This window comes from Hoplias malabaricus, chromosome 9, assembly GCF_029633855.1.
Source record: "Hoplias malabaricus isolate fHopMal1 chromosome 9, fHopMal1.hap1, whole genome shotgun sequence".
Taxonomy (NCBI): domain Eukaryota; kingdom Metazoa; phylum Chordata; class Actinopteri; order Characiformes; family Erythrinidae; genus Hoplias; species Hoplias malabaricus.
The window spans coordinates 25889654-26013915 of record NC_089808.1 but is presented as its reverse complement, the minus strand read 5'-3'; the positions used below and the strand labels follow the sequence as shown (position 1 = coordinate 26013915).

The following is a 124262-nucleotide window of genomic DNA, read 5'->3' as shown; positions in this document are numbered from 1 at the left end:
GACAGAGGGAGGAGAATGAGAGGGGGAGACAGAGGGAGGAGAATGAGAGGGGGAGACAGAGGGAGGAGAATGAGGGGGGGGAGACAGAGGGAGGAGAATGAGAGGGGGAGACAGACAGAGGGAGGAGAATGAGAGGGGGAGACAGAGGGAGGAGAATGAGAGGGGGAGACAGAGGGAGGAGAATGAGAGGGGGAGACAGAGGGAGGAGAATGAGAGGGGGAGACAGAGGGAGGAGAATGAGAGGGGGAGACAGAGGGAGGAGAATGAGAGGGGGAGACAGAGGGAGGAGAATGAGAGGGGGAGACAGAGGGAGGAGAATGAGAGGGGGAGATAGAGGGAGGAGAATGAGAGGGGGAGATAGAGGGAGGAGAATGAGTGGGGGAGATAGAGGGAGGAGAATGAGTGGGGGAGATAGAGGGAGGAGAATGAGAGGGGGAGATAGAGGGAGGAGAAGGAGAGGGGGAGATAGAGGGAGGTGAATGAGAGGAAGAGATAGAGTGAGAAGGAGAGGAGGTGAAGGATAGAAGGAGGAGAAGGAGAGGAGGGTTAGAGAAAGAGAGGAGGAGATAGAAGGGGGAGAAGAGAGAAGGTGAATAAAGGACAGGACAGAGCGGTGTGGACACTGTGGAATTAAACTTAGGCTCCGTTTTCATCTCAAAGTTGGAGAGTGATTTCCACTTCAATATTGACAAGGACATGATAGAGAGCAGGCAGGGGTGGGGTCAGTGGCTGTAATTAACTTGTGGTCACTCCAGGTTTGGACAGAAGTAACCTCTGACCTCACACAGGAAGAAAATAATTATTTAATCATTTCTCTCATCACTTCAGAACATTGTCCATTAATATTCATTAATTATTAACGATCAGTGGGTCTCCACCAATCAGAGAGCCGAACCCTAACCCTAGTGACTGAGATGGAGTGAGTGAAAGATTGAGTGCGTGACAAAATGACTGAGTGATTGAGTGACTGAGTGGGTTTATCCAGTGTTTTCTCCTCGGTGCTTAATCTGTAGCTCTGTAACCTGCTGTGCCTGTGCCTTGCCTGTAGATGACGCTGTGCACCAAGTGTGTCTCCTCGTGTGTGTGTGTGTGTGTGTGTGTGTGTGTGTGTGTGATGTTGGTGGCCACCAGATGGCGCTCTTGTGCTGCAGGAAATGGATTGTTATAAACCTGGTTTAATTTTACAAAATTCTACATACACTTTACAGTTACATTACACACAAACACTCACACCTGAGGGAGACAGACCCTGTGTCTGAAACTGTGCCCTATTCACTTCTGACATTCTGTCATTTTGTAGTGGTACCACATTTTCAGTGCACTCTAACAATATCACAATACACCACAAAAAGAAGTGTACAACCCATGAACATTAGCAGATAGCAGATTACCCATAATCCATTGCAGTGTTTGGTTACAAAATATATTAATGAATTCCTTTTAAAAATAAATAAATAAACAACACTGTTTAGCTCCCTACATCAGTGCACTACATAGTGAGTAATGAAGGGAACAGGGTGTAGGCAAATTTCAGACACAGTGCAAGTGCTTCACTGAAGTGTGTCACTGGATGATGTGATTGGGTGCTGGTTTTACATAGTGATTTGACGCTGGTTTTATGCTGTGATTGGACACTAGTTTTACATTGTGATTGGACACTGGTTTTACATTTTGATTAGATGCTGGTTTTATGCTGTGATTGAAAGCTATATATGTTATATATAGCTGTGATAAACATGGACTGAGCTTTTAATGTTAGATATCTTCACTAGTAAACAGGATCTGAAAAATGTGTGGTCGCATGGTTCCTCAATGAGAGAAATATTTAATATGGTTTCTTGCTCATTTATTTGTAAAAAAATAAATAAATAAATAAATAAAAACAATCAATCAGCTGCAAGCAGAGTAACAGTTTCATCTTTATTTCTTTCTAGTTTTTCAGAATCGTAAACAGTAATTTCCACAAAATATTAAGAGTGTGCCAGAGAGAACATGATTTATGCCACATCCGAGAAAAACAGTTACAAAAAATAGATATTTCTTAGGAATCAAGGCGGAGCGTCAGAACAGCGCAGAGACACTCTTACCCACAATGCCTCTCTAACACGCTGCGAAGGGAGAAACACCCCCCATCAAGAAAATGCCAACAGCGTTCACTGCAGAACACTGGGAGGGGCAGATCATATGGACAACATTGCTGACCGTAGCCAATCACAGCGGATATTTTCTGCCATTTTCTGTTACAGACTCCATTTTACACCGTAAAAGTCTTCATTTCCCTCTACAATCCCAATTTCGCTCTAGTCTCCATTTCTCTCTACAGTCTCCATTTCTCTCCACAGTCTCCCCTTTACGTTGCAGGTGTTTAGAGGTGCTCCTGGCATCTGGAGGTTTGTTCACATAAAGAATCTGGTTCTGTAATGTTTGGCACTGGACATGGTTCTGCAGCTCATTAAACAAGTTCTACCCCAGAACCACACTGAGTAAAAGTGCCATTCATACACCCATATTCAGATGCCAGTCTTCATTTCTCTCTACAATCTGTTTCTCTCCACAGTCTCCATTTCTCTCTACAGTCTCCATTTCTCTCTAGAATTTCCATTTCACTCCAGTCTCCATTTCTCTCTACAGTCCCAATTTCAATCCATTCTCAATTTCTCTCTACATTCTCCATTTCTCTCTAGAATCTTCACTTCACTCCAGTCTCCATTTCTCTCTACAGTCCCAATTTCACTCGTCTTCATTTCTCTCCAGTGTCCATTTTGCTCTAGTCTCCATTCCTCTACAGTCCCCATTTCTCTCCAGTCTCCATTTCTCTCTAGAATCTCCATTTCACTCATCTCCATTTCTCTCTAGTCCCAATTTTACTCGTCTCCATTTCTCTCTACATTCTCCATGTCTCTCTAGAATCTCCATTTCACTCCAGTCTCCATTTCACTCTACAGTCCCAATTTCACTTCAGTCTTCATTTCTCTCCAGTGTCCATTTTGCTCTAGTCTCCATTCCTCTACAGTCCCCATTTCTCTCTATAGTCTCCATTTCTCTCTAAAGTCTCCATTTCTCTCTAAAGTCTCCATTTCTCTCCACGGTCTCCATTTCACTCCACAGTCTCCATTTCTTTATGTTGCAGGTGTTTAAATGTGCTCCTGGCATCTGGAAGTTTGTTCACACAAAGAACCTGGTTCTGAAATGTTTGGCACTGGACAGGGTTCTGCAGCTCATTAAACAAGTTCTAACAGGTTCTACCTCAGAACCACACTGAGTAAAGTTGCCATTCATACACCCATATTCAGATCCCATATGTGTTTATAGTGTGCGTATATGTATTGTGTGTGTGTGTGTGCAGTGTGTATTGTATGGGTGTGTGTGTGTATTAACACCATAAAACAGCGGGACTAAGACCCGCCCCCAAACTCCCGAGCTGACCAATGTGTGTATTTTATCTGAACAGTGTAAAATGATAAACATAAAATATCCACAAAGAAGGTTTTGAGAAATTTATCAAACACTGTACAGTCACTGCTGGAGGAGGTTGGGAAACACGTCCGAAAGAAAGTTTCTACAGAGTTTTATCTTTCTGTGTTTACAGTCAGTCTTCATGTCAAACACTGACCTTCTTTAATCCTCATCTTCGTCACTTTCATCGTCCTCATCCGGACACTGAGCGCAGACAGATCCTCGGGGCCAGGGAGCGAGGGCCAGGATCAGTGAGGGGCAGGAGCTTGTTTATGTTTGTTTGTTTGTTTATATGTAAATGAGGTGTGAATATAGATTAGAAACCTGATGTTAGAGGGCTCTGAGTGCAGTGAGAAACATCTGTAATCTTCAGAGAAATCCTAATCAAGCATTATCGGCCCTCGTTAACCCATCTCCCACCACAGAGGAGCCAAAACATTAAGGCCACTCCCTGACTGCTGTGATATCTCTTTCCTGTGGCACACGTCTGAGTGACGTTCATAACAGTAATAAAATTGGGATGTTGTTTTATAGTGTATTATTTTATATAGTTGCTGTAGGGCAATAGGTTTTAATGTTTTGGCTCCTGAGGCCTGTAGAAATGATCCAGAACCAACAGCAGCTCGGATTCCCTCTCCATTATTTAGGCAGGTGGTCTTAATATTTTGTGTGTGTTAGTTGTGTGTGTGTGTTATGTGAATGTGTGTGTGTCTCCACACATAACCACAACCTCATTTTCCTTCATGGACACACACACACACACACACACACTCAGCCGGGGGCTACATGCTGCTAAAGTGTGTGTGTGTGTGTGTGTGTATGTATATAGGGTGTGGCTGTGGATGGTAAGGAGAGTGGCCAGGGGCGGGGCTATAGCAGGATGCAGGGTTTCTTGTCTTTGAAGGGGTTCTCGGAGGTGGGCAGTCCAACCAGCAGCGCGTCAGAGCGAGCGTTCTGCTCACAGTAACTCATCAGCTCTGCCGCCGCCTTCGACACCTGGGGGGGGGTAGACAGAAACAGAGGGGTGGGAGGGAGGGAGGGGGTTAAAGATGTACAGTGGCCAGCTCAGAAGTTATTCACACCTGAAGGACAGTGCGGTTCCGGAGCACCTTGATTCGCTCGATCCCGGCCTCTAACCGCAGCTGCTCCACCAGCTTCCGTGCCTGAGCGATGTTGTTGTTAGTCGACATTCTGGTCCATCGGTTCAGCTCCCGCAGAGAAGGAGGGAGTTCTGGGAAAAAATCAGTGAGAGGGGCATAAAGGGGGCAGGGCTTATTTTTATTAAAATGTGCCAAAAAATCTAAAAGACAATTTTTATACCCTGTAAAATCGAGAGAAACACGGAAAGAGAAGGAATGTGAGAGAGGGAGAGGTGGGGGGGGGTGTACTGAACTGAGACTGAGTCCTGATCTGTGGATGCTCGCCTGTTGCTATAGTAAAGGAGGAGGATACTGAGCAATGATCCTACACCGCCGCCATGTGGTGGGACTGTGTTAATGCACCCTGCTGTAGAACACTGTGTACTTACAGATAAAAACAGACGAGTGGAGCGATGGAGGATCGGAGGAGTGCAGGATCAGCTCTCTGCTGACATCAGCAAACAACAACAAACAACAGGAATCAGCAGCGCAGGGTAACCTTCAGCATCTACGCTCCTCTCCTGTGCACACACACACACACACACACACACAGTGAGTCTATACACTGTATCCTGCATCAGTTTTGAGGTAGAGTCCTTGCTCAGACATAGAAAAAAATACAGTGTGTGTGTGTGTGTGTATGTGATAGAGAGAGAGAGAGAGAGAGAGAGAGACACGTGTCCCAGAACTCTCTCCATCACTGTGCTTATGTCTCCCTCCGAGGATTCTGGGAGATTCCTAGGTCTCAGAGAGTCTCTCTTTAGGACCCTGCAGAGGTTGGTGGTCAGGTGGTACGGGGCGCAGTAGCAGCTCCGGGGCTGCAGGGGGAGGTCAAGAGGAAGTGTGGTGTGTGTTTAGTAAATGTCAGTGAATATATTTCCTCCGAGGCCTCAGGACATAACCATGAATCCGAATTCTCAGATCAGTCACATTCAGCTCCAGCACAGAGCTCTGCGACATTCCCTCAGGATCTGGACAATGGACTTCCACAATCCAGCTCCATCCCATCAGACTCACTGTCAGAAGGGTCAGCCACAAACTCACCACAATATTCCCGACATTCCCAACTCAACACAACATTCCCATATCAACACAGAATTCCAGACAATTCCAACTCAACAAATATTCCCAATTCAACACAGCATTTTAAACATTCCCAACTCTCAACTCCTATTCAGATCATTATTCTAAATCATATTATTCCATCATTCCCAGCAATCACAGTACAACACATAGATCATAACCAACATTCCCCACTTTCCCAATACAACACTGCCATCATTCTCAATAATCCCACCATTCCCAACCCAACACTGATATTCCCAACACTCATATGATTATTCCGACTCACATCAGTCCAACATTCCCATTAATCCCAATACAACATTCACATCATTCTAAAATTCTGTTACTCACTTCTTATTCCCAGCATCCCTAACACTCCATTCATTCCCAATGCAACATTCACAACACTTTCAAAATTCCTAGCATTCCCAACACAACACAAGATCTATCCGAACATTCCTAATATTCCTGGAGATAGAAGACATTGTTCCAAATGTATACAGTGCAGTATTCCACAGGAGAAATCAGAAATGTCTTTTTCTGTTGGAATGTTGTCTCCATCCTCTGAAACACCAGCTCCTTTATTCTGTTTATAACAGAAATAATTAGCAAGAAGAATTAATTAATGAAGTCTATACATTAATTACACTGTAATGAGATGGTGTGTAATGAGCACGTCCTGCATTAATTACTCAGTCTCCTCTCCCAGGACATAATCCGTAAAATAGAGAGTGTGAGGTCAGGAAGTTCAGAGCACAGCAAATTAAAAACTTTAAAAACAGGTGCACCCTTCAAAATGACAGGAATTTCCATTTTTAGAATTAAACTATGCTCACAATTTCCAGCTCAAACAAAAATCCCAAGATACAACACTGCAACATTCCCCATTCATAAATAAAACCCCTAACAACATGCCCAGCCTTCACAATATACTCTTCATAAAACAACACACTCCGACCCACTTTTCCAGACTAACACACCAATGCTAACTCATAATTCCTAACATGGCATGCCCAAAGCCACATTCCCAACACCCTGTTACAAAACAATTTAAATTTTTACAGTTCACCACAGAATTCACTTCCCAGCATTCTCAATACATCCAACACACCATAGCATTCCCAAAACTACCTAAACATCTCATCATTCCCATATCACAGAATAATCCATCACAACATTCCCAGCATTCTTAACACTCCATAACTCATTTCCACTCCACACTAAACTCCCTATGCATCAATCACTTCACTCTTAGGATTTCCCATTATTTAGTGCCACCTTAAATCATGCTAGAATTATATAATTATTCCTAGTCTAATTCTGCTGTTCCACATTAAATTAAGTACTTACATTCTGGCGCCTCGGGTGCCCACTGTACCGGGACCATTTAAGGTGGCAAGGCCTATTCAAGTGAGAAATCATTGTGCTTCACCAATTTAAGGTGGAACGAAAAACACTGGATCGTGATGAGCGGATGTGCGTGTGAGCTCGTGCGTGAGTTCCAGCCCGCTGCGGACATTTGTACCCACACGCGCGAGCACGCACACCAGCACACACCTGCACGCGCGCACACAGACGCACTGTACATGGTGTGTGTTTTTGCGCGCGCGAGCGCGCCAGGGCGTTGGTGATGTTTGTTTGGTCTCGCGGAGACTCTGTAGTCCGCGCTTTCACGCGCCACCCGAAATTACGCGCGCACGCAACCCCCGATATTCCCCCAACAACTCCCATCAACCCACCACCCACACACAGCAACCACACACCCCAGATAATTTACCACGCACTTGCATCTCGCGCCTCACCTACTGGTGTGTGATTAAAGAGAAAACCTCCGCGAGACTCGGACTCACCTCCTCCTCTGTGTGTGTGTGTGTGAGCGTGAGCGTGAGCAAGTTTGAGTGAGAGCGCGCAGCGTCAGTCTCTCTCTCTCTCTCTCTCTCTCTCTCTCTCTCCCTCCCTCTCTCTCTCTGTGTGTGTGTGTGTGTGTGTTTGTGTGTTTCTTCTATATGTTTCTTCTAAATGTCTTCTATATGTTTATTATTGATAATAATAGTTTATAATTAGATAGTGTTAATGGAGCTCGTGAGCTCGAGCACTTATTGAGCTTCAAAGCAGAGCCCCGCCCACTGGGGGGCAGGTTGCTGTTCCGACACTCAGCACTAGAGGGAGCCACGTCTCAGACTTCAACCTTTACTACGCTGCAGTACATGGTGTCCACACACAATACTTCACGTTCTATACACATACTATTCATTACACACACAGAGAGAGAGAGAGAGAGAGAGAGAGAGAGGGCAATTGGGTTATTGCTGATTTTATTAGTAAAGTGATTGATCAGTTTCAGTAAAAAATAATTAAATAAATAAGATTAAAGAATAAAATCAATAATTTCACAGTTTTGTTCTTTGTCACCATGCAGGAGAAGTGTGTCTAAACTCAGTCCAACACACAAACGGCTTCAGCTTGTTGTTAATCGGAGGCAGACTGTGGTTAAAGCGATAGTTTGGCAAAAAGCTGCTAATAATTTTAGCGACTTGCTGCTGCACTTATAAAAATTAATGATTTAATGAAAACAGCAGAAACCTTCATCTTTTCTACACAGTGGCTTTTAGACATGCTGTTAGCACCATGCTAATTGCTAACATAAGTTAGCATTGTTTGTTAACTGCATTAGCCTGTATTCAGCGCTAAATCTTAGGAGGTAAATGATTATTGATTAGGTTTAGGGTAAAACTGGTCTATGTTTCACCAAGCTATCGCTTTACACTGCTGTTGGTGATTAATTAAAGGGTTGCATCTGCTCATAGGAGTTATTAAGGAATTCAGCTATTTACAACATGTACGCCAGACACTTTGTCTTCTATAATTCCACCAATGGACGATATCAGTGTATATAAATGTAATTATAATAGATTATATTACATGTATTATTTGAATAATGGCCCATGACATTATTTAAGCAGCACTAGATCCATCCAAAGGTTCTGTAGCAGCCTGTTACCAGATTTTAGTAACAATATTAGTTATAAAATAAGAACAAATGAGGCATTCATACTTTCATTGCTCCTCCTTTGGTAAGATCCAGAGTTGTGGCTGTAGAATTGTTTTAATCCTTGAAGAGAGTTAGAAAGTGATAAATTATTAACATCACTACTTTTTTAATGCCATTAAAATATTTTCAAACAGTCTTTGGTTCCCTACGAATCAAAATTTAGCTTCTTATTCAGATTTGCCTTATCACCTTAAAAGATCCTGCACCTATATTTTGGCACATGCACCGAATGAAACTGCTACCCTGTTTAAGGTGGAATGGCAAAGATGAGTGAATGCTGCATAGAGACAGCCAACTTTCAGTAATGTCATGCTGCTACACATCCATGTGCTTTGTAGATTTTGAAATGGCATTTTCTCTTTAAGTGAAAGCGCTGAACAAATGAGAACAGATATCTCACCGCTACAGAACATGCTAATTATATTAGCTGTGTAATCTCAGTGGGATTAAAGTGCGATGCTCTCTGCTGTTTTTCATGCAGTTATAACTGAGGTTAATGTTTCCGTGCAAGTGCTTCAGGGGCAGGGTTTATTGTTATTTTATTTTATTTTTTCTGGGACACTGACTCTGCTCCAGGCCCACGGTCGAAAGGCCTTAGCTCCAGAAACATAAATCACAGTGAAACCCCCCGCGGTTAATAAACGCTCTGTTTAATGTCCCACTGTGATGCAGACGGAGGGTAATTATTCAGAAACCTATACAAGCTTTACGTCAGCATTTCTCCCTCAAACTGCAGCCACGATACTTTTATAGTCATCTGCTCAATGTAGGAGTTTAATGCACTTGGAGGAGGAACGCCGCAGTGAGCTCATGATTAGCTCGATTTATTTTAAAGGAATAAGATAAAGGCCTGAGATGAAGCTAATCCAGAGTGTTTCTGGGTTTTAATTTATATTTATAATAATAACAGTTATCCTCATAATCATTTATTATTATTATTATTATTATTATTATTATTATTATTATTATTGCACACGAGTGCAATAATAATAATATTCAGTGATGAAAATAAAACCGTTTAACCCTTTAAAGTTGCAGTAGTGTGCTGTAATCTGCAATACAGTGTAATAGTTATATATATAACTATTATATATATATATATATATATATATATATATATATATATATATATATATATATATATATATATATAAATTAATCACCATTAGCTTGATTATTGAGCGGTGAAGCTAACGGGAAGTATATAAACAGATCCAATGGGAATGGGATGTTCTCCAGGGTTCAGTAACACCATGAATCTTATTGTGGGTGAAACATGAAAAGATCAGTCCTCATTTGCATCACGGTTATCATGGCAACATATCAGATTTGTGTCCGGATGTAGAAGCATGTGAAGGAGGCTCAGTTCTGACCACGCCGTCATTTACATGACGCTGCACTTCCCCTTCAATTTCTCGGCGCGTTTCTGTTTGGCCGAGCGTTTCCCATCGATGTTCAGGCTCATGCTGCGTTTCTTCTCCAGGTTCAGCAGCTCCTGGAACAGCTCTGTCACGTTGTGGTTGGTTTTGGCCGAAGTTTCCATGAAGGCGCACTTCCACGCTCGAGCCTGAGCCTCGCCGTCGTCTGTCTGCACCTCCCTCTGGGTCTCATCGCTCTTATTCCCCACCAGCATCACCGGGATCCCCTCCACACTGCCCTTAATCGCTAGCACCTGCAGCACAGCAAGATCAAGCTTTACACTGCGCTCGCTGCAGACTGAACTGTTTATAAAACTCTTACACACTGCACTTACAGAGACACGCAAACAAACAGAAAAAGAAGATAACAGACACAAAGAGTGCAGAGAAATAAGAGCACTGAGTAAAAACTGAGGGAACAAGAACAGAGAAGAAAGAGAACCGAGTGAAAACGGCTAAAAATCAAAGCTTCTGCTCCTCACTCCTCACTGCTGTGCACTTGGGGTCTAGGTGAACAGCGAGCAGCTCATTATCATTTAAAGCAACAGGCGCTGAAAGCGGGCATTCTGAACAGGACTGTTTAGACGGGGGAGAACACTGCTGTGGGTCTCATGGGGTTTGGACCAAAGCAGGTGACAGATGTTTCACTGAGAAACAGAACTGTGTTCCACTGTGGAGGGGAGGGGGAGATATGGGTCTACTTTAATTAACTCTCTGAAACATGCTGTGAAAGTTTGGGACTGGTGAAATCAAGAGATGCTCTTTAAATACGGTCAGCAGGACAAGGCCCAGTCCTTTCTGAACGAGGGAACACAGATCGAGGATCAACACTTTAACAGAGACTGCTCTAGAGGAGGGCCCAGCGGTGCCGACAGATCAGAGTCTGACCCTCTACAGCAGATGAGGATGGTGGAGTAAAGGGGGGTACCTGTTGGTAGATGGGCTTGAGCTCTTCCAGAGACTGGCGGCTGGTGATGGAGTAGACGAGGATGAAAGCGTGTCCTTTGGAGATAGAGAGGCGCTGCATGGCGGGGAACTGGTGGCTGCCAGTGGTGTCGGTGATCTGCAGTGTGCACACGCTCTTATCACAGCTGATTACCTGCTGATACGTGTCCTCCACCGTGGGGATGTATGTGTCCCGGAACGTCCCCTTCACAAACCGCAGCACCAGGGAACTCTTCCCCACTCCGCCAGCTCCGAACACCACCACCCGGTAATCATTACTCTGCTCTGGCATGGCTGAGTAACACACACACACATACACACACACACACACACACACAAAGGGTTAATACCCTCCCTCTCCTCTGACCTCTCCCTATGTCTCTCCCTGTCTCATCCCCTCATCGTCCTGCTGCGGGTTGGTCAGTGTGAACTGGACGCTAAGTGTCTGATCAGCATCTGAGTCTGTTCAATACGTGTGTCTGATTGATACGGGGCTCCTCGGAGAGAGTGTGGATCCTCTGTGGATCTCTGCGATAAATTACACTCAGGGGCTTCAGGCTCATGGCCAAACTCCATTACAGATTAACTCTGGCACTAACCCAGATTATAATGCATCAGCTTTACTGCAACGTCTCTCTCTGTTTCTCTCTCACCCCCCTTCTCTCTCTCTGTTCCCTCTCTCACCCTCTCTTTCTCTCCCCCTTTCTCTCTGTTCTCTCTCTCTCTCACACACCCTCTCTCTCTCATCTTCTCTCTTTATCTCCCTCTCTCTCTCTCTCTCTCTCTCTCTCTCACCCTCTCTCTCTGTTCTCTCACTCTCACCCCCCTCTCTCTCTCTGTTCTCTCTCTCTCTCTCTCTCTCTCTCTGTTCTCTCTCTGTGTGTTCTCTCTCTGTCTTTTATAAACAGATGTATAACTTTATTGGGTTTGAGGAGGTATGGGACAGTGATGGGGCTCTCTGCTCCTTAGAAAATGGGATTTTAACTTTTACTGATGTTTCAAAGTAAATATTGTACATGTTGTTTGAGTGACTGTTAATAAAGGTTAGTTAAATTTCAAATCCACCCCCTCTCTCTCAAAGCTGGAGCACTGCAGCCAGCATCACAACACTGCCATAAAATAACTCTGTTTCCATGGTTACACTGTCCCTGTTTCCATAGTTACACTTCCCCAGTTTCCATGGTCACACTGTCCTGTTTCTGTGGTTACATGTCCCTGTTTCTATAGTTACACTCCCCTTGATCCTGTGGTTACAAGTTAACTGTTTCCATAGTTACCTTCCCCCAGTTTCCATGGTTACACTCCCACGTCTATGATAATGATGGGGGGGACTACAGAGATTTTAAGGTGGAACTACAGAGACATGAGATCCCTCTCTTTTTTCCTGTGGGCCCAAAAAGACCAGTCTTACCGTAGTGCTGATAGTAGAACAGGCACCTGTTGGATTGAGAGGGAAGAACCCGGTTCTATGGGCTTGAGGGGGTTCTCCCGAACCTCTCCGATCTGATCTGTGTATGTATGTGTTACAGACTGGAGTTCAGCCGGTAATCACCTCCTGTCACCACACATCACCCCACTGACCCACTTCAGAGGATTTAATCTCCCAGCATGCACCTGTACTACACACACACACACACACACACACACACAATCATTCACTCACGCACACTCACACACTCTCTCTTTCTCTCACAATTCAACACTAATTGCTGGATGTATTTCTCCACGTTATTTACACCGACACCTAGTGGCCTGGAGTTGTGGAATAATGGAGTTTGGTAAAACCACAGGATTAGCCAGTAATGCTACTTTTGGAAGCTAAAGCCTCTAGGACTTCAGCCAAAAGCAAAAGCACCTTTTTCCTGAGCCCCGGAGATCCACTGTCTAGCATTTAGCACAAACCATCTGTCCCTGCTAGCATCACACACACTACATGGTGCTAATGGGATTCCACACTCTGGCCCTGAGTCTCTAATGGACTCCACCGATCCAAGGAACGTTTAAAACTCTTCAAAAGACCACGGCGTAATTTTACGAGCTGACGTCATGAGTCGGATAAAAGCAATCGTGATCTATGCTGCAGCTGGACGTTTTACAAATGGTTTACACACCATGGTTAACATTTGTGTATAATAGAGTACATTACAATAGTGTACAGTATAGTAGAGTACAGTAGAGTAGTGTACAGTACAATAGAGTGCAGAGAGGCAGAGTGCTGAAGAGTACAGTAGAGTCTACTACAGTAGAATAGAGTAGAGCAGGGACCCTGCAGGGAAGTACGCTGTAGAGTATGGTAGAGTAGAGTAAGTTAGAGTGCAGTACAGTGGAGTTCAGTAGAGTAGCGTACAGTAGAATAGAGTAGAGCAGGAACCCTGCAGGGGGAGAGTGCTTTAGAGTACAGTACAGTAGATTACAGTAGAGTACAGTACAATACAGTAGAGTACAGTACAGTAAAGTACAGTACAGTAGAGTACATTAGAATAGAGTAGAGCAGGAACCCTGCAGGGGGAGAGTGCTGTAGAGTACAGTAGAATAGAGTATGGCAGATTAGTGTATGGTAGTGTGCAGTACAGTAGAGTACAGTAGAATGGAGTAGAGCAGGAACCCTGCAGGGGGAGAGTGCTGTAGAGTACAGTAGAACAGAGTATGATAGAGTAATGTATGGTAGAGTGCAGTACAGTAGAGTACAGTAAAATAGAGTATGGTAGAGTAGTGTATGCTAGAGTGCAGTACAGCAGAGTACAGTACAGTAGCATACGGTAGAGTATGGTAGAGTGCAGTACAGTAGAGTACAGTAGAACAGAGCAGAGCAGGGAGCCTGCAGGGGGAGAGTGCTGTAGAGTACAGTAGAATAGAGTATGGTAGTGTATGGTAGAGTGCAGTACAGTAGAGTACAGTAGAATAGATTAGAGCAGGGACCCTGCAGGGGCAGAGTGAGGGTTGTGGGTCGGTCTCGGACCCTGTGGAGAGGAAGATGGAGCTGAGAGAAAACCCAAGCCCCCGTGAGCACCATGACCCCCTTAACTTCACACCCCCCTTGAGTCCCACACCCCCACCCTCCGCCCCCCAAGCCCCCCAGCCACCAAATTACCAGGTTGAGGAAGGAAGGTGCCGTGGACAGAGCCCTGTTCTCCAGAGTGAAGCAGGTTCTGCTCAGTGACAGTGAAATTAACCCCCAGTGTGGGTGAATGAAACCGAGCAGAGTCCAGGTCTGTCCTCTGTGTCTTTAGGCCCCCCACAAATACACACACACACATACACAGAAGATACCCCCCCACCACCACCACCACACACACACACACACACAAACACAGAGCTTTGATCTGCATCTCTGAAATGAAGCAGGTTTGAGAACTTACCCGAATTCAGCTCTCATTCATCTCCTGCTGCTCCGGGACCCTCACTGCGCCTCATCACCCACCCGCTCTCCGACAGGCCCCGCCCTCTGCGCTCTCATTGGCCGAGAGGGGCAGTGCTGTGGCCTGGGGCTTTGAGTGTCGCTAGCCAATCGTATCGCAGGAGGGCGGGGCTCGTTTGGACTCTAAAAGCCAATGGCAGCGACTCTGCCGGAAAACGGGCGGGAAACAAACCCGCAGCCATTCATCGAGAAGCGCGAGCGCTGGAGTTCCGGGTCCTCGTCTTTTTTTTATTAAATGTGGCAACGTTTTGTAAACGTTTATAGTGCTGACGTCATCATCACACCCCAGCAGTGTGTGTGTGTCGCAGGGCTGTGAGTCATGCTGATACACACACCGCTGAATGAATGAATTGTTGGATGCTACACCTGCAGTGGTGCTGATGCTGAGCTAAACCCACAGCATCCTCATGTCTCTCCCTCTCTCTCTCTCTCACGCACACACACACACACACATCTTCCTCCTCTGGCTTTCTCATTCTTCACCTTCTCCTCATTTTACTCTCCTTTATTTCTTCCCTCCGTTCTCTCTTAATATTTCCCTCTGCACTCTCTCTCTACTGTAGTTGTGGAGTCTGTAGTGTGTGTATATCTGTGTGTGTATTTGTGTGTGTGCTGGAGACTGAACTGTTTCTTTATGTGGGACTGGTGTTTCTTTAGGTTTTCCTCTTGTGGCTGTGGGCGGTATTACACGGGCTCAAAGTGTCACAGTCCACACTGACCCCTGTCGGTCAGAGCAGTGTCCAGCCCTTAGGGTGGTGTTAGCAGCAGCTTGAGAAGAGGCTCCTGTGTGTGTGTGTGTGTGTGTGTGTGTGTGTGTGTTATAGCTGAGAATAAAGAACAAACTCGAGAGTTTAGTGAGGTTTAATAGAACACAGATTCAGACAGAGAGAAAACAAACAGCTCAGATTCCTCAGGATCTGGAACAGGACAAGGATCAGGATCACTCACATACCTCACAGAACATTTACTATTATTATTATTATTATTATTATTATATTCCAGCGTGAGTTAAAGCTACGCAGGGTGTAAATTGCTGGTGTAAAATTTAAAGGAACACTAGGTAGGATTTGGTATTTTTGCTCATGGGCTCCCCCTGCAGTTTGTAGGAGTGATAATTAATTATTCTAGCACTGTCCTAAAGTCTAGGGAGGGAGTGGCTTCCTACCCTCCTCCAGGAGTTCCACAGTACAGTTTCTGTAGTGCTGAGACTGGAGTAGCAGCGACAGAGGCTCTGTTCCCTTTGTTACAACTCAGTGGAGCAGCACAGTGATGAGGCAAAAACATTACCTAGTGATAATTTAAGGAGACATGTGTTTGTAAACAAAGGCCTATTGGTGAGAAAGCATTTCAGTTTCCTTTACGTTGCGTCACGTCAGGTCACATTGGTGGAATCATTTGTCCTTGTCATTACCCAAGACAGTGAAGCCTGGAAAAGAGCGAGAAACCAAGAGTTTATCCTCCGTCCGGTCCCCACCCCCTTTACTGACATTTAAAACAGCCAGTAGCTGGACACCCCCTCCCCATTCCAAAACTAGAACTGGACCCCTGAAGCGGGCCTTAAGGACCTCACAGTCATGAGGGGTCCAACACTACTGTCCGCTCTCAGCCTGAAGATTGCGAGCGTCTTAAATAGTGAATACCCTTCATCTGAGAAGGAGCTGTGGAAGAGAAGGTGTCCAGTTTGACTCTAAACTCTAAAGGCTGACCTTCTTTAGCCACAGCCTCGGCGGCGCTCCGGGCCTTTCCACTGAGGTCTTTCACCACGGAGTCCAGCGCCGCCTCGTGTCTGAGGAACCAGGGCCGAACCACACGAGTGTAGAGAACCTGAGAACCGTTCCAGGACACGGGTGCCATGCACCACAGCAGGAACACACACTGAGAGAGAGAGAGAGAGAGAAAGAACCTTACACTCACTTAAAGAACCGTACACCACAACAATCCTCCCTCCCTCCTCCCCTCCCTCCCTCCTCCTCCTCCACACACCCACCCACTCTCCCTCCTACCCACACTTACTCATTCACACACACTTCCACTGAATTGCAGTAGAAAAACAAACACACACACACACACCAACTTCCACTGAATTACAGTAAAAGACACACACACACTTCCACCAAATGCATGCACACACCCAAGGTTCAGACCTGCAGCATTCAGGGGGGGGTTGGGTGCTCACCTTCCCAGCATAGTAGAAGGGGAACCAGAAGAGGAAAATATCAGAGAAGAACTCAGCCACGCTGAAGAGTCCATACACCACCCAGTACGTCAACCACTGAGTATCATCCTCTTTATTACGACTCTCTATTGCCTTCACACTGTACACACACAAATACACACAGAGAGTAGTGCTCAGTGACGACCCTAGCTACAGTGAAACCTGATTGAAGTAACACTTAGAGACTCTGCTCCTTGGTCTGTGTGTCACTAACTCTCACTGATGCTATTTACATAACATCAAATACATAAATTAATACGTTAATAATTATTTGGTTCATACTTACGAAGCGTACGCAGGATATGCAAAACCAATCAGATTACAGAGAAGAGACGCTCCATAACCAAACACCAAATACAGCACGACCACACACACGGCCCCTGGGATGAAAGACAGAGACAGAGAGAGAAAGAGAGACAGACAGACACAGAGCGAGAGTGAGAGACAGACAGAGAGACAGATAGAGAGAGACAGACACACAGAGAGAGAGAGACAGACAGAGAAACACTTTGACTTTTCAACACACCTTTAATTCAAAATTATTTACAAATAAAAACAGTAACCAAGTTTAAAAACTACAACTAACTGAAATAAAAGCAAATAGAAAAAACAAACGCAATAAAACAAAACAGTCCAGTCGCAGATTCAACACGAAACCAGCCAGACCATCGGGTTCACAGAGAAGGCCCACAGCCCCTCACACGGCAAAGAAATAGTCCACATTGTCAGTTACAGTGTAGTAGCTGAAATCCACAGTGGGCTTCTTCAGAATTAAACCCCTGACCTTCAGGACAGGGTCAGCACACCCAGTAATTTTCAGTTTATTTTTCCTTGGGCACCAGATGGCCAGTTTTGCAGCACCGTATAGAAAATTTAAAATCACTATTCTGTCCTTATTAGAAGCTGAATACTCGGGACCATAAATGAAAAGACAATCAGTAAATGAGCCTAAAATTTTCATGCCCCACTCTTTAATCAAATCCAGGATGGGATGTAGCCGGGCACACAGCAAGAACAGGTAAGACATGGTCTCGATCTCACCACAAAAAGGACAAGCGTCCCCAAGTGCTGGGGATCAATCCGTGTCACGTGTCTGTTAGTGGCTATATTGTCCCATGCACAATCCTCCACTGGAGGTCACCCACCCTCTTCTCGATGGGTATTTTGTACAGGGACCTCCAGCTATGTTTAGGGGAAGCATCAGTCGGAACAACCTCAGCCCACCCAGACTCCCTCATTTCCCTCAGGATGCAGTGATGTAGTGTTTTAACACAAGCCTGGTACAGGGCCTGCTTGTGTAGAACACTGAAAAGTCCAAGAGAATAGATGTCTAAAGACAAGAGCGTCCCCTGCCCATCCCGCAAATCCTCCTGGTCCATGTCTCCAGTGCTGCTGGCCCATGCCTCCAGTGCTGCTGTGTAAACCAGAGTCAAACCTCTCAAATCCACCCCTTCCAGCAGAAGGGAGAACAGGTGCCGGTCCAGCCCCAGACGCACCAGCGCGCTGCCAGAGAGCACAGGCAACGACCTTCCAATCCCTTTGCTGTCCTCCGTACAACAACTGCTGCACAGCCTGCAGACACAAGGTTGCAATTCTGGACCAGACATCGATAAGTCCTTCCCCCCTCCTGCACAGGCAGAGACAGGACCGCTGCTCTGAGCCAGTGTTGTCCAGACCAGCAAAAGTTCACCAGTATTTTCTGGATGTTGTTGATCAGTTGTCTAGGTGGGTTGAGAACAGTGAACCTGTGCCACAAAGCTGACGCAACAAGGTTGTTCATGACCAACACATGACCCCTGTATCTGGTTAAAAACCCAGTAGCACGAAATGACTCAGGCTTTTGAAAGAGAACTCACCCTAACTCGCACTCTCAGAACAGAAAAGGAGAAGAACAGAAAGAGAATGTAGGAAGAATTTCTTTCCCTCGCATCCAGCGGGCAATGTTTCTCAGATAGGGTAGTCAGTTAAGGGCTCTCCAGCTCTCTTTAGGTGTCTCTCAGGCATCAGACTCTCTTATGGCTATCTCTTAAACAGTCTTGGGCCCCTCAAGCAGGGTCCAGATAGAACAAACCCAGAACTTCTAACCAGAAGTTATTTTAATTTTATCTCTAGTAGAAAACTATAGTTGAAAGGACTGTACTTGACTCTGGCCAAGAGGGAAAAGAGGAACGCCAGCGGCTGCAGTGCTACAGGAAGCCCACACCGGAAAGCACCGCTACCCCCAGCTATCTCCAGTCCATCTCCAGGGATACATAAAGGTCACATGGCTTCATTTCTTTCATAACACAGGAGTGGTGCTGAACTCTTGCTGGGATATAGTACTGTTTCCTCCGGGGTCTCTGGTTTCCTCATGTATCACTTTAATCCATTTGATTATATGAACCAATATTGATTCAATAATGAATCAATATTCATTATTTGATATTACAATTAATAAACCAGTTGTGTGATAAAACCAATCCTTGGTTATTTGTTTGTGTGTGCACCTTTATTGTACGAAATTATTACTTTTAGTTCAGATTCAATTTCGGAGCCAATAATAATTAATTCTAGCTAATTCTGCTGTATAATATGTAAAGTCATCTAACTATATGTCCAAGCCAAATTTGGAGTGATGGTAAAAATCTGCTTGGACTCTGAGCGCCACACCACAAAGCCTCAGTCTTACCTCAGTTAAGTTTATCGGAAGTGGCTCTAAACTTGCAGGGACACAACATCCTGGTCATTCTTCACTATGACTGTGATGTCATCAGCATAGGCAGAGACTCTATATAAACTGTTCATAGTGTTTAAGCCCGACAGTCTTTTCCTAATTAAAATCAGAAGGGGTTCCACTGCAAGCGAGTAGAGTTGTCCAGACAAAGGACAGCCCTGCTGTATCCCCCTACTGACAGGAACAGGAACACTCAGACCCCCTCCTGCCTTAATCAGACAGGAGGCCCCTGAATAAAGCAGTTTCACCCAGGACATTAAACCGTCCCCAAAACCAAAAGCATTTAGAGCAGTAAAAAGATAATCATGATCTACACGATCAAATGCCTTTTATTGGTCCACATATAAAAAACCAAACTCTAAATGAAACATGTTAGCAATGTTGAATAAGTCCCTAATTAAAAACAAATTGTCATAAATAGAGCGTCGAGGCACACAGTAAGACTGGTCCTTATGTACAATCACTCTTAAAACACCTTTTAGTCTGTTTGCTATACAGCGGGACAGTATCTTACAGTCCGTACATAAAAGTGAAACAGGTCTCCAGTTCTTTAAAAGGCAGAGGTCTCCCTTCTTCGGTAAGAGGGATAAGATGGGACACTGACAGCTACTTGGGAGCACCTTGGTATCGAGGCCAAAAACACTCGGCCCAATGCCAGCATGTGGAGTCGGCATTGTATCGGCCGTAGAGTGGGCCGATAGTTTTGGCCCGAGTCTGGCTCGAGAGTTTACCAAGTGCTGTGGCACAGCTCAAATGACTCAGCCTTAGTCCGGCAAGCCATAATAAATCACTATAACCGGACCATGGCCGAGTTTGAGACAGAAGCACGCCATTAGTGCCAGACTTGGCTCATTATCGGTTGTAATAGTATATTTCTATAACACACACACACACACACACACACACACACAACCCTCCCTTTCCTCAGAAAAGGGTACAATCAGGTTCATGGTGAAAATACTGCTTTATTAAATAACTTACACTCTCAGAAAAAAAGAAAAAAGGTACATTATTGGTCACTAAAGGTACAAGTGTTTAAAAGTCCAGTTGTGTTCCTTAAAGGTACATTGCGTTCTCTTCTCCGGAGGGAGACATGTTTGTAGTATTTCATTATAGAAATGTCGTAAAACAAAAAACATAATATAAGTCCTATAGATGAAACAGGGTGTATGAAATCAACACATTTTAAAATCTACAATTATAATATAATCATTATTATATTGAAATTATATTATTATATATTATTATATTACAAAACCTAATGAAATGTACAAATATGTACAATTGAGGGTACCACCACAATGACAACATCTGACAATGTAATATCAGTAAGTGTGCTTTTCATACAACCTTGAAACAATGGAAACCTACAGCAATTGCAATGTATACAAATAAAATCAATAAATATAAAATACATTTGAAACTGGCATTGAAATTTGAAATTGGCAGTGTCATGATTTCCTAAATCCAATTAACATTCAAATACTGTTTTTCAAAAAACCAATTGGTTTTACACCCTAAGAACTGCCATTTAAATTCAGACTTTTTTTTAAAAGTATACTATACTGAGGCCATATAACAAATCGCTTTAGATTTGCCAGTAGGTTTTGGAAAAAAAAAAAAGCCAGAAAGGTACTTTAAAACAGTTTGAGTTTCCTCAAATGTGTGGAAGTACACATTTGACACTTATTCATGGCACACATCTGTTCGATCAACAGTTTGCAAGCCTCTGCTGTGTTGTCAATACCTCACTGCCCTCAACAATGATGAAAATATTAGCCATATCCTCATCTCTGGCAGCCTGGACAACACAGATCTTCAGGATGTGCAGTGTAGTGAAAGAATGCTCAAGCGTACTCACCTCAGTTGTACTCCTTGTTGAATTCCAGCTCTATAATTAAACATATAGAGATTATGTACATGTTCAATATATTTTCTTTAAAAATATTTAATGAAAAACTAAACTGCTTATGCATGCAAAATTCATTAACTACAGAACTTCAAATGTAAAAGATTATCAGGTTATAGTACAAACGGTTATAATTATGCTACAACCAATGCTAAAGATCTCATCTAAATAACTTAAATTAACATCCTATCTGCTTTTCTCCCTGCCCACCTGCAGGGTGCCCCACTTTTTCACTGCCCCACTAGTTTTCTTACTGCAGTCCATATTTACATAATTACATTAAGAAAATGAATTAGTTCATGTTCATAGTTAATTTTGAAACATTTAAATAACTTCACAGCTCAAAAATTAAACTACTTCACATGCTTTTGTTTATTTTATTTCTCTCAGTAAATAGGCTTCTATCGTTTTCAATATAACCTCCTTCAATCCATTAATCACTAGCCGAAAATCACTGCTACTCCCTAACAAAAGTATTAGTTTATGTGGAATAATATATTTAAAACATTACATTACACCAAAAACCAGCACTGAGATTGAGAATGTATTTTAACCTACTTAGCTAGATAGTACCTTAATTTGTTGAAACAGTTTTATTTCTTATTTTACTTCTTATACTGAGGTATGCGGTTCTGTGTGACACAAAAACCCACAAAAATGCTCACATCGTCTTGAAAAATATGCCATCAAACCACAATTACTCAAATTAAAATAACTCATGTATGAGCGATTGTTATGTCATTTAAATGTTTTCTATGTCAGAGAAAAAAAAGAGCTAGCTAGAGATAGTTAGCTAAAGTTTGTCATTTGAAAAAAAAAACGGTTCAATATTACGTATGTAACGTATAGCAGTTTATAGAATAATGTACATAACATTAATGATGTTAAGTACATTTGGGCGATACCAAAATACTTATGTATCCGAAAATATAAGGTTAAATTGAAATACTTACGGGATGAAGCTGTTCCCTGAGGCCGGTGAGAGCTGCTCGCTCGCCGCAGTCACAGAAAAGAGCGCGAATTTTCATCGTCTTCTTTTTCTGTGTTTTTACAGCGGTTCGCTTCTGCCACCTTCCGTTTTCTCATTCAGAGTTCATTCATTTTAAAGCTGCCGTCTTCAAAAACTTAAATAACAGTTTCCTCCTTTCAGCACGGCACTGTCTCCTTATTAACCCTATATATCATAATCATTTCTGTCGTTCGTGTCCCAGTCATTACATCAATATTCTAAAGTATTACAATATTAATAGAGCTTACCTAAAACTCTATGGCATTTAACAAGTTAAAACAATGATTCTATGATTCTATTTATTTAACATTTTTTACATCGTTTTACAGACAGTTACCAGTATTTTCTTTTATTTTTTTTGTGGGCCACATAAGATTAATACACTGAAAAAAATGAACTTGACCCTTAGTAAATTGTACATTATAAAATTAAGCATGTTTACTCAATTTAAATACGTTTTTGCTTCAACGTAATAAAAATAAACAATTCTGAAAGGTATTAAATGAAGCTTATAAAACATGCTTAAGGTGAACTAGAAATAATTAGGTATGAGCCTTAGGTCCTAACTGCGCATGCGCAACTTTTACCGCGCTGACGGCAGACATTTTCTACACTTGGCCTCTAAGCAGACTGTGTCTATCTGGGAAGACTTCAACAGACTTTTATACGGTAAGTTATTTTATATTTTTGTCATTACTGACGCGTATGCAACATAAACATGCCATATATATGGATAAAGGAAGTTTAATGCCAAAGAGTTAAGGTTAAGTGGGGACTTAGCATAGCTTATGTTCGCTAACGTTAATTGAAGTCAAGGCATAACGGTCAGAATCAAATGATTACTAGACATTCTAAAACCGAACTCAGTGTTTGAATGATAAATCCAAGTTGCTTAAATATATATCCTTGTTTATAAAAATTGTGGTCAATTCTAGTCCTGAATAAAGGTTTTAAAACATTATTACACTAAATTCGACGCGAAAAAAGTGAGGAGTTTTTTGCATCATAACAATGAAATTACGGGATTTTGCCAAGGTGTACACTCCGCCTAAAGAACAGGCAAAGTATGGCCAGAATTTGTTAAGGTGGACTGAATCCGCTGCGAGCGGAAAGTAGAGCTTTTAACACGCGTGTGGAGCCACGTCTCTAAATCAGACAGCTGTGTGAAGAAGCATTGTTTTAATGTGCTTCATTTTCAGTTATGGCATTCCCTTGTACAGTTGAAGTTATTAATTCTGTAGAGAACGACCCTTCGGCTGCATGTTCAATCAGACTTTATTCCCTGCATTGTAGACTAGTTTTAAAAAAAATGTCTTGATTGAAAATGATTTTTATTTTAATGCCCTTTTTATTTTATAGGTTAAAACATAACAAGGTCGTTGCCATTTGGTCCAAAGCCCCTGGTAAGTGCATTTTTTTATCCTGTTTTGATATTTGCATTTAATTAAGAATCTGTTTGTTTTATGTAACTTAATGTTACAGATTTTATGAAACTTGTAATCAATCATTTGATCCATGCCCAAATTATGTTTCTAAGAAAATCTCTAATGTAATGTTCATATGTTTTTGTCTTTTCTGTTTGTTTGTAAAGTAAATGTATCAGTGTAAAAACTGTGGTACTGGGGTGATTAAGCGAGCAGAACTGTTGAAACACTATAAATTAGAGCATGGTCATTTTGGACATGGTCATCATTTAAAATGTATTTACCCAGATTGCCCCTGTGCTTTCAAAACATGGAGTTCACTTTCAACACACTTGTCTAGGAAGCAGTCTAGAGAAGTTGTTTCATTTCGGTGTCACTTATGTGCATTCAATGAACTTGGGACAGAACATGATTACTTTGTGCATATAGGGCATCATTTAAGAAACAATGAGACTGTCTCTTGTATGTTCAAGGAATGCCATTACAAATCCAATGTTTATAGTAGTTTCAAGTCTCATAAAAGTCGCAAACACAACCCCCATTCTTTGCTGGACTTCAAGGCCGGTGTAGTCCAAAGTAGTGGAGTTAATTCTGAGCCTGAAAGTGCAGCAGAATTTGAGACTGCATGTTCACATAATTACAGTGAAACTGATGCAAGTGGAGATATTCTAGATAATCCTGCAGAAATAATAGAACAAAAATTGGCAGCGGTGTTACTAAAGCAAGAAAATGTTTTTCATGTGTCAAGTACTGCAGTTGATGAGTTGCTGGAAGAACTCAGGTACTTGCTAAGCACACCTACTGTACAAAGTACAGTAAAGACAATACAGGATACTCTTAATAAGTATAACTTAAAAATTGATGAGTCAGTTGCAAAGGAACTTGCATCTAATTTGTGTTCTTCTAATCCAGTTTTTAAGGCAATTGGCAAAGGCTGTCCTCTTTCAACATCATTTAAGCATAAAGCATACTACAAACAAAATTTCAAAATTGTGGAACCAGTGGAGTATATATTGGATGACAAAAATACGAGAACACTGCAGTATGTTCCACTGTTAAGAGTTTTACAGCTGCTTTTAGGCAATAATTACATTCTTAATAAAACCTTAGATACCCACCTGCCATCCGAGGTAGGACAGCAACCCATGTATAAGTCTTTTCGTGATGGATTGTATTTCAAGAGCAACAAATTTGTGGCAGAAGGTGAGCTACGAATATTGATAAATTTGTATGTGGACGACTTTGAGATTTGTAACCCGCTAGGCACAGCCAGAAAAAAACATAAAGTATGTGCAGTATATTGGAATCTCAGCAATTTACCAACAGGTTGTAATTCCTCTCTTGCATCTATTTATTTGGCTTTGCTGTGCAGAGCAGATGATGTCAAGACCTTTGGATATGAAAAGATTCTAGAGCCCTTGTTGCAAGATCTTGAAGTGTTGGAAAGTCAGGGTATTTTTATTGCACAACTTGGTAGCTTTGTTAAAGGCACAGTGCAGAATGTCATAGCAGACAATTTGGGGGCACATGGAATAGCTGGATTTGTTGAAAATTTTTCAGGTGAATATATATATGCCGTTTTTGCATGGCACAAAAATCAGGAATTCAGGAATATGAAGTGAGCTCTGGTTTGTTTTCCCTCCGAACCAAAGAAAATCATGAAATACATGTCAGAACAGCAAAAGACAATGAAAAGGCATGTTGTGGAGTAAAAAAACCGTGTGTTTTGTCTGCACGTCTTTCTCATTTTCATGTCAATGTTGGCTATCCACCTGATATTGCACATGACATATTTGAAGGTATACTACCATTTGAGTTGGCACATTGCCTGAATTTGTTGATTTCCAAGAGATATTTTACTCTCAACAGGTTAAATGAATTAATCCAGAAATTTCCATATAAATGGACAGACAAAAGAAATCATCCTCACATCATTCCACACTCATTTGCCTGCAACAAAAGTGTCGGTGGCAATGCTCACGAAAACTGGAGCCTTCTGCGATTACTCCCATTCTTGATTGGACAGTTGGTGCCTGAAGATGAAGCAGCTTGGCAATTCGTTTTGGACCTTAAAGACATTGTGGAATTAGTTGTTGCACCAGCACACACAGAAGAATCCATTGCTTTTCTTGAAAGCAAAATCAGTAATCATAGGACTAGGTTGCAAGAGGTTTTTCCAGGTTTGAAACTTTTGCCCAAACATCATTATGTGGAACATTATCCACATATGATCAGGTGCTTTGGACCATTAGTAGGGATGTGGACACTAAGATTTGAGGCAAAACATAGTTTTTTTAAGCAAGTTGTTCGTCACACGCGTTGCTTTAAAAACATTCTGTTGTCTCTGGCAGTGAAACATCAGTTCATGATGGGCTATCATATGGAATCAACCTCGGTAGACTATTCTGATTTGGTTGTCTCAGCTGTTTCATCAGTCCCTGTTGAAATTTTAAATCAGACTGTAGTGGAGGCTCTTAGTAAGACATATCACAATCTCAGTGTTGTTAATCTCACTAGGAATGCTACTGTTAAAGGAGTAAATTACAGATGCGGCATGATAGTGGTTTTTGGCTTGGCAGATGGCTTGCCAGAATTTGCAGAAATTGTCCAGAAATTGGCAGACTACAACATTGGAGGCCTGAGAATGGTGACTCTGAAAAGATTTATACTCACATAAGGTTAGAGATTTCCTAATAGTAAAAATTAGGGATGGGTATTGAAAGCTGGTACTAAATTGATACTCATTCATGATTGGCCTGTATCAAAACATGGATAAGCTAATCGACAAATAGTGCTGCTATCAGTCTTTATGTAATTTTAGTTAATAGCTGTCATTTTCAAATGGTTGTTACTAGTCTTGATTGGTTCAGCAGGAGGGGCACTCTGCTCTGTGTGATGATAACCTTCACATATCTCAAATTTCATAGTTTTGAATGGTTTTATTCTGTGCTCTCTGGACATGGCTGAAAGTGACATTCAAAGATGTGGCTTTACTAAATTTAATGATATGCAGCTAAATATATGTAAATGTAGAGGCTATAATTAGCTACCTTGAGTGACTTGCAAGGTTAATGGTATTTCAGGTAAGTATTTGGAGTCTTACCTAAGGACTCTTATTGGTGTAGTGCAGGATAGTTTGAAATGAAGGATAGTTTGAAAGTATGAATGTTCTTCTAGAAAATCTTTCATCTGTAGGGTGTTGACCACAGCATTTTCTTGTTTTTATTTTTAACATTTTCACATATTTGCATGTCATTTTTTGCACCTGATTATGGAGAGTATACAGAAAAGTATTCATACATATTGGTATCCAAAAATTTCTATTAATACCCATCCCTATTTCTTCTTCCGATTGTCTTTTTGTAAGTGTAAAATAGAGTAGTTGCTTGTAAATAGGACAATTTTTCATTCATTTATGCTTGGTATTCAGAGGTGAATAGAAATCACAATTTTTAGATGTACTAAAGAAATTTCAGTATTTTTGTGTGTCATTGAAATATCAAATGTATTTATTTTCATTTAGCCACTAATTAGTCAGTCATCAACTGAAATACCTTGCAAATAATTACCAATAGTATGTATGTTTTGTCTTAGATTGAGAATGACATCTGTGAAGCTCAGAGTTGTTGTTGAAGAGAATGACTATAGAAGACTTGATCTGTTGTTGGGGATTCCAGACACCGTGGAGGAGCTGTGCGAGAACATTCGGCAAACATTTGGAATCAACAGAGACTTTAATACTTTTGTACATGGATGTTGAGTTCAATAATGAATTCATGACGTTATTGTCAACACAGGATATACAAGACAGAAGCACTGTCAAGTTGGTGTACTTGTCAAATGAAACTGCAAGTTTTGTCTCTACATTGCAGAATTCTCCAAGTAGTATAGAGTTAGGGGCATCAGTTGACAGCCTAAACTCCCCCTCCACTGCATCTTTGGCATCCTCTTCTACGTCAGGTTCAGAGGACACAGTAATTATACCAAGATCAGAGGCAGAGTTAAGAGCAAAGCCATGGCCACAAGAATTTCACATTCCTCGTTTTCCATATGATGTAGAAGTACAGCTTCAGCGTGGAAATGAACTGTATAACAAGACTGGCACCTTTCTGAAGTTAAGCCCTGGATTGAAGTCTGATATAATGGATAAACTGGCCGAAGACATTTTCCAATACACAGCATATCCACAAAACCACCAGATAGAAGATGTGGCAGAGGCGCTCATTAAAAAGTTTCCATGCTTAAAAGAATCTGGATCGGTGACGGGATACTATGGGTGGATGATCAGCCTTAAATATAAAATGGCAAACTACAGCACCAAGATGAGGAGCATTGGTTGTCCAGAAGTTACTCTTAATTCAGTAAAGAACAAGTCCAGTGATGAATGTTTCCCAGCTAAAAATGTCAAGAAACCTAAAAAAGCTGAAGTTAATTTTTGTCCAGATCAACCTTCTGGAGAAAATGCTGAAAGCCTAGAAAAGCTGAGACTTGAGCTATTGAAAGATATCAGACAGAGAAACAGTACAGCTGTTGTTAGAGAGAAGATGTCAAAGACTTTCTCCTACAGAAGAAGAGAGGTGATACAGGAAAGTCCAGTCGTTGGGGATTTTAAAATGAAGTGGCCTGCACTGTTCCAAATAGACGAGGTAATGCACTTTTTTCAAGTTACCTAGTGGTCTGAACTTTTATGTAAATAAGCTAAAATCAAAGTGTTAAATAAACCACACATATAAGAAGTGACATTTCAGGCTTAAACAAATGGACATAGTAAAATTTGCATACTTTTAGTTAACGATTAATATATTATTTAATTGTTAATTAAATATATACTATAATATATATGAATATAAAACTGAGGTATCTCAAAATAATCACTTACCATTTGTCACATTGATATCAGAGGGTTTGCACAAATAATGTATTAAATGAACACAGGGAATGTATGGTATCCATCTTGCATACGTGTGCAAATTTGTGAAAATTAAATCCCAATAGATTTGTGGCAATGATGTGAACAGCTTTGTTACTGACCATGTTGCGCTTTTTTTTTTCTAAATAGATAGGTGCTGAATTCCAGCGCATAACAACAGTTCCACTTGAAACCACATTCATGGCACAGTTGGATAGTCTTGTACCCCAGTTGGCTTTTGTTTTCAAGAAGAAAGGAGGTGTTTCTGGCCAAAAGATTGCCAAACATTTGAAGATTTTGCATGAGGTATGTTAGGCGACTTTATTCAGAAATCAATTTCGGTTTTTTATCAGGCACTGGAGCTGTGTGCAGACACAACTGAAGTTTAATATCCATAATGAACCTCTTCACCGCTAACTAGTTACTCCTGTTCTGTCTCAAATCATATCCTACTCCTTATGTAGTGCACTACTTAAAAAAAAAAAAAGCACAAAAATCTTAAAATAGTGATGTTAAATAGAGAATACACTTCTCTGCTGAATTTAAATGAACTTAGATCACCACTATTTGGGTAGAAGTACTGCTATTTCATGACCTACACAGCACTACATAGTGATGAGGTAATTTGATATGGGGCACAGAGAATAAACACTGATCACCTTTTGCAAAAATGAATAATGTAGCATTATTTCAAGATTACAATGTGTTTTTCTTTTTTTTTTTTAAACAGTTAACGGTATATGATAACAAATGCAATACATGTGTGCAGGCAAAGGATGTTCACCTCAAGAGAGAAGCCATCATCAAAGCTCTTTGTCTCTACCTTGGGGAGGATGATAAATTTCTTATCAGGGAGTACATGGTAGGTCAGTGTGTGATCGAAGTACATCATATTTTTAGCTGCTACAAGTACTGAACCACTTTTGCTTTTGAGAAGGAGGGCTGATTTTATGACGCACAATTATTCAATAAGTACTCGGAGCTTGAATGTGAACCAACTTGTTACTGAACAATTGATTTTTTTTTTTTTTTTTTAATAAATTAAAAAATTTTAAATTATGCACAAAGTTTTTAGAGGAACTTGAATGTGAACCTACTTGTTACTGAACAATTAGAACAATTGATTTTATTTTTTAATTATGCAAAAAGTATTTAGAGGAACAAGGGTGGCACAGTGGTGCAACAGGTAGTGTCGCAGTCACACAGCTCCAGAGACCAGTGTGTGTTCTCTAAGGTGTGTTCCCAGTGAATCCGCATAGGCTCTGGACCCACCGCGGCCATAAACAGGATAAGTGGTTACAATGAATGAATGTGAACACACTTGTTACTGAACAAGTAGAACAATTGATTTTTATTATTATTTTTTTTAATAATTGTTTTATTCGTAGGACATCCAAGGTGACATCTTGCAAGACCAGCGCAACACCAGAATGGGCATTTATGTCCTCAAGAGAGAGGGTGGAGCTCTTGGAGAATATAAAGACATTGGTATTGTTGTTGATGGAGACATTGTTCTGGACAGCATCAAATCTGTTGCCCAAGCTTGCGCAGTAATGCTTGGAGTAATCTATGCACTGAATTTGGCATACCCAAGAGAGCTGAAGTACTACTATGAGTTTGTACAGAAAGTCCTCATGCAGATGGATAGTGCAAAGCTCTCCCCTAAAGTGTTTGGTTTAAAGAACAAAATCCTTGGGGAGTCAAAGTAATCTTTGGTACAACAACAACAACAAAAAAATAGCATCCAGTTTAAAAAGCACATGTAGTCACATCGTTTTTGCAATTTAAGCTCAGTATAGATTTTCCCCACTTTTTTTTCATATTCAGTCAAATAACAGTTGTCCTGATTTGATCTCAAAAGTTGTACATGTATAACTAAAACTATACTAGAAATGTAACATATTTCATATGATTTGGAGAAAAAAGGCACAAATTGTACAACTCCCATTCACTGGTGGCACTGTTTTCCCAAATACACAACAGTCGTCATGAAGACAGAATTAATGCAGGTTTTCTTGGGTTTGGTGCTCATAAAAAAACTTAAGTTAATACAAAAAATTCATGACTCTAAACAGGTTAGATCACGTGATCAGTTTTAATAACAATAGTTTTGTTTTAACGCTAAAACAGTAAAAATGAGCAATGAATAAAATAATCATTGAAAGTAAAGATGTTGCATATAACTAATTGGTCAAGTAATTATAGCAAAGAAGGTAAACATAAATAAATTCACCTTTTAATCATCCCACTACTCTAGGTTAAAAAATTTTTAATCACTTCTCTTTATTACACGGTAATATTTGAGAGCAACAGGATCATTGAGCAAGTACAAATGCAACCAGAACAATAAGCATAATGTCAAGTTATAGTAAGCAGACCTGGCAACTCTACTTAAGGCTCTTGTGGCATAATGTTTGCAAACTGCAACAGATGTATCCCCATGCTCTGTTCATGTGAAACACAGCTGCTCTGCCTGTTTGCTTTGCAGCTCTGTTTGGAGATAGAGGAAATTATTTCTGTAACTGCCTGTTCATTACCTGTATACTAAATGTGTTCACACTTGTATCTGGTGCCTCTGATAGACTGTTTTAAGCACAAATGGTAAAAATCCGTTCTGTTGTTTTGTTTTCACTTTCCTACTATTGCCGAGTTGCATTCAAGGTCAGTGTTGGCTGAATTATAACAAATTATTTGACAGTGGTATTTTTTCTGAAGTATGCAGTACTTACTCAAAAGTACTTACACATTTTATATTATATTTTATTTATTTATTTTGTGTACAGTCTATCTAATCAGTGTTTTTCTACATTAGGCAAGGCAAGTATGTATTTAAGTTAATGTATGTGCATTTACTGTGACTTAATAAAGTCACTTTGTTAATTTTTTTGTCTTTTCATTGTATTATGCATGCATTGTACATACATTTGTTAATATAATCTGCATAATTTAAGTGACTTTAACATAATTGATATACTTACTTGAAGTTAATTCTACAAAATACAAATAACAGTTACAAGCCACGAGTAAATGCAACCTGAAGTGTATCAAAATTTAGTGGTTTTACTGAAAGTTGCTTGAGATTTTACATAATTAAATTAAGTAAAATGAACATGAGTTAACATTACACTCAAAGTAAATTCTAAAAAATATTATTAAGCTGACAAGGCTTATAAGTAAAGAATAAATGCAACTTGAAATGCATCAAAATTAAGTTAAGTTTACTCATAACTGTTATGTTTATTATATAATCTACTTAACTTTATTAAGTAGAATGAGCATGATTAAATTCAGTTAAAATTATACTGTTGAAGTAAATTCTACAAACTGTAGTAAAGTTGACATAGCTTATAAGTAATGAGTAAATGTTACTCAAATTATATATATAAATTTAGATAATTTAATTTCATGCAACCCTTTGACGTAAAAAAATTAAGTAAATTCAAAGAATCATTTTTTTCAGTGTACGCAGTATTTAATAAAATGCTCTGATCAGTGTAGTGTGCTAACTGCAATGGCAATCGCCTCGCCAGCCGACAGTGCCAACGTGCAGCCGCAATTGGGCCATATACAGGGTGCCGCATTCACGCCAAGACAGCAGCCAGCCGACAGTGCCAACGTGCAGCCAGAATTGGGCCATATACAGGGTGCCTCATTCACGCCGAGATGGCTGCGAGCCGACAGTGCCAAGCCTGAGCCAGAATCGGCCCAGATCTACCTTGCTAGCTGGGTTCTCTTCACCTCCACCGGGTCTGCCATGGCGGTTCCATCAGCTTTGCGGACAGACACGAGTGATTTATGCTGATGAGAAGATTTCTCTGAATTAAGAAAGCAAAGCTGTAGGAGCATCCATGTCCCACACAGACATGAACCTGGACCACATCAGAGCTCCCTTTGCCTTCTCTTTTAAAATACCACTCAGTTCCTGTAACTTAACTGTGAGATCCATACACATATCTAGTGAATTTTGAAGAATCATGGAGTCATGTATTTTAGAAATGTCCTGTTCCAGTTTACTAACCGGCGCCCTCAGTCTGAAGGTGGAATAAGCGGTAAAGTCCTGACAGAAGGCTTTAGTTTGGGCCTTCCCCACTTCCCACCATTGCATTTGAGCATCTACATACATGTAAAACTAAAATCCACAAATGTATTGAAATGCACAAATTTAAAAAAAACATCAACAATATTAATAATAATTTAAATTCACAAATGTGGATTTACGTGTATGTAGTTGCTCAAACGCAGTTACAAAGTCCGTTACATTTGTGAGTTTTGTTTTACAAACTCAAAATCTTTTTAACCCTTTTTGACTCCATAGTTTAGAAACATGAACACCTGCCACCTGAAAGACAGGACGTGCTTCAATGCCTCATTCTTAAAGCCCAGAGGAATCAGCTTCCTCTCACCCGCAAACTTGCCAAAACGGCTCAGTTCCTGTCTGATACACTCGTTGGAAACGAAAGGCAGGACATTGGAGATGGTGACCCTCAACGCTGGTATGAACAAAGGAGACACCGGCACAAAAGCTCCAAAACCTGAATGCCACTCTCTATCAGTTCAGCAACCAGCCTCCTCACAAACACCACCACGGCTTTATTCATTCGCGAAGCGGAGTAGATCTTATCATGTCTGACTTTCTCTCCCACCGCAAACAGCACGTCCTCCACCATGGCCTGGGCTGGGGGGTTGCAACTGAACCCGTTCGCACGGGAGAGAGACGCCGCGAGAGGCCATTACTTGCCCAACACTGCACGCAGAGGATTATCAAAACACTAGTTTTAAAGTGAAAAATTGGACACTCAGAAAAAACCCAACACCAGGGTTAAAAATGTAACTGAGAAAAAAGGAAAGAGAGCAGAAGCTCGCTGCCACACAATCCACCGCTCTCACACACTCACAAACGCTCCGCCCACTACCAGCATAGAGAGAGGGAGGGTTAGGGTTAGCAAAAGGAGACCATTATATTTGTGATGTCATAAAGACAACCGTGTTTACACGGTGTGCTCACTCCATCGGTCCAGCCTGACCCACTCACACTGCTTTCATCAGGAGCTTGATCTGGTTCAGGTCAGAGTTCCTGGAGCAGAGGGAGGGTCTGAGACTCACCCACAGATCAGACCCAGGAGAAGTGTAGGGTATGGGCCCTTTAATGCTTTCAGATTTCACAGTGGGTCACATGAACATGTGTGTAATTTTAGACATTCAGCTACAGTACAGTGAGAGATTCCTGTAACACACACACACACACAGGTATACGGGACACACTGCTCAGACTGGTGTTTGGGGGATGGAGAGCATTAAAGAATCAAATAACACAGTTCAGAGAGAGAGGAAAAACCAGTTCAGCACATTTACTTAAACAAATTACAGCCTAGCGCACTTTGACTGCTCAAACACACTCAATATTTCTCTCTCACACACACACACACAGACACACACACACTTTCTTTTTTGATGGCACATACCCTTTATGCGGGTCAGTGCCGGCCCAGTCAGACTGAAGTTATAAAGAGTGTTTCAGGACGCAGAGCCAATCAGGACACAGCTCACACGCACACACACGCTCGCACTCCAACCCACGCGCACATGCGCACGCACACTGGTACACACGCGCACACACACACACATACGTACACACACGCACATGAAACACACCCAAATATTGACAACACAAACAAAGAAGTGGCTTAAGTTAAAGCTAATGTGGACACAGAAGACACACCAGTATTAACATCTCAAACTGCCCCCTCAGCGTCTCAAACTGCCCCTTCATTGCTCAAACTGCCCCCTCAGTGTCTCAAACTGCCCCCTCAGCGCCTCAAACTGCCCCCTCAGCGCCTCAAACTGCCCCCTCAGCGCCTCAAACTGCCCACTCAGCGCCTCAAACTGCCCACTCAGCGCCTCAAACTGCCCACTCAGCGTCTCAAACAGACCCTTCTGCGTCTCCCTAACCCCTCAGCGTCTCAAACTGCCCCCTCACCGTCTCATACCTCCCCCTCAGTGTCTCAAACTGCCTCTTCAGTGTCTCCCTAACTCTAACTCCTCACCGTCTCATACCTCCCCCTCAGTGTCTCCCTAACCCTAAACCCTCAGAGTCTCAAACTGCCCCCTGCCCCTGTGTCTCTGAGGGAAGAGACACTTGAGGACACTTTGCAGAGTTAAAAATAACCCCAGAGACCAGCTGTTAGAATTAATGTCATGGAAACATGAGAGAGGTAAGGAGGGGCAACACTGAGCAGTGCTTTAAAGACTGGACAGACTATTACCCTTCCAGATAATACCCTAGAAATTACGCCCTCCAGATAATACCCCAGAAATGACCCCAGTACACTAACGTCTGAGTGGATAAAAAATCCTCCTGCGCAGCGCAAACGCAAACCCGAGCGTGTGACTGCAGCTGCAAGAGCGTGATAAAGAGGGTTTATCTGCATCTCAGTGTTACTCAGTAACTCAGCAGCAGCCCTTTGCTCTTTATTCTCTCAGTAAACAGAAGCGGTAGCGAACCTGAGGCGCCTGGGCATCAACTACTCCAGCTTTTTAAGGTGGAACGGATAATAAGAACAAAATTTTATCTCCCGTTAGTCTGTTAAAGGGCTTAAACCCCCTGGAAAGTGCATTGACGTGTTCACACTGACTCTAAAAGAAACAGATTGACAGTTTAACAACAAAATATATCTTTGTTTACGACTTTTTAACCATTAACTATTAATAACTTAAGGGAACTTTAGTAAAACAGCAAAAGTTGTCCCTGAAAAGCCTGATTAAATCCCTGTGAACAGTGACATAATGTGGGTGTGTTTTTACCTGCCGCTATATACTGTCTCTGAACCCCGGTCTGCTGCTCCACTTTGGACAAAAGATCCGTGAGGATGTTTTTTTCTTTCAGAAACGCATCGAACCGGTCCGTAACGGCGGCCATCTTCGACCCGGGGTCTCACAGCGCGGTCAGACACGGTCCACTGTCCCGGACCAGAACCTGCCGAGCTCCGCTTCCCAACCCGGTTCCCTCCACTACAAGCGCTCGGGCTCACTCAAGCCACGCCCACTCACTCTGGGCTGGGGCAGGTGGACCACTCCGGTCCTCAGCCAATCAGAGCAGGGTAAGGGCTAGGCTTTAAGAAAAACGGGTGGGAATCAAAATACCTGTGAAGTGATGACGCAGCAAAGGTGAGAGATCAGATCCGTCAGAGAGCCCTTTAATCAAAGCGCGACTAATCAATACATGACCAAATCAATCGCTCCTAATCAGAGGAACAGAGTCGTGTGTGTGTGTGTGTGTGTGTGTGTGGTGGGGGGCGGGGCGGGGGGTGGGCGTGGTAAATATAATAAACACAGATTCAGACACCAATAATCAACCAAGACCATGATTTTATTTATTAAACCCCACTGTCCGCCAGAGGATGGCGCACTACACCTTCTTCACCTGATCCCTCTCTCTTTCTCTCTCTCTCCCACTCTTTCTCGCTCTCTCTCTCTCTCTCTCTCTCTCTCTCTCTCTCTCTCTCTCTCTCACACACACACACACACACACACACATACACACACACAAACACACACCTCAGTAACCAAACGTAAACACGTAAACATTTTGGCGCTTTTTATTTTATAAAATCATTACATTTGAAATAAAAACGTTTAGAAACGTTAGGACATTGTTTTGTGTCCTGCCATGTCACCTAAAGTGAACATTATCTTCTTTAATCTGGGTTCAAGTAAAGAGTGGAGACAGTGGACACCTTGGGGGACAGTGCAGTGGTGGACAGTGCTGTGGTGGACAGTGGACACAGTGGGGGACAGTGCTTTGGTGGACAGTGGACACAGTGGGGGACAGTGTTGTGGTGGACAGTGGACACAGTGATTGGACTGGACTCACCAGTGTTGGTGAATGGAACAAGCACCCCCTTCTCCAAACTATACTCAGACACCAGCTGTGTCTCCCACTGTCTACTGTCCCCCACCGTCCACTGTCCCCCACCATCTATTGTCCTCACTTTCTGTGGCTTTTATAAGAGGACGTCTGGTTCCATTCACCTCCACTGTTCACTGTCCCCCACTGTCTACTGTCCTCACATTCTGTGAAGGGCATTTAGAGAAGGGCGTCTCGTTCCATTCACCTCCACTGTCCCATCTGTGCACCTGCTCTGTCTGCTGCACTGTGACCCAGAGGATGATGGAGAGTTGGGAGAAGAGCAGGAGTCGTGTGCTATTTGTACTTAGTGATAAACTGTGAGAGAATATTCTGAGGTCCCCAGTGTCCCCAGTGTCCTCAGTGTCCTCAGTGTCCCCAGTGTCCTCTGATCCCTGCCCTCTGATTGGCCGGAGCTGTGCGTCTTCAATCTAAATAACCTTGGGAAACAAAGACTGACGTCACACACACACACTCACTAGTGCACTAGGTGGAATGAACACACAACCAGAGCAGTAAGTAATGGATAGCCATCCTCGGCTGCAGTGTGTGTGTGTGTGTGTGTGTTTGTGTGTGTGCGCTTGTGTGTGTGTGTTTGTGTGTGTGTGTGTGTGTTTGTGTGTGTGTGTGTGTGTGTGTGTGAGTCTGTGTTTGCACGTGTGTGCGTGTGTGTGTGTGTGTGTGTGAGTCTGTGTGTGTATGTGTGTGTGTGTGTGTAGGTGTGAGTCTGTGTGTGTAGATGTGAGTGTGTGTGTGAGTGTGTGAGTCTGTGTGTGTCTGTGTGTGAGTTTGTGTGTGTGTGAGTCTGTGTGCGTGTGTGTGTGTGTGTGAGTCTGTGTGTGTGAGTGTGTGTGTGAGCCTTTGTGCATGTGTGTGTGCGTGTGTGAGTGTGTGAGTGTGTGTGTGTGTGTGTGTGTATGTGCGCGTGTGTGTGCGCTCATTAACTCGATGCTTGTGGAAGCAGGAAGAGCTCTAGTCCAATCCCATTAGAGAGTGACGCTGGAGTCTGGAATAGACAGAGAACACGCAGGAGCAGAGAGAGGAGAACCTGCGGCGAACATCCTCTCTCCATGTGAGATGCCGGTGTGTGTGTGTGGGTGAGGGGTGGTGTTCTCTCTCTTGCTCACTACATTTACAGGTTCATCCAAACGCTCCCAAACTCCACTGTCCTGTGAAGCAGTGCTCAGCGCAGGGACCCAGAGCTTCCAACTGTGCAGCGGGTCCCCCCAGTCTTTCCAGTCCCCCGAGTCCCTCCAGTCCCTCTAATCCCTCCATATCTTCCTGGAATCCCTCCAGTCACAGGTTCATCAGGTTAAACGAGCAAGTGAAAAAAGGGTTCAGCAAAGAGTGATGCTCACCATCAGTCGTAGAAACAGAACTGTGTAACCAGTATAACAAAATAAATAAACAACACAGAAAGAGAACTGAGTGATTGCTGCCCTTCAGTTTCTAATGGAATAAAGTATCTAGAATTTATTAAGAACGGTAGTCTGTAAATGGAGATGTTTGGGGGAGTGCTGGGTGTTCCCTGCTCTGACTATTCTTCTCTGGGGGCAGGGAACGTCTCTCTGCTTCAGTGTGTCATTGTGTATTTTGGAGGTTATACGTTTATAAAGGGACATAACCAAAACATACAGCTATGAGATATAATTACAAAACATATCTGGCTCAGGTAAACTGACTGAAAGCATTAGACTCAAGCTTTAGGGAAGTCGCTGAAGCATTGTGGGAAATGTAGTGCCTGTGGTGAATTTATTGCGTGTCCTGTAGTTCTGCTGCAATCCAGAATATAATTTTTACCGCTGTGATATTGGGGCACAGCAGCATTTTCCTGGAGTAAACTGGGTTCAGTGACGCTCCTGGAATGATATTTGGTTGATGGACCCATACTGTAATAACACGGGTCCAGACCCGAACTCGGACAGCTGCACCACTCTGGAGTTTATTCTGGTTAGAGGAGAAAAATGGAAGTTTGGATCCTTAAAGTGTTTACTCTCAGCATGGGCATCAGCCTCAGGGGTTTACAGAAGACTGGAAAATGCCCGATTTGCTGCAAGTCAGAACCAGAACCTGAATAAGAATCACTCTATTTTGCCAAGTGTGTCACACACAGGAGGAAGAGGAGGGTCTCCTGGGTGAAATAAGCAGTCTGAATGACACAGAACCTTGGGGAAAACGTCTGAAGACACCCCTTCCTTCCTTCCCTCCATTCATTCATTCATTCATTCACTCATTCATTCATCCATCCATCCATCCATTCATTCATTCATGAGCTCATTAGCTGAGACTCCGCCTCTTCCTGAGTCAATGGCCCTTGGATGTCTAAGTACATCTTCCAATTCCATTAGCCAGGCTAATCTGAGCGGGAGAGCGGGCGCTGAGCGTTAATCTTTAGTGAGAAAGGGTTTACTGCGAAACAGAGGGCCACTTTGGACAATGGAGGACAGGCAGAGCAGCAGATGCTCCTCAGATCAGTACCAGAACTCTCCAGTCTCAGCCTGGAGAGCCATGGTGGAGAACCTGAAGGACGCCCTGAAGAACTCTGTGTCTCAGAAGGTCCGAGAGTGGCTGAAGGATTACTGCCGCAAGAACGGCCTTCTGACCCTCTCCGTCCTGGCCGTGGTGACCGGCTGCGTCGTGGGCTTCATGCTACGCAGCCTCAACCTCTCCACTCAGGTACTCAGATGGTTAATCCACTATTAATCTGAGAAATGTAAAGCGTCTCTCAGAGTGGACCGCTCTGTTCTTCTCTCTGCATCACTCTGCTCTGAAGTAAATATCTGGAGTTCCAGGGTCAGTGGAGCATCTTAGTCACAGAGCAGCACTGACGCTCAACACCTTCAGAGTCAGAGTCAGAGGCAGACTCGAATTCAAAGTCTGAGTCAGAGTCAAATTCAGAGTCTGACAGAGAGTCAGACTCAGAGTGCGAATCCAAGTCTAGGTCCAAGTCAAATTCCGAGTCCAAGTCAAATTCAGGGTTACAGTCAGAGTCAGAATCTGAGTCAGTGACTTGCACTGGATTAACATTAGCAGCTAGCAGGCTGTATTAAAGGAAAACAGAGCTGTTTTTTGCTCCTGGGCTCCCCCTGCAATTACAGAGATTTTATAAGCTGTCCTGAAATCAAGAGGACATAGAGCAGTTTCTGAAGTGCTGAGCCCTATTACAGCTCAGTGGAGTGTCACATTAATTTTAAAGCTGGAAATTTGGGGTAAAATATTACATAGTGTTGCTGTAAGACCCTCTGGATATTGAAGTGAAGTGAGTGATCCAGAGCCGATGGCAGAGACAGGATTCAAAACAGCACAGTATCCAAGGACAGGTGGATTTTTAGACCAGAGTGGGATACACTGTCTAAAATATGAGTGAATCAAGGGTTGGTTCTTTATGAAGAATGTGAGAAACGGATCAGTATAACCCTGCTTTACTGGGAGGTCTTGATGCATTTTGCTCTGAGTTCATGCACGTGTGTGTGTGTGTGTGTGTGATGTAACATTAGAACTAGGCCATGTGTGACCCTTTAATGAACTCCCCTGTGTCCTGGTAGACCTTATTTCAGTAGCTCAATGGTTCCAAAGTCAGGCCAAATACATTCCCTGGACAGATTTCAGTGGTCCTTCATCTCCTCTCTCAGCGGCCGAGACGCTCCATGAAAAGTTTGTAGACTGTTCACCCGACTTTTCCCTTGAACTGAAGGGGTTAATCAGGAGTGAGCTCCTCTCAAATGAGGAAGAGTATTTTCCCTGGGTGCACACTCCCTTATCAGAAGATCTGCCCCTCTTTGTGAAAATACCCCACCCCAGTGTGTATGTATGAGACAGAGTCTGGCTGATGTCCATGAGACATAACCTACACTTCCTCGTTCAGCATGTGCTGGAGTATCACCTTTACACCACCAACTGACCTCAAACTGGCCAATGACTGACTACAAACTAATCAATGACTGACCTCTGACCACTGACTAACCACAAACTGATCACTGACTGATCACATATTTACCACTGACCACTGACTGATCACAAACTGACAACTGACTGACCCCTGAATGACCTCTGACCACTGACTGACCACAAAGTGACCACTGACTACAACTGTTCATGCTTCCCCTGTTTCAGATGTTCTCTATTCACACACCCAGAACTTGAGTTCAGGAGGCTAGTAAATGATTTTGGACACAACCTCATACAGATTTTTACCAACAATGCAAATAATGCAATGCATCATGGGTATCTGTTATCGGCTATTGTCAGCTATTGTCAGCTATTGTCAGAACAAGGGTGGTACACTACCTTTTGTGGTGCACTGTGGGATTGCTTGAGTGCACTGAAACAAAATGGTGGTGTATGGGGCACAGCACACACTGTACACTCACTTTCCTCCATTCACTCTGCTCTGTTTACATCTGAAATGAACTGAATCTGTCAGAAAAAACTTTGGTGATGATTAATCACTCTTCATACTTTCAGAACATTGAGATGAATTAATATAATGTATATATATTTAATATATATATATATATATATATATATATATATATATATATATATATATATATATATATATATATATATATATATATATATATATATATGACTAAAAACCGAATAAATAAACACATCCAAATGTTATGCTAATGCTGAGAGACATATAATGGTAACCATGGTAAAAAAAAATTAAAAATGACCTGAAGTTATGCAGATAAATGTGTGTGTCAATAAGCTTCAGAATCCTGATGTTGTGTGTAATGAGTGTGCGCTGTGTCCCCAGGAGGAAAAAAGATGTCTTTAATGTTTGCCCAGCTTTAGCATAGCTTTGGTTAATTTATTTAATTATTTTAATTTCAACATAGAATAATAAGAAACTCTGAGCATTTGTGAAGGTTGTTGACAGGGTTTATGCAGTGTTTGTGAAAACATGTAATAGTTTTTCCCTCCTTTTGTTTCAGGCCAAAATCTACTTCTCTTTCCCTGGAGAGCTGCTGATGAGGATGCTAAAGATGCTAATTCTACCCCTCATTACGTCCAGGTAGCTACATGTTAACACACACAGGCTATATGTCAAAAATGGTTATGTTAGAAGGTTATTTTGGTCAGAAATGTTATGTTTTAGTGTAATTCAGAAAGATAAGTTAATATTTTAGAACTGTAGTTCAGTCAGATATGATAACACTACTGCTGTATTTATTCACAACAAGGTCTCACACCTATTCGTGATATAGTCACATATATAGGGAACTGCAATTCGTGACATAGTCGCATATTTTCCACATTTTATGCAACAATATCATAAGTGAATGGGCAATTATCATATCCGTGCGCCGTGATATGCGGCAGTAATATGACAACTTCTCCTCATTAAGGCATCATTACCATCCGTTAATTCCACGGTCTTATTTTTACTTACAGAAAATATAATGTTACTTATTCATTATTTGCTAAAATCATATATATCATATATATATTATTTTATATATATTAGATATATATTATATTATTATTATCTAGCAAATAATGGCTAGAGAAATGTCCTTTTCAGTTTTAACCTTTTGAAAATCAGTCAAAATAACTTTAAGTGAAAGAAATGTTCTCGTAAGAGTTAAAGCTAAAGTAGGACACCAATAATAAGCATTGCTTAGCAGAAATATTATAATAAAATACTTTATGCCTTTGTTGGAATAAGAAACTATGATATATAATTCGCATTATGCCTTTTATTACTGTCTAACATAATTATGCCTTCTATGTTATGAGTAATGACGCCTGTAACGAGGAAAAGTTTTCGTGTTACTATCACATAGTGTTTCTATGGTAATTACCCATACACTTATGATCGTGATATTGTCACATAAAATGTCGAAAATATGCAACTATGTCACGAATTGCAGTCCCCTATACATGTGACTATATCACGAATAGGTGTGAGACCAGGTTATTATTCACAGTGTTAGCATATTTGGGAAACGCCACTCATTAAATTAAAGGAGCAATCTCCCATTTTTCCATTAAAAAAAAATCTAAACTATATTAAGATACAGGGGTTGGACAATGAAACTGAAACCTGGTTTTAGACCACAATAATTTATTAGTATGGTGTAGGGCATCCTTTTGCAGCCAATACAGCATATATTCGTCTTGGGAATGACATATACAAGTCCTGCACAGTGGTCAGAGGGATTTTAAACCATTCTTCTTGCAGGATAGTGGCCAGATCACTACGTGATGCTGGTGGAGGAAAACGTTTCCTGACTCGCTCCTCCAAAACACCCCAAAGTGTCTCAATAATATATAGATCTGGTGACTGTGCAGGCCATGGGAGATGTTCACCTTCACTTTCATGTTTATCAAACCAATCTTTCACCAGTCTTGCTGTGTGTATTGGTGTATTGTCATCCTGATACACGGCACCACCTTCAGGATACAATGTTTGAACCACTGGATGCACATGGTCCTCCAGAATGGTTCGGTAGTCCGACGCGCCCATCTAGCACAAGTATTGGGCCAAGAGAATGCCATAATATGGCAGCCCAAACCATCACTGATCCACCCCCATGCTTCACTCTGGGCATGCAACAGGCTGGGTGGTACGCTTCTTTGGGGCTTCTCCACACCGTAACTCTCTCGGATGAGGGCAAAATAGTAAAGGTGGACTCATCAGAGAACAATACATGTTTCACATTGTCCACAGCCCAAGATTTGCACTCCTTGCACCATTGAAACCGACGTTTGGCATTGGCATGAGTGACCAAAGGTTTGACTATAGCAGCCCGGCTGTGTATATTGACCCTGTGGTGCTCCCGACGGACAGTTCTGGTGGAAACAGGAGAATTGAGGTGCACATTTAATTCTGCCGTGATTTGGGCAGCCGTGGTTTATGTTTTTTGGATACAATTTGGGTTACATCCCTTTCAGAGAGCTTCCTCTTGCGTTCACGGTTAATCCTGTTGGATGTGTTTCGTCCTTCTTGGTGGTATGCTGACATTACCCTGGATACCGTGGCTCTTGATACATCACATGATACATGGGCACAGATGCGCCAGCAAGACGTGCACCAACAATTTGTCCTCTTTTGAACTCTGGTATGTCACACATAATGTTGTGTGCATTGCAATATTTTGAGCAAAACTGTGCTCTTACTGGTGCAATGTGCAATTAATGAAGTTTGGTGGCCACCAGGCTGGTCCAATTTAGCCATGACAGGTGTTTCAGTTTCATTGTCCAACCCCTGTATTTATGAACAACTCACATTAGATGAAGAAATAAATATTGGGTAGTTTGTGTTTTGATCCCCACAGGACAAATGGAATGTTTAAAAATGGCATGGTACAAAATTTCTGACACATCCAGACCACTAGATGTCAGTGTAACAACTATGAAGATAATCCTTTGAGAAAATGGCTGATTTCTCCTTGAACCATTCTGTTCTGTGTGCAGTTTAATGTCCGGTCTCTCAGCGATGGACACTAAAGCGAGTGGACGCCTGGGTCTCCTGACCATTACTTATTACCTGTGGACCACCTTCATTGCTGTGATTGTGGGGATTATTCTGGTTCTGGTGGTGCATCCTGGGACGGGCACAGAGAAAGAGGGACACAAAGCTCATGGGGGTCCAGTCATGACCTCCGCAGACGCCCTGCTTGACCTGATCAGGTTTATATCTCACTTTACTCTGACACCCTTCGCTACACTGAAAATACACATCTCAGCAAGCAAAAGAGAACCGGAGTAACATAGACCTAATACTTCCATTTTTGAGACATATTTGTGATCATTTCTCTTAGGGACATCTGTTCAAAACCAACAAAAATGTTTCTCAGAATTCTCGCCCCAGAGCTCAGACCTCAGCATCATTGCATGGGTTTGGGAGTAACTTAAAAAATGTCAAGTTCCCGGAAATGTCCAGACATTATCCTGCCCCTGGTACACAGTCCTGGTAATGTCTGAGTGACCTCTGTGTGAACAGAGCCGGGAAGATTACGGAGGATCTTCACAGGCTACGCCTCCTCCCTGAACCACCCACTGAACAGGCTCCACCCCCTGCCTGAACCACACACTGAACAGGCTCCACCCCCAATCTGAACCACACACGGAACAGGCTCTGCCCCGTCTGAACGACACACTGAACAGGCTCCGCCCCCTGTCTGAACCACACACTGAACAGGCTCCTCCCCCTTTCGGAACCACACAGAACATTACCAGCCTACATATGTGAAAGGATGACTCCGGAAAATCTGAGAACCTGATTCCCTAGAATTTTTCCGGAGTTCACATATGAAAACTGTTTAAGAACTTTGGAGGTGTGGCTGCAGATTTCTCTGAGACACTGACCCCTGATAAGAGGGGAGGATGTAATAAAGGCTGTTTTATTGGGACAGGTACTTTTTAACCCCTGATCAAGTGTCAGTTCATGTGTGGCGAGGAACAGATCCTGATGAGCGCTGAGCTGTTGGATAATAGCTAATGTGTCCTGATGAGTCTTAGAGCGGCGTTGCGTAAGGTCCCCCCGAGGCGTGTGATGGGGCTTAGACACGACTCAGGTCCAATCCCAGACTATTTTTAGTGGGATGTGAATGGTGGGGAGTTGTTCCAGAGCAGATTTGATGGGATTCCGCGCTCAGGTCGGGGCTTTCTGCATGGGAGTCGTTATAAATAAAAGCTCATGGCTGAACCTCTCACCTTCAGCTTTACGGCTGTGTACAGTGACCTGCTGTGTCTCCTCACACACCGTGGGTCGTGAATATAAACCGACCTCTCTGCGTGACTGAGCTCAACTCTCTGACGCGCAGAAACATTTACACACAGCAGCTTTAAAGACACTGTGCTTTATTTATCTGTTTTCAGGAACATGATCCCCTCCAATCTGATCGAGGCCACGTTCCAGCAGGTGAGGCCAGTGAACACCCCTCTACTGAGCAGTAATGTGCTCAAAAATTGCATCAGATTCATTCCACTTCTCTCCAAAGAGACTTGCTTGGTGTTTTTGTTTTTGACGTTTTAGACATGAAGCAAATGTAGCTAATGTATAATAGAAGCTTTGTAGCATACCTGCTAATTAGGATCATGCATATATTTTGAGGCAGTATTTGTTCCTCTCTTCCAGTGACATATTTTGTTTCAAATCCTTTACCTGCTTTTCAGATTTTTATACAATAAACAACAGTAATAATTTAACAATGATTCCAAATTCATAATAATCAGTCAGTTATTTTTGTTTTCCAAATGTTGGTATGTAGTAATAAGCCTGGTTTAATAAATTTGTCCTCTGTGTCTCAGTTAAACCAGGCTTATTAAATCCTAAAGTCCTCAGTACAGACAACCTTTGAGCTATTATTTAATTACTGAATTACTAATAGCTGGGTTATGGTTAGGGTTTAGTGCCTAAGGATTAAATAAACCTGAAGTTTAAATGATCCACTCCCTCTCTCATTGTTTGTGTTTCAGTATAAAACGGATCTGGTGCCGAATGTGAAGAGTATCCCCCTGGAATCTCAGGCTAATTATGTTTACATTATGCCGGACTATGAGAACCCAAAGATGGGTCACCCAGTTTTCCTGGAGCTGACCCCTGCCCCAGAGATCCATTACAAAGTTGTTCCAGGGAAGAGCAGTCAGATGAACGTCCTCGGAATTGTCATATTCTCCGCTACCATGGGTCAGTATTTCTTATCTCCTCAACCTTTACTGTCCACTAGATTTATAGACCATTATTGCTCAGAACGCCTGAGTGACATGGCTTTGGTTCTGGTTCGGTTCTGCAGGACTGTTACTGGGTCGGATGGGAGATCGGGGGTCTCCTCTAGTGAACGTCTGTCTCTGTATAAACGAGTGTGTGATGAAGATCATCAATGCTGCCATGTGGTGAGTAAATACTGAGAGAAAAATACTGAATAAATACATTCCTGAAGCACTGAGAACACTGTTCCATCGTGCCCTGGATCACAGGCCGAATTCTGACACGAAACACTGAAAACAGAAATACTGGATACACTAGGACACTGTCACTAGAACACTAAGATCATTGTACACTGGAACACTGTACACTGGAACACCAGAATACTAGAGCACTTTACAGTGCAACACTGGAATTCTAGAGCATTTTACACAGGAACACTGGAATACTTGAATACTGCTGTACCCTGGAACACTGTGCCTGCTGTAAACACTACACACACAAGCACTAACACTGTAAACACTGGAATCAGAAAACATCTAGAACTAAATCTCTCTCTCTCTCTCTCTCTCTCTCTCTCTCTCTCTCTCTCTCTCACTCTCTCTCTCTCTCCATCCCCCACCCCCCATGTCCAGGTATTTCCCGTTCGGGATCGTGTTCCTGGTGGCCGGGAAGATTCTGGACATGCATGACCCGGTGGTTCTGGCAGAGAAGTTGGGTCTGTACTTCATGACGGTTCTGGCAGGTTTGTTTGTCCATGGCGTGATCCTGCTGCCCATGTTCTTCTTCCTGTTTACCAAGAAGAACCCATTCAACTACATCCGTGGCCTCCTGCAGGCGCTGGTCATCGCCCTCGCCACCTCCTCCAGGTGACCCCCACCACCTCCACAGCCACCTCGACAACATCCACCTCATTGATAATAATAATCTCATTAACTCATATATCATTATAATCATGAGACTGAAATTTATAAACAAATAATATTCTCTACTATGAGACAGGAAATCAGGATGAGACACAAAGTCATAATTATGAGATAATAAATAATAATTGTAAAATACTGAGGGAGTGGTTATTCTCAGATAACCATGCAGCACTTGGTCATTTTTATGTGATACTTGTCAATAAATTAAACTTCTTATTATAAGGCACTAAAGTATTGCAGACACTCAGAGAACCATTAGCACGCATAAGGAACCTGGTGAAATCGTTCCTAGGATCAATGGAAAAAAAGACTTTATACAGAACCCTACTTGAAAAGTTTCTATGTAGAACCCTATTCAGTATATTCTCCATCAATCTGAAAAATGCTTTCCCCAGGTAATTGTTCTTTAAGCATGCCAATGAGTCTTTGAGTGAAATCTGGAAGAACCACTTCTTGAAAAGTATAAATGGCTTTTTCTTTCCCCTGGTGATGATCAGTGATGTGGTCAGTGTCCTGGTGTTCTGTCCCTCTCTCACACAAACCCCACCCCTGTCCACCCCCCAGTTCTGCCACGCTGCCCATCACCATGAAGTGTTTACTGGAGAACTGCCATGTGGACCGAAAAATCGCTCGCTTCGTTCTCCCAGTTGGAGCCACTATAAACATGGATGGAACCGCTCTGTATGAGGCAGTGGCCGCCATCTTCATTGCTCAGGTCAACGAGTACGAACTGGACTTCGGACAGCTGGTCACTATCAGGTACAGGCCACTTTATCAGAAACATCCCCCTTTCTGGATGGAGGTGGTGTATACAGATGTACAGAATTTGTTAAATGAGTGTGACATGAATGATATACTGATAATCCAGTTGTGGTGGGGGTGGATGTGGGGGTGATGTTGGTGAATATAAATGTACAGACCGTGTTAAACAAGTGAGAATAAAATAATAATAATCTGCGTCCCTCTTCTCAGCATTACGGCGACAGCGGCAAGTATCGGAGCGGCCGGGATCCCTCAGGCCGGACTCGTTACTATGGTTATTGTCCTCACCTCTGTGGGGCTCCCACCTGATGACATCACACTCATCGTTGCCATTGATTGGATCCTGTAAGTATGACGCAGTAAAAGAAGCAGTGATATAAAGGTTTATTTTATTCATCTGAGTATCTCAGTCTGTCTGCGCAGTAGTGGCCCGTTCTGATCATGCATCTTTTATTACAAAAGATGAAGACAACAGAGTAAAAATTAACATTGTTTTCTGTTCATTAACCCACACGGAACTTCAGAATTACAGATGTGTTCAGTAAAGGCACTACAGGGACTCCTGAGTCCCTGAGCCTGGGCGGATCTACAGAGACATTACACTATGGCTTACCCTTCGTTATCTTGTCCAGGGACCGCTTCAGGACCATGATCAACGTTCTGGGAGATGCTCTAGCTGCAGGAATCATGGCTCATCTCTGCAGGAAGGACTTCCAGCCCAATGGCCCGAGGAACAATGATCAGAGAGTGAGATACACAGTCTGATTTTTATTGTTTACACTTCCAGCTCCATTTTATTATTTACCTGAACATGAGGCAGTCCCCAGGTCTGTGAGTGTAATCTGAGATTCGGTTGTTTCGGGTGGAAAATTTTACCCAGTGCCCTGCTAAGATTTGACCTGGGGTGCAGTTGCAGCCTAATGGTTAGAGAAGTAGGCATGGGACTGGAAGGTCAGTGGTTCAAACCCTAAGAAAAACTGGGGGCAGGGAGTGAAGGAACAGCAGTCTCCTCCCTCAATATCCACAGCTGAGGGGGTCCTTGAATGAGGGACTTAACCTTCTAACCCCATGGGAAACAAAACACTTCCAAACCAGAAAAAATTAACGTTCCCACAGGATGAAAATACCTTTCAGTCCTGTCACAGAAATCTGTTTTTTCGGTCAGTGAGGTTAGTAATGTGTTTGGGCAGATGTGATGACTGTAGACAGAAGACGAGCAGCATGTCCTCACACTTTTAGCCAATTTAGCCTCGTATCTCCAGTGTAAATCTAAACCCCAGGACCCTGACCCCAAATGGTGAACTCTAAAGCAGCTGTGTAATCTGTGTGTTTGTTTTCAGAGAGACACGGTGACGTCATATTATGGAACTCAGAGCGTTCAGAGCATCCCCTCATCTGAGGTTCCTCTGATGGTTAACAGAGACTATATCCTGGAGGTGGTGGGGGACCAGGTGATCGAGCGGCCCACTGCTTACTACAACCTCTGCCAGGTCTGAGGAACCTGACGGGAACTAAACACTGCCTTCGTTTTCACCAAAACCTTCCCTACTTCCTTAGTGTTTTTCTGGTCGTGCCATTCTGCGTTGTCTTTTTAACGCCAGAGCCTCCTTCACCTTCGCTTCCTCGCTCCAGGAGAGGTCTGAGAGATCCAAGACGCACCTGAGACCTCACCTACTTTTTCTATTTTATATATTTAGGGAAGTTTTTATATTTATACGTTATGCATGTGTGTCTCTGCATGTGTGCCCTAGCATTGCCTTAAAATGCAAATAAAAACACCAGTTTGATTACAAATACAAAAACACCAAAAACCTTTGGAAAAAACTTTCACGTGGCAAAATAATATATAAAATTGACTGTTATTCCCCCTCAAATAAAATGTGTTTGCTTTTTTAGTTCTTCACTGGAATAAAACACTGACAACATACGCACAGTGTAAACTGCTAGCGCTAGAGTTCTTTTTTAGAGCTAGCCCCTACTCTTACAGGGAGTAGGTGTCCAGTGTAGCGTTTCCTAACGGAAGTGTTTAATAAATTCATATCTGAAGAGTTTGGAAGAATGGACACACAGATGTGTGTACTGTAGCTACATGCTCACGCACTTTCTCTGTTTACGTTTGTGTTTCGTCTGTGAAACTAAATGTTTCAGCCGATTGTTAACTCTGGATTAAACGGGGAAACCGTGTAAATCCTTAATCAGAAGAGCTTTAGTATCCGTTCGTGTGATTAGCTACAGTATTACAAAGCCAGGATGAACGCTGCCTTGTTTTACTGACGACGTTAAAAATATTGAAGAGCCTCTTTAGTCTTAAGAAATGAGTCAGAGCGATTATCATCCGCTGAGGCACTTTGTCAAACACCCATTAGTCCAGCTGTCAGCAACTGTGTTCTTTACTGTTTTTCTAATAAAATTCTAAAAAACATCTGTTCATTGTGCCATTTTATTTGTGGTACATTTAAACGGATATCTAAGGAAATATCTGATTTACTGGGATTTCTGTTGCTTATCATACTAGAAGTCTGTGAAATGCTTGTTTGTTCTGATCAGAACTAATAATAATAAAAAAAAAGTCCATGTGTCTCCACTTTGGGAGAAATGTCCATCAGACTTACCTACGTCCAAAGGAAGAGGCCTTTTTTTGGAGTCAATCATCTTTAGGGCGTTTTCACATAAACCAAACCCTCCACAAAAACACCAACACTTTTTTTAAATTAATATTATGACTAGGCCAAAACATCAACTCATTATTTAGTATATTTTAACATTTACAGCATCTGAATGGCTGTGGCGTTCTCCAATATCGAATCTTGTTAATTTTACATTTGCTAATGTGCTCCATCGCTAACACCAAGAGACGAGTTCCACCATTTCTCCTGAAGCTTTTATTTCAAAACAACTCAATGTTACAGTCACTTTTCACAGAGATATCTCATTGTAAATACTCTCAAAATAGTCTTTAAATTTACTTTAATACAAAACAAATTGAAAGAAACACTCCAACGAACATGAACAACCAAAAACAATGAGCAAAATAATAAATAGTCCTTGTCTCGGACAGTTTCGGCATAAATTAAGGCTCACGTCTGAAACCACTCCTTTAAAATCCACCGAGAACTCCATCCAGTCGCAGTTAAACTACAGGGTTTAGGAACAGAGGGAGGAAGTTTAGTTAAAACTAAAACTCCACATTAAAACACCACTTCAAGGTTTAGATTAAAACTCTCCCGTCCTTTAGCGTCCAAGCGCAGAATTAGCTCCGACTCAGTTCAGAATTATAATTCTGCTTCAGACTCCTATGGAGAAAACATAATGTGTGCTCAGAAAGAGGGGGGGATTAAGATTTTATTTAAAAAAGACAAAACTCATGTCTGCTAATAAAACTAAGTGCCACAAGAATCCTTAGAGATTAGTTCTCCCGCAAAACAAGTCAAAATTCAATAACATTTTACAGTTTAAAGAATAAATAAATTAATTGTTTTGTTATTTTTTAAAGGTGAATGAGCAGTTGGTATTGGATGAAGGCGAGCGGAGTTACCGTTAGCGTTAGAATGAGTGCAGTCAAATCGTCTGCTACATGAGACCACGACCTGCCTGTTCCCCCCTCCCTCAGAGCTGGATGATTAAAGATGCGCTACTGTTGATTAAAACTGAAGAAACCACAAAACTGATTCAATCTGAAGGTGTGAAGGTTGGACAAGGTCATATAATTCGGAGTTTTCGTATTAAAATTTAAGCATGGTCATTTTAGATGGGGAATATACTAGATAACGCTGTCTGAGCCTTTTTCACCGCTACTTCCTTCTTTCAGATTCAGCTAGAAATCTTACTCTTAGGAGTGCATCCAGCTCCCTTCTTTGTTCGTTCTGAAGGTAGTGTGCTGATACGAATCAAAAAGAAAGAAAAACAATGATATACAACTGCATTGTATAATAAGTTATTTGGTCCTCCATATCCCACACCCAAGATTCAGCACAGAAATCCTCAGAGAAAGCTAGCCAGAAAAATTAGCCAAGTAACTAGGGAGCTAACAGAGAGAGAGAGAGAGAGAGAGAGAGAGAGTAAAGGGTAAAACCTATGATCTGATTAAATCAATGTACACAGGAAGTAGGTGTGGAATTAAATAGGCCACAAACAAACAAACAAACAAACTACTCCTCTTAGGAGCATGGAGTGAGACAGGGCTGCTGCTTAAGCCCAGCACTACTTAACATTTATATTAATGAATTGGCCAAAATATTAGAAGGGTCTGTGGCTCCATCTCACTCTGCATGACTCGGAGATTAAATTCCTGCTATACGCAGACAACCTGGTTTGGCGATCAAATTCTGGACACGTTTACAGCACAGCGACCCCCACTCGTACTGTTACAAAGCTCTACAGCACCAAGAGGTCAACAAACACCACAGTCCCCTCATTCAACTGGTCCTGAGCTACAGTTCTACACTAACACCTCCCTAACACACACTAACACCCCACATGCTCAGGGCCAGTACACACCTTAACAAATCAGAACAAACCAAATTAAAAACCAGCTTCAGCAGAACTACATCCTCTACTGGGAGACTCGGTGCAGATCCCAGAGTAAACTGCAGTGCTATTTGGCCCTGACCTGTCAGTAGAGCGGCAGATGACCACACTGACCAAATACAGACTCAGTGCCCACAGCCTGGCCATAGAGACGGGCAGACACTGGCTGTCCTCTGAACAGACCCGAGACAGAGCTGTACTTCCTCACTGAGTGCACTAAATACAACCAGATCAGAGATCTTCACCAAAATCTCCCTCAGAATCCCAGCCTTTACACAGACTCTGAGAAGCTGCCCCCCCTTCTCAGGGACAATAGAGTGCTGCACCCTGGCAGCGCAGTATGTCCACACGTGCCATGGTCTGAGGGACAGTGAGTGACCCCTGCCCCAACCCCACACACCTGTTTATTCAGTATTAATGTTAATTAACAAAATTAATTATTTTTTATTAGCATCTGGTTCTTACCCGTTACATTTACAGTTTCATTACTTTAAATGTTCTTTTGTGTTCTGACATTGAACATAGCTTTGGCAAAACAAGTGTCAATATTTGTCATGCCAATAAAGCAAATCTGAATTTGAATTTGAGAGAGTTTTCTAGCTCCCTACCTTGTTCACTATATAGTGCACTATTCTACAGAACTGAACTCAGGAGGGAAGTTTGGAACACCAGCTCATTTTTGGTTTTACCAAACTGTGCAGCGTATCTGCTGTAATAGCGTACATGGCTTGTAAAATATTAATTGTGGTACATTGTGGGCTTGCTTTGAGTGAAAATTGTGTGCCATGTTTCTGACACTACTACAAAATTTACATAATACCTACACTACACTAAATAGTAAACAGGGCACGGTTTTGGACACAGCAAGAGTGATTTACACATGCTACTGTGGTTGAAATTAGCTTACTGAAAAAAAAGGGTTAGCAGTACAGCTAATGCGTTTGAGAGAGTAGCTAACGTTGCCTTCAGGTCCTGTGGAAAATATCAGGATATGTTAAGGGGTGGGGCACCTGTCAATCCTTTTTAAATACAGCCAATCAAACAACCTGGATTTAGTATCCACTGTTCCCCAAACAGCTGCCCAAATCCGTATCACATCACAAAATGACTTCCCAACTCATTCCTATGAACTTCTGAGAAGTTGAAGGCAGCATTTTGTTCCTAACCCCATTCGTTCTGCTCTGAATTAGCAATTTACACAAGCTAACTTGTGTAGATAACTTTATCCCTAATGCCAACAGCTCTTTGACTGAATGAAAACTGTAAATTAGCAAATGTAGCTAAAAGTTTAATGTTCAAATCTTCAAACTGTTTAACTCTGAAAAATTCATTCATTAGCACTGTTATTCTGATTGACAAATAAGTTTACATCAATTAAACACAGCTGAGGACAAATTTATTCTTATCCTCAACTTTGTTTTATTTCAAATTAGCACTGTAAATTCGCCATCATGTCTGAAAGTGCAGCTAAACTTAATGTAACCTTAACCATTTTATTCTGAAAAACTACACATTCATGTGGTTGTGGAAAGAGTGAAGCTGATCTGTAATTTAAGGCCAATGCGTTTATTCTTTGAGGGAATCACACTAGTGAACGCCTAACCCCATTTGTTTCCTGTGTTTGAAAAATTTACTAAATATAAATCATAAAAATCCCAACATTTCATAATTAAAGCCAATTTTAAAATGGTTAATGTTTTTTTTTTTTTTTACCTCAAAAACACTTCAGCCCACTAAGCTTTGTAGCTACTTGGCTGTTTCGGCTCAGTCCGGACACTAATGACCACAATGAGTGATAAAATACAGGGTTTTTTTGGTAATCTGTCAGCGAACCAAACTTAAAAACAAAAAAATTCATCTGGACCTCGCCCAAGGTCTAAAACTCACATGAATAAGAAATGAATTAAAATGAAAATCATAAAACCAACTATTAATAAAAAAACCAAACAAAACAAAACTTTCAGCAAAACAAAACAAAATTTAATGATCGTAAATGCAAATTGAAACAATCAAAAACAAAAGGAAACAAAGCAAACAAAAAAAGACAAAAAAAAAAAAAATTCACAAGGCAGTCTTTCAGAAGCAAATGGATTAGTAACAAACAGCCAACGTTCAGCGTCTACCCCACACAACAGAAACAACGTCAATGTCTGCTACTAAAGAAAGACAAAAGAAAAACAAAAGAAAAACAACAAACGAAAGAGCTTACAGGAGATTGCTGCTGAAATGTGAAGAATCTGAATGTAGTACCTCGCCATCAGAAAAACGAGTTTATATATACACACACACACATTTCTTGTTATTTTAATTGATTTTAGAGGGGACTGGAACTGCTTGTCTCTCAGGGAAATAAACTTTCTTTGGTCCATTTTATCTTTTTTTTTTGTCTTGTCCTCAAAAGGGTCCCTTTCAGACGAATTACAGAATATTGAACACACTCACCCCCACCCTACCACCCCCCAACTCAACACACACTTTCTTTATGCCCCGGAGCCGACCGTGTTCCAGACCGGCACAAAACAAAACACAGAAGTGACAGAAAACTGCAGTCCAGCCGTAAACACAACCAGAAACTCAGAGTGAAGAGCTCCAGGGTCTGAAACAGGGATTTGGAGGAAGGAGGGAAATAAGGCAACTTAAAAACGGAACACTGTTAAGAGCAGTATATTTAAATACGGTGTGTGGGAGTGGATAGCATTAGCTTAAGCGTCATTACCAAAACTATACATAAAGGTTTAGAGCCCCTGCCCTCCCCCTAGGTCTATGTATTGTTGATTTTTAAAGAGAAACTTTATTGCCGTTTCTACAACATAAAAAAACAAAGCTGCTGTCTTTCCTTCTCATGCAGCATTTTCTGTCTCGACTCGTTCCTGCGATTAACACTAATTGAATTAGAGTGTGTTCTCTGCTGAGGACGTTCACTTACATCGTGGTTTTTGTTTTGTGGGACAAGGGGACACCCAAACTTTGCTTTGAGATTTTTTTTAAAACCCCTGAAGAACATCTGAAACATCTGCGGCTCCCGCAGTTCGGCTTTAGACGAAAAGAAAAGAAAGAAAAACAAATGAAGATAATTCTCGAACGCTAGCGACACTGCGGTGGAAACCTGTTTTCTGTAACTTGGATTATACACACACTATAAAAATATCGGTATCTGAGCTGTGGTCTCTGGCTCCACCCCCCCCCACCCCCCCCCCCGGCCGCTGCGGCTGCTGTGCTGAAGGTGGACCAGCGTTGCGTGCACTGTTCTACTTGTGTGTTTTGCTGGTTTTGAAGGACACCTGAAGGATCTTGTCTCCGAGCCGGTACCCGTTCAGGCTGGCGATGGCCATGGCCGCCTCCTCGTAGTTGGTCATAGTGACGAAGCCAAAACCCTTGCACTTATTGGTGTTGAAGTCACGGATCACTTTGACGTTGGTGACAGCGCCGAAGGGTCCGAACATCTGCCACAGGATGCCCTCGTCCGTGTCGGGGCTCAGATTGTAGATGAAGATGCACCAGCCCGACGTGGAGCTGCTTGCCACGTTAACTCCCGAAATCCCACTCATGTGGTCCACGCCCATCGGGGAGAACCTGTACGGGGCAGCAAACAGAGCGTCCATTTAAATATGATGCAGAACTGTTCCGGATCTCACTACTGGTTGAGACGTAGAGCCCCCGTACCTGAACCTCTGAGCCTGGTGGTGGACAGGTCCTCCGAAGCGGCGGGACTGGGCGTGGTAGATTTGAGAGATGATCTGAGTGTTTTTAACCTGGTTCGGGTTCGCTGCAAATTTGACGATGATGGGTTCTGCGGCTGTTGGTGGTTTCTGTCCGTTCAGATGTTTAATGGCGTCCTCCGCCTCGGTGCGTTTATCAAAGCGGATAAACGCCACGCCTCGAGACAGACCTGAGAACATATTGAACAAACTCAGGTTTAATTGAGAACCGGTAGGTTTCTCCTACCTCTTATTAAACATGACTCCCTCACGCTACGCATCACATCAGACTTAGAACTCTACCAGACTCTACTCTCTGTTTAGTCCCTGGTTGGTTTTCCACTCCCACAGCTCCCTCCCAAAATGTATCAGGTGTCATCTCTAAGGGGAACAGCGGGCTTGGAAACCAAAACAACGGCGGTAACTTTAAGCGGTGTTTACTCATGGTGTATTGGCATGTTGTTGCTCTTTGGGACTGAACACAGCTCCGTCATCAGTTTAGACAGATCAGTAGTTTGTTCCTTCCTTGTTGCAGCGCCTAGCTCTCGCTGAATTCTTTCGTTGGCCACCGATCCAAGGAGCGTTTGAACCTCTTAAAAAAGACCACGGCATAATTTTACGAGCTGCCGTCACGAGTCGGATAAAAACAAATGTCATCTCTGCTGCAGCTGGAGATTTTACAGATGGAGAGTTTGTGCTGGACGTCTGCTTTGCATGGCGTAGAGTGACGACTCTCTCTGGACATTCAGTGCTCTGCAAGGCTTACATGCCATGGTTTAGTCCCTAGTCTGCGCGCTCTGAACCACGAGAGAACAGCGACTAAACAAAAACCCGCTTCCATAACCAGGACCAGATTTACCTGGTGGAAGAGTAGAGTTGAGTCCAGTCGAGTAGGTTAATAGAGGAGTCTATAACCTGGTTCATTAAGGGACCACAAATTATTCTGCTTCTTCATCTCATGCGAGTTGCACTTTATAGAAAAGACAAACACATAAATCCCCCTCATGAATGTTGGATGCTACATTTTGTTGTTGGCAAATGTTTGGTCCCTGTGATGCTTCATCATCAACCAACACTTTAATAATAAAATAAACCTATTTTCTGTGTGTTCACCTGTGGCCTGGTCCACGAGGACTCTGGAGTTGATGATGCGACCGTAACGAGAAAACATGTCCTCCACGTCTTTCTGTGTCATGTTCTTAGGCAAACCGCTAATGTAGAGGTTAGCATCTTTAATGGAGTCCGAACTAGGTCTGGCAAAAGAAACCTGTGGACAGAGTAATGCAACAGAAAATAAACATTTACAGCAGAAACACAGCTGTAAAAAAAAAAAATTACAAAAGACATTTACACACTGGAAAATCAATCTAAATATAAATATCTCATTATCTGACCAGGACTAAAACTGGAGCCTACATTTAAAATAAATCACATTAAACATGTGTCTCATAATAAATGAAATTAAACGGAGGCGTTTCTGTGTACTCGTACATGACTGAAATATGTCGCTAAAAAATCTACCAATAAATTTATGACAAAATAAATCAAGGTTTCAGAGACAGAAAATTTATTCTTAAAAAATTAACATTGAAAATCCAGGAGAAAAACCAAAGCAGTAAAATGTGGCTGTTCTGGGTTTTTTTAAAGTAAGTCTAAGTCTAAAACAAAGTCAAACACCTGCAGCTAAAGAAAATCACTCCTTAAACAGGCCACATGGTGCAGACTGAGTTGAAGACTGTACACAGAAGACCTTCGGTGACGTTACCTTGATAGTTTTAGACTGTAGCCTCAGGCCATTGAGTGTACTGATTGCTCTTTCTGCATCACTAGGGTTAAGATAGTTAACAAATCCGTACCCTAAACTGTGGCCTAGAGAAAAAAAAAGGAAAACAATAAAATAAAAACAAAAAAAATCTTGCAACGTTCCAAATACAAAAGGAAAAGAAAACAAACATTTGAACAGCAAAGGGTTAAACAAACAGGTGGAGAGTAACTGTATCGAACAGAAGCAAAAACAGTCAAATAAAACCAATAAAACTCACGAACAAGAGAAAGTTCTCAGTAAACAGAGTTTAGGACGGGCTCAAACCGCGACGGATTATTCACTGGACGTCTTCTAAACCAAACTTTCCCCAGCGAGGGGCGTCAGGACTAAAACCAGGCGAAGACAATGACGTAAACAGTAATGATCTCTCCCAGAAAAGCTGCCACACGAGCGAGACCACCTCAACTCCAGTCAGTATTTCTCAGTGAGAGTATGCTGAAGGCTTCAAGGCTTTCAGACCTGAGAGGGTCATGCTCGCTCTGACAGAAGAGGTGGGTGATACACTGATGTGTGCTGAGTGCCGAAGTTATTTCTTTAACCAATGAGAACAAGTCCACATCTCCACCCTCCACTATGCAGGAGCATTTCTGACAAAGCTAGTGATTGCGGGTGTGTCCCAATTCCTAGTGAGCAGCTTCCTCCGTAATTCCCTGCATAGGAAGCTGTCTAACTAGTCAGAGTTCCAGCCCATGTCCAGCTCTGGAGGAACCGGACAGGAACCTGGATGTGCTACCATCCAACATGGATGCTCTTTAACCGGAAGTCCACTTTTCTGTAAACGCTAAGGAAAATACAACAGTAAACACCCTCAGCTGTCTTCAAATTAAAAGTCTGATTCTCCCGCAGCATCTCAGCACGGTAAGGAAGCCTAGCAGGAGAACCTCTGAGATCTACAGGAGCCACTGAGATCTTGGGCCTGTTTACATCTGTGTGGACAGAGCTAGGGATTGGGACACGCTTCGATAATGACAGGTAACAGTTTATGATGATGAGCGGAGACTTTAATCTGCACAGGTTTGTCCGAGTTGGTTTAAGCTGGATATGAACGTGGCCTTTTTTTTTTTTTTTTAAACACATGCGTTTATTACAATTGATCGTTTACCTGCCACTTTGTCCCGGATGAGCTTGGCTGACTCCACCTCTCCGATGCTGCTGAAGAGGCTCCGGAGCTCGTCCTGGCTCATGTTCTGAGGCAAATAATTCACGATGAGATTGGTTTTGGCGTCTTTCGCCTCATCCACCATGTGATCTTCGTAACCGTTCGACATGTCGTACACCTCCTGGGAAACATTGGAAAAAACAGCACATCAGAATTCACAGGTACGAATCTTAAACCTCAAATAAATTACACAAAAAATGCCCTAACTGTCACACAAAGTTTGTGTTTTATCTGAAAGGTCACATTTCTCTGCTCTGGTTCGGTGGGATTCAAGCTCAGATTTTGAATTAATTAACAGCGATTGCCAAAGGGACACAGCTGGGTTAGTTGGATAAATTCTCATCTGGTTAATATCTTAATTAATAAACCTGTCAACATGAGGGTTTTTTCCCAAACAAAGAGTGCAGGGTGGTGTTCCTCAGGGCTTCATTTTAGGGTCTTTGCTGTTTTCAGTTTATTTACAGTTCTTAGTGAGAAAAAAGTGCATGGATTAAACCTAATCTTGGACACATTTCTGTTCTAGCACATAATACTTCCTACAGCAGAAGTGATTTATATTTATGGAAATATTCCATCATATGAATGCAGCCCCGGATATAAACTAAACTCCCACTTGCTCAAATCAAAGCATGAGAGACTCTTATTGGAATTATACAACATTAATGTTTCTAGACTTCAACAAGATTTCCACATCAGCAATGACAAGTCCTACAAAGACAGGACAACAAAATCAAACACACACACATACGCTAAAAACAACCACTAACTATAAGAGAAAAATGACAGTGTGCCATATTCTGTAGTAACCCCTTTGGTAAACTGGTGCTCTGACCCTCTCCGCTCAGCTTAGAGGAACACCTCCAGTAAAACAAGGTCTGATAAGAACCTCTGCCTGGACTCGGCCCCAGGCCCCGTGTAATCGGCCCCTCTGGAATCTGAGGTTGAGAGGAGACTGTGCTGCTCTGGGTTCTCTGCTGTGTGAAACATCCCATTGATTCCAGAAGAGAGGCCTTATTGTGCGTTTCCCATAGCACCGGAACTAACGGCACCTCACAGAAACCTTACACACACACAGAAGTGGATCTGAGGGCTCCTCTGCACAGGGCTGGGTTCTGACCCGGTTTCCTTCTTAGTTTATATATAATTATATATTTTGGCATTTTGGGAATAAAATCTGGATGCCTGGACGGCTGCTGAGCTGATGCTGTATTTGTGGGTCCCATTAACAGCGGCTCAGTCCCTGCTCCTTCTGGGGAACCTGGACATGTGTGGTGTTGGACTACAGCGTCAGAGTTTACCACACAGAGCCTTTGAGCTGCTCCCACCGCTCACAACGCCCCCTAGTGCCCTGTGGATATTACACACACAGTGCAGAACCCGGCCGAGTTCACTGGGTTTAACTTCTGACAAAGTGTAGCCAAGGTTGAGGTATGCTTTAAGTTCAGGGTGCTGAAACAAGCTCTGCCCACCATCACCTAATTTACATACCACTTCAAATGCTCTTTATTCCCATATGTGATTTGTACATGTGATTTACATAAAACCATGCCCTCGTACGTGCAGGAGTCTGCCTGGTCACGATAACACTCACACACACTGAATAATTCATATATATTCTGTATATTTTATGCATTTACAGAGTTACACTTTTGTTATCTCCACAGTTCTGTCCTTAGCGTGTCAGCTGCTCATTTTATCTTCCCAATTATTTCTCTTATTTAATAAAAAAAATAAACTACTTTATTATAACCATGCTATTTCACTGTCTTAAAATGACATTTTAGAGATCTAATGCTTTTCTCAGTTCCTAAACGTTTTTTTCTGCATTTAATTTCTCATTCCAACTTGTTAGATTAGATGTTTGAGGAAATCACAGGCTATGTGTCTTTTTGGTCCTAATTTAAGATCTGAGTGTTTGTTGTTGCTGTGCTTGACCACTGCAGGGGGAGCCGTTTTTTCTTGTGTCTTGCCGCAAGGAGCGTGACCGCCTACGACGCAGAATGAACATAGTATCAAAAAATAAGCATAAGATAAATTTAAAAATATAAGATAAATGTTAGAGTAATTACATTATTCTAAAAATTAAAATACTGCTTTAATCTGCCTCCAGACGTCCTGCGAGCTGCTGCTGTTTTCAGCCCTGGCCGCGGTGGTCAGCACTGAGCGGATCCTCTCCGTTTAAAAGATAAGGGTGCGATTGGATCAGAGTCGCGTGCCGTGAACACACACCTCACAGTGCCTCCTGTGGAGTCTGAAGAGCATTAAATCTCAGGCTCTGTGTTGTTTATTTATGACCAGGAATCTCAGACGAGGGTGGGGGTCCTCAAACACCTCCCGGACGGAGCTCACACGGAGACACAGTCATCATAAAGCACACTGCCCCCTGGAGATACAGGTTCTACTCACTTTCAAGTATCTAACGTGTCCCCTTCGGACTGCCATGAAGAGCCGCGCCGATCCCGACTCTGAAGATACCGAAAGAAAATGAGGTAATAAAAATACACGCTGATCAAAGAAGAGCAGGGGGCGGGGCAGGCGGGAAGGAGGCGGGATTTAGGGTTCAAAGTAAAGTGGATTAAATAAACTAAACCAAAACAAAGAATAAAGAGAGATGAGCCGCTTCTGATTTTACCTGTGGAAAGAACATAAGAGCGGTCAGCCGTCAGACTGGGACAGGGTCAGCGTGTATTTTTAACACCTCCCTCTCACCCTCTCTTTAAAAAGGCACATACCCTCCCATCTTCCCTTTCCTGAGGGAGCACTTATTCTTTTTTCCTGAGATCGTCGCATTTGCAAGGGGCATTTTTACTCTCACCATTTCCAACCTCTACTTATTCTAGACTTGGGCCAAACCCTAGACCCTTTAGCCCTCCCTCTCCATCTCTCCTAGGGGTGGGGGTCTCAGTTCTTGTTGTGATACCGATGTGGGGTGAAGTGTGAGGGAGACATGGCTCCAAACAGAGGGTTATGACGCCTTGTGAATCAGCAGCGAGATGCTGCGCAGCGTCCAAAGACACCCACAGATGTATTATCTGAGTTTATTGTAGTGCCACCTTAAATGGTGAAGCCATTACTGTATAATTTAAGGTGGAACTGGAAGGATCTACAGAATGAGAATCTGAATTGAAGCCCAGCAGCTCCTCTGATCTCACTGCAGACAGGTGCAGAGCTGCTACAGAGCGGCGCTAGTCGCCTGGGAATGAAGAGCTGCTCTGTTTTCTTTGTGTTCTGATGACGCATCAGGGTCTTGAAGGGTTGTCTTGTTTCGTAGGGGGAGATTTAACCACTGCGCCCTGTAACTCAGCCCCAAGGGGCAAGAGGACACTCCAAAGCCAGGGGAAAGGGGGGGCAAGAAATGGGATTGGGCTTTAAACACCATGTAAATAAGCTCTGTGCTGATCGGCTGCCCTCTTTCCAAAAAGAACCAGGGCTTTCTGAGTAAAGGTTTTTGGACTGTTTTGTTTTTTTGCACTGAAATTATGCATTTGAATTTTGTTGCTTTTGAATTTAAGTCTTCAGATTTCCACCGCTGAATATTTTGCTTCGCAATTATGCATCTGAATATAACTGCTCTTGAATTGAACTTTGTGAATTTTCAAGAACACGTTTTCACTGTTATTATATAAGGTTAATAAATAAACCTTTTATTTTTAATCAGATAAAAAATTCAAGCTTAAAAAAAATTCTAACAATATATTTCGAAGTTGCTCAATTTTGATGGACCAAATTCAGATGCCAAAATAGTTAAAAATTCAGAGTACACATCCGGGATAAAAAGGATAAGCGATTGATTCATTTGGATTTTCTGTTTCGCCTTAAATGGTGCAGTAGTTGCATTCTGTTGCCGCCAGATCGCAAAATACGAACACAACTTCCATGCCGTGGAAAAACTACACATTTAGATTCCTTCTGCGGATATTATCTCTTTTTTTCCCCAAAGTGTCTCAAAAATCTGAAAGGCTCACCAAAGACACAATGGACTATTGATATCCTGAATATGAAGAAATGTTACTGTGGAATTTTTATATAATTGCCCTATAAACATAGCATTGGACATGATAGAATGTGTGGGGAAATTGCGCATTTGGCTAAATTCATTGGGCATTATCCCTTTATCTCTCTATTATCTCAGATTGTCTCAAAAATCTGAAAGGCTCATTGAAGACACAATATAACAGACTATTGATATCCTGAATATGAAGAAATGTCATTGTGGAATTTTTGTCATGGCCCTGTGACTATATCAAGTGACATGATGAATATGTGGAAACATGAACTTTGGGGTATATGTCCTATGGCATTTATATTTTTTAAATTGTCAGATTATCAAGAATCTGCAATTGATATTACACAAGGTGTAGTACAAATATAATATCCCAAAGTGCAGAATTTAATTCATGAAGTTGTGTTTGTTTAAACACTGAACGTCAGTGTGTATATTAACAATGTCTGGTTATTTCTAATATTACTATAAATATTTATACAGAAATCTCTGTTTGGTAGATTATTTCTTTGTTGTAACAATGATTCTTGGCAATACATTTTATACCGTTGAAAAGCCCGTTAATGTCCTTTTTCAATGGTCTCACATTTGTAAGGAACATGCATTTGTGGGATGAGCAGTAGAGCTGAGTATGTGGGTTGTGGCCATGAAAAATTAGCCAAATCCTCTCTGCAAAAGCCAATCACATTGTACAACCTATGTTTATAAGTAATTTCTTCTGTTTTATTTGTATAAGCTCCATCTCTCAGTGCTGTTCAAATGAAAGTCAAATGCCCATATGTTTAAATATGTTCAAAAAGACAAAGGCTTTCATGGGGTGTCCTAATTTTCACATGACTGTACACCCACAGTTCATGTTTTCATATATTCTTCATGTCACTTGCTATATTCACAGGGCCAAGACAAAAATTCCACAATGACATTTATTCATATTCAGAATATTAATAGTCTGTTATATTGTGTCTTCAATGAGCCTTTCAAAGTTGAGATAATGTCCAATGAATTTAGCCAAATGCACAATTTCCCCACACATTCTATCATGTCCAATGCTATGTTTATAGGGCAATTATATAAAAATTCCACAGTAACATTTCTTCATTTTCAGGATATAAATAGTCTGTTATATTGTGTCTTTAATGAGCTTTTCAGATTTTTGAGACACTTTGAAAATAAAGAGATATCCACGAAAGGAAGCTAAATGTGTAGTTTTCCACGGTGTAGAAGTTATGTTCGTATTTTGTTCGTACATTCGGCGACAGAATGCAACTACTGCACCATTTAAGGTGAAAGAGAAAATCCAAATGAATCGATTGCCTATCCTTTGTATCCCGGATGTGTACTCATTTTTTTAACTCGTATTTTTGCATCTAAATTTGGTCTATCGAATTTGAGTAATTTCAAAATATATTGTTTGAATTTTTCAATCTGAATTTATTAACCTTGAATAATAACAATGAAAACGTGTTTTTGAAAATTCACAAGTTCAATTCAACAGCAGTTATATTCAGATGCATAATTGCAAAGCAAAATATTCAGAGGTGGAAACCTGAAGACTTAAATTCAAAAGCAACAAAATTCAGATGCATAATTTCAGTGCAAAAAATTCAGTGCTACAAATTCAAAGGTGGTAATATTTCAAAGTCTGATGAGACAGATTTGTTTCCATAATATGGGCCCTTTAACACAAACCTGCTTGAACTAGCTAAAACTTAAGGTGGAAATGTGTCAGTTCCCCAGAGTCTGCAGAACCTGATCATAGAGTCACGATTAAACTCTAACCGTGAATTTACATCAACAACATACAGAAACATACACACCCAGCAGCCAAAACATTAAAACCACCCCCTTGTTTCTACACTCACTGTGCACTCTCTCAGCTTGACTGTAGTCATTCTGTAGCTCTACATTTACACACTGCATTCAAGCTGTTGCTCTGCATACTTCATTACCCCCCTTTACCCGTTCTTCAGCACTCAAGCGCTGCAGTGACACTGAGTAGGGTAAGAGTCACAGTATGATACGATACTATCACGACACTGTGACTCTGATACTTTATATATTGGACGTCAATTCTATATGATACATTATGCACCTATGTAAATAAAGATGATAAAAAAAACTCTGAAATAATAAATTACCAGGAAGTATGTTTTAATTGGTGTCAGTTTCACAGAATTTAACACCAGTGTGAAACAATATACTAAGTGACTATTTAACACACACACACACACACCAACTCTTCCAAGTGTGTCCTCCTTCCAATGTTGTAAAACAGCCGTAAACTGTCAAAGATTGGAACAGTACTGCTGTTAAAATGTTTTGGAAATGTGAAGTAATGAAGCAGTGACTTTAGTAAGTCAAACTGGAGGGTGAGTCTTAGGGAGTTTAGAGCACCTACGCTTCAATAAACATATAGATATTTGATGCCACATTTTAATAATGTAACAATACGACATAATCACTGTATCTATATTTTGTCCCACCCCTAACAATGAGGAGTTTAAAAACTCCAGCAGCACTGCTGTGTCTTATCCAGCACAACACACCAGCACCACGTCAGTGTCACTGCAGCGCTGAGAATGATCCACCACCACATCACACCTGCTCTGTGGGGGTCCTGAGCACTAAAGAACAGGGGGAAAAGGGGGGGGGGGGGTAACAGATGGACTACAGTCTATAACTGTAGAACTACAGCATGACCAGAGAGTGACCGAAGTGGACAGAGAGGGGACAGTGAGTGTAGACAGGCTGCTGATACAGCTACGACACAAGAAATCTAAGCACATTAAGAGAGGGTTTTAGAACGTTCTGGATGATCCCTAAGAACTCAGACACGAGCAGGGTTGCGGTTCACCTTCGACAGAAGCAGCTAATGTGCAAATATTCTAGATCACCTAGGTCTGGAGGGCCAGTATCCAGCAAAGTTTGGTGATTGCTCTGCTAAAACACACCCCTTAAACCTGGCAATTAACAGATGAGTTGACTCAGGTGTGTGTGAGCAGAGGTATAACCAAAATTTGCTGGATACCCTCCAGGACTAGAGCTGGGCAGCCCTGACCTAGGCTATCAGCTCTCTGGAGCTAGAAAAACTAGTGTGCACTAAAACCTAGAGGGATTATCTAATGCATTAGGGCTCTAGAACTAGAACACTTGTCTAGCACACTCAGGTCCTAACAACCAAGCACCTGCGTTCCGGAACTACATCTGTTAGCTTCTATATCCAGAACACTTAACATGTGCTCACAGTCTAAAACAAAAACACTGTACTCGTGTTCTGGAACATTTAATGTGCACTCACATTCCAGAACATTTAGTTTGTTTAGACTGTGTTAATGTACACTTGCGTTCTAGATATAGTTCGGCTGGTTAATGTACTCATGTTCTGGAACTTGGAAGTTTAGCATGTGTTTACTCATATTCTAGAACCAGAGTGCACTCGTCTAGAGTGTTTTAACACGTAATTCTGCAACTGGAACACTAGAGTGCACCAGTGCTCTGGACATAGTGTGCACTTATGTTCTTGAGCTCATCTGCACCTTGGGTCTTGAGTCAGAACGTGAGCTAGTGCGTTCACGGTCTTGAATATTGTGCACTTGCGGCCTTGAGCTATTATGTTCGCATTGTGGACATATTGTGAACTTGCGGTCTTGAGCTAGTGCGCACTTACGTTCTTGAGATAGAATATCTCAGCTCACGCATTCAAGATTTAGAAAGTGGGCACATGTGTTCCTGAGCCAGTGTGCCCTTGAGATCTCTGGGTAACGCTTATCGGGTGTGAACTGCAAATTAGAGCGAACTTCTTCGCCTGCGGAGTTCGGAGGTGCTCAGTGCCCAGAGAGTGCGCGCTCGGAGGCGGGCGGCATGAAACTGGAACACCGCCACTCCGTGGGCTCTGTGTAAAATTCACCCCGCCTGAGTGTGGAGCGGGGCGAGCGGAACCAGAGACCGGTTCGGCCGTGTGGAGTGTGGCTGAGCTCAGCCCTCGTTCCGGGGCCGCCACCCCCCATCGCCCACAGACCTCGGGACTTATTTTCACGGCGATCCGCCCTCCAAAGCCCCGCTTCCCGTCTGCGATCAAACTCGAGCGCGCGGCTTAAGGCCTCTCCGGCGGTGCGGGCCTTGTAGCGCATGGCGCCGCTCGGCTGCGCAGAAACCGAACGGTGAGAAAAAAACGCGTGGTTAAAGAGAGACGGAGGCCGTGGGGTGAGATCAGAGACACACTTACCGGCTCCGCCGCCGCTGCGCTGCGTTCTCGGATGAATCCCGGGAGTCGGCTGTGATTCGGCCGGGGTTTATTCGCGCTCAGTAGCCGCCGCACAACGAGATAGAACAGGAGCACCGGGTCACGCCCATACAGCACTAACCACGCCTCTTTGATCATAAACCACGCCCTCGCCCATATAACGCGGTGCTTCGCTTGTCACTCACGTATAACGTGTCCCTAAGTCCCGCCCGCACAGTCTTACTGACCAATCCCAGCTTGGCAACGGTTGCTGTGTGTTCCCAATCGAGTCCTTTTCTGCAGGCGTAATACATTTTTGAAAAATTAATAAACATTAACAATTTAGAATTATGTAAATAATATGTTATATGTAAAAAAAATGAGTAATACTGTAATAAGTGCAAATAATTTGCGAAACGAATAGTTGTATATATGTATATATCTCACTGTACTCCTAAAATATTTTAAAATAAATGAAGCATACTGAGAGTGAAATATTTATTTATTATTGTGCTGAAATGTTAAAATGTATTTATTTTTAACGCATTTATATAATCAAACATATATAATAAAATTCCCACACCAAAAATATCTCACCACTGATTTACGTTACATCACTTGGCATTTAGAAATGCGTTATTTTCCCAAAACGATTATTATCTTTATTTATATTATTTATAGCGTGGTCACCTGACCGTGGACGAGACCTTTATTCTGTAAGTGTCCTGTGCGGGACTGTCATGCGCGATGAGCGCTGTAGTGAAGATGGCGCAGGCCAAGGTACAGGACTCGGAGCTGGAGGAGCTTCTGGACAGTGAGCGCCCCTCTACACCCTCAAAAGCATTAAAACCAGACGGGGTACACTCTAAGCGGCTTTAAAATCTCCGAGCCGAGTATCAGTGAGATGACCTCGAGAAACCAGTCCGAACTGGGCTCGTTATTGGAATTTGTCCGGTCCTCCTTAAATAGTGCAGCAGTTACACTGGGCGGCTTCAGGGTCTTTGGCATAACTGATGCACTATTTAAGGTGGACTGGAACAAAGTTAATTTTCAGCCACGGCGCGTGACACCAAAAAATAAACATTTCAGAGGCGTAGACGGTGATTCGGGATGAGTGTTAAATTTACAAATAAGTATTTAACATAAAGAGTTAATCACAATTTATTCACCATTTACACAGGGTTAGGAAACAAAACTCCAGTGTGACTCTCACTCTCTCTCACTCAGGTGCTCTGGATGATTTTGAGAAGACCTCTGTCCCTCCCTCGGCCCCTGAAGTCACTGTGGCCCCCAGCGCCGAGCCGAAATCTTCGGGGCCTAAGGTACGAGTGTGTTTGTTTATTGGTTTGTGTTTTGCGCAGCATGGTGGCGCTGTTACACAGCTCCAGGGTTCTGTGGTTGTGGGTTTGAACCCAGACTCGGGTCACTGTGTGAGGTGTGTGTTCTTCATGTTTGTGTGGGTTTCCTCCAGATGCTCCACTTTCCTTCACATACGTGTTGGTAGGTAGTGTGACTACGGGGAAACAGTCCAAAGGTGTGTGGTTCTCTCTCCGCGGTGTGTTCCTGCCTTGTGTCCTGTGATTCTGGACCCACGGTTCTGACTGTGTGTGTTTGTGTGTGTGTGTGTGTGTATGTGTGTGTGTGTTCTCTGTTCTGTGCGCAGCCCCCCTTGCTGGAGGACAGTCAGTTTTTCGAGGCTCTGTTCGAGGGGGAGATGGCGACTCAGGCGAAGGAGGAGTGGGAGAGAGCGATGTCGGAACTCGCTCAGGAAGAGCCTGAGCTGCTGCAGCACTTCCAGAAGCTATCGGAGGCGGCGGGGAGAGTGGGTACGGCTGCAGGGGAGGGACTCAGAGTTACAGACACTTCGGGCAGTTTGCTTCCACAGCAGAACCAGAGAGTGCAGCTGGGTTATAGACTGAGCCTGGTCTTGGGCTCAGTGGTGATAGAGATGGAGAATCACTTTAGAAATGATTTTCAGTTTAGAACTGGGGTGGGAAACACAGGGCATATCACGATACGATATTATCACAATACATTTCCCACGATAAAGATGATATCACGATACTGTGATTCTCTATAGCATTACTCTACGATACGTAGCAACATCTGTGTAAATGCCAGGAGTTATGTATTTATTAGTGTCAGTTTCACAGAGTTTAGCACCAGTGTGAAACAATGTATAACTAAGTGTGTCTTTAACAAACACATACACACAGACTGCAACGCTTCTAAGTGTGTCATTATTCCAATGTAAAATAGCCGTAAGCTTTTATAAATGGGAACAATTCTGTTGTTAAAATTTCTAGGCAAAATTTGATTAGCGCCCAGACGTGGCATAATGAAGCAGTGACATTAGTCAGTCAAACTGGAGGGAGAGTCTTGGGGAGTTTAGAGCACCTACGCTTTAATAAACATATAGATATCTGACGCCACGTTTCAATAACGTAACGATACGATACATCACTGTATCGGTATTTTGTCCCACCCGTGTTAAGTACTAACCTTAAACCGACCCATGTGTTCCTGAGGTCTGAAACATTCACAAAAACATAGAATAAAAGCTTCAGCGTCACAGAGATGAACTTGTTAAAGAAGTTGAAAGGTGGCAGAAAAGGATCTCTCCTTAAAATAGTTTTTGTGCAGAGTTTAACCCAGGGGTCACCAGTCTTTTTCACAAAGGGCTGGCGTTGCTGCAAGCTTTCATTCCAATTAAGCAGAGCACACCTGATTCTACTTGTTGAATCAACCAGTCTCTGAGCAGTTACACAGCGTTCTCCTGTCTGTTTGGAAGGAAATCCTGCAGCTGCACTGGCCCTTTGTGGATAAGATTGATGACCCTTGGTTTAACTGTTCAGACCCGTTCTCACCAGCTCTCGTCCGTCAGATGCTCTTAAAGCCCCTGGTATCAGTTGATTAAATGAAAAGCAGCGGTGAACACACTGGGGAAATAGTGTGAAAAGGAGTGGGGGGGTCGTGAAGTGGTCAGAGTGAGCTGAGCGCTGTGGGGGTCTCTGTTTATAACTGTACAGCGCTGGGGCTCTGCTCTGGGGTTTGTAACTGGTTTTAATGTTTTTCAGGAACAGATCCAGCTTCGCAGCAGGAGTTCACGTCCTGTCTGAAAGAGACACTTAGCGGCCTGGCCAAGAATGCAGACAACCTGCAGGTAACTGATACATCATCAGAATACAAAACAGCAGTGCTTCAATCCCAGGCGACTAGCGCTGCTCTGTAGCAGCTCTGCATCAGTCTGCAGTAATATCAGAGGAGCTATTACATTTAGGGCCTCATTCTCTTTCAGAAGAGTTCCACAATCAGAGATTACCCCCCCCCCCTCACTCTTCTGTGATATGGAGCTCAGTTCAGATTCTCATCCTGCAGAGTTCTGTTCCAACTTCCAGCTCTCCTTAAATATTACAGTACTGTCAGTTGTTAGAATGTAATTCTTACACTATTTAAGGTGGAACTGTAAATCTATAGCTAATTCCCAAGACCTCAGCTGCTCCTCGTGCTGTTTTCTGCTCGTTCTGAAGTAAAGGCCATAATCCACTGAAACTACGTTAAGCTCAGATAATACACTGGTGATCAGAGTTTAAAGGAGGAAATACTGACACCTGTGTGTTTCTTTGGCCGCTGAGCAGCATCTCGCCACTGATTCACAAGGCGTCACAGTTCTCTGCTTTGAGCCTGAGTCTGAAAACTCGGAAGAACTGAAACCCCCACCAGTAGGGGAAACGGAGGGGGACGGGAGTGAATTGGGTCACACTCTTAACATGCAACTTTCATATCACCGCTGTCCAAAGAAAAACAAGTGTCTCCAAAACAGTGATTTTACAGGAGGAAAAACCTGAATTTCAGTGGAAGTCAGAGTAAAAAGATTGTATTCAGAGTAATTTTGGAGTGTTTCTATTGGTCATTCATCATGAGGTTTACACACAGTGTGAACGAAAGCTGCTGTGTTGATGTAGTAACCACAGAGACACACACAGAGACAGGGCTTTTGTTAGACAATGACATTATAAAAATTGCTAATTCATTTTGAGAACTTTTGCAAAAATCTCAATATCCATAATCATAATTAACAACATAAACCAAAGTTTCACCTTACGGTGTGTTTAGATTCAGAACTGACACCGCATCTGAATATAATTCGTCTCCATTCGGACCTGTGGCCTCACACCGCCTTGTTTGATTAAACCTCTCTCACTGCTGTGTCACACAACTGCTCTTTGTTTGTTCTGTTTGTCAGGCAGCAGGATTGGCCGGAGAGGATCTGGCTAAAACTCTGGAGGGGCTGGGATTGGAGGACGGTGGGGACGGAGGAGGGGATGATGGGAATATTTTACCCATAATGCAGTCCATCATGCAGAATCTTCTGTCTAAAGACGTCCTCTACCCGTCTCTCAAAGAGATCACGGAGAAGGTCAGAAGGACCTGGGGTTAACCTCTCTGCATCCTGCTCTCTGATACTCACACTCTTTTAATATCTCTGTTGTTCTCTTTTTTATTTTTTTCTCCTCTCTTTCTCTCTCTCCTGTTTTTTTCTGTCTTTGTCTATCTCTGTCTCTCTCTCGCTCTTTAAAACCAGAGAAACTGAAGTAAATTGCTTTTTTTAAATGTAAGGAGATTTTTTTCTGTGTTTGTGTGAAGTTCCTTCATTGTGTAACACTCTCGTGTGTGTGTACACGTTTGTGTGTGTGCAGTATCCTGATTGGCTGAACAGTAACCGAGAGTCTCTTCCTCCTGAGGATCTGCGCAGGTACGAGCAGCAGTATAAAATAATGGGGGAGATCTGTGCTCAGTTCGAGAGAGACTCGGACACGGCAAGCAGCTTCGAGAATGTCCTGGAGCTCATGCAGAAGGTAACCACTAGCGTCCTGCAGGGGGCGTTGTTAAAACACGCTCAGTCAGTAATACCTCATGCTACACATTAGCAGGGACTCACTATGCGTTTGTTAGTGTTTAATCTGAGTGTGATGTTTCCGTGCAGCTTCAGGACCTGGGTCAGCCGCCGAAGGAACTCGCCGGAGAAACTGTGAGTAATGTTCCTCTCAAAACTCTTTGATTAAAATACCTTATGTTTGTTGTTTAAAAACTTTCGTCTCCAGGGGAGAAGCTGTACATGATTTACTTATTATTCTTTAGTGAATTTCACAGTTTACTGATGTTTGTACACACTTGTGTAAGTTGTAAATTGCACCCAAAGGCAGGATGTTGTTTGTTCCTTGCGATACACGTCGGTGGGGCTTTGTGATTGATACTTTCTGAAAATGAAAAGTCTCAGTTAGACAGGATGTGGTCTAGAATCTGGTTCTTGCGCTAACCTACTCTTCTTTCTTGTTTATTTCCTTAGCCTCCCGGTCTGAACTTTGATCCTGAGTCCCTGCACCTGCCTGGAGGGGGCGCCACAGCCGAGCAGTGTTCAGTGATGTGAGAGTGTGTGAACAGGAGTGTGTGTGTATGACCGCTGTTGCGGTTCACCTCCTCCTCTGAGTGAAGCTTGTTCTGAAGACTGCCTGCGGTTCTGAGGATGAGGACAGCAGACTTTAATAAGCTATAATTACTTTGGTTAATGTTTTTATACGTTAAAATTACATATTACATTATAATTACATAAAACTTACATTTTAATTCATGTAATTCACACTCTGGTCTGGAACATGTGACTCTGACCTGATCATTGACCCAAAGGCAGATTTTCTTGAACGTTGAATTAAACCTGTCTTACGGTGGGACCCTTCACGTCCGAGTGCTTATGTCCTCATCACCGCCATCTGTCCTCTGTCCTCATGACACACCAACTATACACCCCAGTTAAAGAACTACTCCCCCTGCTGGAGGACCAGGAGCCTGTGGACTGTGAGAGAGGACGTGAATTAATATTTTATAGAAAATGTAGCAGACCACATGCTACCGCAGCCACTAACTGAGATCAGAAGGAAAAATCCTGATTGTTTCTTTAAAAACTCCCCAGTTTTATTAAGGGACCTGTAATAAGTTTTAAATTTCTCAACATGCCTTCATCAGAACAATGTGTCATATCTTGTGTTAATTTTCCCTAAAAATGACTTAAAGCACCTGAGAAATACCTCATATGAGGAGTGGTGTAAAATATGGATTGCTTTTGGAACGATTTTTTTTATTTTTTTTTTATTTTAAATATATAAAGTCTTGAGGGGAACAGTGTGTGGATGTTAAATGCACAGCAGATAAAAATAGTAATGAATATTGAAATGATAAATATGGATTACAGAGAGAGTGTGAGCACATTACACAAACACTCAGGGGTTCAGCGAACACCCACGCACTTAAGCCAGTGAAACAACCTCTCAACTCCCTCACAGTAAATACACCCCGCTGTGTCGTCCACTGACTGTGAAACTAATGCACCGTTGCAGCCGAAGAAATAAAGAACAGATGAGTCTGAGCTGTGTTCTGTCGGCTCCATTTTGTTCATTCACTCACTCATTCATTCATTCGTCTTCTGGAAAGAACATCACACTCTCACCCAGTCATACACCTGTGGACAATGTCACACACAATGTGAGATTGTAGTAGCCAGGTGACTTAAAAACCAAATTTGAGGTTTGTCTTTAGGTGGTGTACTGACTTTAAGCTTAAATTAACCCAGCTCCACCTCAGATTTTTCCTCACTTAATCCCAAATTCTGATCTGTCCAGTAGGAAAACGGTTACTTTAATAAAGGTCCCCACCCACCCAGTCAGTGCTGGATTACAGAATTACAGATTACAGTCATCTGACAATTAGAAAATAAAAATGCCTGACAGATTTCTGAGACACTTTGAAAACAAAGAAATAATGTCTAATGAATAAAGCCATAAACGTGTAATAGTTCCACGGTATGGAAATCATGTTCATATGTTGCCATTTTGTTGCGATAGAATGTAATTACTGCAACATTTAATGTGGAACTTAAAATCCAAGTAAGCCAGCTTCAGCGTCGTATGTTTTTGTTCATTTAAAAGCGAAAATATAAGAAATAATTTTCTCAGGTAGACATTGTCTGAATAAACTGCGCCGTAGCCTATGAGCTCACACGTTCTCACGTTTACTTTCATAATGATTTTAAATAAATTCTACAGTGAGACAAATGCAGTGCGACAGGGACAGTGTGTGCGGTCTAATCCACTAGGGCCTGGTGCACTCCGTAGGCAGCTGGTCCTGGGTTTGGAACGCGCACTCTGTCGGTGACGTGGAATTTGTGGTGCAGTCATTCTGAAGCGGAGCTGTTTGATTCATTATTGGAGTCGATTCTTTCACGTGGTTCCTTTCAATGAATAGAGTGGACCGAGTCAATAGAACCGATACGAATCGACTCAATATTCAGATCCAGATTAAAGATTTAAATTATGGGGAGTTTCATCGTATTTAGTGTGCACTGTTTAGTGTGTAGTGTAGTTACTGTGTGTTATTTATCTGTGTGGTAAATTGTATGTTGTGGTGGTCGGTGGAGAGCTATGTCCTGGAAGGGTTTATTCCTCACTATTCCTATAATTGGAATTATAAAAATGTCTAAAATCTACAAGAATGATTGATGATGGTGCTGCAGGTGGAGCCTCCCAGAGACAGCTGCAGGGTCTTTGGGTCCTGGGTGGGATCCTTTTGTCTGGTCACTGTCAGTGTTTATGCTGTGTTCAGGAGCTCATCATAAGGCTGTATATAGCATGTGGTGATTAAGCAGTAGGGAGGCACGGTGGCACAGCAGGTAGTGTCGCAGTCACATAGCTCCAGGGACCTGGAGGTTGTGGGTTCGATTCCCGCTCCAGGTGACTGTCTGTGAGGAGTTGGTTTGTTCTCCCCATGTCTGCATGGGTTTCCTCCCACAGTCCAAAAACACACGTTGGTAGGTGGATTGGCGACTCCGTAGGTGTGAGTGAATGTGTGTGTCTGTGTTGCCCTGTGAAGGACTGGCACCCCCTCCAGGATGTATTCCTGCCTTGTGCCCAATGATTCCAGGTAGGCTCTGAAGCGGTTACAGATAATGAATGAATGATTAAGTAGTAAATGTGACTACCCGTTCACAACACGTACCCAAAAAGTGATTTATCATTAAATAACAACTAAATGTTTTTTATTAATAAAGCTGATCATTATATTTGAATTTTATCTACAGAAAACGCACATAACGAGATGATTCTAATTAATATTTTTATCATTTTCTCCTGGGGAGAGGTAAAAGTTGATGATATACGTCACATCTCACGAACTTGTGTGTCATCTAGAATCCTGAGTTTACCAGCGGTAAAAATGACATTGTCCCCCGTTCAGCTGCAATTCACAATGGGAAAATCACTCGAATGCAGCACTAAGTGTGGTGTGTTCTCCCTGTGTCTGTGTGGGTTTCCTCTGGGGGCCCTGCTACCACAGTGCATAGGTGTGAGTGTGTGGGTGAATGGGTGAGTGACAGGGTGAGTGTGTGAAATTGTCCAGAAAACAGAGGAACAGAGACTAATTAATTATTTACAATTAATTATTCATGATGATGAAGCTGTAAAAAATTTAAATGGAATCCATTTATCTTTGGAATCGGTTCGCCTAGTTTATTGAAGAGAGTTGTCGCCGGAGAATCGGTTCGCCTGGTTCATTGAAGAGAGTTGTCGCCGGAGAATCGGTTTAGAAGAGTCGGTTCATGATTGATTGTAGACGTGTCCGCTGCGGAAGAGCTGCAGTTTCTCGGTCTGGGTTAATAATACCTCCGGTTCACACTGGTTCGGTCTGTAGTTCTGTAACCGCACAGCCACTGGTTCTGTGTGTTCCTCGGTTGGTTCCTCCCTGGTTCTGTGTGTGTTCGGAGCAGAAATGTTGACCAAATTCGAGACCAAATCCGCTCGAGTGAAGGGTGAGTTTATTAGCGTTAGCTCTCAGGCTAACGGCCCATTGCCTGCACACAGACCACTACAGGCACTTTAAGTTAACTTTACATCTTTACTCACAGACATATTTACATTTTAGGACATGGTTTTAGTCATAAATGTGCCGTTAAATGTGTTATAAGCGCTGATAAACTCTCTGGGGCCTGTGTAGGGTTTAGTTAACGTCAGCTCTGAGCTGTGTTCTGGCAGGTAGATTATATAAATGATTAGGAAAAAATAATTTATAAAGTGATAATTCAGTATAAATCCATGTCCTCAATGTGCATTTACTTTTATCTGATGTGTATGTATGTATGTAAATGTTGTACCTATGGTAAAACTTGTTAATTATTGAAAAGAGTAGAGCAGTACACTGTTTCTATTAAAATCCACATTAAAACACCATACCGAAGGTACTTTCAATTTAGTTTTCATCCCACCTTAAATACTGCTTCAGATAAGGTTTCTTCATCAGTTCTTCAATAAGCTTTGTATTTTATTTTCCACTTCAACCTTAAATAATGAAAGTACTGAATTTTCTGTCAGCTGTTCCACCTTAAAATCAGCATCATTTTCATGATCAGTTTTTAAATCATATATTTATTTAAGTTTCCTGTTCCACATTAAATTCTACTGTAGCTACAGCATTGTCTTAATTTTTTAGTTCACTCTCCTGATCAATAGCAGTGTTAGTTTGCTGTATTTGCTTTATTTTAAAATGAAGTTTCATCTGTAAATGAGTGTTTGTTTCATGTTGTAATCTTTCTCTTGCTTTCTGGTTCTCTCTCTCTCTCTGTGTTTCAGGGCTGAGTTTCCACCCAAAGCGCCCCTGGATATTGGCGAGTTTACACAATGGTGTGATTCAGCTGTGGGATTACCGTATGTGTACCCTCATCGACAAGTTCGACGAACACGACGGTACGGGGCTCCAATCGGTGCTGGGTGTAGCTTTTAGCTCGCTGGGATATGAATACACATTTATAGAGAGTTTTTGTTAGAGAGAGGGTAGAAAGAGACTTGTGTTCATCTACACATCATGGCTGTCTAGCGTATCCTGCCTCCTTTGGTGTGTAGGCTGTGAACGTCCTTGGAAAATAAACGCTACGTGTATGTAAGGTGCAGTAAATGTGTAAACGGTAGGGGGCAGTGCAGGAGATCAATAGTATCAGAATGGCGGAAAGTTTTGGAGAAGGCTGTATCAGAGCCAAATCTATAGTTATCTTTGTCTTTCTCTGGTCTGCCCTCAAGTAGGAGCTTCCAGTTACGAGCGAGTCACAGAGGCGAGTGTTTGTACAGTTACATTCACAACACAGACAGTTGTCTACGAGAATGCATGTCCACACAGCAAGTATCACTCTGCCAGGTCTGGCTCAGCAGGTCTGGATCAGGGCTCAGAGGAGTCCTGCTCCTGGGAAAGGGTGGGTGGGGCTGACGCGTGCGTGCATGTGTGTGTCCAGCAGGGGGCGCTGTCCCTGTACTGAGGGCTGTAAAGACAGGTGTAGTTCCAGGAACAGAGACGGTCTCGATGTGACCCCGATGTCTTAAATCTGCCTATGTGGTCCCTCTCTTTGTCCTCCTGACTGTCCCCATCTTCAGTAAACCACTCTATCCCTCCCTCTCGCCTACTCTTGACCTCACAGCTGGGGTGTGGTGAGGAGGAGGAGGGGGAGACTCTATTGTCAAGGTTCTAGAGCAGTGCTGCAGACATAGAACATCATTAACTCTCACAATCACAAATATTAAAGCGTGTGTATTTTGATGTTGTTGTTTGTGGTCCAGGCCCGGTTCGTGGGATCGACTTTCACAAACAGCAGCCTCTGTTTGTATCCGGAGGAGACGACTACAAAATAAAGGTGAGTCATGTGAATGAATGAGTGAAAATATTCATCATCCTGTTTTTATCAAGTAGTAGATGTACCTGGGTAGGCAGTTTTATAAATAAAAGAGCACCTTTCATACAGTGGAACTGTAAAAATACTTAATTAAGAATAAGAATTAAAAACAATAATAAAAAAACATGATTCAGACACGAAATATAAAAGCATTAGAGCGCTCCTCGGATCTGAGATTGCACAGAGAGTACAATTTTAAGCACTCTGTTTAAAATTGTATAATACAAGAAAGGCAGTAAATGTAAAATAAGCTCAGTAAAAACTAGAGCACTGTCACAGCATGAAAGGTAGAGAGAGTTTTAAATGGAGACGTGAACTGCTCAAACAGGAATGTCTTTATTCTGGGTTTAAAATGGTCTAAAGTCTGAGCTCTTCTGATGTTACCTGGTTCAGTTTCAGAGCGGTGCAGAAGCTAGATGCTGCTTCTCAGTGTTTATTCTCCAACTGAGACTGACTTTAGTTCCTAAAGATCTGAGAGTTCTGCTCATCTCAGCTCTGTATCTTTGACTGAACAGTAACAGTAGTAAAACCCTCCTGTTCAGAATGTAGGCCTTTTACGTTCTTGGCTCTCTAACACTCAGTAACTGTGTGTTTTTTTTTTTGTTTGTTTGTTTGTTTTTGTTTTGTTTTTTTGTTGTTTTTTTTCTTCTTTTCTTTTTCAGGTGTGGAACTATAAACTCCGCCGTTGTCTGTTCACTCTGCTGGGACACCTGGACTACATCCGCACCACCTTCTTCCACCACGTCAGTCTTCTAACAGTTTTTAAGCACTATTTTAATTCAGTTTTATTCACAGAGCAAACGCAAATGTGGAAACATTTAATTGTTTGTTATTGGACAGTGTGCTATGAAAGGTCTTCTGTATATAACCCTTCTGTCAGTGAACACACGCACTAGTGCACAAGAGGCAGTGAATACACACACCCAGAGCAGTAAACACCCCCCCCCCTTTTTCCTGTTGTTCTGCCAGTGGTGGGAATCGAACCAGTCTCAAACATGCTTCCCTAACCATTAGGCCACAGCTGCTTTACAGATTGTGGGGGTTCAAGTCCCAGGTGAGCATGAATGTGGAAGGAGTGAGCAAACACTCCCTCAGAGAGAGGAATGAAGGCTCAAAGCTGAACCCAGGCTCTCATCAACACTGGAGCAAAATAAAGAAAGAGCAGTGTGGGGTCACGGCATACAGAACGTTAGCGCCCCCATGCTTCATCACAGAGAAGTGCAGACTGGTTTTATTCTGTCCAGGCAATCGGTTTGATGGTTTGTGCTGATGTTCTTTGTGTACTGTGTGTTTTCAGGAGTATCCGTGGATCCTGAGTGCCTCTGACGATCAAACGATCCGGATCTGGAACTGGCAGTCGCGGACGTGTGTGTGGTGAGTGTGTGTTTCTCTGTCCGTGTGTGTGGGGGGGTGTTTTAATATGGTTTACCTAACCTGTTAACTAAGGGCACAGAGTATACACAGTTTCACCAGTTTGAGCGGAGCCACTCTAATTTCAGTCACAAAGCTGACAAAATTAACTGGTGTCCCTCGCTTCATTGTAAGTGTGTTGTTTTAGTGTGTTAGGCTGTTTCATATGACTGAGTTTAGGCTTCATTTGCACAAAGACTTTTATGTTCATGAGCCTGAATACGGGTTGAGTGGAGCGTTGTCTTTATTGATAATCACATTTATCCAAAAATATCAGAATCTCAAAAGTAAAAACCGAATACATACCCAACAAACAAATATCTGAAAACCCAAATACTTGGGGCCAGCTATTGTTCAGAAAATCAGCTCTCAGCACCTGCTGTAAAATTAAAGCTGCACTTTGGCTCCCAGCATGGCTCCGCTCGCTGAGTCATTTGCTAAATCGTACATACACTGTGCCACTAAGAGCACGGAGTGTACATAAATAAACCAGAGCTTCGTGGAGGTGTTCTAATTTGAGGTGTAAAGCTGGCAAAATGAACGATAGCTTTGCCATGCTTTGTTGTAAGTAGGTTGCTGTAGGATGGGTCTGTTTTAGGCTTTGTTCAAGACTTTTATGTTGACAAGGCTGAATACATGTGGAGTGGAGGGTTGCCTTTATCGCCACATTTATCCAAAAACACAAATATCCGAATCTGAAAAGTATAAAACGAATACCTACCCAACAAATGAATATCTGAAAATTCGGGGCCAACCCTAGTTGTGTGTAAATGGAGTTTTGTTTTATTAAATCTCTCTCTCTCTCTCTCTCTCTCTCCCACAGTGTCCTGACGGGTCATAACCACTATGTAATGTGTGCTCAGTTCCACCCAGCCGAGGACCTGGTGGTGTCTGCGAGTCTGGATCAGACCGTGCGGGTGTGGGATATCTCCGGTGAGGGTCCAGGGACTGAGCTCAGTGTGTGGGGGAGGGTGCATCTCACCTCTCTAATGGTTTCTCCTCATTCATCTTAACTCCTCCCTCTGAGCATTCTCTCTCTCTCTCTCTCTCTCTCTCTCTCTCGATGAAGGACAGAGGAGTTGAGGAGATATCAGTTAGAGTTTTGAGATCCATCCTGAGTGTGTACACGCTTGGGTGTGTGATTTGGGGTGGCAGGAGAGGAGGAGGCCAGAGGATAAACAAGTGGAATCCCTCCGTCTCCTCCTCTCTGCCATGTACAGGAAAAAACTCTGTGGGATTTAATCACCAACATCTCTCATGTCTCCACATACCTCTGCCTTTATCCTCCAGCTGCAGCGTTTTACACCAGCGCCCCCTAGAGGCTCTGTCCTCAGCCCTGTTGCTGCTTTCAGAGTACAGTCAATATCTGTAATAATGGTTTTTAAAAATCTAATTTCAGAGTAAAGGACTTTAAAGAATTAAATCAATAAAAGCATTACAAGTTAATAATACACAGAATTAGAAACAAACCTAATGCAATTGAAATGAAACTTGCAAGATTTTAGCCCCATCCACTCACACTGAAGTTGTGTTTTAGCCTCTGAATGAGGCACAGCCAATCAGAACAGAGCTCATTTAGATGAGCTCATTTACTGAGCACCGTAACAGTGTGTGTCTTTATTCAGGAGGCAGAACCTGGAAATACCCAGCAAAATGTAGGATACTGTTTAAATCTAACACTGTGTTATTGTGTAAAATCTTAGTTCAAAACACACACAGTGCAGGGGGTGGGGGGGTGCCGAGTGTTTCACGACTGTGGCTGGAGGAGTTTGGCTGGGGTTTGTTGCTGAGAGGTATTTGTCTGTCTCTTCATTTTCTGACTCTGAATCAGTGTTTAATCTCTTTCTGTGTTTGCATTTTAATACACTAACCTCACACACACACTCGCACTCTCTCTTTCTCTCTCTCTCACACACACACACACACACTGGCTTTCTCTCTCTCACATACTCACGCTCTCTCTCATACACTCACACATCCTCCATCTGTACCTTTTTAATACCATTTTCCTTCCTTTTCCATAACATAAGCTTTTTCTTTGATCTTCAAAGAGCAGCACAAGCTCAAATAATAATAATGAATACGCTGCTGTGTTTAAGTTGGAGATCAAAGTGTTGTGACTCCTTTTCCCTTTGATCCTGAGGAGCAAGGGACACAGTTTGGTTTGGATTGCCCTTTATTATTAACACCAGCCGCATTTATAACCACATTATATATTTATTATTATTATTGTTGTTTTTGTTAACACATGTTCTTGCAGAACGTTTCAGAGTGTTTCCCCATTGCTGTAAACTATAGAATTGTGTCTAATATTCATTACTCTTCCTGCTGTTAATTCATTAATATACTCATGATCGAACGCAACTCTGCGCAGCCGCAGACTCAGACTTTTCCGGAACACACTCACCACTTCATTTCAATACTAAACGCATGGCTCACCCTCTCCTCCCTGGGGTTTATTTACGCCCCTGTGAAGGCATGTCCTACTCCTCTGTCTTTAGCCCCGCCCACTGTCCCACCAGAGCACATCCTGCCCCGCCCACCACTCCATCAGTCCAACCTCCATCCCCACTCCCTCGCTTCAGCTCCGTCCCATTATCCTCCTCTGGAAACATCCGCTCCTGCACTTCAGTTCCTAGTGCAGCTCTCTCACCCCACACAGGCTTTTGTTGGGCTTTTATTCACACCACAGCTCTTTATAGAGCAGAGATCATCCACACCACATCTCTCTCTCTCTCTCTCTATCGTTCATGCTTTTAGACCTGTTTGAGTGATCGCCTGCTCTTCCCAATCACAGCCACAGCCCGAGGGTGTTCCACAAGGCTGGATTTCACAGTACAACCAGATTAAGCCCAAACTGAAGCCTGTGTCAGTGGGAACAGAGCTGAGCAGGTAATAAATGGGCAATCCTTAATTTGGACTTAATTTAGCGGCTAACTGAGAAATCCTTCTCTGTGGAACACCACCTTGTCGTTGATTATGATTAACACTGGGATAATCCAGTGTGTGTGTGTTATTAGGACATGTACACTAGGACGTGTTTATAGAGGGGTCATTAAACACTGCTAGATGTGTTCTGTGGTGGTCAGTATCTGTGTGTGTTTAATAGCCCAACAAAACAATGTGTGTGTGTTTTTCACTGTGCGTTGTTAGCACTTTCTGTGTGAGTATATATTTAATTGTATGTTATCGCTGTCCGAACAAAACCTCGTATCTCATGTTTTCATTTCTCCGGTCGTTGTGAAAACTTAAAGGTGCGGTCTGTCGTTTTTACAATCATTAGCAAACAATTTATAAAGAGATAAAATTTAGTCTAAACGTTTTTCTATAAACGCAATGCTCATGACGTAAAGAAACAAACTGCTCTGTCATCCCAGAAAGGACCAGCTTATATTCCATGGAGTGGCTCCCCTACACCAGGTTTAGTACAGAAGCTCTGCTCCATCCAAGCCGTTGCTGGGTTTTGTTTGGTCAGTGATGATACAGAGGTATTACAGTTATAACGTTCTCTCTCTCTCTCTCTCTCTGCCCCCTCGTGGTGTGTATCCGGTATTCGATCCACTGTGTGCATGGCTGTAAATGTTGGTTCCAGGTTTGAGGAAGAAGAACCTGTCTCCTGGTGCTGTGGAGACAGAGGTTCGAGGCATCACCGGTGTTGATCTTTTTGGAGCCTCAGATGCTGTGGTCAAACACGTCCTGGAGGTCAGTGATTGTTTGAATATCACTGGTATTACTGGTTAGGACTGGTTCACTCTTGATGCTTTGAATATCTTATAGTGCTTTTCCACTGCAAGGTCCCTCCTCTATTCAGCTTTTCTGCTTCCTGTTTAAATCAGGTCTTGGTTCTGGAAGTGGGTTCTTGTTTATTCGCTGTTCTCTTGTGGTTCAGAGCAAGCCGAGTAGGGACTAAACCGTGGCGTGTAAACCTTGCAGAGCACTGATTGTCCAGAGAGAGTCGTCACCCTATGCCACACAACGCAGACGACCAGCACCAACTTTCCATCTGTAAAATCGCCAGCTGCAGCAGAGATCACGTTTGTTTTTATCCGACTCACGATGGAAGCTCATAAAGTTATGCCGTGGTCTTTTGAAGAGGTTCAAATGTTCCTTGGATCGGTGGCTGACACAAGAATCCAGCAGGAGCTGGACGCTGCAACAAGGAAGGAACAAACTCTGCTGATCTGTCTGAATTGATGACGGAGTTGTGTTCAGTCCCAAATAACAACAACATGCCAATACACACGAGTAAACACCGCTTAACATCCGCCGTTGTTGTAGTTTCGAAAACCTGCTGTTCCCGTTAGACGGGGTTAGAGACGACACCTGATGCATTTCATGGGGCCAGTCAGAGAGTAGAATTGAGCCCATGCAGTGGAAGAGTGCCATCTATGTCCCAGTTTGAAGTGTAGACATGAAGCATTGTTTTAAATCTCATATACCATAATGCCAACCCATGTAATGATAGTTGTGGTTTGAGGAAGAGGACAATTTCTCTCTCTCTCTCTCTCTCTAATATTAATATATATATATATATATATATATATATATATATATATATATATATATATATATATATATATATATAATATAAAATCTCTTAGGGTCATGATCGTGGGGTTAACTGGGCGGCGTTCCACCCCAGCATGCCCCTCATCGTCTCCGGAGCAGACGACAGGCAGGTGAAGATCTGGAGGATGAACGGTGAGCAAATGTTTACTTCCTAATCGTTCTTGTTGCGTTTACTCATCCCAGATAGTCTTCTTACTTCATTCTCTCGTCTCTCTCTTTGTTTGTGTTCAGAGTCAAAGGCCTGGGAGCTGGACACCTGTAGGGGGCACTACAACAACGTCTCGTGTGCTGTATTCCACCCTCGGCAGGAGCTCATTCTCTCCAACTCCGAGGATAAGAGCATTCGGGTGTGGGACATGTCCAAACGGACAGGAGTTCAGACGTTCCGCAGAGACCACGACCGCTTCTGGGTCCTCGGGGCTCACCCCAACCTCAACCTCTTCGCTGCAGGTGACTGACTCTCCACTTAATGCTCTTTTAACGTTCACAATTACATCAGATGACTCTGAAGCATCTGCTCTACTGGACCTGTTGTGAAGTGCAGTATTCACCGATTAGCCAAAACTTTAAATTGACATGCCTTTACACTTACTGTCCACTCCTGTCACTCTGTAGTTCTGCACTTACACACTGTAGTCCATCTGTGGCTCTGCATACTTTGTTACTCCATACAGGACCCCCACAGAGCAACACTGCTGTGTCTGATCCTAACATATAACACCACCACCACCTGACCTTTTGGAAAAAAGTGGGAAAGAGGGTTTAAAAAGTATGCAGAGCAACAGATAGAATGCTATTACTGTTACTTACTATGATATAAGCCAAATAAATAATGTTCTCAGGAATGTAAAATGAATGAATATGTGAGCAGGTCATGTCTGTGTGTGTGTGTGTGTGTGTGTGTGTGTGTTTTCTCCAGGGCACGACAGTGGGATGTTGGTGTTTAAGCTGGAGCGTGAGCGCCCTGCCTACGCCGTGTACGGAAACATGCTTTATTATGTTAAAGACCGCTTCCTTCGCCAACTCGACTTCAACAGCAGCAAAGACACCGCCGTCATGCAGCTGCGCAGGTAATGGCCTCTCCCTCAGCCAGCTGCATCCACACTGCTCCACCCTCCCTCCTGGCTCAACATTTACCCAGAATCCCCTGTGTGGTCTGTATCCAATGATGGACCGACGAGACCCTGATTTCTGTTCAGTGTTAGTGAATGGCACCAGGCGTCTCCACGTCTCAACAGACTCCAAGGAGGATGTCTGGCTCCATTCACCTCCACTGTCCCCCACTGTCTACTGTCCTCACTTTTTGTGAGGGCCTTTTGGAGGAGGACGTCTGGTTCCATTCACCTACACTGTCCCCTGCTCTGACTCCATCTGTGTGTTTATGTCTTCGTTGTTTAGTTCTGCAGTGAAGTGTTTGGAGTTTCTCTTTAATGCTGACAGAGCTGTCTCCTTCCTGTTCTCTCCACAGCGGTTCTAAGTTCCCTGTGTTCAGCATGTCCTACAACCCTGCAGAGAACGCCGTTCTGCTTTGCACCGTGAGTATCTCACTGAACATACCCTCACACTCCAGTCGCACTGCCCTCAGATCAGTGCAGTGTGTGTGACTCCTGTCGTGTGCTGTGTGTTTTTTCAGAGAGCGACTAATCTGGAGAACAGCACCTATGACCTGTACTCCATCCCGCGGGAGAGCGACTCCCAGAACCCCGACGGTGAGACGGCAGCACTTATAATCAGTCAATCAACTAATCAGCCTTTATTTAAAGGCAGGAGAAATATGAGTTCAACCCTTGTTCACAGAGCAGCCGAGACTTTGCTTGTCATTGTTTAAAAAAAAGCAATAAATTGAAATCAGTCAGTGATTTAAAACAAAACAAAATTAAAAGCCCCCCAAAATAGATAAGAATAAAAAATAAAATTGGTAAATTAGTAGAGAGTGAATATGAAATCATGACTAAAACAAACTAAAATCATGTGAAAGTGTAATTAAAATGCTATAGCAGTTGGTAGATAATTTTGTGTGTGTATGTGTGTTCAGCTCCCGAAGGTAAACGCTCCTCCGGTCTGACAGCTGTGTGGGTGGCGAGGAACCGATTTGCCGTTCTGGACCGAATGCACTCAGTAAGGCTGTTGTATTCTTTTCCCGCAGTAAGAAAGAGCATTTAACAACTTTCTTTAACAGCTTTATGCCCCTCTGTCTGCTTTTGGCATTGGGCACTGGGACATGAGGCTCATGTCCAGCTGCTCCAACGTGTCCCGTTTTATTGGACAATGTATTTCTACAGATTAAGATGGGGTTAGTGTTAGTTGAACTCTCTCATTATTAGAGCTGTCTGTAAACGTGTAAACGTCTGTACAGGGAGTGTATGTGATGTCAGTGTTGGTTCTGTGTTCTCTTCAGCTGCTGATAAAGAACCTGAAGAACGAGATTGTGAAGAAGGTTCAGGTTCCGAGTTGTGAGGAGATCTTCTACGCCGGGACCGGGTCTCTGCTGCTGCGCGACGCTGATGGGGTCACGCTCTTCGATGTCCAGCAAAAGCGCTCGCTCGCCACCGTCAAAATCGCTAAAGTCAAATACGTGGTGTGGAGCGCGGACACCAGCCACGTTGCCCTGCTGGCTAAACACGGTACTGCAGCAGTGCCACAATCTCACAGATCTGTTGTGAAACATCGCCCCATTTTTCTGCAGCAGCCGCTGTGCTTCTCATCTTACTCTAGTCTGTTTGTCTCTCCACAGCAATTATGATCTGCAACAGGAAGCTAGAGAGTCTGTGCAGCATCCACGAGAACATTCGCGTGAAGAGTGGCGCATGGGATGAGAGCGGAGTGTTCATCTACACCACATCCAACCACATCAAATACGCTCTGACCTCTGGGTAATACACCTCCACCGTGTCAAATACAATGGGCTCAAGCATTGCACACACATGCTGCATATGTTGACGATAAAATCCAGTATGTGAGAGGGAGGAGTCCAGTGCCAGTTGCTGGAGGAACAAAAATATTTGAAAAAGTGAAATACAACAGTTCTGCAGCGTATAGACGCTGGGCTTAGATAAGTGAGCTTAAAGGGCTAAAAATCACAACACAGACCGTGTTCCAGCGACAGAGGTTCAAATCTCTCACGTTTAGAGGTATACCTCATATCTGTCAGCACAGAGTCTCGTTTACATAACAAAGTTTGGAAGGCAGGGTACCAGAAAGAGCCTGTGTAGATCAGGGTGGTGTGTAGATTAGAGATAGTTTGGAAAGTGTTCCTGGGGAAAGGAATGATTGTAATGTGTAGATTACATACTGTTCTACTGAGTCCAGGATGAATGATCATTAAGATGACGCCCAGATTAACACCCCCTACCTTTCTGCAGAGATCATGGAATAATCCGGACCCTGGATCTGCCAATCTATGTGACCCGAGTGAGAGGCAACAGCGTGTACTGCCTGGATCGAGAGTGTAGACCTCGCGTTCTCAACATCGACCCCACGGAGTACCGCTTTAAACTCGCCCTGGTCAACCGCAAGTACGAGGAGGTCAGTCCCGACCCCTGCTGTCCTTTAGAGTATTGTCAGGATTATTCTGTAAATATATTTGTTTTCTGTAAAATAACCACAGTCAAACCTGCACTGGAGCCTGACACCTGTCACCCCTCACCTCTCAGGTGTTGCACATGGTGCGTAATGCCAAGCTGGTGGGGCAGTCCATCATCGCCTACCTGCAGAAGAAGGGTTACCCGGAGGTGGCACTGCACTTTGTGAAAGACGAGAAGACTCGTTTCAGCCTGGCTCTAGAGTGTGGGAACATCGAGGTGAGATCCGCAGAACCTGTCAGATTAAACACCGCAGCTCAAATGGTCGCACACTGATGTGAAGTTTGTTCTGGAACAGTGTTGAACCAAGTGGATATTTCTTTCAATTCATTTTTAGATTTAAGACTGAAATTATTCCATTTTATTGAATTTGAACACACCTCCCCTTCTCTGGGAGGGTGGGATTAGTGTGTGTATGTATGTGTGGGGGGGGCAGTGGGACCCCTGTTTACTGTAGTGGGGTAGCACGTTCGCCTCCCAGCGCTGGGATCTTGGGTTCAAGTCCCATCTTGGTGGAGTTTCCATGTTCTCCCCATGTCTGCGTGGGTTTCCGCCGGGGTCTCTGGTTTCCTCCCACAGTCCAAAAATATGGAGGGTAGGTGAATTGGCTTCTGTCTAATAACTGTCCTGGTGTGTGAGTTAATGAGTGTGTATGTGTGTGTGCCCAGATATGGATTGGCGCTCTGTCCTGGGTGAAATCCTAGTGCCCGATGCAGTCCTCCAGGTGGACGGTCGTTTCTGATCGAGAGTACGCTGTGCACGTTTGGCTGCCGCTTCTTGCCAGTGTGTGTGAATTGAGCGTTCTGAGCAGTGTAGATTGTAAAGCGTCCTTGGGTATCTAGAAAGGCGCTATATAAGTGTAACGATAACTAACTAACTAACTAGTGTGTGCTGCTGTGCTGCAGGTGGCGCTGGAGGCTGCCAAAGCTCTGGATGATCGCAGCTGCTGGGAGCGTCTGGGGGAAGCTGCACTTCTTCAGGGTCACCACCAGGTGGTGGAGATGTGCTACCAGAGAACCAAGAACTTCGACAAGCTCACCTTCCTGTACCTCATCACGGGGAACCTGGCCAAGCTCCGCAAGATGATGAAGATCGGTGAGTGGGGGTGGGATGGGGTAAACCTGTGGTGGGGGCAGGTCCGGGCGTCTGTCTCTCTCTCTGTTAGGCCACAAAACAAACGACCACTACACAGGTGTACATAGGGGGTTCCCCACACAGTGGCACCACCTCCTACAGCTTCCTTCTGAATTCTATTAAAACCTGTACTCAGTAATTTTCTGTACACCATAGTGCCCCCTGTCTGCTGCACTTTTGTATAGCTTGAAGGGTATAGTTTGTGTTTATATGTTGTTTGTGTGTGTGTTGTAGCTGAGATCAGAAAGGATATGAGTGGGCACTATCAGGGGGCTCTGTACCTGGGAGACGTCAGTGAGAGAGTTCGCATCCTCAAGAACTGTGGACAGAGTGAGTACACACACACACCCCTCAAGTACTGTGGACAGAGTGAGTAAATGATATACACACACACATGAAAACTGGACAGAGTACACACTACACACACAAACAACATACTACACACACCCCTCAAACTACAGGTGTTTAAAAGCAGTTTGACTTAGTGTGATGCTCATTTGTGTGTGTGTGTGTTCAGAGTCCCTGGCGTATCTGACAGCTGCCACTCATGGGATGGATGAAGAGGCAGAGGCCCTGAAAGAGACCTTCGACCTCGAGAAGGAGATGGTGAGATTTACTCCCTGGCTTTACTCCCCATTTTCTCTCTCGCTCTCGCTCACTCACACACCTAAACCTGTGTGTGTGGTGTAGATCCCAGAGGTAGACCCGAACGCCCAGCTGCTGCAGCCTCCTCCACCTATCAACCCTCTCGACACCAACTGGCCCCTGCTCACCGTCTCCAAGGGCTTCTTCGAGGGAGCAATCGCAGCCAAAGGTCAGAGCATTGTAATCTGGTTCTGAGCCTGATCACGTTAACTCTGCGCTTCCTGCAGCGTCGGTTAAAGGGGAGACGAGAGGAATGATGTTGTGTTGTTTTGTAAGCATGTGTTTAGACGTCAGCTCTGTTGTTGTGATTGTTATAACACCTGATCTTTGCTGCGGTAGGGAGGGCTGGGCAGATGGCGGCTGATCTGGACATGGATGCTCCGGGAGGAGAGGGATGGGGAGAGGACGCTGAACTACACCTGGATGAAGGTCAGTGCATAAACACTGACCTCTCTCTCTCTCACCCACCCCCTTTCTCTCTCTTGCATGCTCTCTCTCTCACCCCCTTCTCCTTTCTCTAAACTGACTCCACTGTGATTACTGTAAGATGCTCTTTGTGGTTGTGTCTCGGTGGTTTACTCCTGTTCTCTCCTGGTGCAGATGGGTTTATGGATGCTCCGGAGGGTCTGGGTGATGATGGAGGTGTGGGGAAGGAGGAGGGCGGAGGCTGGGAGGTGGAGGAGGACCTGGATCTGCCCCCAGAGCTGGTACACATCTCATTTTTACACTGAGACACTTGCTTTAAGAATTGCTCCAAGTGTATTATTAAATCACCATGTTGTGTTCCGGACCAATAGGACGTCCCAGTTGGTCCTGGGGGCGGGGCTGAAGGTGAAGGCTTCTTTGTGCCGCCCACTAAAGGAGTCAGCCCCACCCAGATGTGGTGTAATAACTCCCAGCTTCCGGTGGACCACATCCTTGCCGGATCCTTCGAGACCGCCATGAGGGTAAACGTCAAACATGAAACCTTTACAGTTTTGTACACTAGGGGGTGCTGTTTCTGTAGGTCTAAAGAGGGAAGTAGTCTAGCCCTTCACTCATGACAGAACAAAGAGTAGAGTTATCTTTCCTATCAGTTAGCAGCATATTAACTTGTATTTTACCCCACCCCCAGCTGCTGCATGACCAGGTGGGCGTGGTCCAGTTCTCCCAATACAGAGCCCTGTTCCTGCAGACGTTCTCTCGAGGTCGGGTGTCTTTCCTGGGACTGCCATCTCTGCCCTGTCTGCAGACCTACCCCCAGAGAAACTGGAGGGACGCGGGCGCCAGGGGTGGGCTCCCGGCCGTGGGGCTGAGGCTTGCTGACCTGATCTCTCGCCTGCAGCAGTGCTACCAGCTCACCACTGCAGGGCGCTTCGAGGAGGCAGTGGAGCGCTTCAGGGCCATTCTCCTCTCAGTGCCCCTCCTTGTGGTGGACAACAAACAGGAGATTGCAGAGGTATCTCATCAGGATCAACACGGAAGTGTACCCCCTTCCCTTTCAGATTCCTTCATTTTATTTTAATGCATCCTTACTTTTATTAATTTGTTTTTTTGTAATGTACAATTATAAATAATTCCTTTTCTTTTAGATATTAGTTTAATTTTGTATAGACACTTTTCTTCTGTTTCACTTGTTTGTTATTGATGTGTGAACATCTGTGTTTGTGTTAGATTTTAAAAAGCAATGAAAACTGTAATAGTGTAATAACACAGGATTAACACCAATAACACATTAATAACACTTTTATGCATGAGCCTGATTAAATCACCTGTTAACACTGCACTCTAGCGCTCTTTAGGGTCCATGACACCACACTCATTCAGAGTGTAATACACTGCTGGAACTGCAGGAGGTGCTATGTTAGTTTGGCTGCAGTGCTGAAGACTGACTGATTATTTGTTGTTTTCAGGCTCAGCAGTTGATCACGATCTGCAGAGAGTATATTGTGGGTCTGACGATGGAAACGGAGAGAAAGAAGCTTCCCAAAGAGTCACTGGAGCAGCAGAAGAGACAGTGTGAGGTACTAAACATCTTGGCAACATGATACAGTGACACTAAACCCCACTCAACACCAACTCAACATCATATAATAGTACTCAATACTTCCTTAACACTATTTAGCACCACTAAACCCCATTCAACACAATACAGCACACATTCAACACTGAACTTCTCTCTCTCTCTCTCTCTCTGTCTTCCTGTAGATGGCAGCGTATTTCACTCACTGTAATCTGCAGCCTGTTCACATGGTCCTGGTTTTGCGAACAGCCCTTAATCTCTTTTTCAAACTCAGAAACTTTAAAACAGCTGCAGGATTCGCTCGCCGCCTCCTGGAGCTTGGCCCCAAACCTGAAGTCGCTCAGCAGGTGAGGAAAGCACCTCTCTCTCTCTGTGTGTGTGTGTGTGTGTGTGTGTGTGTGTGTGTGTGTGTGTGTGTGTGTGTGTGTGTGTGTGTGTGTGTGTGGTTCACATAGACATCTCTAATCCGAATTCCCAGGTGAGAATCTCTCCACAGAGAGACTAACACTGTCTGTTTATTTGTTGTGTCTCGTAAGACTCGTAAGATCCTGGCGGCGTGTGAGAAGACTCTGACGGACACACACCAGTTGAACTACGACCCTCACAACCCTTTCGACCTGTGCGCCGCCTCCTTCACCCCGCTGTACCGGGGTCGCCCGGTCGAGAAGTGCCCCCTCTCTGGCGCCTGCTACTGCCCTTCCTTCAAAGGACAGGTGTGCAGGGTCACACAGGTGAGTACTGCACTGGGGAGGGGCTAAAGTCTAGTTAAAGTGAAAGACTGAACTGACAGTGGGGCAGCATGTTGGTGCAGCAGGTAGTGTCTCTGTCACAGCTTCAGGGACATGGAGGTCGTGGGTTCGAGTCCCGCTCCGGGTGACTGTCACTCACTGTGTGTGTGTGTCGCCCTGTGACACACTACTCCCTAATCCTCCAGGATGTGTTCCTGTATTACTCCGGGTAAGCTCCGGACCCACTGCCACCCTGAACTGGATAAGGGTTATAGACAATGAATTAATTGACAGTGTTGTCCCTCTGCACTTTTCCTGATTTGTCTCTGTCTGTGTTCACTGTAATCCAAATGTATGCTTCTGCTTTGAATCTCCGCTATAAGAGCTGCGTAGATGATGCACCCACCACCCTACCTGCCAGAGATGCGGATGTCAGTGTGTACAAAGAAATGAAATGAAGCCCTACTCCCTACATAGTGCACTTCAAAGATTATAAAACCCAGACAGTGCACTAAATGTGAAAGTGAAAGGCTTGTATAAATGTTTTTATTGTGCAACATAAAATGAAACATAAAAAATCATCCTGAATACAGAAGCTGTATTTTATGACCTACACTGTGCACTATGAAGGGTGGAGGAAGGTTTTTGAGATTTAGCCCTAGTGTTGTGGTGATGTAAATGACGAGTGACAAAGACACTTTAACATAAGTATGAACACTCTCAACAGCTTAGGGCACTCCCCTCCGGCCTTTAGAGTCACTTCTGATAGTCAGTGCAGGGAGGTGATGTCTGACCCCAGATCAGCTGTGTTTAGAGGGAAATGGCCAGCAATGTGGCTTTATGATGCAGTGATTAAGAGCAATGTCTTTGTCCCAGGTCACGGAGATCGGGAAGGACGTCATCGGTCTGAGGATCAGTCCCCTGCAGTTCCGCTGAGAACCTCCTGAGAAATAAACACACCCTCCACTCTTCACACCCAGATGCCCTTAGGAGCCGAGGGGACGTCTCTCCTGTCCTCTGCTCTGTGCCCACGCTCATCTTTCTGTAACATTATTGTAACATCCCAGCAGTGTAACTCATCTTTATCTTCAGTCACTGAAGCTCTCTGTGTAATATCACTCTGCTTTATGTTCCATTTTCTCTCTCTAACTCTAATAAAAAGCCCTGATGGTGGAGCGCTGCTGCCATGTTTCTGTTCATCTACAGGATCCACCCTCACCACTAAGCACCCACCTACAAACGTGAATAAATTAGGAAACGTAGTAATTTTTCCAGCAATTGAAGTTTAATTCTTGAAATGCAAAATACATTTTTATTAGAAAACAGTTTTAAAACTCTTTAAATATTTAAAAAGTTTTCTTTGCCATGGTAAAAGTGGATCTTGAGTTGTTTGACTTTTCTAAAATTCAGTTTCATGCTGCTTCAGGTTTTATATATTTTATTTTAGAAATTGTTGGTAGTTTGTTTTTTGTTGTAATCCTGCAGTTCTCACTCTGGCCACAGAGGCAGTGTATATTTCAGTAAATGAGAGGTCAGGGTTATAAAGCTGTAACACAGTCTCTCTCTCTCACATACACACAGCGTTCACATGACGGTGGTTAAAGCTGTAATTTATTCTGATTAAACAGACTCATGCTTTTAATTTGGTAAAGAGTGGATAATGCTGTTCAGTTGGTGCTGTCTGCTTTAAAGCAACACTAGATAGTTAGGGCTCCCCCTACAATTAGAGTGCACTTCACTTTTACAGCACTGTCCTGAAATCAAGGAGTAGGAGTGTATATTTTCTGTTCTTCTCCCAAAGTTACATAGTGCAGTTTCTGCAGTGCTGAGCCCAGGGTAGCAACAACAGAGGCTCTATTCTCCCTGTTAGATGATTCTGAAGCTGTGATTTTAAGGTAACAATATTACATAGTGTTGCTTTAAATCAGTTAAAGAATAAATGTTCTGAGAAAATGGAAACGAGACCCATCCTGAAGAGTGTAGTGTAAATGCTGTGTAGTCTGGTTTTGTTTTGGCAGGTTCTGCCTGCATGGCCGTTTGAGGCCGGTACAGTGTAGATCAGGGTTCTGTTGGAGGTCTAGACTCGGTTCCCTGTTGGTCGAGTTACGTTTAGACGTCCCGTTCACAGTCGTCCTGTCGAGTGGAGACCATGCGGCTCACGTCGATTTTGTTTTTGGCAAAAATCTCTTTCCCGTGGGCAACAGAGGTTGGAGGCAGAGAGCGGCCACGCCCCAAAATCCAGGCAAAGTCCAAGTGGAAGAGCCGCAGAATGTCGGTGCAGGAGTAAACCACAGCCCAGCTCCCGTAATCCGTGGAGAGGATCCAGTACGGCGTGTACGGCAGAACTGCAGAGACAGGGTTCACTCTTATTAACATTCACTGAGTTTAACGAAGCAGAATCAGATCATCCCCCTGGGATTTAATCTCATTTTTCTATTAAATTAATCCTTGGGTCTGGAAGCTTCTGTGCTCAGACACTTCAACTTCTGCTTAATTTTACATATTAATAAAACAACCGGCAGTCTGGGTTCAAGTTTTCAGACAGAGTGAGTGTCTTAGAGGCAGGAGGCTTCAGAGGAGTTTTTTGAGGGGTAGTGAGCGAGGGAGAATGCTGTAGGGGATTGAAGCGGGCCCTGGGGCTAATGCATGTGTTTCTGTAATAGTTTAATTAAATTTCTGATGAGATTAGATTCATGTGAGTTTAGCAAACAGCTACAGATTCTCATCCTCTGAGTGTGTTTGTGTTTGTTTTCTCACCGTATGAGAAGCTAATCCCAAGTTTTGCCGGGTTCCTCTTGTCCTCCACCACAGCCGTCCCCTCGATCGTCTTCAACTCCCCTTTACTGCAGCCACAAACAGTAATAAAGAACATTTATTTATGAAATTGGATAAAAGTGAGTTCATACTTTAGACAGAAAAGATTTTATCTTCAGGCCACAAAGCTAATGTAGCTAACCCATAACCAAATCAAACCCTGCCTATGTCTATGATTGTGGGGAAACACTGTTCTCTGGTTTGTTTACGTTCAGCAGCTCTGCATGTTTTAAAGTGGAGCGGTGTGTTTAAGAAGTGAAAGTATCTTTTAAAGTGGAGCGGTGTGTGTGAGTAAGAAGCGACTATGTTGTTTGTGTCTGAAGTGTAAATTGGCTCTAGGTTTTTATTCACTGTTAGAATTGACACAGAAACTCATGTGTAACTCAAGCTGTTTAGTTTTGTAACGCTCTGTGTTTACTTTCATGCAGCTAGCGCTCTCCTGAATTTAGAGTCAATTCCACCTTAAGTAATGTAACTAACAGCAAAAATAAGTCAGTGTTACCCCCCCCTATAGGGCAATATCCTCATATACTTTCATGATTTTTTTTTATTATTTATTTATTTTATTTTTTTCTTTTATGCTCTTTCTCTGCAAACCTCCGTGGCAAGAGAGAAAGCTTAGCATCCCTGACCCATTTACAGACACTGGGGATTCATAAAACAGCACATAGAGAGGAAACACCCGCAGATATTTATTTAATTTAGTTTTGATTAAAATCGTGAATCTCGCCTTTGAAAGACTCTCAGTGCGGTGGTCTTTAGGCTCATCTAGTTAATACTGTGTTTCTAACTTCACTGAGACACTAAAACAAACTTTTATTTATAAAAAAAAAACCAGCAAACATTCAGTAAAAGGCTAACTGCTAACGCTAGCCAACAGTGTTAGCATTGCCGCTCCGCAATGTAACTAAAGAGCGGAATAAACTCCATCAGTGGTTGTTTTTTGTTTTTTGTGTAGAAAATGCAGAAAACATTTTAAATTTTCTAAGCCTTAGTTCGCAAATATCCAAAGGAATTTAAGCTAGTTCGTCTTAGCAGATGACCGGCTCAGTGCTGGCACTGAATGAAGAGTTAAGGATGATTAAAAAGGTTTTAAATCGTACAGAATTTCGGAGCTGATGACTCGAGCTGTTCCATCGAACTGTAAAGTGAAGTTGGTCTCAATGCAGCGTCCCTTTTCAAACTGCGCAGGAAGTTTAGTGATCTCAAACCAGCTGCCCATGAACTGGACGGACATACAAACAGAGCACAAACTGTTATTAACTGCGTTTTTCATGACAAATGTTTTTAATCACTTTAGTCTGACCCCTAGTGGGCTGGACGTGTCAGAGATTCTATACTAAATTTTAAACAGGAGTGCACCTGTGTGGGGGACCCACTCTGTGGAGCATAAACTGATTCAGTGTGAGTCGTCACTTTCTGAGTTACTTTATAGTAACCGTAATAAATTATTACTTTTATAATCATGTAAATGTCAGTAATGAATGTTAAGAAGATAAACAATGTTAGATAAAAAAAAAGGAAAGTGAGCTTAATGATTCTAAACCTGTTTGAAGTCGAAGGCCGATTGAGTTTCAGGTTCTGGACATGGCCCCCAGTGAGGAACCTGAGCCTTTACCTGCAGAAGGGGGAGGAGCCAATACAGCAACACACACACCTGCGTCTTCATCACACCTGAGGGATAAACAAACGACACACACCTGCGTCTTCATCGCAGGACGGATAAATAAATTAACAACACACACCCGCATCTTTATCACAGCTGATACACACATAAAGAACTACAAACACACACCTATAAACACAAACAAATATACAGCACAGACACCTGCCTCTTCACTTGAAGTGCACACAAATAAACACTGACCTGTTACAGAAAATTACACTGCTGTGGTGTTCCAGGTGGTTGCTATGGGATTTTTAGTTGGTCGATAAGATGCTATTAGGTGATTGCTATGGTTTCCAATTTGGTTACTAAACTGTTTCTAAGGTGTTGACTGTAAAAGTAAACAAAACATTGGTTAAAAATAAAATAAATATTGATCTGTAATTTATTTAATGATAACTGATTAGTTTTTATGAAATAGAGTTATGTTTATTACTGTTTAATGGTGTCTGAAGTGTGTAAATTAATAAATAATTAGTTTTTAGCTGAAACACTGATCCAGGTTTAGGATTAATGTTACCCTCAGAACATTAACAGTGTGCAGAACCCAGTTGTCTGGAGAACCTGTCCCGTTTACACTCAAGAAAATCAACCCAACCCTGTTCCTTGACACGACCGACAGCTGTGTCCCGGACTTTTAACACCTGTGTGAATGGAGGAAAGGTAAAGGTGTGTTTACCTGCCGGAGGAGACTTGGATGTAGGGGTTCTGTGGATGCAGGAGTTCAGGACGGTGAGTAAAGTCAGGAGAGAGTGAGTGTGGGGGTTATATCCTCTCTCGCCTTATTCCACACACATGGTCAGGAATTAAACCAAATTAAAATCACGAGGGACTCCTCCACAGACCTCTGACTGTTCAGAAGAACGGAGGAACAGGATTCTTTAAGGTTGGGAGTTTTTAAGCATGTTTTACTTTCTGTCTTTGTTGACATAGCAACAGGAATATTCAGAATGGATCACTAATTGGGAAATCAATAACATCAGCAGCGACTCCGCTCCACTTTGGTCAGTTCAGCTCGGTTCTACGGATAGCAGTTTTCAAGTAAAACAACTCTAGTTCTTGAACCGGTTCTGTCCGAGTCCTTTGTTCTCTCCAGTGAAGAGAACAGTGAGAACCAGTTTACTCACCGTGACATTAACCAAGGAACCAACACACACTGTGATTTTAATGTAGGGTGACCAGACGTCCTCTTTTACCCGGACATGTCCTCTTTTTTAGACTTAAAAAATGTCCGGGCGGAATGTCACAAACGTCCGGGATTTTGTTTTTCTAAAGCTCACAAACTAGTCCCGCCCACCCCTACACCGTTTGGTTCGCTTGAGTGAGAAGGGGGCGTGGTGAAGTAGCCTAAATACTTCTGATTGGACGGTCTGACTGTAGAGCTATCGTCATTGGTCGATAACCTTCTCTGTAAACATTTAATTGGTCAGTCTGCACGTCAGTAGTCGTCGCCCCCCCCCCCTCCCCGGTCACCCTATTCTAATGCGAAGCACTGAGTAGCGCCCACCTATGGTGGAGTCTATTAGGCCCCAATCTATTAGGCTCACAGTGAGTATCTTTGTGTGTGTGTTGGAGTATGTGTTTCCATCGTTTCTTTAGGAGCTAACTCTTAGCCGCTCAGCGCTCTGGAGAACACACACTGCCCAGGTTTGTCACATCAGCCACTGTGCTAGCACTGCTACCTCATGGAAGTTGAGCTTTCTAGGACTTCCCACATCACTGAGGTGAAAGCGGCACCCTCCTGTGGATGGCACTGGCAGTAACTAACCCTAACTCTTGCGTTTGTCATTTATTAAAATATAGTGCCGTTAGCCTAGCCGTGGTTCTCCAGACCCCTGTTTATTGGTTAGTGCTAAATCACACGGGGGACGTTGAGACGGAGCGGTTTTATAGTTAAACCCGCGGTTTATCCCTTCGCCTCAGAGCGCTGGGGTAAATACTGACTGCAAACAAGCCGCGCTGAAATCCCTATTTAACAGCTTACTACAGGGAGATGCTAAATTAGCGCTTTGCCTCTCCTCAGGATCTGTGCACTTTAAGCCCTAAGCACTTTATTGGCCATTTCCTGTCTTTCTGTCTGGACGGCGCGAGTTCTCTGGACACCGGGCTCTGTGACTGACTGCAGCTTTAATCCTGGAGCTAACAGCTCTCAACTCTGCGTGTGTCGTCGGGTCCAGTCCAGGTGTTTGATTAAGAAACGTGTGAGTGTGAAGAACCCTTTAAAGATTTAAAAATCCACCTCTCGACCTGAAGGTTCATTAATCATTTAAAAAAATGGTTCTTTATGGAACCAAAGTGTTTTTTTTTTCTGTGGCGTCGCTCAAAGAACCCTTTATAGCACCTTTATTTTTAAGAGTGTGGAATAAGTAATAAACGCTAATAGATATTAGCACCATGGTTAGTGTGGCACAGGGAACCCCCGAACACCCCCTGAGCCACTGAGACTTAAATACATCACTTGTTTAAAGCAACAGTACGTAGTATTTTTACTTTAAAATCACAGCTTCAAAATCATTGCAATGCTCCACTGAGCTATAACAGAGAGAATAGAGCCTCTGTTGCTCTGCACTGCAGAAACTGCACTGTGGAGCTACATTAATAACTTTTATCATTGGTCTGAAGAATATGGAAGCAAATCTGTGTCATCGGACTTCGAAATATTACCACCTTTGAATTTGTAGCACTGAATGTTTCTTGCACTGAAATTATGCATCTGAAAATAATTGCTCTTGAATAGAACTTGTGAATTTTCAATAACATATTTCCACTGTTATTATTCAAGGTTAATAAATTCAGATAAAAAATTTCAAGCTCAAAAGAATTCAAACAATATATTTTGAAGTTGCTCAAATTCGGTAGGTGAAATTCAGATACCAAAATACGAGTTACAAAAATTTCAGATACACATCCGGGACACAAATAATGCAATCGATTCATTAGGATTTTCTCTTTCACCTTAAATGTTTCTTTCTCCGGGCATGTCCGACGGGGAGGAGGTTCTGGGGCAGACCAAGAACACGCTGGAGAGACTACATGTGTCGACTGGCCCGGGAACGCCTCGGTATACCCCCGGAGGAGCTGGAGGCAGTGGCTGGGGAGAGGGAGGTCTGGGTTTCTTTGCTCCGACTGCGTCCCCCACGACCCGGACCTGGATAAGCGGTGGATAATGGATGGATGGACCTTAAATGTTGCACTAGTTGCATTCTGTCGCCACTAGATGGCGAAACACAAACACAACTTCCATACCGTGGAAAAACTACACGTTTAGCTTCCTTCCGCGAATCTGAAAGGCTCACTAAAGACACAATATAACAGACTATTGATATCCTGAAGATGAAGAAATTTTACTGTGGAAAGTTTTTGTAATGGCCCTGTGATATAGCATGTGATATGACAGAATGTGGAAACATGAACTGTGGGGATACAGTCATGTGAAAATTAGGACACCCCATGAAAGCCTTTGTCTTTTTGAACATATTTAAACATATGGGCATTTGACTTTCATTTGAACAGCACTGAGAGATGGAGCTTATACAAATAAAACAGAAGAAATTACTTATAAACATAGGTTGTACAATGTGATTGGCTTTGGCAGAGAGGATTTGGCTAATTTTTTCCATGGGTGCAACCCACATACTCAGCTCTACTGCTCATCCCATATTGCCCATTGAAAAGGGACATTAACGGGCTTTTCAACGGTATAAAATGTATTGCCAAGAATCATTGTTACAACAAAGAAATAATCTACCAAACACAAATTTCTGTATAAATATTTATAGTAATATTAGAAATAACCAGACATTGTTAATATACACACTGACGTTCAGTGTTTAAACAAACACAACTTCATGAATTAAATTCTGCACTTTGGGATATTATATTTGTACTACACCTTGTGTAATATCAATTGCAGATTCTTGATAATCTGACAATTTAAAAAAAAATGCCATAGGACATATACCCCAAAGTTCATGTTTCCACATTCTGTCATATCACATGCTATGTTCACAGGGCCATGACAAAATATTTCCACAGTAAAATTTCTTCATCTTCAGGATATCAATAGTCTGTTATATTGTGTCTTTAATGGGCCTTTCAGATTTTTGAGACACTAAATAACAAAATAAAGAGATAATATCCGCGGAAGGAAGCTAAACATGTAGTTTTTCCACGGTATGGAAGTTGTGTTCATATTTGATTGCAATTACAGCACCATTTAATGTGAAAGAGAAAATCCAAATGAATCAATTGCTCACCCTGGTATCCCAGATGTGTATCTGAATTTTTTTATAACTTGTATTTTGGTATCTGAATTTCGTCTATCGAATCTGAGCAGCTTCGAAATATATTGTTTGAATTTTTTTGAGCTTGAATTTTTTTTTTATCTGAATTTATTAACCTTGAATTATAACAGTGAAAGCGTGTTCTTGAAAATTCACGAGTTCTATTCAAGAGCAATTAGAAATAATTCTAGAACACATGGTTCTAATTAGAACCATCACCTTAACTAAAGAACCCTAGGAAAACCCTTTTTTTAAAGAGTGAATGTAACATATTTAACACGGTTTATGACTGATTCCCCAGCAGTCGTCCTGTTGTGTTTTAAACCGCAGCTCACAGATCACACTGATCAGGGACCTCTTGTCCACTCTTGTCCATGGATCTCCTCAGAGTGACAGGGTTAAAGCCTTTGTTTCTGAGTGGTCTGTCTCTCTGTGTGTGAAACTGGCGGTGGACGACCCATGGCTTGAGCAGTGGGTCAGTGCGGCTCCGTGGTCATGCGCAGAGAGATGCGGAGGTGGACGTATGATGGAGCTGTGGACTGTGGCCTGTACTTTGAAGTTTGCAAAAAATCCTATTAAAAATCCCATGAAGCAAAACCCCTTTTACAATGCAGTTAAAACACACAACTAAATAAGCATCTAATGACCACTCAGTCCCCTGATCTCCACAGCAGCACTCTGCCCCGGTTCTGTCTGTCTGTAGACATCCTCGCGGAGCGACCCTCGGGGCTGCTCTTCTCCACAGAGGAATGACTGCTGTCCATGTTCTAAGGCAGTGTCTGGTTTGTATTTATTGTTATTATTTTTTAAACCTCCCCAAAACCTGCTTGTGTCCACACTTTACCCCTTAGATTTACCCCTAAATCCCCCTGATCCCCTCAGCATTAAAATCTAAGTCTAGGTGGTGCAGATTGAGCACTAACTGTCAGATTAACTCGTCTGAGCAGATCATCCCACTGCGAGCAGGTTCTACAGCAGGGAGAACTGCATTAGAACCCACTCAAATGAAACAGCACCTCAGACTCCTGCCCCTGGTCCAGGGAAAAGGCTGGGTTTGAATAATTAAATTCAGAAACTGAGACACGGAGGTTTGCAAGAGGAGGGAGGCCTGTGTTTAGGAGCCTTACCCGCAGCCTAAGGGCACTAACAGGGGATTAGTGAGGTAAATGTTGAAAGAGGTTTATCCTGGATGCTTAAGCAGTGCTCTTAATTACATTTCAGAGCAGCGTCCCGGCGCAGTTGGGCTCAGATCGCTGCTGATCGTGGTGTGAGGGCAGTCAGGGCTTAGGCAGCGAGATAAGGCCAGCTAATGGAGATAGACTCAACCTGTATTTAAAGGTCTGTTTCAGTGAAGGCAGGGAGCTGGCACCAAGGGCCCAGAACTCCTCCTCCAAGGCCCTGACTAGAACCGACCTCCAGGAAGACAGGTTTTCAGTTGGGTTCTGTTCCTAACGGGTTCTCACCATTTCTCCTGGCTCTTCTGTCCCTCCAGAGCCCTTCAGTTCCACGGACAGGGGCAGAACGTGAGAGCTCAGGAACCTGGCTCGAACCCAGAGGTGAGTGAGCGATGACCCTTCAGTCTTTATCTTTTCTCTCTCTGTAAACCTGCGCTGATCTGAATCAGAACAGAACCTCACAGCTCCACCACAGTAAAGGAACTCTCAAAGGCTCTGGGGGACAGGGTCAGTGTGTAATGTGTTTCCAGGTCATTTAGGAAGGTTTCTATTGGTCAGGTTACAGAGGGCACCGTTGTATTTACTGGTTTGTTGTTCTTTGTGCTTTAATTAACACAGTTTTATTTGTGGAAATGTGGAAATATACAATCTGCTGTCTGAAACACATCATCCCACTACTTTCTAATAGGTCAAACAAACAAACAATCGCTGTCCAAAGAAAAACATATCTCCGTGTTAATGGATTTTATTCCCCCTCCGTGTGCCCATTGATTCCGGGTAGGCTCCGGACCCACCGCCACCCTGAAGTGGATAAGGGTTACAGACAATGAATGAATGAGTGGGTAAATGTATGAACTAAAAACTGAACACAGCAGCTGCCCTTCGCACTGTGTGTAATTTCAGGATGAATGGACCAATAGAAATGCTCCAAAGTTAGCCTGAACTTCCACTGAAAGTTGAGAAAGTAGTTTCCTATGAAATTCATGTTTTTCTTTGGGGGTGATGAAATAAATAAACAGTTTCAGAAGTAAATATGAACTGTAGTATAATTAAAATCACTATAATAACACAGATAAGAGAGCTGCTTCAGTAAAAGATCACAGCAGTGGATGTGGTAAAGTCTGGCTTTGTTTATATGGCTCTGGAAATGCCTCTCCACTCTTTACGATCTTGATGACTGATTTAAAGTTTCGTGAGTTAATAAACTGTGATTTATATTTAGGAAAATCACCTTTATCTTCCAGGAGTTTGACTAGTGATATTAATCTATCTAAAATATTATTGTTATTTTTATTTACCATATTATAACCTAGTTATTATTGTCATTATTATTTTTGATCATGTTCCTTTCATTAAAAAATACATCTACATTTATTTCACATTTTACTTCACTCTCTTTGTCCCTCAGGACTGAGCGTGCTGTCTCTGCTACTGGCCCTTTAAGATGAATATATGTAAATGAGCTCTGTTGTTATTGGCTGTACACTCTGTTTAAAAGAGTTGCTTCTATGTAATGCATTTAAAAGTGGGCGGGGCTAACCTGCTGTAAGATGAAAGGACGGATATAGAAAAGTAAATATATTGGTTTTTATGACATCACAAAAGAAGCACGCACTGTTTGGACATTACACTCATGACTCTTAATCTATCATTACAAAAGAAATCCTGAAGTTTTCCATAGTAAAAGTTATAAATAATTAATGAAATAACGTGATACACAAATGCAGCATAAAATAAGAAATATTTTAAATGATAGAAGACACTACATGTAAAAATTAATATATATTTACATATATAAATGCACAGATCAAAAAAAAAAACACAGATCAGCCATAACATTACTACCACCTCCTTGTTTTCTACACTCACATACATGCACTTTGTAGCTCTACAGTTACAGGCTGTAGTCTCTTTTGCTCTGCATACTTTGTTCTTCAGCGCTCAGGACCCCCACAGAGCAGGTGTGATGTGGTAGTGGGTCATTCTCAGCGCTGCAGTGACACTGACGTGGTGGTGGTTTGTTAGTGTGTGTTGTGCTGGTACGAGTGGATCAGACACAACTGTGCTAAAGTGTGTTAAAGACCACTGCTGGACTGAGAATAGTCCACCACCCGAATCATACCTGCTTTGTGGAGCATTGAAGAACAGTGGGAAAATGTGTGTTGGGGGGGGGGACTAAGTATCCAGAGAAACAGATGGACTACAGTGTGTAGGTGTAGAACTACAGAGTGACTGGAGTGGACAATGGAGCTGCGAGAGTGAGAGTATAATCTAGGAGGTGGTAAAAACAATAATATGTCTGAAGGAGTGTGTGTTAGTCCGAGTCTCTGGACTGTGTCCATCTCCCGGGGACAGAGACGCGGTGATGCGATTAAGGCTCTGAAGGAATACACACTGCACAGACGATGATTATTATCTCCTCTCTTTATGACCTACTCTAGCCACGGCTCCATGGAAGTCGTCAGCAGTTTTCTCTGTAATTCACTTCTGTAATGAGATTACACTCTGGCAAATCCTGGACTTGGAGGAGGCTTCAGCGCTCACCCTCCCTGGCAGGACCCAGCACACACACCTTATCAGCTCTACAAAACGTTTTAAAGTGTTTTTGTGTGGTGTATAACTTTTGTAATATTATGGTGACTATGTATCATATTATAATCACATTCTCATTTTATTCAAAACAAAAAAAAATAATCACCTAAAAATGAAGCAGTGTGAAAAGTGAAGAGTTTATTGGGCACTGCATTTGTTCTGAGCTCCATCAGGAAAAAGCTGCAGAAGACTGTGATGGGTTTGTTTGGTTTTTGGGGATAATACTGTCCAAAAGTATGTGTGATACTGGTCCTGAAAATAAAATAAAACACTGGTCCTTTAAATCCCACTATAAATGAGTTACAGTTTACTGCACACTCCTTTAAAAAAATGTATATGAGTAAAACTAAAGTTCAAAATTTCCAAAGTACAATTTAAGTATTATGCAATTTAGCAATGTAAGGGTACTAGAATACTATAAGACTAAATTGTACACTTTTGTAGTGTATTTAAAGTATACTTTAAGTATATTTAAGTGAAAGAGTTTTAAACTTCCAGTACATAACTATTGTTTTATTTTGTATAACAACCATATTTAAAGTAAACTAGTGTAAACTTATTTGATCCCTCTTATAATGGTAATGGAATATAATATGAATTACTCTTGTTACAATACTCTCAAACCTGTGGGGAATATGTCAAAAAAGTTAGATTTATTTGTTTGCGTGTTGGTTAATAACACCGTCAACATAAGTTCAGTTCTATACAAGCCAAATTTACTTAAACTTCATGTATAAGGCATGCATACTTCTATGTTTAAGTATATCTTAATCAAAAAATTAATATGGCTTCTGTATCAGTAAGTACACTTAAGTATTTGTGTTTAGTGCTGTTAAATACATAAAAATATACGGAATGTTTTAGTTTAAAATACTTATACTACTATGATCACATTTGAATAAACTTTTTTTTGTAAAGTTCTTATCAGAAGTCACCACTGTAATGTTTGTAAGTAGCTGGATATCTCTGAGGCTAACGGAGGCTATTAAGCTTTCCTGCTTATATTTTAGAAAAATTAAGAAAATTAATATTTGTTTTCCAGTCATGGAGACCCTTTAACAGGAACAAAGAGGAATTTGTCTAATTTTCTGTGTAGTTAAAAAACTGCGATGTTATTTAACCATGACCATTTTGGTTCTAGAGAAACTTAGCAAGCAAGAATTGCTCAGTGCTGGTGAATAGAACCAGATGTCTGCAGAGTTTAATGGGAACATTTGGAAACTTTAACGATGTTAGCAAACTGAAACTGTTAAGTTTCTAAGTTAAAGCCCCCTGAAACTGTGCTGTAGTGTAGTGTGATGCAGTCATTTTGAGAACTGTCTGTGGCTGTGTTTGTCAGTGTCCGGATGTCCAGTTTAAAGCCCCCCAAGGTGTTTTGGGGACGTCTCTGAGGCTAATAGAGGCTAATGAGCTTAGCTCTGAGGCTGTATTGTGCGCTGTGCTTACAGGGAAGGTTTGCTGAGGGTAAAACTCTAAACTGAGGGATTACCACCAACACATCCCGTTAAAGTGCTGTATAGTCAGGACTTAGCTAATAGGATCCTGGGGGGCCGGGGGGGCTGGACGTTAACACACACACACACACATACACACAAACAGTAATATACACACTCTTGGCCAGGTCAGCAGATGCTGTGGACAGACTGCTGCTGGACTAACAGGAGGATTACAGCAGCTCAGATTAGACCTGTCCAGCTACAGGAACTTTAGGGGTAACTTTGTGGGGCAAGGGAGGTATAAGTGGATATTCTGTTCCCTAAATATATTTACAGTTGGAAATATAATTACACCCCGATGCTTAACATTTTAGTGAACAGCCAGTTAATTATAAATATCACTGCAGCCACTTTTCAAATATTGGTGGAGTTCCCCTTTTTTTACTCTAATTAAAGGATTAATTAAAAATAATAACCATAAACACTCCATCAGAACATATTGCTCATGTCCCAAGCCCAAGTCTACTGTTTTGTGATGACTGTCACAGAAACATATTAAAAGCATATTTAAAATACACAAAAAATATCAGGGTGTTTTATACAATAAAATATAATAGACTGATGATGTCTGTGAAATGTGTTCCAGTTTCAGACATCCACAAAACTGTCCAGATCCACACAGAGGTAAAGATAAAATTATTTCTCTTCTCTCTCCATTTTCAGGCTCTTTTTAAGAAATAACTGACTATATTTGGTGTAAAAAGTGACTGGAGAACAACTACATCAGGTATTTCAGTATATCTTTTAATCTGATATTGTATTGTATTTGAATCTGGTATTGTACAGGAGGAGTGTGTGGTGCTATTTTGTGTGTTTTATGCTCTCTCTCTCTCTCTCTCTCTGTCTGTGTGTGTTTCAGTGTGTGATGACTCCTCGTGAGCAGCTGAGGAAGATGTCAGCTCTGGGAGATCAGAGCGCTCTGGACGAGAAACATTGGTACAGACTTGTCAATGGCATGTCAGCAGGAGGTACCACGCCAAATACCATACTATAAAAAAGTGTCATAAAATTTTTACTTCTACTTTCAAAACAACATGTTGATTGAATAAGACCCAGGTATATATGTATTTTTATATTGATTAGTATGTGTGTGTGTCAGAGCTGAGGCAGAGGCAAGAGCTGATGATGAGGAATCAGATGGCGATGACTCCTCAGATGCAGCAGAGGCTCCAGACGGTTCCCACTCAGTTCGAGCCGAGGTTCATTGACAGGTGACTGGAGTTCTGTCCTTTTATGGACAAAAGCGACAGAAGTGTGTTTGGGATGTCTAAACATTGCTGTGAGGATTTGACGGCATTCCATCACAGAAACCTTAGTGAGGTCAGTTACTGACGGTGGATCACAAACAGCATAGAGTGAATTTTGTCAGGGCAGTGTTGAGTCATTGGTCATTATGGTATCCCAGGTGGTTGTTATGGTTTTACTATGAGGTTTCTATAGTGTCTCAGGTTATCACTATGGTTATAGTAGCTAAGTGCCTGCTTTGTAATGCCAGGTAGTTTAAGGTGTGTTGCTAGGTTTGATAGGCCAGAAGGTTGCTAGGGTGATGCTATAGAAGATCAATTGGTTGCTAGACCATTGTTGTGCTAGCCCCGGTGGTTGCTAGGGCATTGTTATGCTAGCCCAGGTAGTTGCTAGGGAATTGTTATGTTAGCCCAGGTAGTTACTAGGGTGTTGTCATGGTAGCCCAGGTGGTTACTTGGGTGTTGTTATGCTAGCCCAGGTGGTTGCTAGAAGGTTGCTCTTTAAGATCAGGTGGTTTCTACAGTTTTGCTAGGGTAGTCCAGGTTGTTGCTAGTGTGTTGCTCTGGAAGCCCAGCTGGTTGCTAAGGTGTTGCTATGGTAGTCCATTTATTGGATTACTTTGTTTTCCGGGTACAGAGAGCTGGTACCCCCTGCTGAGATGGTTTCCTCTGAAGCTCGGCAGATGCACATGGGAGCCCACCTGGGGGCGCCACTGCCCTCACACTCCAACATCATCCCAAGCAGAGGATTCCCGACTGCAGGTATACTTTTAACACACTTTTAAAATAAACGTCATTTAAGACAACATGATGATTTAATATCATCGAATTTGTGAGGAATAATGTTTACTCACGCACTTTAAAGAAGCAATCCAGTGATTCTTCTGAATTTTATGAAACTGCCATTATACTGTAATGTGGCCTAGATATGTAAGTGCATCTCTAAGACGGGCATTGTCTACTTTTTGCTCAGTGAGTTTACTCTGTACTGATGGTCATTGCTGGCAGAAGACTATTAAAGCTATGTCATTTGGTTGAGAAATATCTTAGTGCCCCCCAGTGTTTAGAAAAGGTCAGATGAACAGGAAAATACAATAAATACATTAAAATTATTAGTATTTTTTTAACTGTGCATGCTATGGTCTGTGATTAAAGCTGGGGGTTACGGATTCCTCCCGACTGAATCAATGGAAACTGTTGCCAGGCGACAAGAGCTTCTTCACAAACAAAACATCGCCAGGTAAACTTCTACACAAACTCATACTGGCCATTTTATCAGAAACACCCCCTTCTGCCGACACACACTGGCAACTTTGTATGTATGTGTCTGTGTGTGTATGTGTCTGTGTGTGTTTAGGATGGAGATGAATGCTATCCTCCACCAGAAGGAGCTAGAGAGCGCCCACCAAAAGGGGCTGATGGGAATTGAGACCCCTATGATGTACCAGGGCCTGCCTCCGAACCCCATGGCCTTTAGGGGGCGGCAGCGTCTCCCTGAGGGCCATGATGTGTTTGTCCAGCGCCCCACATTGGAGGACCTCCAGACCAACAGCCTGCTCCTATCCAGCAGCCCGTATCCACCAATCAGCTCCCTGCAGAGAGAGAGAGGGCGGAGACCCGGTCGCAGAGCCACCAATCACAATCACAAGGGGTCAGAGGTCACTGCTGCCGGACCCAAGATCGCGACGGAGGAGAAGAGCGTAGAGCAGAGTCCGGGAGGAGTGTCCGGAGAGGAGAAGGAACCAGAGCCGAAGGGGGACATCAGCACAGATGCCACCACCTGCCAGAGGTGGGTACTGCAGCTCTGAGAGTCAGGGCTCCCAGGTCTTTCTCTAAAGCAGAGAGTGGAGGAGGAGGTAGTGGAGGTGATGGAAAAGGAGGTAGTGGAGGTGATGGAAAAGGAGGTAGAGGAGGTGATGTGGGAAGTCGAGGAGGTGACGGAGGAGGTAGAGGAGGTGATGTGGGAAATAGAGGAAGTAGAGGAGATGATGGAGGAGGAGGTAGAGGAGGAAGTGATGTAGGAGGTAGAGGAGATGGACGTGATGAGGACAGTGTCTCTGTCCCCACAGTAAGCCTCTGCAGGTGAAGCTGGACACGGATGTGTCCACAAGCGTGAGCCGGAAGAGCTTTAAGGATGGAGAGGGCATTCTCCGGAAGCCGTGTCTCGGCCCTCAGGACGTGGCGGAAGGTTCCGGGTGTAACTCCGGCGGAGAGAAGGACATGTCCACCCCCTGCTCTGCGTTCCAGGACAAGTTCCTGTACCCTCCTGCGGCGCCACTCTCAGGGTTCCCCTACGTGTTCCCCGTGCCAGGCAACGGACTCCTACCCCCAGGTGAAACCCCTGTTTTTTTCTGCTGTCTAAGAGCTCTGTAGGTTCTGTGGGTTCTGTAGGTTTCGTACACCGTGTATACTGTGTAGGTTCTGTAGGTTCCTTTTATTGTGTAGTTTCTATATACTGTGTAGGTTCTGTAGGTTCTGAATACTGTGTAGGTTCTGTAGATTGTGTAGGCTCTGAATTCTGCAGTTCCTGTAGGCCCTGTACTTTTCTGATTCTGTGTTTTCTGTAGTTTCTGTAAGTTCTGTGATTTGGACTGGACTTTTGGACTGGGGTTGGACAGAACTCATCTGCTTATGTTTATGCCATTTATCCTGGTCTCACTAAGGTCCTCCTGTGTTCCTGAACGGCGAGGACATGCCAGCAGTGGAGGACCTCCGGAAGTGGACAGTGGAGGACGTCTATAACTTCGTCCATGAGGTTCCCAGCTGCTCGGAATACGCTCAGGTGATCCATCATCACTCACTCTCAGTGAAGGATACAGGATCCAGAACCAAAGGCCTGCTTTCAGTAAGGTCCTGTACCAGCGTGGCACAGTAGCACCAGCAGGCAACAAGTCGTTTATGTCACTTCAAGTTTGTCTCTTGTGGATATGTCGAGGCCATTCCTGTCGTCTCGAGGAGTGGGTGAGTTCAGAGAACAGAAGCTGGCCGAACTTCAGATCGTGTCTACGATTGGTTCAAAGAATTTCCTGCAGCCAATCATTTAGAATGTCACTTCACTGCGTCATAACTCATTTGCATAATGTTAAGAAAATCTCAAAACCAAATTCTTCTAGTGCACTAGTGTGTGTGTGTGTGTGTGTGTGTGCTTACTCCTCCTAGTGCACTAGAGTGTGTTGGTGTGCTTACTGCCTCTAGTGCAACAGATACCAGCTGAGCTGTGGCACCCCCTCTCAGGGCATCTCACTCAGGGCTGTGTGCCTGTTTCTCACAGAGCGTTAAACAGCTCTTCTCTCATGGTGTTTTTTGTTTGTTGTTTACTGCAGACGTTTAAAGATCACATGATCGATGGAGAGACACTGCCGCTGCTGACAGAAGAACACCTCCTGGACACACTGGGACTGAAACTGGGGCCAGCTCTCAAAATACGATCCCAGGTACACACACACACCTCATAGGACACGTATCAGTAAGAACTTATAGAAACTAATCTTCAGAAACAAACACTTCTGAATTAATCGTGCTTGACGTGTCCTGCACTGATGTGGTATTTTTTTATTTGTTGTTGTAGTTTCTTTATGCAGATGTTGTTTGTTTGTTTAGATTTCCCGGAAGCTGGGCAGTATGCTCTGTTTACTAAACATGCCACTGGCCCCTGGGCTCCAGGGCGAGAAGTCGGCCGACCGCTCGTCTGAGGTGGAGTCTCCTCTTCACTGCCACAGTGTGGAGCTCTTGAACAGCCCCCGTGAGGCTGATGGCCAAAAAAGCACAGAACAGGGCCCTGACATTGAAGGCCAATCACCGGCAGCCAACAATGAGACCGCCTGAGGGGGGTTGCTGTGGCTTAACCTGCTCCCACTACAGCTGTGGAAGAGACTGTCAGCCTTTCTGATATTTAAGCCCAAAAACAACAGCTAAAAATATTTATATTTTACAGTGTTTTCTATAAATGTGAAGAATCGAACAGCTCTGTAGTCCATGAAGGAACCAGTTTATTCTCCATAGACCAGGTCCCCCACCTAGGGGCAGTCGCCTGTAAACCAGGTGTAGTGCAGAATGTCTGACACCTGCAGGCCACTAGATGTCAGTACAACAGCTGTTTCAAAACATGAAGACGAACTGTTGGAAACACTGACTAACTGCTCCTTTAAATTACGTTCAGTTAAAACATGGGGTTACGCTTTATTCTGGGCGTCTGCTGCAAGTATGAGAAACCGGTGGAATCCCCCTTTAATTTTTATTAAGAATATGTTTATGAATTTATTCTAGCTCTTTATTTCAGCTGAAATTTTGAAATATGCGCTGCACATCCACATCTCTTTCAGAATTTATATCAACATGACATCATTGATATTTCTTATTTATTAAAAAGTAAAACTGTACAGAGCGGGATGATAGCATTTGAGTAAAACCAGCACGTTAAGAGGCTTCATAATCTATAATCTTCATTCCACTGATTAATTTTAGTGTTTATTGGATCACAAACGCAAATAGATAACATTTGGTGATAGAATTAAAGTTCGCTGAAGTCCTCATTTAGTCAGCACTGTTTATACTTACCATTTTATTTTTATATCTGATGTAAATACTGATAAATTAGCTTTTATTTTTACTTTTATTTTTATTTTTACGTTTCTATTGTAATGATGCTTTTTATGATTTTTGTGTATAACATTTGGGGATTTTGTTGTTTCACACAAAAAGGGTCATACTTAAATAAAGAGTTTAAAACCTTATTTCTCCTTTGTGTTATTTTATACAGTTTTTTTTACAGTATATGTTTTTACCAGGAATTGTGGGATAATATCAGGATTCAGTTTCAGAAAATTAAAAACATAATATCAGCCAGGAAAAAAAATTAAAATAAAATAAATATATTTGTTAATGATTATAATTTAATGTAAACAAAATGAATTAGTTCATTGTCTGTAGCACCACGACCCTGAACTGGATAAGCGGTTACAGATAATGAATGAATAAATTAATGAATGAATTGTCTGTAGCCATTTATCCAGTTCAGGGATACAGAATAACTGGAACATATCCAGGAGGGGGCGCCTGTTCTTCACAGCGCGACACACACTCACGTTCACTCACACACTCAAACCTACGGACACTTTTGAATCATCAATCTACCTACCAACGTGTGTTTTTGGACTGTGGGAGGAAACCGGAGCACCCGGAGGAAGTAAACAATATAACCTAAACTAAATAAAGATTTAAAAATAATCTTACAAAAATGTCGAATCTGATGAGATATGTAAAGCGGCTACTTTACTATTTTGTTTATTGATTACTCTTGTGTTGCTGGAGCACTGAGGCATAGGTTTAGAATTATAACGGTTTAATTATTTTAAAACACTAAAACATTATAGTTTTAATAGTTAATAATTTGGTATTTTAATATTTTGGTATTTAATATTTTTTCCGGTATTTTTGTATTTTTATATTTTATTATTTTGGTATTTTAGTATTTTCATATTTTGAAATATTTTCATTCTTAGTATTTTGGTAATTTGGGGTTTTTTTGTATTCGAATTTTTTTTTTTTCTTTTTAGTATTTCATATTTTTTTATTTAAGTAGTTTGGTATTTTAGAATTTTTGCTATTTTAGTATTTTAATGTTTTAGTTTTTTGTGGTATTTTGGTATTTTAATATGTTGGAGCCGGTCCTGTCGGTCACAGGCTCCCTCGACCAATCAGTGTTCTCTCTCTGACGTCAGCGGCCTGTGGCTTCGCGGCATTTGGAGCGCCCCCTGGCGGTCAGGTGGTCGCTGCGGTGCGTCATGGCGGAGCGCAGGAGACAGAGGAGGCGAGTCCAGGTACGTTACTGAACCCCGCTTAGCGGCTGAGGTCGGCGTGGCGCGGTCCGGCTCCAGGCGCCCATCCCGGCGGGGCCTGCTGCTCGGGTCCGTGGCTCACGGGGCGCGGAATGCGGCTTAGTTTATCCGAGCATCGCGTGTTTTTGAGCGGTGCTTCTCCTTTAGCCGAGACGCTAATGCTACCGCGGCTCGCGCCTGGAATTCTGGCCACGTAACGGGCTCTCATGCGCTGGCACGAGCACGAGCCTCTGATCTCCGTGTGTTTTATTTTCTCGTGATTTGGGGTTTTAACGCTCGAGCGCTGCGAAAAATGTTAGCCTGGAGGATAACCACATCTAATTTACCTCAGACAACACGGCGAAATAAACATAACATATCTCAGAGTTACACAGAAATAAGGGCAGGATGTTTCTCATTTACTCATCCAGCTGTTATCTGTGGTTGTTGATGTGCAGAAATTAGCCTCAAGCTCGATTAAAAAGAAACTGTTACGTTCTAACTTTTATACCATTTCTTTCAGTTTCAGTACATAACTTTAAGTACACCGTTAGCTATATCCATTATTGCAGTGTAAAATAAAAGAAATTGAAACGTTTTCCCTAAAATTACAGGCAGATAATTATTTGTAATATGGCATTTTGAAAAGATTAATTTGGCTTAATATAACTTACTAAGAACAGCAAACATTTCTTGCATTACTGTAGAATTTTTATTTATTTAATATTTCTAAGTTTATTTGAAGGTGTACTTTGTAGTTTTAATGTGCACAGCTTTGCTCCAAACATATTCTCCCAAGACTGCATTCTGCTTGACTGCTGTTATGTAAGACTGGATTTAGTGAAAAATGCATGTTTTTCCCAAATTAATCACCTTGCTTGTTATTTATTTGTCTGTCTTTGAAGTCCTGCTTGGCTTCAGGTCTGTAATTTTATCTGACTAGTGCACAATGTACTTCTATAAAATTGTTTAAACGTTTCGTTCGCCACAGTTAATGAATTAGAGTGTAAAACATTCATAAATATGTGTGTTTCATAAAAACGTAGAAATAATGTGTTACTGTATGGTTGGTGCTGGGTGATATGACACAAAACACTGACACGTATAACATTTCTCTTTTACAGTATTTGTTTTTTCTCTTGTTTAGATTGCGCACCTTATGGTAGATCGATGAGAGTGGTCAGAGTTCAACGTTAATCTCCCACAGGCCTTTAAACATAACACACCAACCTAGTGACGCAACTGGGTTGAAATTCAGGGTCATCAGCTTGAAGGAAATATCCTGCTCCTCCATGTGTCTGGGTTCTTGGCTCTGGGTTATATTTTTCTTCAGTGTGAAAGAGCTAGGAATAGAATGCTGTAGTGCACATTCTTGAGAAAGACAACTAATCTTTAACATAACGTCATGCAGATTGAGTAAACATCTCCATTTCCATGTTTTGTAGCATGTGGCTTGATATTTTGCCCTGTTTTACCTGTTTACACAGTGATGGGAGGTGGTACTTATCTGGAGCCTGTTTTCTGCTTTTCGTTGCAGATCACAGTTGCAATCTTTTGAGGCAATGACAAAATTAATGTGATCTAAATATGGTCTTTATATGTTGGATCTTACCCTGGTTTGTTACAGATTTTATATTGTATGCAGTCTTGTGTCCCTGATGTTCGTATCTGAGCGTTCCTCTGATTCTGGCCCTTCCTGAGCCCCTCTGTAGTTGATTAATTGCACTTGGACTGAAAGAGGACACAGAGGACGGTGTGAAACCTCACTGAAACTCTGCTCTGGTTTTAGCCGATGACTCTATGATTTAAATTAATTTGGCTGCCTTATAGTTGAGTTATTGAGTTTTAAAACATGCTTTTACTCTGGCTATGTTCACACAGCCGGTAAAAGTGGCCCAAATCTGATTTCATGATATTCTGCTGTTTACATTCTCTGTATAATGCCCCCTCCAGGGTGTATTCCTGCCTTGCACCCAATGATTCCAGGTAGGCTCTGGACCCACCGCGACCCTGAATTGGATAAGCAGTTACAGATAATGAATGAATGAATGAATTCTCTGTATAATGTGACCTGTATCTGACATCAGATTGAACAGATCATGCTGCAAACTGACCCACACGCGCCCGTTTATTATTGAATTGAAGGAATGGGACCAGACTGGTGGTTTATTGCAGCACTGTATCACAACACTGCCCCTTTCTTTATTCCAAAGGAGATTTTTGTTGAAAACAGAGTATTAATTAAAGACTGCAAAGAAAATTAAAACACAAACTTCACTCTAAGCACAAATATCCTGGGTCTATCGCAAACACAAGGTTTCCAAAAAGGAGACAAGTACTGGAAAACTGAGTTTAATATTTCTATCGTCCATATTTAAGCAGCTTCATACAGACACAAGCAATATAAAACAGATATAAAACTACAAAAATATAAACTCTTCTCTTGTTTGTTACATACAAGATACATACAAGTTTTATTTTCTCATAAATGAGAGACAGGAACCTGGATTAAGATGTTTCACACAGTTTTCATTTTCCAATATTCTTTACAAAAAGAAAATGCTAGTAGTCCGGAGATTGTTCTCAGCACCAGTACGATGTAACAGTCACCTGAATTCAGATCTGACCGGTCAGACAGTGTTGCACTCCCACAGATCGAATGCCCCAAATCTGATTTTAAAAAGTCAGATTCAGTGTGATTTGTGCTGTTTCAAGTTGAAAAACACAGCCACACAAACCACACACCTGTGTCATATGAAGAAACAGATCAGATAAGTGAATCTTTTACCTGCTATATGAATGCAGCCTCCGTCTCCAAACGTATGGAGCTCAGGTTTCAGTTTGGAGGGAGTCTCCGAACTGAAATGGTGATTTCTGTTCTCCTGTTTACTGTCAAATTCTTGTATGTGAGAGCTACAGCAGGTGATAAAGGAATTTGTTGTTGTTTATTGCAGGAGGTCAGTGAACCTACCAAGGAGGAGAAGGCGGTGGCCAAGTATCTACGCTTCAACTGCCCCACCAAGTCCACCAACATGATGGGGCACAGAGTCGACTACTTTGTGGGTGAGTGCACTGGATTCTACTGAGCTTTTGTGATGAGAAATACAAGAATTTTGGCAACAGCTAGAGAATAAATTATGTTAATTTTTTCATTCTTCATCTACTTACACGTCTGGGAATTTCATTTTTGCCGCTTTGGTTTCGGTAGGGTTTTTTTGTTGAATAAAATGAGAATGGTGATTTCTAATATGACACCTCAGTTACCATGATGACAAATGACAGAATTCTGAATTGCAATTATACACAAAAACATTTAAAAAGTTTGTACACCTAATAGAAAACATTTGTGTTCATGTCCTTGCCTTTCTTTCTGTGGCTGTGTACAGTTTATTTTAAGCTATCATCTGTTTCCTTTAAGTGCTGTTAGTGACTGATGTTTGTCTCCTGTCCTGTCTTCTGGACCAGCCTCCAAAGCTGTGGACTGTCTCCTTGACTCTAAATGGGCCAAAGCCAAGAAGGGAGAGGAGGCTCTGTTCAGCACCAGGGAGTCAGTGGTGGATTACTGCAACAGGTGCTTCCTGCAGTGCTCTGCTCTCTATGCAAAAACACTGCCGTAACATGATCACACACCATTATCAGTACTCGTTTAACCAGCTTTCACACAGCTACTGAAGCCAGAACCTTGTTTCAGTAGTGATTCTAACATATTTCATCGGCTCTATGTTGTAAAAAGGGCACCTGCTGGAGGAGAGGATGGTATTGATTGACACTAATAATAAAATTGTAAAATAAGACCATCAAACCATGTGCTTTATGTATAGGCTCCTAGAGAATTGTGAGCTTATCACAGTATAAATTATGTGTGAGTCTCAAAACCCAGATCCGCACAGTCTGGATTAGAAAGTAAATTTATTTAAATAATGTTTCTTTAAATAATGAACTGCTCGCTGTTCACCCTGTCCCCGAGTGCACAGCAGTGAGGAGCACTTTATTCTCCATTCTCATTTTCTCCATTTTTACTCAGTGCTCTTATTTCTCTGCGCGCGTTGTCTGTTATGCTGCGTTTAACCTCGTTTTTGCTCTCTCACATGAACGCAGCGTTTTAAAGTGTGTGTGTGTGTGTGTCTGTGGGCTCCAGAACAACGTATTGTTATATGTTTCTATTGCATGTCCTCTCCTGCTGTGCTTTACTGCAGATTTACACCTACACCTAGGTGTAGCTTTACACCTACATGTGGTGTCATTCACTGTGTCACTCAAGCATGTGTTTGAAAATGTTTGTGTGTGATGTTTAAAAATCTCTGATCTTACTGTAGGCTCCTGAAGAAGCAGTTCTTCCACAGAGCCCTGAAAGTGATGAAGAAGAAGCCAGAGAAGGACCTAAAGAAAGAGAAAGAAAAAGAGAAGGAGAAGGCTAAGAGTGACAGCAGTAAAGAGGAGGAGAAAAAGAGCAAGAAAGAAAAAGAAAAAGAGAAGGAGAAAGAGAAGAAGAAGGACACTGATGTCACAGACACCAAGAAAGAAAAGAGTGTGAGTGTTTTTCTGTGTGTATTTGTATATTGGTGCGTGTTTGTGTTCTTCCTCCTTATCCTGGAAGTTCAAGCATGCTTTTATTTTGTAGGATGACAGCCCAGGATCACCAAAGAAAAAGAAGGACGCAAAGAAGAAGTTTAAGCTGGAGCCTCACGAGGATCAGATCTTCCTGGATGGGAACGAGGTGAGACGTTTTGTTTTATTTGATTAGAGCAGATTTGGTCAGCCTGTGTTGACCTGTCCGGTGACTCTGAACTAGCAGAAGTTACTGGAGTACTGGAGTTAAAGGCTTATGTGGGAACGGGAGACTGGGTGAAATATCAGCAAAAATGGGGGGTAAACCTTATAAATCCTTATAAATACAATTAAATCATGTATGTTTTATTTTTGGATGTAATACTAATAAAAATACATTTATAGAAAATGAAGTGTATTTCAGTGACTTTATAAATGAATTCGTGTAGGAATGAGACACCCCCTACAGGACACCCACAGGTCTACAATGGGAAAACTCTAATCTCTCTAACACCCCCCCCCCCCCGTCCCCCCCCCCCGTCCTGTTATGTGCTCTGCAGGTGTATGTGTGGATTTATGACCCGGTTCATTTCAAAACCTTCGCCATGGGATTGATCCTGGGTAGGTGCTTCGAGCAGGGAGCAGATCCTGCACTGATGATTTACATAAGGAGTTAAGTTAATGTTCTGTGCAGTGTTCTTTGTAGTGGTGTAATGGATCAAGGTTAAACTGTGATCCATAAGGATCACCCTCCACTCTTCGGGATACATGTGAATCAGAGAGATGGACTCCATTGATTTTACTGTTTAAATGAAACTCCTTTGTTCTGTGAGAGAGGATCTGATGTGTGTGTGTGTGTGTGTGTTGCAGTGATAGCAGTGATTGCTGCGACTCTGTTTCCTCTGTGGCCAGCAGAGATGAGAGTCGGTGTTTATTACCTGAGTGTCGCCGCTGGCTGCTTTGTCGCCAGTATCTTGCTCCTTGCTGTCGGTGAGAATTGATCCCTTATCCACATTGGGTCTGAGCATGACAGGGTCATGTCGGGAGCTGCACGTATTGCGGCGCACCTTTTGTGTTTTACTTTGCTCCAACCATGGCTGTGATGTTCTGTTCCTAGCTCGCTGCATCCTGTTCCTGATCATCTGGCTGGTGACGGGCGGACGACATCACTTCTGGTTCCTGCCTAATCTGACGGCTGACGTCGGTTTCATCGACTCGTTTCGTCCTCTTTACACTCATGAGTACAAAGGCCCTCGCTCCAGTGGCAAAAAGAGCAGCGGAGAGAAGGGAGACGGTAAGTCCACGGACGGAGGCAAAGCGCAGAAATCCGACAGTGAGGACAAGTCGGACAGCGAGAAGAAGGAGGAGGGCGAGGAAGATGAGGAGGATGAAGAGGAAGCAAAGGACATGGAGCGAAGGAATTCAGACACAGAGGACAGTGAGAGACGTGAGGATGAGGGATCGCAGCACAGCAACGGAAACGACTTCGAGATGATCACACGTGAAGAGCTTGAGCAGCACACACAGGATGAGGAGGAGGAAGAGGAGGAGGAGGAGGAGACGGAGGAGGGGAAAGGGTTGACTGTTCACACATAAAGACTTGGATCAGTGCCGGTTTTAGGAGAGAGAGACAGAGAGAAGCTCCCCATCACTTTCAGACTGAGATCTTCCACTATCAAACTTACAAACAGGGTCAGAGGTTTAAAGCGAGAGCAGAAACATGCCTTTCGGTGATAATGCATATATTTCAGTGTCCTTTTATTTTTTTTTTGGTCTATTTTTAAATCCCTGTTTAGAAACATGCTTATTCCTATAGAACCGTCTCACTCTGTCTATGACTCTGTGTTAATGTTTTTTTCCAGCTGTGGAGGTATCAGATGGATATCCAAACCTCACTGAGAGCGAGAATGGACCCCACTTTCAAAGACGAAGGAATGCTTTAACTGCTGCAAAAAAATGTTATCTGCCAAAAACCCCAGTGATCATCGTTTTCAGTGAGCAATGTGTTAGAAACGTAACAATTACTCGACAAGTCCAAACACTCTGATAATGAAAAGATGGTGTGTTTAGGTGCACAGCTGTGAGGGATAAACTTGTTTCCAGCATTAGCTCTGGTGCTGAATGTAAGATTTAAAATGGTTCTCAGTGGATTCCCAATCACTTTCACGTTCAGATTAAGCTCTTCCACCAAAAAGATGTAAAATAGTTTTTAAAACTGAGAGTAGAAACATGCCTTTGGTGACAATGCACGTTTTTCAGTGGCTTTTTGTTTGTTTTTTCCTCTAACGTTTTGTTTGGTTACCCCTATTTCAGTTTGAAGTTTAGAAAGGCTGTTTATTTTTGGTTCATTTTCCCGTCCCTCTCTGTATCTTTGTGTTGATTTGCGTTTCTGCTGCTGAGGTTTTCAATTGAGTTCTGTTCATTTTTGAAGAAGGGGAACATGCTCAAGTTGAAACCTAAAACATAACGCAGTATAATCCTCTTTAGTCAACACCTGCGTTCGTAGCGGTTTCTTCTTTTCTGATAATATACACAGTGGTGACATTTCTCCCCCTGCTCTAGAACCTTCAACCTGCAACATGTCTACAAACTTCACACAGCAGCTGCAGTTCTCCGCTGTACAGCTGGAGTCTGATCGTTTTGTGACTCAGAAAGAATTGGTCTGTGTTCACAATTGGTCTGAGACGGGGAACGTGCTGAAGTTGCCGTTAAACATTTCCTGCTAAGGAAACACATAATCTCTGTGTGATGATTTACGCTCCCTGTCATTTGAGCTGTATCGGTGCTAGCTCTTGCTCGAGTTGGACCAACATTTTATTATTCCACCTTCCTGATTAGGGACGTTCCAATAGTCAATACTGTGCAGATGTTAAATGAATGGATTTGTTTATGTTCGTTTTCTGTGTGTGATTGCCTCCAAGACGGATTCATGATAAAGGGTTAGTATTTAACACTAGTCTGGAGCTTGTCCGGCCGCTGGTGAGGAGTGAAGTCTGATTTGCAGAAGCTGGACTGGGTGTGAAAAAATAATGGGTGACTGGATTATGGAAAGCTTAATTAGTGCCAAAAAACACTCTCATCCACAAATGCGCACACGGTACATGGTCAGACTACGTTTATTTAATGCCCTAAAAATTCCCTCAGATGTTTACAGAGTTAATATAACACAAAGTCCTCTTCTGTTAAATCCAGGGAGGTTAGTGGGTAAAGGCGACAATTTGAGGGGAAGATGTTAAACACAGCTTTAAGATGAAAATGGAATCCTCTTTGTGGCGCTGATCCTGATTGAGCTTCTGAGAGACAAAGGGATGTCTTGGGGTTGCTCTTTATACATTTATGACTTTCTGTCTCAAGCGAGTTTCATGAAAGAACTCGGAAAAACTCTGGAGAATCAGGTGAACTTTTCACACATGTAGCCCACAATGGGAGATGTTCAGTGTCAGACATGTTCTCACAACTATGTTCCATGTAGTTCAGACAGGGGGCGGGGCCTGTTCAGCATGTGACCCTGACAGGGGAGGGACCTGTGCAATATGTGGTCCAGACAGGGGCAGAGTCTGTGCAGGGGATACAGTGTGATTCTCCGGAACATTCCTTACTCTGTTCACACAGCAGTCACTCAGATATAATCCGGACTGTGACCTGGGGGCAGGATAAAGTCTGGGTAAAATTTGTAATGAATCTGGGTTAATGGGCGTGTGTGAAAGGGGCTAAAGGGTCTGACCTGCAACGAAAACATAAATATAAATAGCTTTATGCTTTCTCTGTTATGTGACAGATTTAATAAAAATCATTCTTCATTTTACAAGACCCTAGGGTTAGAAATCTGTCTCACCTCTCATTTTGGATCCATCCTTCTTTTTGAATGATGCCCAAAATGCGTGGTGACTGCAACACTTCCACATGTTTTACATATTTATTAATATTATTTTACTTATTCAGCAGCTTTAGCAGACCCTCCATGTTCAGTTGGATATTTCAGAGCCGAGTTGTACGATGTGGGGTGCAGCTGCTCAGCAAGACGTCCCATAATAAAAAGAATAATAATTTTATTAAATGTATTTCACACTAATTAGAGATTAATTCTGGTGTTATTTTATATCACTGTAGTGCATCTTTCATGCTATTTAAAGAGAAATAGAAAAATGTATTGTTTCTATAAATTTATATAAAAAGCCAGGAGTAAAGAGGGTGCGTCCTTTGTTTTTGTTTTGATTTTTAAAGGGTATGTAAGTTATCTGTAATGCGAATTTATCCTTTCTCTGGTGTTTGTTGTTTTTCTAACGTAAACCATCAGCTGATACATCCACATTAAAGGCATAGGATCGTTTTTGTTTACATTTCCTGCTCATCAGCGTTTAATTTTTCCTTCGTGGATCGAATCTTACTGTGTTGTGTTTTCAGGTGAAGAGGAAATATCGTTGATTTCACTAACATTCGGTTTTGTTTTTGTCTTGCTGCCGGTCTTCAGGATGTTGTTATTGTTGTGATGAATGTTGACTCGGACTCAACTGGACACTCGTGTGGGTCAGTCTTTTGTAGGTGAATAATTAAAAAAATTCCTTTGGACAAAAGAACCAATCTATTTCAGAGCAGTAAAGGTATCACTCTGTATAGAGCTCTGAAATTGTGGTTGTCCTGTAGAGGGCGTCATGACCATATAAGGAGTTGTGGGTGTGGCTGGAGATTCATTTAAGGGTAGTGGGTTGGCTCAATTCCCATATAAGTAGTTGTCCAGGCCAGATCTACACTGATCACGCCCTCTACAGGACGAGGACTTTATTGCGTGGTCAAACTGCTTTTTTGCTTCTGTTCCTTGCTCTGCGTCGACTCTGGAGCACTGTCGCGAAGGGAGCTGTTTAACTTTATTTTCCTTAGTTTTTCTGGAAATTGGGAGAAATTGCTGTTCTGCAGTGTTTGTCTCGGCCTGCTGTGTGATGGTGTATTTAAACCATGCTGCGTGTTTCTGATTGTTCTTGTTTTATTTTATCCGCTGAACTTGTCTTCTGCATATTCAGATCAATATTTGTCAGAATATCACTCAGAACTGTCCTGCGCCACATCTGGAATATAAGTGTCAAAGTATCCCTGTATCCCTGCAATAAAACATAGAATGCTAATTTAGTCTACCCTTTTATTGCTTTATTTTATGTCTGTGATTTATTAACATTTTTAAATCACTACAATAAACAAGAAGAAAAGACTGGGTTACTTTAATCTTTATCTCATTGTTATTAAGAAAGTGAATTTTTAGAGTGTGGTGGAGTACTCCCTCAGAAAGTTGACCTGTAAAACCCTGCAGGTTCCCCACAGTGTGTTCTTAAGAGTTCCTCAGCCTGCAGTGGAGCTACTTCACCACAGTGAGACGCACTCCTTCCATTCACAGAGGCTTTAAGAACAAACCTGGTCTCCACTGTTCCACACTAATTATAGCAGGGATCAAAACCTGACCAGTGTTTTCAAACCATGATTTCCCCTCTCCAAATACTCCTGTGGTCAGTCTTGAGAGGGGGGGGGGGGTCACTCCTGAGAGAGAGGAGGTGTGGTCAATCCTGAGAGAGAGCTTCTCAGAACGTCCGGGGTCTCTCGCGCACAATACTAAACCTTTCCATTCCACCTTATGGAATGCCCAATTGCACTGCTGCAATATTTGCTTAGACTTTCACTCATTCATTCACTGATTAATTTAGTAAGTACAGCTATGTTTAGTGGACAAAACCCCATTTAAATATATTGTCATATAACACATATGTGCAGTGAGGTTGTATTCTGAAATGGGATTCCAGTTGCCACTTAGTTAAATGACTGTTAGGGGAAGTATTTTGGAAAAGGTATCCAGTGTCCAGTCAATATATGGGTTTAGGACTCACTAGAGTTGCCCTCACTCTGTCCAGACCATCAGCATGTTGAAGCAAATTGATCTGGATACAGTTTACAGAACTATAATGCAGTCTGAGTGGACTATGGCTTCACCAACCAAATTCAAATATACTCATTGAGGTCAAATGTATTACAAAAGGGATGTATAATGTTAAGTCTAAATATTTTATGGGAAAACATTTTTATGCCAAAACAACATTCATCATTGCATCCCATGTCCCATTGATCCCATGTTTCTCTTTAGATCTGTAAAATTCCACTATTCAAAACCCATATATTGGACAGTGGAATTTTACAACAATAAAGACAGGTATGGGATAGTACAATGGCCAAAGTTAAGTCTAAGTATTTTTTGGAAAATAATTCATTCATTCACTATCTGTAACCGCTTATTCAGCTCAGGGTTGCGGCGGGTCCGGAGCCAACCTGGAATCATTGGGCGCAAGGCGGGAATACACCCTGGAGGGGGCGCCAGTCCTTCACAGGGCAACACAGACACACACACACTCACACCTACGGACACTTTTGAGATGCCAATCCACCTACCGTGTGTTTT

General features: G+C 42.6%; 10 protein-coding genes across 29 annotated transcripts; 5 read left to right on the top strand and 5 right to left on the bottom strand.

Annotated features, from left to right (window-relative positions):
* Positions 1-1907: 1907 nt before the first annotated feature.
* gng7 (guanine nucleotide binding protein (G protein), gamma 7) lies at positions 1908-7596 on the bottom strand. Of its 5 annotated transcripts, none has more exons than XM_066681584.1 (4): positions 7511-7596; positions 4985-5116; positions 4566-4687; positions 1908-4452 (listed from the first exon to the last, which is right to left on the bottom strand). In XM_066681584.1, the coding sequence occupies exons 3-4, from the start codon at positions 4644-4646 to the stop codon at positions 4327-4329; spliced, it is 207 nt and encodes a 68-aa protein (XP_066537681.1). In that variant the 5' UTR covers positions 4647-4687; positions 4985-5116; positions 7511-7596; the 3' UTR covers positions 1908-4326. The 5 variants fall into 5 exon arrangements, with proteins under 5 accessions (XP_066537681.1, XP_066537682.1, XP_066537685.1 ...); XM_066681585.1 differs by having other exon boundaries at positions 7445-7527; XM_066681588.1 differs by lacking the exon at positions 7511-7596 and adding an exon at positions 7463-7497.
* A 2298-nt stretch (positions 7597-9894) lies between these two features.
* On the bottom strand, positions 9895-14499 carry diras1b (DIRAS family, GTP-binding RAS-like 1b). Its single transcript, XM_066681982.1, has 3 exons — positions 14435-14499; positions 11059-11369; positions 9895-10384 (listed from the first exon to the last, which is right to left on the bottom strand). Exons 2-3 carry the CDS (start codon positions 11365-11367, stop codon positions 10097-10099), a joined length of 597 nt encoding a protein of 198 aa, XP_066538079.1. The 5' UTR covers positions 11368-11369; positions 14435-14499; the 3' UTR covers positions 9895-10096.
* An 854-nt stretch (positions 14500-15353) lies between these two features.
* On the bottom strand, positions 15354-35748 carry zgc:101744 (Receptor expression-enhancing protein 6-like). The gene is made up of 5 exons (XM_066681794.1): positions 35474-35748; positions 16995-17088; positions 16670-16808; positions 16200-16368; positions 15354-15919 (listed from the first exon to the last, which is right to left on the bottom strand). The coding sequence occupies exons 1-5, from the start codon at positions 35586-35588 to the stop codon at positions 15885-15887; spliced, it is 552 nt and encodes a 183-aa protein (XP_066537891.1). The 5' UTR covers positions 35589-35748; the 3' UTR covers positions 15354-15884.
* A 3263-nt stretch (positions 35749-39011) lies between these two features.
* slc1a8b (solute carrier family 1 member 8b) lies at positions 39012-49521 on the top strand. Its single transcript, XM_066680823.1, has 11 exons — positions 39012-39251; positions 41519-41598; positions 44004-44219; positions 45411-45453; positions 46011-46221; positions 46328-46427; positions 46875-47108; positions 47730-47924; positions 48138-48272; positions 48560-48674; positions 49268-49521. Exons 1-11 carry the CDS (start codon positions 39012-39014, stop codon positions 49421-49423), a joined length of 1725 nt encoding a protein of 574 aa, XP_066536920.1. The 3' UTR covers positions 49424-49521.
* A 1269-nt stretch (positions 49522-50790) lies between these two features.
* On the bottom strand, positions 50791-67522 carry elavl1a (ELAV like RNA binding protein 1a). Of its 3 annotated transcripts, XM_066682132.1 has the most exons (7): positions 67365-67492; positions 61543-61768; positions 59080-59257; positions 57918-58021; positions 57266-57419; positions 56118-56343; positions 50791-56027 (listed from the first exon to the last, which is right to left on the bottom strand). In XM_066682132.1, the coding sequence occupies exons 2-7, from the start codon at positions 61576-61578 to the stop codon at positions 55703-55705; spliced, it is 1023 nt and encodes a 340-aa protein (XP_066538229.1). In that variant the 5' UTR covers positions 61579-61768; positions 67365-67492; the 3' UTR covers positions 50791-55702. The 3 variants fall into 3 exon arrangements, with proteins under 3 accessions (XP_066538229.1, XP_066538228.1, XP_066538230.1); XM_066682131.1 differs by lacking the exon at positions 61543-61768 and having other exon boundaries at positions 67365-67522; XM_066682133.1 differs by lacking the exon at positions 57918-58021.
* Positions 67523-68043: 521 nt separating this feature from the next.
* Positions 68044-73776, top strand: pex19 (peroxisomal biogenesis factor 19). Its single transcript, XM_066682134.1, has 8 exons — positions 68044-68175; positions 68589-68683; positions 69025-69187; positions 70439-70524; positions 71608-71781; positions 72062-72220; positions 72349-72393; positions 72712-73776. Exons 1-8 carry the CDS (start codon positions 68109-68111, stop codon positions 72790-72792), a joined length of 870 nt encoding a protein of 289 aa, XP_066538231.1. The 5' UTR covers positions 68044-68108; the 3' UTR covers positions 72793-73776.
* A 2234-nt stretch (positions 73777-76010) lies between these two features.
* On the top strand, positions 76011-93478 carry copa (COPI coat complex subunit alpha). The gene is made up of 29 exons (XM_066680189.1): positions 76011-76218; positions 77036-77149; positions 78011-78084; positions 78786-78866; positions 79421-79497; positions 80357-80466; positions 83126-83235; positions 84135-84234; positions 84334-84552; positions 85022-85172; positions 85571-85637; positions 85736-85811; positions 86138-86220; positions 86501-86726; positions 86837-86975; positions 87465-87627; positions 87756-87902; positions 88589-88778; positions 89052-89147; positions 89335-89423; positions 89508-89631; positions 89802-89891; positions 90063-90169; positions 90260-90409; positions 90577-90900; positions 91355-91465; positions 91650-91811; positions 92001-92195; positions 93069-93478. The coding sequence occupies exons 1-29, from the start codon at positions 76179-76181 to the stop codon at positions 93126-93128; spliced, it is 3675 nt and encodes a 1224-aa protein (XP_066536286.1). The 5' UTR covers positions 76011-76178; the 3' UTR covers positions 93129-93478.
* A 73-nt stretch (positions 93479-93551) lies between these two features.
* Positions 93552-97887, bottom strand: apoda.1 (apolipoprotein Da, duplicate 1). Of its 7 annotated transcripts, none has more exons than XM_066680204.1 (6): positions 97352-97789; positions 96874-97003; positions 96553-96680; positions 96110-96231; positions 94950-95035; positions 93552-94537 (listed from the first exon to the last, which is right to left on the bottom strand). In XM_066680204.1, the coding sequence occupies exons 3-6, from the start codon at positions 96673-96675 to the stop codon at positions 94302-94304; spliced, it is 567 nt and encodes a 188-aa protein (XP_066536301.1). In that variant the 5' UTR covers positions 96676-96680; positions 96874-97003; positions 97352-97789; the 3' UTR covers positions 93552-94301. The 7 variants fall into 7 exon arrangements, with proteins under 7 accessions (XP_066536301.1, XP_066536299.1, XP_066536303.1 ...); XM_066680202.1 differs by having other exon boundaries at positions 93553-94537; positions 96553-96712; XM_066680206.1 differs by lacking the exon at positions 97352-97789 and adding an exon at positions 97193-97207 and having other exon boundaries at positions 93553-94537; positions 96553-96712.
* samd7 (sterile alpha motif domain containing 7) lies at positions 96820-112195 on the top strand. Of its 8 annotated transcripts, none has more exons than XM_066680196.1 (13): positions 96820-96952; positions 97210-97404; positions 102448-102511; positions 106882-106945; positions 107078-107186; positions 107318-107429; positions 108100-108224; positions 108618-108702; positions 108820-109251; positions 109532-109794; positions 110126-110244; positions 110786-110896; positions 111063-112195. In XM_066680196.1, exons 5-13 carry the CDS (start codon positions 107084-107086, stop codon positions 111285-111287), a joined length of 1575 nt encoding a protein of 524 aa, XP_066536293.1. In that variant the 5' UTR covers positions 96820-96952; positions 97210-97404; positions 102448-102511; positions 106882-106945; positions 107078-107083; the 3' UTR covers positions 111288-112195. The 8 variants fall into 8 exon arrangements, with proteins under 8 accessions (XP_066536293.1, XP_066536292.1, XP_066536294.1 ...); XM_066680195.1 differs by having other exon boundaries at positions 97199-97404; XM_066680190.1 differs by lacking the exons at positions 96820-96952; positions 97210-97404 and adding exons at positions 98159-98220; positions 98696-98873.
* Positions 112196-113152: 957 nt separating this feature from the next.
* sec62 (SEC62 homolog, preprotein translocation factor) lies at positions 113153-122973 on the top strand. The gene is made up of 8 exons (XM_066681618.1): positions 113153-113281; positions 116233-116341; positions 116744-116849; positions 117595-117808; positions 117900-117995; positions 118387-118447; positions 118697-118816; positions 118944-122973. The coding sequence occupies exons 1-8, from the start codon at positions 113246-113248 to the stop codon at positions 119420-119422; spliced, it is 1221 nt and encodes a 406-aa protein (XP_066537715.1). The 5' UTR covers positions 113153-113245; the 3' UTR covers positions 119423-122973.
* Positions 122974-124262: the final 1289 nt, after the last annotated feature.

What these genes read in the sequence shown, in the direction of transcription:
- gng7 (XM_066681584.1), bottom strand. Translation starts at nt 4,646, where the DNA reads ATGTCGACTAACAACAACATCGCTCAGGCACGGAAGCTGGTGGAGCAG. An exon ending in CCGGGATCGAGCGAATCAAG is followed by an intron (nt 4,453 to 4,565) that starts GTGCTCCGGAAC and finishes ACCCCCCCCCAG; the next exon opens with GTGTCGAAGGCGGCGGCAGA.
- diras1b (XM_066681982.1), bottom strand. Translation starts at nt 11,367, where the DNA reads ATGCCAGAGCAGAGTAATGATTACCGGGTGGTGGTGTTCGGAGCTGGC. An exon ending in TCAAGCCCATCTACCAACAG is followed by an intron (nt 10,385 to 11,058) that starts GTACCCCCCTTT and finishes GCTGTGCTGCAG; the next exon opens with GTGCTAGCGATTAAGGGCAG.
- zgc:101744 (XM_066681794.1), bottom strand. Translation starts at nt 35,588, where the DNA reads ATGGCCGCCGTTACGGACCGGTTCGATGCGTTTCTGAAAGAAAAAAAC. An exon ending in GCATATCCTGCGTACGCTTC is followed by an intron (nt 16,809 to 16,994) that starts GTAAGTATGAAC and finishes GTGTGTGTACAG; the next exon opens with TGTGAAGGCAATAGAGAGTC. An exon ending in CGAGGCTGTGGCTAAAGAAG is followed by an intron (nt 15,920 to 16,199) that starts GTCAGCCTTTAG and finishes GCTCTTTTCCAG; the next exon opens with GCTTCACTGTCTTGGGTAAT.
- slc1a8b (XM_066680823.1), top strand. Translation starts at nt 39,012, where the DNA reads ATGGAGGACAGGCAGAGCAGCAGATGCTCCTCAGATCAGTACCAGAAC. An exon ending in GCCCTGCTTGACCTGATCAG is followed by an intron (nt 44,220 to 45,410) that starts GTTTATATCTCA and finishes ATCTGTTTTCAG; the next exon opens with GAACATGATCCCCTCCAATC. An exon ending in GGACAGCTGGTCACTATCAG is followed by an intron (nt 47,925 to 48,137) that starts GTACAGGCCACT and finishes CCCTCTTCTCAG; the next exon opens with CATTACGGCGACAGCGGCAA.
- elavl1a (XM_066682131.1), bottom strand. Translation starts at nt 67,520, where the DNA reads ATGATCAAAGAGGCGTGGTTAGTGCTGTATGGGCGTGACCCGGTGCTC. An exon ending in GCGCAGCGGCGGCGGAGCCG is followed by an intron (nt 59,258 to 67,364) that starts GTAAGTGTGTCT and finishes AATGTTTCCCAG; the next exon opens with GAGGTGTACGACATGTCGAA. An exon ending in CATCCGGGACAAAGTGGCAG is followed by an intron (nt 58,022 to 59,079) that starts GTAAACGATCAA and finishes TTTTTTCTCTAG; the next exon opens with GCCACAGTTTAGGGTACGGA.
- pex19 (XM_066682134.1), top strand. Translation starts at nt 68,109, where the DNA reads ATGAGCGCTGTAGTGAAGATGGCGCAGGCCAAGGTACAGGACTCGGAG. An exon ending in GGAGGCGGCGGGGAGAGTGG is followed by an intron (nt 69,188 to 70,438) that starts GTACGGCTGCAG and finishes AATGTTTTTCAG; the next exon opens with GAACAGATCCAGCTTCGCAG. An exon ending in TCAAAGAGATCACGGAGAAG is followed by an intron (nt 71,782 to 72,061) that starts GTCAGAAGGACC and finishes GTGTGTGTGCAG; the next exon opens with TATCCTGATTGGCTGAACAG.
- copa (XM_066680189.1), top strand. Translation starts at nt 76,179, where the DNA reads ATGTTGACCAAATTCGAGACCAAATCCGCTCGAGTGAAGG. An exon ending in AAATACGCTCTGACCTCTGG is followed by an intron (nt 86,976 to 87,464) that starts GTAATACACCTC and finishes ACCTTTCTGCAG; the next exon opens with AGATCATGGAATAATCCGGA. An exon ending in CCTCAAGAACTGTGGACAGA is followed by an intron (nt 89,148 to 89,334) that starts GTGAGTACACAC and finishes GTGTGTGTTCAG; the next exon opens with AGTCCCTGGCGTATCTGACA.
- apoda.1 (XM_066680199.1), bottom strand. An exon ending in GTCATCAGCTCCGAAATTCT is followed by an intron (nt 95,036 to 96,109) that starts GTACGATTTAAA and finishes TTGTGGCTGCAG; the next exon opens with TAAAGGGGAGTTGAAGACGA. An exon ending in TGGGATTAGCTTCTCATACG is followed by an intron (nt 94,538 to 94,949) that starts GTGAGAAAACAA and finishes CTGTCTCTGCAG; the next exon opens with TTCTGCCGTACACGCCGTAC.
- samd7 (XM_066680196.1), top strand. Translation starts at nt 107,084, where the DNA reads ATGACTCCTCGTGAGCAGCTGAGGAAGATGTCAGCTCTGGGAGATCAG. An exon ending in GAGCCGAGGTTCATTGACAG is followed by an intron (nt 107,430 to 108,099) that starts GTGACTGGAGTT and finishes TTCCGGGTACAG; the next exon opens with AGAGCTGGTACCCCCTGCTG. An exon ending in GCTGCTCGGAATACGCTCAG is followed by an intron (nt 110,245 to 110,785) that starts GTGATCCATCAT and finishes TGTTTACTGCAG; the next exon opens with ACGTTTAAAGATCACATGAT.
- sec62 (XM_066681618.1), top strand. Translation starts at nt 113,246, where the DNA reads ATGGCGGAGCGCAGGAGACAGAGGAGGCGAGTCCAG. An exon ending in GTGGTGGATTACTGCAACAG is followed by an intron (nt 116,850 to 117,594) that starts GTGCTTCCTGCA and finishes ATCTTACTGTAG; the next exon opens with GCTCCTGAAGAAGCAGTTCT. An exon ending in ACACCAAGAAAGAAAAGAGT is followed by an intron (nt 117,809 to 117,899) that starts GTGAGTGTTTTT and finishes TTTATTTTGTAG; the next exon opens with GATGACAGCCCAGGATCACC.